This window comes from Tauraco erythrolophus, chromosome 27 (assembly GCF_009769465.1).
Source record: "Tauraco erythrolophus isolate bTauEry1 chromosome 27, bTauEry1.pri, whole genome shotgun sequence".
NCBI lineage: Eukaryota > Metazoa > Chordata > Aves > Musophagiformes > Musophagidae > Tauraco > Tauraco erythrolophus.
In genome coordinates, this window is record NC_141491.1 from 5333449 (window position 1) to 5472393 (window position 138945).

The window sequence follows — 138945 nt, forward strand, 5'->3', positions numbered from 1 at the left end:
CCAGGGCTGGTGGGAACGTGGGGGAGTTTGTTTTGTTGCTGCTTTAATCAGCCAAAATCAGGTCCTGGCAAGAGGAGCTCCAGGGTTTGGGGAGCTGGGGATGCCAAGGTCATCCTGCTCCTCGCATCCGCACAGAGATCAGCCCGGCACGATCCACCAGCTGCCCCCGCATCCGCCGCGACCTCCCTCCCGCCATCGCCTCTCCAATCCGCAGGCACCGGGCAGGATCGGGCCCCCAAGGACATGGTTTTGTACCCAGCGGGAGGTGAAGGTCGGGGGCAGGCAAGGGAAGCAGAACAAATCTCTTCTGCCAGGCACCTGCTCCCTGCCTCGCAAAAAAACGCCAGCGGCGCATCGTTGGAGCGCGTGGCCTTTTCCGCAAGGCGCGGGGTTGTCTCCCACTGTCCTTTTATCCTTGGCTAATTAAAGGCAGATCTCTGCCGAAGGAACGCAGTTCTTCATCGTTGAGCCTTAATAACTAGAAAGTGGTTGCAGATGCTGGGAGGCAGCTGCAGAAATCCTGGGCAGAAATAGTCTTTTTATCTCGCAGCTCACCAGCTTTGGCTCCGGGGATAATAAATTTCGGAGTTGTAGCAGGAGGCAACAGCAGCTACAGCCTCGTGTTGCCTGAGTTTACAAAGGGATCGGTTGGATGCACCAACTAAACTCCCAAGTCATCCCTGGGGAGTGCCTTGGAGATGACGTGGCTGTGGTGAGGTCCCACCAATCGCTTGGGTCCCTGGGGATGCTGTGGGGAACGGCTTGGGTGAGCCCCATCCAAGCAGACAAAGGTGTTTGCTGATGTCTGGGCAGGCAACTCCTCTCATCCCTAAGGAGATGCCTACAGGCAGCTGAATCCCATCTGGACAGGGCATCACCCCACTGTAGCTTCTGGAGAGGAAGATGAGGGAGGCTGGTCCCAGGTCCCTGAGGTTGGGAGAGATCTTTGAGATGGGTCCTGGGGAGCCCAAAACCAGGCTGGGAAGGTGGAAAGGACAGAGGGAGGATGGACCGGGGCGCTTGCCTTCCCATTTTGCTGCAGCCGCTCCCTGCCAGCACTGCATGGTGCTCCATGGCTTTGCTCCAAACCTCATGTTTTATCCCCGTGGGAGGGCTGGGCAGGCCCAGGGGAAAGGAGCAGGGCTGGAAGCTGTTTCTCCAGTTTCAGCAGTCTAAATCCAAGCAGGCCGGTCTGCTGGGGGTCACCTGGGGCTCAGCGCACTCGATGGAGAGACTGGCACCTCCAAGGGATGGAGGGATGAGGCTCTTCTTGGCTGTTGGCCTCCCTCCAGCAACGGCATGGGGGGTCCAGATGGTTGCAACTTCTTCCACTTCCAGACTAGTCTGATCCATGCTCCTAAGCGTTCACATGCTGGTTATTTCCACACTTTAAAAGGCAGAAGGAGAATTTAACCCCGAAGGACCTCCATCAGATAAGAAGAACGCTCTGCGCTTGTATAACCTCTCCCAGCCAGGCAGCCCAAAGCACTTTACTCACAAATATTTTTAAAGGTTTTGGGTTACTGTAATGCCCTGAAACCCTTAAGGATGAAAAAAAACCCCACAACAGCAGACCATTTGGTATGGCAGGGCATGATTCCATGAAGACAGCCAGAAAAAAAAAAAAAAAGTTGTGGCATCCAATAATGACAGCAAGAGGCAGGCAGGCATCGATAGCAACTAGTATTATTGTTATTCCGATGCCGACGTTCCGTGGCTCTTCCACAACACTTTTCATTAGGAGCCCTGAGTGCTTTAGGGAAGGAGAGACTCGGATGCCTCGACCGTCCGCAGCGGTTCCAGCGGAGGAGCGCGGGCGATGACGGCCTCACGGAGAAGCTCTTGCTGCGGCTTTACTGGTTGCAGGGCAACCCCCTCTGCTCAGCTCCCAGCCCGACGGCGTTTTATTTACTGGGGGGACCCCCCTTTCCGTGAACAGCCCCCTCCCCTACACCCCCCCCCCGACATTCCCATTCTGCCTGCGACAAACACAGCAGACCGAGGCGAAAAACCTCTGTGGTTTTGCCCGTTGGCACGTTTACGTGAGCAGCAGCCTTCCCGTGGTGGGAAGGGGTGCGAGGTCCCGGGGAGGGGGGGCACCCCCTGTGGTTTTGCTCTGCACGGGCTGTGCAAGGACATAGAGAAAGGGCATTGCAAGTGCTCCCTGGCACAGCTCTGCGGTATAAATCCTCCTCCGACCTTCCTCCCTGCTCTGGCCCAGGGCCAGGCAGGTAACATCAGCTGCCCTCTGCTGTAGCTCCAGGTACCTGGGACCTTCCCTGACATGGTGGCAGCTCCATCCTCGCGGCACCGAGCGGAGCAGCCTCCTTTGGGAAGATCCATCCTTGCCTTCACGCTGCCCGCAGCGTCCGTGGGCAGGGAGGAGCGGCTGGAGGCGAGCCGGCCTCGCGCGCCGGCTCGGGGAAAACGCCGCTTTGGCAGTGGCAAAAGCCAAGCTGGTGCCTGCGCCTCATTTTTGGGGCCCCTGGGTGCCCTCCAAACCCACACGGATGCTCCTGGGTGCTGCTGATGTTCAGCTAGCATCAGAAGGAGTTGGGGTTTGACAGCGGGCGGCACGTGGGCGCTGCCAACTGTCTGCTGGGGCATTGCAGAGAGCTCAGCCTGGGCTTGGGGGCTCCCCGCTGCACGTGGCCCCCCCTCCATACGTGACACTGGGGCTTTCGGTTGCCTTTGGGCTCCTTTGGCATTGGAATGCCTCCTCTGCCTTGGTTGGCAGGTGAGTACCCTGGTGTGTGTGCACCCAGACCTGTCCATGACCGTGGGACGCGTGCACGGATGTGTTCTCCTATGTATGGACGTGCAAATACATCTGTTAAATCCCAGTGGGCACTGGTCTTGGATCCTTTCCCCTCCATGCTCTAGTTCAGCCTTAGTGATGATGCTGTGGGAGAAAACAGCCCCTGAGTTTAGCTCAAGTGGTTCCCAGGTGGGATGGTGGCACCTCGATCATGATGGGAGTTGTCACTGGAAGAAAACGGCTCCCGCCACCTCCGGAAAGAGAAGCGAAGGCACCTTTGACCACGACGTGGGCATTGCTTTGGTGCTGTGCAGGATAAATGGGATGGCACCGGGATGCTCTGATGAAGGGAGAGGGTTTGTTTGCTCTGGTGGCTTCTCCCTGGCGGGGACTCAGGGCAGCTCCACTCGGCTCCGCTGTGCTCTGCGGCTCCCGCGAGCTCGTCCTCTCCCTCCCCACCGGCATCGGCAGAACCGCCGGCTCAGCACAAAGCTGCAGCATCGCGGCGCAAGGATTAGACATTCATTTGCCATAAATAGAAAATTGGGGGAATGTGTTTTAGTGTATTAAATATATTCCGAGATGCTGCTGATACACGGCAAGACAACTGTCCTACCGATCCCTGTCCTCACCCTGCTCCCCACCTCCCTACGGGCAGAGATGACCCTCTCACCCCGTGCCAACCCCAGGGCCTGACCCTGTGGCCAGGAGCTGAGGATTTGTCACCATGGCAGCGCCCGTTGGGAACAAAAAGCCCTAGAGCCAGTGGGCTGCTCCCTTGGGGGATGTCTCATGTCTATGGAGGCATCCCCAGGAGGACCTCTCCATTCGGTCTCAGTGTTGGGAGCCCCGTTATGGTCAGCGGAGAGAATCTCCTCTGCATGATTCATCCAGCTTAATTTAGCCCGTTGCCTCGGGCCGAGAAGAGGCATGCCTTAAAAGAACCCATTTTTCTGTATTTGTGGCAAAAGGAGTCAGGGAACCATCTCAGATGGACTGTAGATGCTCGCTGTTGGTGCAAAGGATGCCACTTGGATTTCCAGGGCACCGATGCCTGAAAGACCCTCATTAAGACCTAACTGTCAGGAAGTGTGTGGGATGGGATGGCTTTGATATGTGCCCAGGCAGAGCAGCGCTGAGATGTGGGGTTCACATGGCTGTAACTGCTTCCCATCACCAGCTCCGTGCCTGGATCCATATTTTCGCAGTGAAGCTGTAAGGACATGCCCCCCAACTCTCTCAGCTGGTGCCTTTCATGCCTACAGAGAAGAGAGAAGAGAGAAGACCCCTCTGGATGCTCTTTTCTGGGCTGCGTGCCTTTGGCATGCTGGAGATGTGTTTTCCTGGCTGCCCATGCTCCCGCCGTCTGCTGCGGTGGCACGATGCCCGCTCACGCCTTGGCCGGATGGTTTCCCAAGGCAAGCTCTTGCCAAGTGAAGACGATTTGAATGGCCAGCCAGCACAACGCTGCAAGTGCCACGAGCCTTGGCGATGGCTTGGGGGAAGGGTTTTGTGGGCGGTAGAGGACTGTAAGGTCCTCATGTGGCTCTGCTGAGTGGCATCTCTTGCACCAACAGTGAGTGTCCATAGAATCATGGAATGGTTTGGGTTGGAAGAGACCTCAAAGATCATCCAGTTCCAACCCCCCTGACATGGGCAGGGACACCTTCCACTACATTATGGTCCATCTGAGTTTGTTTCATTGACTTCTTTCACCATGAATGCAGAAAAATGGATTCTTTTAAGGCATTCCTCTTCTGGTCTGAAGGCAGATGTCTAAATTCAGCTGGATGATTGATGTGGAGGTGGGTCTCTCTCTCTGCTGACCATGACGATGCTCTTAGCAACAAGATCCCATGAAGTCCTCCTGGGAATGCCTCCATATGTGTGGGAGACGAGGAGATGAGTCAGTGGGGCTCCAGGTTCCCGTAGGTGCCATCTTTCCCCGCACCAAATCCAAGTCATCTTCTCTTATCCTCATCACTGCTCGTAGCAGGGGTTTCTGGTGCTGCAAGAGGAACCTGGAGAAGCACCAAGGTCCCACAGCAATGAAAGGGTTGACAGGGCTTTGCGGCAGCTCAGCACTGTAATTTGTGTGCTACTGAGCTGGTTCATCCCCAACTGCACAGCTCAGAGTGCCTACAGTTTCCAGTGCTGCCAGAGCCCCAGCACCCCTCTGCCACCGTTCCAGTGCCCTGACCCTGCACACGTCCCTGGATTTACTCCAGTTTTATGCTTGATGAGGCTCGGGCCTTACGTTGCCAGTTAATGGACCTTAAAATGCCTAGAGATCCTGGTCCTGCTTCCCTGGCTTCATCAAGGGTGAAATTTTGCTGCAGGGAAGGGATGGTGAAGGTGGAGGTGCCCAAGTCCCATGGGAGCAGGGAAGCTCATCTCTTCAGGCCCCATGGGAGAGCCCAGACTCTGCCTGGAGGTGAATATTTTGCATGTGCATCCATGCAACAGAAGCTACAAGATGTTCTTTCTAAGGGTATCTTCTATTCCTTTCTCTCTCAATATCGAGTGAAGGCTAAGACCATGGGAACCACCTCATGGCTACACATTTCCAAGCCAAGTAGATGTGTCCTCTCCACCAGTTCTGCCTACAAGAGGATTTCCATGCCCAACAGAGGAGCAAAATATCCTGCAAGGGATGTGACGAGGCATCTGCAGGGAGATCAAGCTGAACTCAAGTGTCTCAGGAGTGAAGAACGTCCTTCTCAAAGTGTCCTGGTGATATTTCCACCCTGGAGCAAAGCCACTCTTTTTTAGTGACTTCCTTAGTTCATAAAAGCATTGGGAAGGATGGGGAGATTTTCAGTGGCCTTGGGAGAGACAAGAAGTCTCATATGGTTCTTCTCCCTATTGATCGCACCCTCCAGATAAGACCTTCCTCTGAAACCTATTGCCTCGGTTGGCCATTTTTCCTCCCAAATCCGCCTGCAATGCCCGTAGCTGGCTGCTGTCTTCAGCGGTTCAGCTCACGCTCGCATCTGCCGTTTTTATAAATAAATGATGAGTGGATTGATTAGTCACTTCCCTCTGACTCCAGGCCTCTCACCCCCAACCGTTTCTTGGCTTAAATGGAAACTTCTCCAAACTCTTCTAGATGGTACCAGAGTGCGATTCCCCTTGGGATGAGGTGGGAGTGTTTAAGCCTCAGAAAAATCTCTCCACCTTTTTTTCCACCTTGCTTAGACATAGGGCTGGTTTTGTCCTTGCTCACCCACTTATCCATGAGGTCCCACTCCAGACCCCTGGGGTGGGATGAAGAGGGGGTGTTAGTGGGCTGGATGCACCCACTCTGGGGTCCTCAGTGCTGGGACTTGGCCAAGGCAGAGGGCACATTAAGGCAGGATCGTGCCCACAAGCCAGCTTGGCCCTGTGCACCGCAGGGAAGGATGTTCTACCTCTTTCCTCCCTCCTACAAGACCTTGGGCAACTCCTTTCAGCACAAACTCCCAAAAAAAGGGGGGCTTGGTGTCCTGTGGGTGCTTGAAAAACCTCGTGGTGGTTTTATCCTGGGTGGGAAGGAGCATTTACAGGGGTGTCTCCCCCCATTAACCCCTCGCCTGCTGCTAGATGTGCTTGCTGGGGGAGAAAGGAGGCAGGGGCCAAACCAGCAGTCCCCACCTCTGTCTCCTGTCCCCCTACGCCGGATTTGTGCCCTTCTCAACATGGTACAGGGGCAGCTGCGTCTTCCTATTTAGAGGAAATCTATAAACCACTTAGTACAGAGCGAACCCGCCAGCCTTCCAGCGGCCTTCTGCGGAAAATTGATCAGCCAAGGGTTTCATCTCGGCATTTTCTTTTTTTATGACCCTTTCCTCTGTTTTTCTGAAGCCACCTTGGCCACCCTCAGCAACAGCACCCAGCACCCTATGGGTTCCATCCCACTCTCACCTCTGCTGCAGTGGTACGAAGCCCTGTGGCCGATGTCTCCGTGCCCAGCCAGCTGCCCCCATCATTCCTGGGATTTTGGGGACAGTTGGAGCTCAGTCAGTGGCCAAGGTCCCATGGAGTGGGTATCTGAGCTCGATGCAGTCCCTGGGCTGAAAGGGGGTGACCATCCCCCCATGGTCCATACAGACTGGTAAAACCTCCCCAGTGAACAGATATTTCCATCTCTCTTCATTTCCAGTGGTGGGGAGAGCAACCAAGAGGTGGGAAACCATCCCCAGCTGACATGCACATTGGTGCTTAGCTCATCTACACACTCTCCTTCCCCTTTGCAGACTCCAAAATCTCTGGGGATGGATGGAATAAGCCAACCAGGCAAAGCCTGCAATGCCAAAAAAGGTTGCAGATCTTGCCATCAACCTCAGAGGAAGGAGTAAACCCTGCCCAGGTAACCTGAACCTGCACCTACACCCACATCTGGCCAGGACTCACCACAAATGCTTTGGCTGCAGGGCTTGGTGCAGAGATTAGAGCCATTCCCGAGCAGGAAGCTATGGAAATGTTTATTTTTTTTCACGTAAAAATGATGACTCATTGACCGAATGCCTTTTGGTGGTGATGGTGGTGGTGTGGGAAACATATTGTTTTGATTAATATCTTGGCTTGGGAATGTAGATGAGGAAAAAAGATTGGAAGTTTTCAAAGCATCCCATAGGGAAAACAAAACCTCTTCTGTTTCAAATGTTGAGTTGGTTGGGGAAAGGCTTTTAAAAGGTTAAAACTGAGCGAAACACTTGGCTTAAGAGCAACAGCCACTCACATTTTCAAATGACAACATTTTTTTCTGTCTCAGACTCTACATTTTCTCTAGTTCTAGGGAGGGAAAATACAACCAGCCCCCCAAAAAGCCTCCAGAGGTGGGGAAACTGTTTCCAGTCTAGAAATTTCCTTTAAAAGAAGGATTATAGGGTCAGGGTCAGGGACCTGCTTTTTGACCAACGATGACTCCAAAGTCACTGCGGTGATGGAGCCATGGCACGAGTGGGAGCTGCTGGTGCTGGCTGGTCCCACCTCCCCAGGTGACAACTTGGTGGCTGGGACATCGCACCAGGATGAGGAGCAAGGGCTAGAGCCTGTGGCAAAGCCCTTTGGTTGGGTTTTTTGCCTTTTTGCTGGAGGATGATGAAGGGATTTGGAACTGGATCCTCACCGGGAGGAGGACCAGCAGCACCACGAGCGTGTGCTCATAGGCGCAAGGAGAAACGCAAGAGCGAAGGGCATCGGGTGCATTTAAAACCACTTTTGCAAAGCTGGAAACACCTCGGTTCTGGTGAAAACCATTAAAATCTCCAAGAAGGTGTCCAGTGTTTCAGCAGCTGAGCACATCCCCAAAGGAGACTCAAAGGAGAGCCTTGGGGAGACACAGGCTCGCTGTGCATGGAGGGGATGAGGTGGCCGGCGAGGGACATGGTAGCAGAGGACTCAGGAGTGGCACATCTCTGCGGACACGGTGGTAATAATTGCTCCAAGCCATTGCCTATGGAAGGGCTGCAAAATATGGAAGCGATGCTGAAGCAGGAGGAGACGCTCGGGCACACAGCAGCTTCCCAGGGACGTGCTGTTGTGCATGCTGCAAATAAAAATCGAATAAAACCAGTATCGGGATGGGGTTTGTCTCTGGAGGAGACCCCTAATTCCTGCAAGGAGCTCCCAGATGTTCCCGATCTATTGGGATTGGGTAAATATTCCCAATAGCTGCCCCTCGTGTCCTGGCTGGACGCTGCACTGGGAGCTGGGTGATGGCACAGGACCACACGTTATTTTAACGTCAGATGTTATTTTCTTGTTTTCCAGGTGGAGAGCAGAGCGCAAGGAGCTACAGACTGGAGCAGAGGGGAATTGCTGATCGTTTTTTGAGGTGATCATAAAGTGGGGTGAAGTTCCACCAAAGTCTTGAGCCAGGGGAAGGCAGCAGAGGAGAGGGGAGGAGAGTCCCAAAAGCTGAACCATGTTGTTTGGATACTCCTTTCAACAAAATGTTCACCACGTTCCTACAGTGGAAATCCATCCCTTTCAGAAGGGCAAGAAGGCTTGGCCCTTTTTTTCCCCCTGGGGCTCCCTTGTCCCTACCCCAGCATACCCACAGCCAAAGAAATGTCCCATCCTGTCCCCACGGCACCTGCCACCCTCCCCACTCACCATCCCCATCACACTCCCCTCCATGGGGCTGCCCCTCAAGCCGGAGCCTCCGCTCAGGTTCATCCTCCCAGCTCTAGACGTCTTGGTGCTATTTAAATATTTACGGCAGACGGTGGTAAAAAAGATTGAAACATGAATTATTCACAGCTTCGCTTTTATCTTGGCTTGTATTTAGCAGGGAGGATTCCTCCGACAAAGGGATGGGATGCTTTGGGTTGGGCAAAATGGTTGAAAAAATGGAGGGGAAGGGAGAGAGGAAGGGTCTCAGGATGGCCGAGGGGAGCAAGAGGAACCTGGCATCAATGCCAGATGTATTTTCTCCTCCTTGCCCGTCTCTGTAAGCAGCACGGGGCTGGTGCATCGGGAGGACACGTTGGGATCTGGCTGACGCGCTCGGGCACGTCGGAGACTCCGGGTGCGGGAGATGCTGCAGCACCTGCACAGCCCTGCATGTGGGTGTGAGTCCCGGCTCCGGGCTTGTCCCCAAGCCTGTGTGTCCCTGGGTCTGAGCAAGGGGACCATTTCAGAAGAGTCTGCACCCCACTGCCATCCCTTCAGGCATCCCTGGCACCAGGCGGGCTCGTAGCCCAACCTGCACGGCTCTTGAGCAGTTTCCTGAAGGTAGTGCTCTTCGTGCAAGTGGTTTCCAGCAGTTGGGGAATATGTTGCAAATCCCTCCCTACTCCTGCTCCCCCCGAGCGATTTACTCCAAGGATGCTCGCAGAAAGCACGACTCCCTGCAAGACACTTTTTCTGGGGACTCAAGGGCTTCGATCACAGCCTCGAGGCAAAAATAAATGTTCAAAACCTCAACTGCGAAAGGGGGATGGAAAATCCTCTTTGCCTTTCTGTCCCTGGCAACTTCTCTCTATCAGCAGGACCAACTCCCACCAGCCTGCAGATGGAATTTAACACCATTTCGGATCTAAAGGGGGGCAGGTGATGTAAATCGCAGCCAGTTTTTGGAGGGGAGGAGTGGGGGAGAGAAACACTTTGGGGGAAAAAACAAACCACAACTGTGTCTCCTCTCTTTGGGTTTAGGGCTGGTTCTCAAGCTGGTGACGTCTCATTTGCATCCAAATGAGCCTGAACTTGATGCTGGACCAGTCTCCCCAGTATGGATGTGCAAAAGAACCCAGGAGCATCCTGCCCATGATGGCAAAGTCTGGCCCTGCTAAATGCCCTGGGCAGAGGGAGGGAAACCAGTCCCACTCCAGTCGTGGTCCTTGGAAACCAGCAGGACATCCCTGCGCTCGGCCCCGCTGATTCCCAGTGCAGGAGGATCCGGCATTTCCAGGCTGTTGCATTTTCTTTGCCTGCAGCAGGAGGCGTGGAGCGAGGCTGTTGGATTTGCAGCTCTGTTTCCTTTGCCAGCGAGAGGGAAATTAAAAAAAAAAAAAAGGGATTTTATAGCTCCTGGCTCCCGCAGCAGGGGCTGTGAATCCTTCACGGAGCAGCAGGAGGGGAGTGGGCAGCCGAAAGGCAGCTTGGAGCAGGATCGGGCCCCGTGGGGCTACCAGGGCGGCGGAGCAGCCAGTGTCTCCTGCCAGCCTGGCCCGTGCCAAGGGCTGGAGGTTTTTCCTAAAGGGCAATTCTCCATTATTTTACCTAAAATCTCCCCTTCTAAGCCGTCACTGCCACAGGGACCAGCCTGACTTGCTGGGGATACCCCCTGTTACCCCAGCTGGGGATTTGGCCCTTCAACTCCATAGCTGCAGTCCGGGGGAGGGGGGTTTGCACCCTTTTTGGCCCAGGGTTCAGCTCCCACAGCCCTGCTGAACCCCTGCACCGGCAGAATGATCCCTCCGTGCCTCAGTTTCCCCATGCTCAAAACAGCCACCGTCTAAAGCTCCGGGGGATTAGGTTTGGAACTGATGGGGACATGGGAATTTTTTAGCTTTTCCTGGAAGGGTCTTTCCTTGTGTACCCCCCCAGGGGAAATTAAAGGCTAGAAAAGGGAGTATTTGGATGCCTACACCCCGAAACCTCAGTGGTTTTATGGAGCAGCACCAGTTTCATTCATGGTTAGAGACTCAGCATCATCAGCCTGCAGACGGAGGATGCCCTGGGATTTTGCAGATGGGAAAAGCTGTGGTTCCTTATTTGTGGGTGAGCAGGCTCATCCCGTCCCCGGGGCTTCCCTAGGAAGTTATTCAGCCATAATAAAAAAAAAGAAAAAAGAAAGTGTTAAATGATTCTGCATAATTAATCCCATGGCAATATCCCAGCGAGGGCTGCGCGGTGCCGGTGGGGTGGGAGCAAAGGATCGTTCCCACTTAGCAGATGGAGAAACGAAATGTGAAGAGCTCATCTGGGGAGGAGAAAAATTCCAAAGGTTACACCGAGGGTTTGTCCAACCTCCTAATGAAGGGGTATCCCTTCCCTGGGAAAGATCCATAATTATTTCCTTGCTCCCAGAGGAGAATTAGTCATTGCTGGTCTCCAAAAAAGATATTTCTTATTTGGGCTGGAGAGGACAGGAGGGATGCTCAGGCAGCTGACCGAGGGCTGTCCTTGTCCCCGTGTCCAAACCAGAGGCAGCTCCAGTTTGACATGGGTTTTCAAGGGGTTCCTGCAATGCAACAACCCCCCCCCCTCCCAAAAATCCAACCTCTGGATTCCCATATCTCAGCCCCTCCTCAAACTTTCAGTGCTCTGCAGCAAAGCTCCATCCCATCTGGGATTTGCTGGGGCAAAAACTTTACTATTTTGCTTAAAAATCTTTTCCAAGAAGCACCGCCCAGAGCTGGGGGGACGGTGGCAGGTTGCAGGGCTGAGCAGGGTCACAGGCTGCCATCGGGGAGGTAAAGTTGGGATCAAAAGGGGTGTTTGTCCCTAATCCTGGCAAGGAAAGCCAGCCCTGGAGAGGGGACAAGGCAGGGAGATGTTGCCCACTTGGGAGTTGCTTCTGGAGGCTCCCCAAGGTTCAGCTCTCCGAGGGGTGCAGCACATCTTGTAGTTTGATGGGTGCAAACAGAGGTTTGTCTACCCCAAGATCTTCCAGCGGTGATCAATATCAGCTGCCCGTGGAAGAGGACAGGAATGGGGACAGCATCTCCAGATCTTTCCCATGTCGTGTCTCCAGGGATGTGCGTCTCGGGGACTGTGCTCCAGAGCCTTGCCTGGTTCTGCATGAATTTGTCTCTGCGCATGACCTACAAGGCTGGGAAGATGGGACAACTCTCGACTATGGTCCAGTATCTTCCAGGGATGGTCTTGTGTCTTCATTGCTCCTTTTCACCTTCTTGGTGCAGTGGTGGGGAATGGGGAGGAAGGATGCTGGAGTTGGGCTCAAATGTGGTGCTGATCATCACCGAGATCTTTTTCCATCCTATTCCCTGCCCAATTCCTATATTTTCACCCAAGTTTTCAACCCAGCCAGCACAGCTGGTCCTGACCAGCAGGAAAACCTGCTCATCAGCATCATCTGGGGAACTTCAGCCTTCCAAAGCCCAGGGCTAGTTGGGCGTGAGGAATGAGGCTGATGATCTGATGAGCAGCTCCACCTGCCTGAGGTTAGAAAAGGACCTTTGGCAAAGGCAAACCCAGTTTGAGACCATCCCTGGGGCTGCTGGTCCTACTGGGACAGCCAGGTAGGCTCTGCTCTTGGGTTAAAGGAGAGGAGCAAGGCCAGGTGGAGTTTGGAGGGGAGCAGGGGTTGTGTTTAGCTCGTTAAATAGGAATAAAGCAGAAGATGTGACTGTTGGAGGCTGCAGAGCTGTATTCCGCACGCAGCGGCGGTGGGAATGTTGTGACAGATTTCTGGCAGCTCCTGTCTGCGTTGTCCTCCCATGTGGGATCCAGGAAGAGGGTTTGTTAATGGGGAGGATGAGGAGAGGTGGGATTCCGTGGGCTGTTTTGTTTTACGCTGGTGAATTTTGCTGACTCGTTTCAAGGCATGTGCTGTTGAAGTGGGGGGTGCGGTGCAGGAGCAGGGCTGGGAGATGGAGGGAATGTTTTGGGGGTGGTAATGAGAAACCAGACTTCCCCAGGAGCTACCTGGAGTTAGGCGAAAACACTTCATTTTTTTTCAAATGCCTGTTTTAAATATTTCACCCCAGGAAGGCTGTGGGGTGCAACAGCCATTGGGCTGATGAGTATATCAGTGTCTAAGAGCTCATGATGAATATATCCATGTTCAAGAGCAGCCCTGAGGAGAAGGACTTGGGGTGTTGGTTGATGAGAAGCTCAACATGAGCCGGCACTGTGTGCTGGCAGCCCAGAAAGCCAACCGTGTGCTGGGCTGCATCCAAAGCAGCGTGGGCAGCAGGGCGAGGGAGGGGATTCTGCCCCTCTGCTCTGCTCTCCTGAGACCCCCCTGCAGTGCTGCGTTCAGCTCTGGGGTCCCCAACATCAGAAGGACATGGAGCTGCTGGAGCGGGGCCAGAGGAGGCCACGGAGATGATCCGAGGGCTGGAGCACCTCTGCTCTGGAGACAGGCTGGGAGAGTTGGGGCTGTTCAGCCTGGAGAAGAGAAGGCTCCGGGGAGACCTTCCAGCACCTTCCAGTGCCTAAAGGGGCTACAGGAAAGCTGGAGAGGGGCTTTGGACAAGGATGTGTAGTGACAGGACACGGGGCAATGGCTTTGAACTGACAGAGGGGAGAATTAGATTAGATTAGATAGAAGAAATTCTTCCCTCAGAGGGTGGTAAGATACTGACACAGGTTGCCCAGAGAAGCTGTGGCTGCCCCATCCCTGGCAGTGTTCAAGGCCAGGTTGGATGAGGCTTTGGGCAACCTGGTGTAGTGGAGGGTGTCCCTGCCCATGGCAGGGGGGTTGGAACTGGATGATCTTGAAAGTCTCTTTTTCTGGGCTGCCAGCACACGGTGCCGGCTCATGCTGAGCTTCTCATCCACCAACACCCCCAAGTCCTTCTCCTCAGGGCTGCTCTCCATCCATTCTCCACCCAGTCTGTACTTGTGCTTGGGATTGCCCGGACCCATTTGCAGGACCTTGCACTTGGCCTTGTTGAACTTCACCGGCTTGGCACAGACCCACCTCTCCAGCCTGTCGGGGTCCCTCTGGATGCCATCCCTTCCCTCCATCCCGAAATAAAACCGATGCACCACTGGCCTCTTCTGGCTGGAGCTGTCATATCACCGTCACTTGCTGAGACCTGCACAAACCCCATTTTTTGGGTGATTTTGCCGTGTGCCATCCCTCCCTGTGGCAGAGGATGGGATGTCAGCAGCCCGGCCCTGCCTCTGGGCAGCGAGGGAGGGGGTCTGGGTGCAGCCGTGGGGTCCCGGGGACCGCGGGGTGCTGCGGTGGGTTGTCCTTCATCCCGTTGAAATTTAAATAAATACTGTCACATGCTGTAAAAATGCCATGTCTTGGATGCTGCTGCCATATTCTGGCCCCCAGACAGGGGCACTGTTGGATTTAATTCTTGGTACAAGATATTTTGTTCTTTTTTTTTTTTTTTTTGGATTTACGGTCCACTAAAGCTTCTCCAGGAGGGGCACAAACTCCCCCGCGAGGTGAATTTAGGATTACTGACAGTAACTTTAATGTTCTTGGGCGTTTTTTCCGAGCCACCCTTAGCCAGCAAGAGCCGGGTAACCCCAGAGCAGACAGAAACGGCTGCTTTGGAGACACCAGCAAGTGCTTTCTGATGTTCTCAAGCTTTAGCTGCTGCAGGGAGTTGGTTTGGAGGCTCAGATGGAGCAACCTGAACAGGCAGAGCTGCTCCAAGCTGCTGCCCATGTATTGAAGGAGCGAACGGAGCAGACCTGCACCTCCCTCACTCAGTGCAAAGGGATGGTTTTGGCACCTCAGCCCTCTTGAGTGTTCTGTGCCTCAGTTTCCCCATCTATAACGTCGCCTCGGACAGGATTTTGAGGCAGTGAAGTGATCTCACTCTTGGCCTTATGGGTCCATAAAGCAGAAATATTCACTTGGGATGGATGCTTGTCCCTTGCACCGTGCAGGAGGGAGCTTTCCCCTCTGCCACGGCTCTGATGAAGCTGATTGCAACAAGGGCACCAGAGTCATCTTCTCGCCTTCTTGCTGGCTATCCCTGTCGTGTGCAGGGAGAAGAAAGGACCTAGCAGAGGTCCTAATTTCAGACTTTCCCCCTTGCTCCTCCGTCTTCCCTTCTCTAATTTGCAGGGGCACCAAAGGAGGGGTCTTACCACCCCTTCTTCCCCACTGCAGCCTTTTCTTTTCCATCTTTTCTTCTCTGACTGTATGAAAAGAAACCACCTCCCACTCCTTTGCCTCACCACTCACCCCAAAACAGGACACAGCCACATCTACATCCCTGCACCAGTCCAGCAACAGAGGCAAGGTGGGTGAGTGCATCTCCTCCTCCCTTTGCTGTTGATTCGAGGGAGGGGATTCTTCCCCTCTGCTCTTGTGAGACCCCCCTGCAGTGCTGCGTTCAGCTCTGGGGTCCCCAACATCAGAAGGGCATGGAGCTGCTGGAGTGGGGCCAGAGGAGGCCACAAAGATGATGCGAGGGCTGGAGCACCTCTGTATGGAGACAGGCTGAGAGAGTCAGGGCTGTTCAGCCTGGAGAAGAGAAGGCTCCGGGGAGACCTTCCAGCACCTTCCAGTACCTAAAAGAGCTACAAGAAAGCTGGAGAGGGGCTTTGGACAAGGGTGTGGAGTGACAGGACACGGGGCAATGGCTTTAAACTGAAAGAGGGCAGATTTTGATGAGATCTAAGGAAGACATTTTTTACTCTGAGGGTGGTAAGATACTGGCACAGGTTGCCCAGAGAGGTGGTAGATGCTCCATCCCTGGAAACATTCAAGGTCAGGTTGGACGGGGCTCTGAGCAACCTGATCTCATTGAAGATGTCCCTGCTCGTGGCAGGGGGATTGGACTAGATGAGCTTTAAAGGTCCCTTCCAACCCAAACCATTCTTGGATTCTGTGATTCTTTGTCCTTTGACTGATAGAAAAAGGACAAGCAATGTCTCCCTCATGTTGTGGGGGTTAAATAAAGGCTGGAGATGGATGCTTTTATGTCATACTTCATGGATGTTGGGGTGAGATGCTGCTCTCCCCAGGGAGGAAGCAACGGTGTGAGCAGATACGTGCTCGGGTCAGAGGTGGTGAGAGTCTCTTATTACTGATACAGAATAGCCTGATTTCGGTGACCAGGAGCTGCCGTGACGTGGGTGAGGGTTATGCCAACCCGCCGAGAAGGTGACAGGCGCGGAACAGGAACCTGCCTGATGATGGGGCAGCATCGAGTTGGACAACGAAGACCCACGGAGTGGAACTTCATTGGGGTCAGCACGGGGTCCAGGGTGATTAGTGACAGCGTTTATAGTCAGCCTGATGGGGGGGTGGGGATCAGATTGCCCAACACCACCCCAGCATCAGGGATAGCATAGCACGGCGTGGTGAAATCAGAGTGGGGCAGAGAAAGTGATCACGGAAGATTAGAGAAAGGGGAGAGCGCCGGGGAAATGGGGCCTTGGGGCACGGGGACAGCGACGGTGGGACCATTGTCCTCCACTTAAAGAGCTGATCCAGGGACTGGGATGCTGCTCCTGGCTCTGCCCTAGATGCTCTGAACTGGGGATGGGGTTGTACCGCAGAACTGCCCGAGGTCCCCAACTCAGCGACAGTAGAGGGTTAACCTGTATGAGCATCCCTTATTTTCTGGGTTCCTTGTGCTGACAGCAGCCAGCCCCAAAGCACAGGGGTGGGGTGGTGGGCTCCGAGACGCTTAATAAAACCCACTGCTGTGCCCCACGAGGGTTCAAACAAGGCTGAGCACGTGGTGCCTTCGGATGGGCTCCAGTGGATCGTGGCCCCTTCTAAAGATGTCTCATGTGGGGTCCCTGACAGCAGTTCGAGCTTGGGGAGGGAGCGTTGGATGGGAAGGACCCTCTTGGCTGTGGCATCAGGCAGATACTGGAGTGCTGCCCACAAACCAGATGGGAAATGGGGCTCGGGAAGGTGAGAGGGGAAACTGCTGCTGAAACGGGAGCGGGCGGCAGTCCCGGGCTGATCCGAGTCCCGAACGGCTGCTCAAACCTGCTGCGTTATCATGCCGGGAACAGGGAGATCCCCAAACCTCCTTTTACTGAGTTAGTCTCAGCATTCCCTCCTCCTTGTCCGGGTTTTTGGGGTGCTGAGAACCCCAATTCCCAAGTGCTTGGAGCAACCTCCCTTTTTCTCCCTCTGTGCCATTTCCCAGCCTTCCCCTTCCCTCTCCACTTGCCAGGGACTTGCTGGAGCGTGGCCGGCACAGAGCTGCTGGCACTTGGGGCTGCTGGTGCCAGGGCTGGGCAGATGGCAGGCAGGGCAGGTCCCATCCTGCAAAGCCACTGTGAGAAGCTTTTGTTTTACTACCCAGAGCTTCTCTTTCAGGTTCGGTGTTTCCAGGGCATCGGTGGGTCTCTGGGAGCAGGAGCAGCCCTGGTGTGATGGGGGAGGTCTCCAACCTTTCTGGGCGGCCAGTGGTCCCTTGTCCTGCTCTGGGTGGATGTGGGCAGCTGAGACCCTTTGAAGATTTCAGTGATGAGCAAAACACACCAAAGTCCCACAAAGCAGGAGAATGAAGGAGAAGAAAGAACCAAGTGGGACAGAGAAAGGAGGTGATGGAGACAGCAGGGTGCAGCGAGGAGGAAGAAAAACAATCCACCCAAGCAGGTACATAATTTATTTGCCCATTAGCTATTAATAAGCCAGCCTTTTGTATCAAGTCTCCCGACGTCCTTGTAACAACTTCAGGCCTTTCTGCGGAGCATCACCCTTTCTGGGTGTTCCTGTGCCACTTGCCATGCTAACATGATTCTTGATATGTCCCGTGCCTTCGTTACCGCCGTTCGGCTGGACGAGTAATTAATGAGATTCCCCATTACTGCAGTGTAACAGTAACCTCTGGGAAATACCTGTGAGGAAGCACCATCTCGCAGGGATAGCATGCATGGCTTTGGGTGGTGCTTAAAGGATAAGGTAAGTCTTTGAGGCTTCCTTGAGAGTGGGGTTTAAGCAGAATGGCCAAGTCGATGACCTGGACAAGCCATGGACCTTTCCTTCCACCACCTGCTGTTCATGATTACTGCAGGATTGGACATGGTACCTGATACCAAGATGCAGATCAGCTCAATGTAGCAAGGAGAGGTGGAGAAGTCTCATCTGTCCTGGTCGACAAACTCATGGCTACCCTGCAGCCTCCAGCATGTACCTTCTTCCTGTTCTCCTCACCAAGCAGAAGATAGATGAACTTAACCCATTTAATGTATTCTTGAGATGAAGATGACCAGGACATCATGGTCATAGGCTTGGAAGTACCCATCAGAGCAGCCAGTCTCCTACAGCTGGTTCTTGGTGGCTCAGGGAACAAGGTGGGTCTTTGCTAATGGGAAGACCCTTCTGCAACTTTGGGGTACATCACCTCTTCCCTGGCATTGCCTGATGCTGCTGCTCAGAGGTGAATGTGGAGCTGCTTTTTTGGGTTCACCCACAGTGTGAAATGCTGGTTGCCTCCTGGCAAACCCCTTGAAAGGCTTCCAGGGTCTCCCTGGGACATGGAAGGGCCACAGGTCAACCAGTCCCCAAAGTATTGGCCTTGTGTACCTTAGGCATTGCACAGGGAAGAGCAGTGAGGCCAGGACTGAAGCCTGAAGCCACGCAGCTCCCAGTCAGGCAACAACGTGCTTTGGAGGGACCCAGAGACTCAGCTCACATCTGGGCAGGCAAGAGCTGCTGGACTCTTTGGTGCCTTTTAGTCTTAAAATGTGAGTGTTGCTTCTTAAAACAGGTCTTGCTGTCAGGTGGGAAGCCCTTAATGTCAAGGGGAATTCCTCACCCTGATGTATGTTGCTCATGGAGCAACGATGGGGACAAATCTGCTCCCATGTAATGAAGCTACCACTTCGGGGGGGTTCAGCTCAGGAGCTGAGCTCTTGGGGGTACAACTCTGTCTCGGGACTGGTTGTCGAAGAGTTTGGGTTCTTTGGGGGCAGTTGTTACCCCCACGTGTGACGATGCACCAGGGCCCTGCTTGCAGCACCGCCTTTCTTCCCCATGTTTCCTTTAAAGCCAAGGACAGCAAGGCAAGGTAGGGTTTCACGAGGGTGTAGGATTTCCGAATCTGAGTCTTTCCTGAGACAAACTCTTTCCAATCCTTACCTGCGTGTCAGAGACGTGCAGGCACCGGCCGCGTCCATAACCACCCAAGATTCTCTTATTGCTTGAGGAAGGGCTGTAATTTAGACTGGCTGAACGGGGCTTCGGGTGAGTGCCTGGTTTTAATTTTATTTACGGTGCTTATAAAAGTCTGTGTGGCATTGATGATACAAGGGAAATGTAACTGAGCCCAACGCCTATGGAAAGTTCCCACCTATATTAAGCCGCTCCTTTTATTTTACTTTATTATCACTAGGATGTGGAAGAATCACCTGGTTGAAAAGGTTTCCATTTATCTCCGGCTAAAACGGTGCTTGGCTCATGGTTTTATACCAAGTTGTGCTGATACAGGATTTTTGGATGCTCTTGGGTTTGTGCCTGAACCCAGACAGATACGCTGTGGGCTTTTGAGCATTTACAGCCTTTGTTTCTCTTCCAAGACTTAAATAAAGGAGTTACTCTTGGCTGTGATCTTTTTAATGGCTTGGAATGCTTTGCAAGTCTTCCATTAGGAAATCATCAGCTGTTGCAATCTGCTTTGCTGGAGCACAGGCAAGAAACGAAGACGTCGAAACGCGCGCGAGGAAATATTCGTTGCCTTCGGCCGGCTCAAATTAAACCGTAAGGACCTGGGGGTGAAATAATTCATCGGTATTTCTGAAAGGCTGAAGTCTTACGGCTGCCAAGGAGTCACTTAAAACCTGCAAGAGCGGTGGGAGCATCCGTTCTGTCGGGGTGAATTAAATAGGGAGGGGGTGCGAGGCAGAAGCGGATGGCTGCAGGTTCAGGCTGCAATAATAAGAGTTAATGGGATCTTTCTTTTTAGGTTGGGTTGGTCTCACCTGGAAATAAAAGGGATGTTTTAGGTGATCCTGGGAGACTGAGCGTGGGAATCTCCGCTGCACAGAGCTTATCCTGGCGACGTGGAGCAGGATATGGGGAGTGTTAATGGGAATATTGGGTCAAAACTGCTTCTAGCTCCTGTGGATTCGGTACAGTTTGCATTTAGTGGTGGAGGATAAGGTATGATTTTCAGAGAGTCTGGTTTAGGTCATCTTCCCCGCTCTTGTGGGTTGGTGCAGGAGGGCAGACGGAGCTGGTCCTGGAGCTGCCTTGGTGGTCACTGCGGCTCCCATGCTGACGAACGCTTCCGTCCTCCGAGCACTAATGAAAAAAGCTTCTACCACTGGGGGTAGAGGTTGGGTGGAAGGACCCAGAAGGGGCCAAAGAGACTTTCCTTGGTTAGTATGGGGTTTGGGTTCAAGCAAGCATCACCCCAGAGCTCCTCCACGAGAGTTGTTTGATGTGTGATGAGTTTCATGGTCTCAGAGGAGGCAATTTCTGTAGAGACTGTAGAAATGTCCATACAAGTGAAGGCTCCACCGAATAAAGCCTAATTTTTAATGGGGGAAAAAACGATTGTATTGCTGATTCCCAGAGCAACACAGTTGAGCTGGTCCCTCTGCATCTCCCCCAACCCCAAAGTGGCTTAAAACTGCAGCTTTTCCAGCCGAGATCGTGTCTGTGCCCCCATGAAGGACTTCCCGATGCATCCCAAGATAAAATGCAGCTCACGGCGCGCAGTTGGGAAACCACAGCTTTGCCGTGGTCACTTCAGTGGTGCCTTGGGTCCGGAGGGGGGACCGGGACACCCCATCCCGGGGCAGCCGTACACCCCTCCAGGCTTGGCTGCCGCAGGGCTTGGCCATATCCGTTTTCAAAGGTCACGGGAAGGAGATCGGGAAACTGCTCCGAGGCAAAATCAGCTCCAAAGCTAAATCTGCTCCAGCTTTGTGTGAGGAGCCTGGGGCTGCCCGGGGAAGATGACCCCAAGGGGCAGCTTTTTCCTTTGTCTGAGCTTTGAGATCTCCTTTTCCCCACAGCTGGGGGGAGATTTTTCCAGACCTGATATTCCAGGATGTTGTTTTCTTTTTACTTCATTTTATTTTCAGAAGCTTTTTCTTGAGCAGCACCTTTGGGACACCCCAACTTTGCACACCCCTGGACTCTACTTGAAGGGCTCAGTTCAGGCTGATTTTGATATTTTCCTTTCCTGATTCGATGGCACAGCGTGGAAACCTGCCCCAATTACACAGCCTGGAATAAAGCTTGAGGGAAAGGCTCAGCATCCCAAGCTGCTGGCAGGAGGATTTGGGATGCAGGCGAGGGCTGGGGTTGGCTTTTGGAGGTCGGTTGAGAAATGCCGTGGCTCGTACTTGCCCCGTTGCTGTGTGCTGGGTCCCTTTCCAGGGTGATGCTCTCATTTTTCACCTTTGCTTGTGAAGTTTGGGGGCAGTGAAGGAAGGCAATGCTCCCTGCAGGGGCTGGGGGAAGAAATGGCATGGGAAATAGCTGCAGTTTCATCAAATCCTGCTGGCAAAATGGGCAGGGGCTTGAAATGGCAGCTCTGACACCTTCACTGAGGACAATAAGTGATGCTCACAGCCCCAGTGGCTCTTTGGACTGAGGAGTTGTGGCCAAATCCTGCAATGGCTGCTCTTGGCTGTGTCCGGGGTTCCCCCAGGACCACAGGCAAGGTGTGGCTCCCCGACCCTGCAGAAGTTCATGGAGGAACGGGCACCCCCGGCCAGAGCGATACAAAACCAGGATGGAAAAAGCCCCCGGGGCTGCCGTTCCTGCTCCTGGAGCTTTGGCAGTTTGGGAGCTCCCCTCTGCAGCGAACGGCAATTGAGGTCCCAAGAACAAAGGATTTTCCTGTGCACTGGGACAAAGCCAGGTCCAGATGTTGGCAGCAGCCAAGGAAGTGCCCAGCCAAGGGGACACCTGCCTCGAGGAGCTCTGGGTGCTTCCACCCGGGTGGTGCCAGTGGGAGCGCCGGAGGGTCCCGATTCTTTGACTTCTCCTTCCTTTCAAGCGGGTGCAAATGAACGGGAGAGCAAAGGCCGTGAAGGTGGCGAGTTGAAGGTCCCAGATGCTGCTGGTGGGCAGGACCCAGCGAGGGAGCGAAAACCCATTTCAGGCAGAAGGAGAATGAGGACAAGGAGTCCCACCGGGCTCACGTGGGCACTGGCATCGCCGTTCCGCCCGGCGCAGGAGCCGTCCCAGCATCCCGGCGCTGCCGCGGCCATGCGCCCGCGAGAGGCGAAGGGGCAGCACCGCCGGGCGGCCCCCGGCCAGCGGAGCTGAAGGAGGAGGAGGATGGAGACAAGGGGAGCGGGCACCCCACAGACTGGGGGAGGATGAGGATGATGCAAAAGCCGGGTTTGTTGCTCCCTTCTTCTTTGCAGTGGGGTGGAGGAGAGCAGGGTTTGGGTGGGTTTGGGACAGTTGGGTGCTGCACTCCTTTATTTTTGGGGGGTTTTGGGGTATTTTTTGGGTGGTGGTGACCAGGGGAAAAGTTTACTTTTTCCTTGGAGGAAAAGGGAGGGTGAAGAGCTCCTGATGGCTGGGTGTGTTCTGCGAGTAACCCTGGCTCTGCCGGGAGCCGGAGGGTCCTGCTGGCATCATCTCAATCACTTTAAGTCTTAATTATTTCTTACTGCTGGATCCGAATTATAACTTCCTCACCTGGACAGGACGGTGGGGTCACGGGTTGCTGTGATGTGTTTGGGGGAGCTGCCCTGACCTCTGCAGCAGCTCTGGCTCAGCACATGATGCCCCAAGCCCCGAGTGACACCGGGACCCCAAATCCTGCCTCATAGCTGCCGTCGTTGCAAGAATTGGGATCAATGCAGGTATCCATCTGACCTGATTAGCGGCTTCCTACTGCTTTCCATTTAGACCATATATCCATTCTGGGCTCTGGCCACCAACCTCCCAGCAGGGTTTGCTGCCAGTGCGGATTTGGGACAGGGACAACAAGGTCATTTTGGTCCCGCGGAGCAGACTGGGGTTACAGCACTGAGCTCTGTGGACGCTGACTTGGAGCAGGGAAGGGTTGTTCTGCCTCTGTCCCAGCACTTTTGGACCAGACTGGGAAAGTTTCCCATCGATTTGGGATTGAATTGTCTTTATCGCGTTACAGCGGCTGTAAGCAGGGAGGGTGAGAGCGGAGGGAGCGGCAGCGTCCCCATCCCCATCCAGGTGCCCTGACAGAGCTGGGATGCTGGAGAGAAGAGGGAGGTTCACTCTGCACGACATTCTAGCACTTTACAACCACTTTGTGTCTGTCTGTCCGTCCCCCAGCTGCTCCCTAAAGCCCATCAACCAGTTTGCAGCAGCAATCGCTTCACCAGCAGAGAGCCAACCACCAGCCCCCCAAAGCCACCGCAGCACCCTTTAAGTCAAAAACCCATTTAAATCTTTTCCCGAATCGGGCTAAAAGCCCAACTCTGAGCACGGGGAAGACAAGGAGGGCTCAGCTGCCGCACAGCCTGGCCCGGACCCAGGCTATTGCCAGCTCCCTTTGGCAAGCAGCCGGCATCGCCGTGGAGCTCATTTCTCCCCATCTGGCTTTTCCCGTTACCTGCCTTCTTCTGCAGCAGTTTTTATGGGGCAGCCAGTGCGGGACCACGTCGGCTCCCTCCTAGCAGGGGACTCGCCCTCACTTGTTATTAAATTACATCCTGACCCGGTTAATCCATAGCTGATTAATTTTGGACTGTGTGGCTGGGTATCAGAAGGGTTTCATCTGTCTCATGGCGTGTACTGTATGTACTGGGCTCTCTGTTAATCTGATTTTTTTTTTTTAATATAAAAAAAATATGGGTGGAAAAATCAGAATGAGGTGCTCAAACTGGGGGGGATTAAAGGGGTCTGGCTGGGCATGCTTCTCTGCCAGCCATGGGGGTCCCCATCCCAGCACCAGGGAATCCAGTTTGGAGACTCTTCCTCCTGTGCATCTTTTCCTGCAGGGCTCCTGCTTGGCTGTACAGCAATCACCAGCTCTGGGGAAACTGAGGCACAGAGGTGAGAGTAGCCCAAGGGAGGCAACGGCTGCTGGTTCAGGCTGATCTTTTCTTTGCTGGTGTGATTTGTGAGTTTAAATGTTGAGGCTCATCCTCCCTTCCCTTACCTGAGACACGCTCTAATGTCTCATTTTAAAAGCAAAGGTCTCATGTAGGGGTCTCAGACCAGGCTGCTCCTGAGCTCTGGGCTCCTTTGGGCAGAAGAAACCCTGGCCTTGCTCTGAGCCACTCTTATTTCAGCATATTTTGACCCTTTTTCCATTTCTTCACTGTTCCCATACAGAGGACTTGAAAGCGGAGGCGGTTTTTCCCAGACCCCTATTGTCCTTTCGAAGGTTTGAATTATTCTTTCCTATGATTTATCACCCACAAACTACCCGTGTCTCCCCTCCTGCTTATTTCCTCACAGCTGCACACGTTTGCCTTGAATTCCATGGGCTCAGTTTCCAAATGTCTCTCCCAAGGAGGGGAAAGAGCCATAAACTTTTGGCAGGACCTTCTCCGGCAGCAAATCCAGGAGCTCCTTGGTTTTCTTCCAGGGATGGTTCCTGCCCCGTCCATCTCACTAAACTTCCAAGACTGCTCCATGCCTGATCCAGAGCTCAAATACTCCCTTAATTCTCACCATCCCTTGTTTCGTTACCCTCAATACCGGAGCAGCTCGTCCGGCTGGAGATGGGGCCATAAACCCAACCCTGAATCGAGGGGGGTTGAAGGGTTTGGGTTGTGCCTTTTTCATGTTGCCACCCTTGCCTGTCCCCCCAAAGCATAACCCCTTAACACTGGGGGGGTGGGTTTTGTTAATTTAGGGCACTTTGGTGCTGGGAAAATACGAAAAATTCCCTCCTGCTGTGTCAAAGCGCCGCAGAGGTGCCATGGAGCCGAGCCAGCTCCGTCCGAGAGCCGCGGAGCTGAGATAATTGTGCTGAACCCCCCGCTGATTAGTTGTGCTAAGAAAGAGGAAAATTAGTGGAGGTGTCTCTGTGGGCATCGTTTTGCTGGAGAATTAGGGAAAAATCGAATTAAGCCCCTGGGTGCGGCGGTGGGGTCTGCAGGACCTTCTCCTCCTGGTTTCCCACCCTGCTCCGGTTCACCGCGTGTCGGACCGCAGGGGAAGTGGGTGTGATGAGCTGCTCAGTCCTCTGCCCCTTTCCCCTACAGGGAGAATCAAGCTCCATGAGTCCATTCAGTAATTCAGGGACCTGCTGCAAGAAAAAAAAAAAACACAACAAAACATAAACCCTTTACCAATTAATCTCTCTTTGCAGCGGGGTGTGTTTTATCTCCCCTCCGGTGGCAGATCCGTGCTGGGCAGCGATCCCATACCAGTGCTTACTGGATTCCTGTCCATCCCGGATGCAGGACACCTTCAGGAGCCAAATTTATCTGTGGGATAAATGCCGGTCAGAGCCAGTGATGCCCGGAGAGCAGAGGATTAGAGGGAAAGAAGCACAGGAGGAGGACGGGGTGCCCGGGGCAGCCCGGCTTTGGGACGTGTCTTTAAATCCTTAGGGCCAAAAGGGTGTTTAAAGTCACCTTGGTTGAATGCAAAGGCAGAGTTTTCCCAAGGGTGTCCAAGGATGGAGTGAAAACCTCTGGAGATATGGGAGTTGTGTAACTGTCCCGTTTCTTGGAGGTAACGATGTTATTTCGGGCACCCACCCCCATACCCGTCTCCCCTGGACTGTAACACTGCTTTGACTTCAGGGATGTTCCTATTAAACAGCAGATATTCCCTAGAGCAGACTTAGCCCCAGCACGAGCCAAATCATGGGCTCCTGGGGATGGTTTTTGCACTCCAAGTTTCCCTCTGCCACAAACGCTCTTTGCCCAGGTGCAGGATGTGACCCTGGTCAACACCAGGGAGATTTTTTGGGGGCAAGATCCCACCCAAAAAGAGGTCAGGTTTTGCCCACAAACACCATCACCCCGTGGTTGAAGCCCTCCCAAAGCTGGATTTAGAGGAGACATGGGCACAAGCTGAATTTAGGTGCCAAGAATATCTATTTAATGCTTTTTTATTAGTAGATCTCCAGCTACCAACCCGGGGATGGGGATAAATATAAACACCGTAGTCTATAGGGGTGCAGAAGGGGCTATACATAATGATAACCCCACCCTGAAGGGCCTGATCAAAGGTCTGGATAATGTTGTGTCCTGTTTCCATCACAGATGGTGGGAGATGAGTATAAGATGCTCCAAGGCAGCAGGTGTCCTGGGCTCTCCTCTGGGACAGGGTGGTTAATGTGCTCATTAATGTCACGGGGTGGGGGGAAGAAATAGCTCAGAGGACAGAAAAGGAAGGTGGAGGAAGAGAAATCGAGGTGACCGGGTCCCTCAAGAGCAAAGGAGCGTCACCATGGAGGAATTCAGGTTGAAGAGCACGGGTGGAAACATGCCACCCCCTCCTCTGCTCTCCCCAAATGTGGAGGCCTGGGAGGAGATGGAGGTGGAAGAGGAGGAGGAGGGTGAGGAGGTTACGTGGGTCAAGGTAGAGGTGGGACCCTCCGTGTGGGGCCACCCAACAAAGATGAGACCACCCTGGAGCACGTATGGTGAGGATACCTGTGAGCGTAGCAAGCTCCAGAAAGGAAAGAAAGAAAAAATGAGGAAAGGAAAGAAAAACAATTTATATGTCCCACCCGATGCCCTGCATGGGACCCTGTCGGCCGTACCCACTGCCACAACTGGTCCCAGCCACCCCGGAGGGGACAGGGATGTCCCACGTGCCGATGGCACTGTGGCCATCCCCTCCTGGGAAGAAGCCTGCTGTACCCATGGCCACAGGCAAGAGGTAGGTGGGCGATGAGGGATGCTCCAACCCTCGGGCTTTCCTTTCCCCTCCTCTCTTTAATGTCCTTTTTATATATTATTAATAAAAAGAGCCCGATCGCCCGCTGTCAATCTCTCTCCCGGCGTCAGCGGCATGTGGGTCCCCGTCCACCCTCTCCGCCTCCCTCCCGGGGACCAGCTCAGACCTCACCACGTCACGGACGAGACTCGTCCTTGCTGGACCATCCGGAGCATTATTGGGGATTAAAGGTGGCATCCGCCAGAAGGACGCGTCCTCCCCCGTCTCGCTCGCCCACGAGCGGGTGGGGGGCAGGAGGTGGGTGGCCGCATCCCCCCTCCCCAGGCGAGCGGGGAATGGGGAGAGGGTGTCCCCTGCACCCCACTAGCCCCTTTTCCCCATGGCCCCCCAGCTCTGTTTAGGGCTCCCAGGGCGATGGCGAGGCCGAGGCTCGGAACCGCGCCGGATCCTGCCGCCGCGCCTGCCAAAGCCCATCCCCGGCGCGCTGGGCTGCCAATTATACAGTGAACCAAATAGAGAAGAGCCTTTTAAATGACATTGTCTGCGTGATCCCAAAGGGACCTTTCAAGGGTATGGCTGGACTTCTTTTTTTTTTTTTTTTTTTTTTTTTCCTCCCCTCCGCTTTCCCTACACATCCCTGTGTGCGGTTAACGACTCTCTTCCCAGATGCGGAGAACGTTGGTACTTCCATGCCCTGGGCGGGTAAGTCCCTGTAGGTGATGGTGTTGGGGGGGGGGTTATGGGGGGGATCGCCTCCTTTCTCATCCCAGCACAGGGGTGGTGGGCAGGGGATGGGGAGGACGGAGGCTCAGCATCTTGAATTTTCTGGAAAAAAAACGTGGAAACGGCTGTCGTTGGCCCCAGGAGTGCGCGGGGTCGCTGGGGGGAGAGGCTGAAGCAGGTGGGAATTGCAGATGGGGAGATCTCCATGGTCGCAGAGGGGCTGGTGGAAACCACAGCACCGATTTACTGGGCTGTGATGGGCAAAACACAAACTTTCTCCCTCAAAATGACCTTTCTCTTTCGCTCTCTCCCTCGCTTGCTTTTTTTTTTTTTATGATTTTGCCCAGCCAGGGATTTCAGCTGAAGGGTATCAGTTAATCAGATTCCGAGAAGCAGATGTTAGGTGATTTAGGAGGAAAAAAAAAAAAAACAAAACAAGGCAACTTTCTAGTTCAAGCCTCAGCTGGAGCCCGCACCGCGCGGCGCAAAGCAAGCGGCTCCCTTCTCGCTTCGGGAAGATGTTTTGTGGCTTTGGGAAGATGTTTTGTGGATTCAGGAAGATGTTTTGTGGCTTCGGGCAGAGCTGTTAATCTTAGTCTAAATCGAAAATGAGGCAGACAGGGTGGTCTGGGGGTTTGGGGACCCCTGGGGTACCCATGTCCGGTGATGGGACAGGCAGACACCAGCACATGTTGAGGCTTTGAAGGCAAAAAGAGGATGGTCAGAGCTCTGCACCCCTCGAGCAGCTTCCCTGAGGGCTTGAAATGGAGGTAACCAGCACCTTTCCATGTCCCAACGGGGAGGATGAGCACGACTTTCCACTCTCAGTCATGACTATGCCATGCACATTGTGCACTCACATCTCCGTGCCTCAGTTTCACCATGAAGGATGATGCCGGCGAGGGGAGGGGGCTCAGTTTAATGTGCACAGGACCTCTGGAGCAAAGCCAGATTTCGGGATAACACCATTTCTTCTGCATCCGAAAGCCTTGGGTGGAAGCTGTCCCACCAAGCAAGGGCTGGGGGCTTTTCTTGGCGGCAGTGCCAGCGCGTGGCATTAAGAATTAACCACACTTCATGCTTAAAATGCCAAGATCATCTCGCGGCTCTGACTTAAGACACAATTTCACGGGCAGCTTTAGCTGCTCTGAGTTTGCTGCGCTGTCAAGAGAGGTCCCCAGGCATGTGGTCCCCTCTGGGCTCTCCCACCAGGATGGAGGATGTGGTGGGTCAGGTCAGCTCACCCATCTAGCCCGACACTAAAGACTCGACCTCCTCATTTAAACTGATTTTCTTTGGTTTTTTTTCCGATTTAAAAATAATCTCTGGTGATTTGCATTAGGAAAAAAATAAGAACATCAAAAGGGAAAGATACATGTGCTTTTTCTTTTTCCTTTAATGCTTGTTTTTCCCTCGAAAGATTCACGTTTTGTTGGGGCAGGGCTTGTTGCATATCCCTTTACCTGCCTCCTGATGCTCCACGGGCGCTGAAGGGTGGGTTGTCTGCAGCTCTTGGTTGCCATCTCCCCACGGAGGTTCTGCATCGCCCCGATGCTCCAGCTCATCCTGCCCGCAACAGCTTTTCGACAGAGCCACCAAAACCTCAAGCCTGAGCTGAATCCAGCTCCATGGAGAGCTGCTGCACCTTGGGCATGCCCGGGCAGGAGATGTGTCCGTCGCTGGGGCTGGAGGACTTGGGTTTGGAGACTTTGGGGTTCCTCAGCTTTGCAGCAGGTTGCTTTGGGGGGCAAAACTGCACTGCTGCTTCCTCCAGGCATCGTTTCTGCCACGTTTCCCCAAATGTTCCCTTTCATATGTCCCTGAGTGGGAAAATTGGCACAAAATCAGCCAGGAACAGCAATATAGAGATGGGTGCCTAAGAACAACCATGCTCCACGGCTTCTTTTTTAAGAAAAGAAAAGCTATCTTTAAGTAGCTTGTGATAAATTGTGGGATTTGTCTCCAAATCCAGCATCTCATGACTCTGCAGAGGAAAGAGCAAGGGTGAGCCCTCGTCTGGGATAGGGATGCTGGCTCCTGTATGAAGTTTTGCTTTCAGGGTTGTAATGCTGAGAGCAGAAGGAGGATTTGTAACAAGCCAAGATGTTAACATCTACTTCTGCGACAGATTTGGGATTTTAGCGTGTCCTACCCAACTTCACCAGCAGCACACAGGCATGGATGGATGAGTGTTCTTCTGGGGAACAGAAGAGGAAAACTTCAGAGCCCCAAATTCCTTCAGTTAAACAGGGAAGTTGAGGCACTGGACACAGCTCGGTCCCCGTGGACAGGATGGATCCCTTCCCAGCACCTGGTTGCAGGAAGCGGTGGAGAGCATCCCCATGGCAGGACTGGTCCCAGCGCCACTGCTGCTCCGTGCGGACGTGGCCTGAATTGCGTTGCTATTCTCGCCAGCCGAGGGCGGTTGGGTTTTTTCACTCCCTGCCTCCGAGCTTCTCTGGGTGAGAAAGCCAGCGTGCCCTTGGTGGTCATCTCTGCATGTCCTTCTGTGGTTTCTCATGTCCGGAAAATATATTTATGGAGGAAAGAGCTGGAGGAGAAATAAATCAGGGGGTTGAATTTACTTGGAAAGTGCATTTTTTGGCAAATCTCCCCAGAACCGTTCCCTGTTAACCTCTAATATCTGTTCGTGCTTCTCCCCGAGGCAGGACAGGTAATTTCTTGGCTCCTTGACTTGGCCTGGTCCCTGGGCTCCTCTTTGACTTTGCCTCGGAGTTCAGTACAAGAGCAGCGGCGTGTTGGAGAGATGTGCACCCAGGAGTATTTTGGGGACACAGTGTTCGTTGCTGAGTGCCTGACAGAGCCAGTTTGGAAAAAAATCCACGCTATGGCCTGAAAGATGCTTTCCAAGTGACCTGAGCGTTCAGTCCTCGTCTTCTTCCTATGGCTGGGAATATCAGGTCTACCATGAAGGAGGCCTAAGAGAGCTCTGGAGGACATCACCTTGCCCACTGCTCGCCCCAAAATCTGGATCAAGACGAGGGGTCCCTGTTCGTACTCCTCTTCACACAGACAGAAGGGTTCTCCAAGGCTGGTGGACATGTCCTTCTCCTCCTGATCTCCTGTCCCCGTGAGCTGCACTCCTCAATTCCCAATATGGCCAAGTTTGGGAATTGCTTTCCAAACACCGGGTAACCCAACTGCGACATGCCGGGCACCTCCTGGTGTTTGACCCAACGCCCCTCCCAGCTGGGGCAAGGGCTGCTTCTAACCAAGACACCCATGTTTCATACCTCCAAATCCTACTCCAAACTCTGGATCCATGCCTGGAAATGTCTGAAACGACCCCTCACTCTGCAGGGTTGGGATTGCTGGGGAAAGGCGGGGTGGGACACCTGGGTTCTCCCCCATTCCTCTGCTACTGCCTGACCTTTTATCCTTGGGTGCTGTACATGGTATTGGGAGGTTTAACGATGGTAATGAAGCCACGCCAAAAGGGCTTGCAGGATCTGGAGATGAATGACTTGCTGGAAGTATAAAGCTTTTGCCAGTCAGTGAAATTAATGTTTCCGTTAAAAAAGCCAAGGTTTTCTGACCTCAGGTTTGTTTTCTTGTTTTCAGTCGAGCCGAGCGACACGCACACACAATTCAGCTCTGTCTCCCTCTCCGTTCACTTGCAGATCCTCATAGCGTGGGAAAGACACAAGCTGCCGGCATCCGACCCGGGGATTTATGCTGCTAATCTGATTAGTGTATGATGGACGCGTCCAGTTGGAAGGAGATGGAGGTGGCACTAGTCAGTTTTGACAACGCTGATCAGATCGTGGAGGATCCCTGTTATTCAAACGACCTCAGCCCTGCCGGCCAGTCGCGGAAAGGCCATCCCAGCTGCGCCAACCTCCTCTCCAACTTGAGAATCCTCATCAACAGCGAAAACGCCAACAATGAGACCATTTTCTCCAGGTTCTCTGCCGAGTTCAGTGAGCACCTGGTGGGGGAGAGGGTGGGCATGGATGAGGGGGACCAACGAGTCATCATCAACATCGCTGGGCTGAGGTTTGAGACGCGGCTCAAGACTCTCGACCAGTTCCCTGAGACCTTGCTTGGGGACCCCGAAAAGAGGATGCGTTACTTCGACTCCATGAGGAATGAATATTTCTTCGATAGGAACAGGCCCAGTTTTGATGGGATCCTGTACTATTACCAGTCTGGTGGGAAAATACGGCGCCCGGCCAACGTCCCCATCGACGTCTTTGCTGATGAAATCACCTTCTATGAGCTGGGTGATGAAGCCATGGACCAGTTCAGGGAGGATGAAGGGTTCATCAAGGACCCTGAGACCCTCTTACCAACCAATGACTTTCATAGGCAATTCTGGCTGCTCTTCGAGTACCCTGAAAGCTCCAGTGCAGCCAGGGGTGTAGCTTTGGTCTCCGTCCTGGTCATTGTCATCTCTATCATCATCTTCTGCATGGAGACCCTGCCGGAGTTCAGGGAGGAAAGGGAGTTTAAGTCCACCCAGGAGCTTTCCAAGAATCTGACAGACACCTTGCTGGCCCACAGCACCTTCACAGACCCTTTCTTTGTCATAGAGACAGCCTGCATCATCTGGTTCTCCTTCGAGCTGTTCGTCCGGTTCATCGTATGCCCCAGCAAGACCGAGTTCTTCAGGAACATCATGAACATTATCGACATTGTGTCCATCATCCCCTACTTTGTGACGCCTCACCACTGAGCTAATCCAGCAGAGTGAACTCAATGGGCAGCAGAACATGTCCTTGGCCATCCTGCGGATCATCCGGCTGGTCAGGGTCTTCCGTATCTTCAAGCTCTCCCGGCACTCCAAGGGGCTGCAGATCCTGGGGCAGACCCTCAAAGCCAGCATGCGGGAGCTGGGCTTGCTTATCTTCTTCCTCTTCATCGGCGTCATCCTCTTCTCCAGCGCCGTCTACTTCGCAGAAGTGGATGAGCCTCAGTCCATTTCTCCAGCATCCCTGACGGCTTCTGGTGGGCCGTGGTCACGATGACGACCGTTGGCTACGGAGACATGTGTCCCACCACCTTGGGTGGGAAGATCGTGGGGACTCTGTGTGCCATCGCAGGGGTGTTGACCATTGCGCTGCCCGTCCCCGTCATCGTCTCGAACTTCAACTATTTCTACCACAGGGAGACGGAGAACGAAGAGAAGCAAATTCTGCCCGGGGAGGTGGAGCGAATACTCAACAGCGTGGTGACGGGAAACGGCAGCATGGAGTCACTCAATAAGACCAATGGGGGTTACCCTCGAGACAAGGCCAAAAAATGAAGGTCAAGCCCGTGATGGGACTGGGCGCTGCCAGGTGGGATTGGCTGGATAAGGTATAAAACATCTGCACGCTGTGATTTTTTTTTTTTTTTTTAAACCAAATGTGCTGCTGCTTTTTTTTTTTTTTTTCCTAGACATTTTTCAATCTCTGATTTCCTGTGGCTGTTCAAATAAATACCATCTTTCTTATCTCTCTTCCCTGCCCATCAGTCTGGTTTTTGTTATTTGATGCTCATCTGCTTGACGTTTAGCTTCTCTGTCCACGCTGTCAGAGCAAAGTTTCCCGTATACAGAGATTTCCCCCATTTACCAGAGGGGAAAAAAAGGGGCAAAATGACATGAAATGTTTTGCTGGGTGGCACCCAGCTGTCCAGGGATGAAGATGGGTCCAGCTCCCTGTTTTTCGTAATCCGTTTTAAATAATTCCTCCCTACCCACCACTTAGGATCTCGGGGGTCTCAACAACTCCCAGATCTGGGACTGAAACATAAGCTGGCCAAAAAAATTAGAAGTTATATTTTTAGCTGGGTGAGTTCCCTGGTCTGTCTTCCTAAATAATTTTGTTGGCACAGCAGGGTGATGGATGGGACCGAGCTGCTATGGGAGGGTGGGACTGGGCGGAGAGGGACGGTGACCGGTCTTGGTGGTCACCAAGAAAGGTCCAGGACATCGTGGCTCAAAGCCCACTGAGGTTTCTGATGGAAAACTGAGCTCAGAGAGAGGGAAAGGGGATTTCTCCCGCTCGGCTGGGGGGTCACCTGGTGTACAAACGCCCTTGGGGACGAGCCACCGCGTTTCTTGTCCCTTGTGCTGCTGCCAACGGGGCACGGAGTAACGAGGGCCGGTGTTGCCCCACGGTTGGGCTTCGTGTTGGGAAAAAGCACTGCTGGCTCTCTAGAAATGTGGGAATTTCCACCGGCGATGGGAGAAGCAACAGCTCATTCCGCCGTTCTCTCTGCTGCCAGCAGGTTTTCTTCCGACAAAAACCATTTCATTCCAGCTTCACCGTTTCACTCAGCTTTTGGGTTTTTTGTGTGATGTTTCTGCCTACGTTGGAATCGCAGTTTCTCATGCAGTGTCTACACATCCACTTTGATATCCCACATCTGTTACACGCCGTGTCTCATCTCCCGGAGGTTCGGCGCGATCGTTACGCAACGTGCCAGCATCTCTGGTTTGCAACTTCATTCAGAAAGAAATGGTGAAAGATGGATTTTTTCTTTTTTTTTTTTTTTTTTTTAATTCCTGGTCTGATGGAAAACGGGAGTTTGGGCGTGTTGGGACTTTCCCCGTGGCAGAAATCCTGCAACTCTGGTCGGAGGGGGTTGTTATTTTGGTTTTGGGGTGATTTTTTTTGTGGACTGTCTTTCTGCAATGAGATCTTTTGCACCTCAAGGAGACAGATCTGGAACATGACCAGCACAACTCCTTCAGGAGAGGTTTTTGCCTCTGGGACAAATCCCCCTTTTCACCTGCTCTCCACTGTTTTTTCCCATCCCTCCACCATCCTCTTCCTCACCTCACCCCTCGTAACCACTGTATCATATTCCCTGACAGGAGGACAAGCTGTGAGAGCTATTTCATCTCCTTCCCACTATGTTCAAGTTCTCTTCATCTGCGAGGATGGCTGGAGGAGGCACAGCTGGGCACAGCTGGAGGGCAGCACCCTGGGATGTCCCCAGCTCCTCTCCATTCACCCCCCAATTCTCTCCAGCAACTCTCCCACATCACTATTTTTATTTATATAGCAAGCTCTTTCTCCTTTTTGCCCTGGAAAGCTTGAACTTTCACATTCTTTGATTTTTTTAGCGCTCCTCTCCCAAACTTCACTCTCAGCCTGTCAACGCTGAAGCACTTTTGGTGTTTATTCCTTGGGAAGTCACCACGAGAAGTTTTGGGTAGGGAAACAGTCAGCCTGCTCACTATGAGACATCTTCAACGCTGTCCCTCGGCAAACAGGGGCCGAAATGGTGCTGGGATGGATGAATGGATGGATGGATGGATGGATGGATGGATGGATGGATGGACGGACGGATGGACGGACGGACAACTTGATTCTTATTAACTTGTAAACTTTACTCTCAAATAAAAGAATAGATGCTTCAAAGGCTGGCATGCAGAAAATATTGTTTATTTGGACTCAGCTTTTTTGTTCTTGGCTTTGTGCTGCTCCACAGGAACTGGTCCCCAGCTGGGAATTGTGCATGGGAGTTGAGATGTGGGACATCACAGGCCTGAAGTCTCCAGATCTGTGAGCTGAGGACAAACTCTGCAGTCTGGCTTGCACCATCTGTTGCAGGAGGCCAGGTCCAAGGAGATTCCCTGATTTATGCTCTGAGGGTGGGGTCAGAGGCATTAAACCTCTCCAGACACAATAGTTTATTTCCAATTTATCCTAATGGGAATAGGAGGAAAACCAGGCTGTGAACACCCAGCGTCAACACTCAGCTGGTGCTGGATAAAAAGCCATTTCCCTGTACTGTTTGCAGCTCAGTAGCTTCCCAAATACAGACCCAAAGCTCAGAGCCCAATGAAATCCATAAAAAGGCTCTTACTAACTGTACTATTTTGGAGTCAAGCCCTAATGAGCCAATCTGTCACGTCCTCTAGCACACAGGCTGAATTCCCACTTGAAATTTTGTACTGCCACGGGAAAAGCTAAAAAGAAGACCAGAAACCTTTTGACTTTATCAGAAAGATGTCCTGGCTGCTCTTTATCCCTGCAGTCAGTTGGACCCTGTGGCCACGTGTGAAATATTTGTCAGCTGGAAGCATCTCCCTCCTCCTCCGAGCTGCAATTTGGAGCATCTTTTTGCCACCGTGCAGATACCTCTGCTCTTCTGCAAGGCACAGGAGTACGGTTCTGGGCACGGCAGCCAGGAGATGGCACTCCAGGACAGACGTTTCCCTGGACGTAGACAGCCTCGACACGTTTCTCCCCTTCTTTAATTCGTGTTCGGAAACTTTTAGCTGGTGTCCTTCTTTATGGCATGTGTGAAGGCAGATGTGGGAAGGGATGCTTTGGCCATGGCGAATGATGTCATGGACGGAGCCCATTACAGGATGGTGTTTGCCAGGGAATCTTGGCACCGGTGCAGAATAGCCATGCCAGGAGGGTTTAGGAGCATTTGGGCTGTTGGTCCTGCCCAGGACAAGGACATGCCTTCCCTCTCCCATGCCACTCACCGAGAGCACAGCTACAGCCCTTGGATGCTCCCTCTGGGTCTTGTCCCTCCTTGCAGGATCTGGTCCATGGGTTGCTGATCCTCGGAGCCATGGTTCCCACTGCATCGCCTTCATTTCGAGCCGCTCATAACAATGAGAAAATTCCTGTGATGGAGCCGAGGTAAAGTCCCATCTGTCCAAAATCCAGGCTTGGATTGTACTTGGGCACGAGGGATTCCCACCTGCCGGTGCTGGATCACCCAGGGCCGTGTGAGCTCAGGGAGCTGGGTCACATAAACCACATTTCCACCATCCTACATCACATAGTCCTTTCTAATCAGCTGGAAAAAAAGGGCAACTTCTGCATGGTGAGAGAAAAATTAATTTCCAACCCCAACCACCTAGATCTCTCCCTCCTCATCCCTGTTCCCACCGGCTGAGCAATCTCTGGGCCCCAGTGGTGATGGAGCCTCATTTATCAGTAAATCGTGCAAACAGCCCCTTGTCCCTGAGCACGGTGGAAATGAAGCAGCAGCAGGAACTCTTGGATGTCTCTTCCAGCTGCCTGCTGAGACCTTCCACTGCAGCTGCTCCGGAGGAAAGAGGCAGCATCCCTTTTTAGTAAGGTTTTAAATGGATGGAGGTAATTTCCTTGTCAAAAAGGAGAACTGCTGCTTTAAAGGAATGAACAAAATTAGAGAAGGAACCGTCCTGATCATTGTGAGGGAAAATGATCAATAAATAAATATATTAGTTTTTGGTGGGTTTTTTGCACAGTAGTAAAGACTGTAACTGAGGACTAGCTGGTGTTTCCAGGCTCTTGGTGACCATCTCATAGCACAGACTGGTTCATCATTGGGAAAGAGGCATTAAATTGGGATTCTTTATGGGGAAATAACTAAGTCGGTTGTGCTAAACTGTGGAAACTGAAATAAGACATGACCTCCACACGTGCACAGCTGTGGACGTGCTTCTGCAAAAGCATCGCGATGGGAGGGCGCATATTGGGTGAGAGCTGTCTCCTGCTCTGCTCTCTTGGGTGGCCCAAGGGAAGTCTCCAACAGAGCCACATCCTCCTGGGGGAGTTACTGCTTCAAGATGTCACTGGGCTGTGGGACACCATATAGGGGACATGGGGGCAAACCTTGGGACAAGGGACAAGGATCTACCTATTGGGTGAGCTCCTGGTAGGACAGGATTGTGAGTCTGCAGGGATCTGCTCTGAGATGGGCTGCATCTGGAATGGCAAGTTCATCATCCCTGCATGGAAATTTGGAGTTTCCACAATTACACCTTTGATGTAGCCTCAATGCAAGAGCCAACCTTGACTTCCTAGAGGCCCACTCCTCAGCCCCTGCAAGCCACAACTGCAGCTCCCAAAGGCCTGAGTCTTACTGTGTTGACCAAATGCTCCATAGCCACCATGAAGCAGCAAGTGTATGATAGCTCCTTCCTAATTCCTGCCATTATATCACAAATAAATGTGCAGCCACCAATTTTCAACCATCAATGCTTTATTCATCTGTGAGCGAGAGATTCCTTCCGAGAGAGAATCTCTTGCTGCATCAGAAAACCCTGTTGTGGTCTGGTTGCACGATGAAAGCACAGCACCACTGGCATCGCGGTGGATCTAAATAGCCTTGGCCAGTCCAACGCGGTTGTTGGCCCGGTCAAAGATGCTGTAGTACACCCTGATGAAGACGTCGCCCAAGATCCAGAGGTCCCCAGAGGTGTTCTGGAAGCTGCTGATGCAAGGTCCTTGGTCATTCTACATTGGAGCAAGAAAAGGGAAATGGAGGAAATGCGGGTTAGTATCCTCTCTTGCACTGCTTTGGATGTCCATGGCAAACCATCCATCCCTGTCTCCCATGGAAATGGGAGAGCCCTAGGTGACCAGAGCCATTGGAGAAAGTAGAAGGACCTTGAGAGAGGCTCCTGAAACCAAGACCACCTGGTTCCCCCTTACCTGCTCAGTGTAAGCCAAGGCAGACACAGGGTACTGAACCCCGTTGATGACAAAGATGACATCAGGCATGGCAGAAATGGAGCTGCAGTTCACATTGTACTGCAGAGGACAGAGGAGAGAGGCTCTTAGGTAAGAAGCAACAGGTCATGGGGAAAGGAGGGAAGGGGTTTGATTTCACTGGTGAAAACTAGAGACTGGGAGTGTCTCGTGGTGATCTTGATTGGAGATATCGGAGCAGCTGGTTTGCCATGAGCGGAGACGCAGTTTCCCCATGCATGGAAGCAAGCTTGGTGCCAGGCTCAGCAGTGCCAAGGTGCCTCCAGGGAATGCAGAGCAAGCCATGGGTGCTCTTACCTCTCCGTACGTGTCCTGCCTGGCCCCGACTGCTCTCTGGATGCTACTAATGCCAGAGGGTGGCCCAGCCACGAGGGAAGTGCCGGTGTCGACGATGGCTTGGCAGCCACCACTGCAGGCGACCTCCTGGCTGTTCACGATGATGCTGGGGGGACAGACGAAGCACAGGGCTGTTAAACAACCAGCCGGATCTCAGTGATGCTTTTGAGCTCCTATAAAGGAGTTAAAGCTGGGTAGCCCAAAGTGCTGCCCTTGATCCTTTTGCTTCTCGGAGTTTGCAATGCCAGCTGGTGTCACAGCACACATGGAGACCAAGCCATCAAACTCAGCCCAGCAGGTGGGACCCAACCGAGCTCAAAAAAGTAGGTTTTGGACCATAATTTTTCTCTACTCATCACCAGAGACACCCCCGTGAGCACATGCTTTGTGCAGAGAAGAGCTAAATTATGTCCCAGGCCCAAAGCATCCCCGTTTTGGGTGCCAGTACCAAAGTACTATGGCTTTTGGCCCCTCAACCTTCTGCATCCCACAGCCCTGGGGTGTCAGATGCCGGTGGAAAGCCTTTGATATTGATGGATCCCAGGTTTCTTTTTAGAAACGATGGTTAGAAACGAACATAGATCAGCAGAGCTGTACTCTTACCTGTCCATGGAGATCTGCCAGTAACCTTGGTAAGAGATGGAGATCCAGTTGATGGAGCCGGTGAAATAAGACTCATCGATTCCGCCAAAGATGACCACGCTCCCTGTCATGTCACTGGACGATGCAGAAAAGAAAAACAGTGGAGGGTTTGCTACGTGGCTTTGGCACAGGTAGCTTAAAACAGCAGGGCTGTGAGTCCTGCGGGGTGAGATGCTGCTTGAGATGCCACGGCCCCTCATCATCACAGAGTCAGTGAGGCAGTGGTATGACCGCAGTGCGTGTTGGGTCCTTTGGCCCCAGAGAAAAGGGGAAAAGGGAGCCCGTGGCTGAAAACTAGAGAGGTTTCCTAGCGATCAGCCAGCCAAAAAGAGGGCAAAATTTCCCTGGTGAGTCTGGTGGCCGCCTGCTACGAGCCCTGCAGCCTTTGCATGTCATGGCACAGAGACAACAGCCGGATGGCAGTGGAAGAGCTGGATCCACCAGCAAATGCAATGATGTGTGTGAGATGTATCTGCCACCTTTCCCAGCCCTTGAGACCCATGTGGCTTACCGGGACAGATAGACTGAAAAGAGGTTCTCCTCCAGCAAGCTCTCGTTCACCATGTTATCGAACACTGGCATGATCCCACCAACAGCCAGATTTGGGTAGCCCAAGCCCAGGATCCCATCAAATTTGACGTGGACAAAGAATTGGCCGGGCTCGGTGGTGCTCAAGCCAAAGAGCTGGTTGGTGTCCACCAGAGATGCAACCTAGGGATGGGGGGAATGCTGTGAGTTCCGAATCAGACACTGCAATACTGATGTTAATCGGGTGGAGAAGGCACAGAGGACCCCCCAAAGATGCCATCGTGACACTCACGGTGACGGTGTCGGAGCCCACGATGCCCTCCATGTCACCAGTGCCGTACTGAATAGACAGGTTCTGCCCTGTGCTTTTGTAGGTGGAGGACTGCGATGGGTTAAACAGCTGATGGTTTTCTAGAAAATAAGTGAGAAAACCAGAAATGAAGACTTTCAGCAAGGCTGAGCCGTGAGGAACGCGTGGGAGGAGGGACCCTGCTGAATTGCTGTTTAGACCTGCCATTTATTATCCTGCTTTCAGGAACAATTTAGCTGTGAGCATTTGCTGTACACCCCTGCCCATCCTCCAGCAACCAGGGATCTGCAGGAAACCCCATCACCCCCTTTGGACAGATGGGGAAACTGAGGCATTGAGCACTACGCACATCACCTTGCGGCATACAGCACTGAGTAGGTCCTACACCCCAACTACTCATCTCTCCAGTGCCTTTCACAGATCCTATGGACCCAGCACCACGGGGTCTGCTTGTTGCACTGTCTAGGTGGCCCCCAGTCCCCTGGCAATGTCACCCCAATCTTTGGGCTCAATCAAGCAGGTATAAGCTCAAGATGTGCTGCTGGACCCAGCTCTGCAGAAATGAGGAGCCCTGTCTGCCCCTACTTACGGCAAGCCAGGCTGGTGCAGGAGACAGAGGGAACCCAGAGGTTGGAGGAGCCAGTGTCGAAGACCACGGTGAAGTCCTGTGGCGGGGTGCCAATGGAGATGGTCCCATAGTACTCCATCTGCGGGGCAGTGGGACCACGGGTTGATTTTAAGACGTGAAACCAAACCTGGAGCTTCCCTGGGCTTGCTCCCTTCATGGACCCCTTCTTCATGAGGACACCCGGCTTTGAGCAGAGCTGCTGGGGGGACATTTCAGTGTCCTGGCTCTGGCCAAGGCCACCAGCACGGGCAGGATGGGGCAGGGGATGTGAACTGAAGGTTTTGGGATAAAACGTTTGAGTTTGATCCATGCACAGCGCAGAGATGGGGATGGACGTCCCACAGACCACCCCAGGGCTGCGCCGCTGGGATCAAAGCCAATACTCACGTCGAGGGTGTTCAGCAGGGGCTCGGTGATCACGTCGGTCCCGTTGGGAAAAGCATGAGGGAATTTGGTGCCGATGTCGTAGCGGTGACGCTGAAAGAAGTGGTGCAACGAACCCTTCTCCCTGAGGACCTCTCTCAGCTTCTTCCCCCTTTCCAAGGGCAGCCTGGCACAAACAGCAATGGAAAAAGAAGCATCAGACAGGATTGCATCTCCTCAGCTCCTCTGAGCAGGGTTTGACACCACCCATATTCGTGCTGATCTAACAGCAGCAGCACAGCAGACCCCCCCCCAAAACACGGAGTCGGGAGGATTTCTGCAAAACCACCAAAGCACCTCTAGACACCAGACCCCTCCCCAGGCACCACCACCCCCCCTCTGCACACCCACAGCAGCTTTCCCAGACCTCCACTCCATTGCTCAAAGCCATCAAAAGGCTCTGAGCGCTCCTTCTGCCCCGTCACCTTGGCTCAACAGGCCCATGAGGAGAGACTTTGATGAGATCTAAGGAGGAACTTCTTCCCTCTGAGGGTGCTGAGGCACTGGCACAGATTGCCCAGAGAAGCTGTGGCTGCCCCATCCCTGGAAGTGTTCAAGGCCAGGTTGGATGGGGCTTTGGGCAGCCTGGTGTAGTGGAGGGTGTCCCTGCCCATGGCAGGGGGGTTGGAACTGGATGATCTTTGAGGTCCCTCCCAACCCAAACCGTTCCATGGTCCTATGAGAGCGATGGTGCCGTGACTTACTTGGTGACGCCCTGGGAGAGGGCAGAGACAGCGCAGAGGAGCACGAGGAACCGCATCATGCCGGGGGCTGCCGGGGCAAACGCCTGGCGGTTTATATAGCCCCTGTGCACCCCAGCTGTGGTGCCAAGAGCAGCCGGCACCGCCGCTGCCCCGGCCCCTCCGATGGGCACCCGGCCAAGGCAGGTGACACCCAGGGACCGAAGGACACAGCGAACATCGGCTAATAGCGATACGTCATCCGGCAAAGGTCGGGGGGGACACGATCACACCATGCTGATTGTGATGCCCTACTGCAGACTCCGTGCTCCCCCCTGCATCCGTCTCCCCAAACCCTCCATCCTTTGGCCCCCCGAATCCTTTGTCACAACCGGGCACTGCCTGTTTAGGCTCAGCACTTTGGCTTTGCATTTTGGCATCCAAAGCCATTGGAAGCAGCAGTGAGACCCTCCCCACCACCCCATTTATCACAGAATGGTTGGGGTTGGAAGGGACCTTCAAGATCATTCAGTTCCAATCCCCCTGCCATGGGCAGGGACACCCTCCACTACACCAGGTTGCCCAAAGCCCCATCCAACCTGGCCTGGAACACTTCCAGGGATGGGGCAGCCACAGCTTCTCTGGGCAACCTGTGCCAGTGCCTCGACACCCTCATTTATGGGGGTTTCTCCCCAGTTGGGGTGGGGAAGGGGGTCCTCTTGTGTGCCGACGGGGGTGTACGCCCCAGGGAGGTGGGCGTGTGGGGTTATACACACATTTTTGACCCTCTGGTGCCCTCCCTTATCTGCATAAAACCAATTAGTGAAACGAGACGCAAACAGGCTGTGGGAAAGGTGACCCTGCAGCACGCTGGCCCCTCGCAGCGTGGTTTGCCCAGAGATACGGGGACCATTAAAACAGGATTAAAACCCCTAACGAGCGCCTCGGTATCACCCGCAGCGATAACGGCTCCGGGCATCCGCTCGCCTTGCGCGGTTCGCCAAGAGAAGAGGGCGAGGGACGCGGCGGGCGAAGGACACGGGGCCACACGGGCTGAGGATCCTGGTAGCCACTCGCTCCTGCTTTTGTCTGAGCAGCGTGTCCCAAGCCACTATTCCCACCCCCAGACTCCCCAAATTTGGTGGCAGCTGCTGGTGATTGAGTTTTTCGGATGACAGCGTGGAAAAGCCAACGGATCCTTGGGGGTTTTTTTGGTCTTTATTGTTTGAATTTCCCATCGGCGTTGCCACCATTTCGAAGGGATGCTGTGGGCAGAGCCAGTCCATCTGCGATGGGGTTGGCCCTTGTAAAGGAATAAAGTAGGAATTGGGAACAGTTTCCTCAGCAGAGGGAAGGGAACTGGTTGAAATTGGTCTGATTGACTGGTAGAGGAGGAGGAAGGGGCTGGGGCTGGGCTACAGAAGCCAAAAACGCAACGGGGCACATCCCAGTTGGGTCTCAGACATGAGGTCCAGATGGATTTGAAATGAGGAAAGTCAGAGGGACGAAGAGCAGAAAACACCTTGGGAACAAAATTGCACTCTAAGGCAAAAAAATAACAACAAAAAAAAAGATTATTATTAAAATAAATTCTAGAAAACCTGTGTAATAAAGGTATAATAAATATATAATAGTAATGATGTCATGTTAGAAATAGATCTGATATCTTACACATACGATGTGTGGCATAACAATAAACAAATAAAACCATAAAAATAAACATAGATTGTATATTCTATATAATTTTACATATTTTTAATATTTTTTTTATATAACTTAAAAATATGAAGCTCACAAAGGCCAGTCTTAACCTTGCCATTGCCAGGGCCAGGGCTGCTGTCTCTGTTCAAGACAGGGGGCACTCCCCGCCCCGTTCAACTGGGGGCACCACCAGTTGCTGCAGTGAGAAATGGGAGGTGGTGGGAGCAAGAGTCTGCGGTGGGGAGGGGGTCGACGTGTGTTTTCGAGGGGGTGGAACTGCACGATGCTGTTTGGAAACCGGACACACAACTGGTTTTGGCGTTGAATCGTCAGAGCCGGGAGCAGCGCCGGGGCGCAGCGCTGGGTTTGTGACACCTCAGTCATGTCCCAGTTGGGTCCCAGTCCTGTCCCAGCTGGGTCCCAGCCATGTCTCCACTGGGTCCCAGCCATGTCCCAGCCATGTCTCCGCTGGGTCCCAGACGTGTCCCTGTTGGGTTCAGCCATGTCCCACTTGAGTCCCAGCCGTGTCCCATTCAGATCCCAGCTATGTCACAGCTGGGTCCAGCCACATCCCAGTTGGGTCCAGCCATGTCCCAGTTGGGTCCCAGCAGTGTCCCATTTAGGTCCAGTTGGGTCCCAGCAGTGTCCCATTTAGGTCCTAGCTATGTCAGAGTTGGGTCCAGCCACATCTCAGCTGGGTCCCAGCAGTCCAGCAGTGTCCTAGTTGGGTCCCAGCAGTGTCCCAGTTGGGTCTCAGCCCTGTCCCAGCTGGGTCCCTGTCATGTCCCAGTTGGGTTCCAGTCATGCCCCTGTTGGGTCCAGCCATGTCACATTTGGGTCCAACCATGTCCCAGTTGGGTTCCAGTCATGCCCCTGTTGGGTCCAGCCATGTCACATTTGGGTCCAACCATGTCCCAGTTGGGTTCCAGTCATGCCCCAGTTGGGTCCAGCCGTGTCACATTTGGTTCCAACCATGTCCCAGTTGGGTCCCAGAAGTGTCCCACTTGGGTCCCAGCCCTGTCCCACTTGGGTCCCAGCCCATACTGGTTTTTGCAGCCAGGCACGGTTCACCTTGGAGCCAGAACATTAAACAACAAGGGGGAACACACACGTGTGGGAGGACGAGAGGGGCACTTGGCACCGCGCCACGGGGTGGAAAAACAGCTCACAGGAAGCAAACAAGCCCCCAGTGCTCCTGATTACCAGGTTGTGTTGACTTTTCCCCCCCGTCCCCACTGGAGGACATCAGCTTTTGCTTTCGCTGCTTGTTCTCTTGCCCCTGCGTGGGGGTTTCCACCTCTACGAGAAAAAAAGCAGAAAAAAAAAAGATTTGCTAGGTTTTGCTCCCCTAAAAACACTTTGAAAACATCTTAAAAGTGGCACTTCTTTTCTGCTAAAATACAGGTAAAACCATGCAAGGACACGTCCCCAGTGAGAGCAGGGGAGAGGGGACCAAGGGCAGGGACCTGCTCAGGCTGCACATCCCTAATCTGGACAACTCATCACTTCTTCCATTTCAAATTTTAAAGCAAGAAGCTCTTGCGATAGGGGTGTCCCTCTATAAATTTATGCCCAAATCAAGTGATTTCCCACTAAATTGTCACCTTCTGCAGTTTAAAGCTACCGGGAGACTGGTAATTCCCACCAGGGTCTGGGGAATCCCCCCCAAAATAGGAATTGAGGATGGTGAGAAGCTGTTTGGTTGTTTTATTTCTTTTTGTGTGTGTGTGTTTTCTGCTGGAAGAAAATAATTTTCAATATTTTCTACTGGGAGATGTCTGAAAATTAACTGAAAAGAAAAATAAGGAGAAAATAAATAGAAAATTGAGAAAAATCCCAGCCCTTTCTGCACATTTCCAAGCTTGTGGGAAAGCCAGAAGCAGCTCATAAATTAAGGCAACTTCATCAAAGAAAGCCAAACCATGAAACTATGTATTTTTTAGCCCAGTTATGAAACTTTGTGCTTTTTTCCAGACTTTTTCCCCTGTTCTGTATTGCTATGGGACCCCTTTCTAGTTGGTGACCCGTGGTGTCCCCCGAGTCCTTCTGCCACGGTTCCCAATGCCAGACAATGGGTGCCAAAAAATCCTGCAGCATCCCCACCGCGGGACTGATCTTTGGGCAATGAAAAGCAAAACTTCTGATGTGCAAAAGAAAAAAGAAAAAAAAAAAAAACCAAAACTGAAATAAAATCAGCCCAGTGTTGCAGGGTTTTATTTTCACCGAATTTACAATATTTTGCTGGAGGAGGAACGAGCGCGGGGAAGCTTCGACCCAGCATCGAACGCCAAATCTGAATTACTTTACTCGGCACGATAACAACGGCGTCCACCACAGCCAGACCTCTGATGTCCTTTGGGGTCTTTAGAACTAGAAACAGTTGCTGCTAGAGTATCAAAACCCACCAAACTCCACCAAAACCCACCAAACCCCATCAAGCCCCTCCAAACTCCACCAAAACCCCACCAAAACCTATCAAACCCCAGCAAACCCCATTAAAACCTACCAAACCCACCAAACCCCCACCAAAACCTACCAAACCCCACCAAAACCCATCAAACTCCACCAAAACGTACCAAACCCCACCAAACCCTACCAATCCCAGCAAAATCAAAACCTACCAACCCCACCAAAACCTACCAAACCCCACCAAAACCCACAAAACCCCACTAAAACCCCACCAAAAGCCCACCAAAGCCCGACCAAACGGGGAGGGCCCAGAGCCCAGGAGGGTGCCACAGCCCCCAGCACCCAACCCCAAGGGCTTTCCAGGGACGCATTCAAAGCCCAAAAATAAGCTTTATTTTTAAGCACCGATTCTCCTTGAAAGGAAACCAATTGGTGTTAATTGGAGGTTTGGTTTTTTTTTCTGTAAATGCTGATTATTTTTTAAAAATTTTCTTTTATTTCATTCTTTTCATTTATCATTTGGTTGCTGGAGGAAGCAGGAGGGAAGCTCAAGCGACACACAATTTTTCCACGATACGTTTTGAAGAGGGGAACTAAAAGCACGTGTCCCAGAGAACTTGTAGCACATTTAATTAACTTTATTATCCCATTTTCCCCTCTGAGGCTCCCAAACCTCACTCAGGCCTGAACCCCAGGCAGACATCGAGGCTGGAAAACGTTTTCCTACATCCCAAAGACCCACATCTGGCACGACGCGGCTCCAGCTGCTGCCAAACACGTTGCATTGCTCAAACTTTGGGGAAATCCATTCCTTAATTGCCCACAGCTAATTGATATTGATCTCTTTTAATTACAGGCTGAGTTGGAGCATCCGTCACCAGCTTGAAGAAAAAATACACCAGTAAGACACGACTGGGCAATATCACGATGGGAATTATTACAGAAGTGGTTTATCCAGTAGGAATTGCAGGGAAATTGCTAAAACTCCCTGCAAAAGGCAGTTTCTACCCCTTTGATTTTTGTGCACAACTGAAAAGTGTAAAAATAATTAAAGTCAGGGTCCCCCCCGGCCCCGTCCTTCGGCACTGGGCTCAGCCCTGCAGATGCTTTGGCAGACGAAACGATGCTGCTCAGCTTCACATCCCAAATTTTATTATGTGTCCCAAATTGCATCACCCTCGATTTTTGCCTGTCTAAAACAAAGGAGGGAGGTGTAAAGCTACCGGACAGTCTCCGCCACGCGCAAACAACATCCTGCAAAAGGGGTTTGTGAAGCCACAGACATTTGCAACACACACTGGCCTTGGATCCGCTCCTCTGCCGAAGATGCTGGAGCTGGATCCTGCTCCAAGCTGGGGCAGAGCTTTGCTAAACCACACGTCAGAGCAGCTTGGCCTGACCGTGCCTCAGTTTCCCTATATAACATATAGCTTATAACAACACTGTCTATCTTGGAAAAGCACTTTTAAGGTTGCCCAGTGCTATGTGGGCACCCCATGGCCATGGGAGAGGGCAAGAAACGGGTGCTGGGGGCTCATGGATGGAGAACGGCGAGCATCACCCTAAAAATCGATGTTCTTGAAGTCGATGGAGCAGCGGTAGCGGCCGTCGAGGAACCTGGAGCAGACGAAGTTGGGCAAACACGGGCAGGTGTGGTGCTGGCGCTTCCCAAAGAAAGGGACCTGCGGAGAGACCCGGGAGAGATGCAGGAGAGACGAGAGCGTCAGGGCTCTGTCGCAACCGGAAAATTATCCGACGGGATCAAAGCCCCGAGAAAAATCTCTGCCTCTTCGCAGAGCTTTGATAGGGATATGCCTGAAATTAATTTTCGATCCCTCTGAAGCCCTTCGCTCCGTCCTTGCTCAAGCCGAAGGCGCAGCGGCATTAAATCTTGCTCCCAAAAATCGATACGGGAGCACGGAGCGGGCCGGGATGCTGCGACTAAATCCATCCGGAGGAGGGACGGCAGCAGCGTCGCGCTACGAGCTAATCCCAGTTTCGGTCAGAAACTGGCGCTGGGGCGGCTCCGGGGCATTAACTCGGCTTCTCCGCTCCCGGCAGGAGGTTCAGGGCTCGGCTGGGAGCAGATTTGCTTTAAACGAACGGGGCGGGCGGCTCCATCCCGGCTGCCAGTCGAGGTGCGCAGCACCCACAGGGCACCCCGAGGATTTAGGGTGGCGAGGACCAAGCAGGGGGTCACTCCAGATACTTTAGAGGCTGAAATCGGCTGCACCGCGCCAGTGCGGAGCCTCATCCCAAATCCACCCCAGCCACCAACCCCCTTCTCCATCCCAGAGTTTGAACGGAGCTTTTCTCCCGTACGAGGAGCTCAGTGCCCTTTGCCCAGTCCGGGTTCCCAGCCCCACAGTGGTACCTTGTGACTGAAGGGGTGGCACTCGTCCCCCTCCTGCCCCAGGGGGGTGCACATCCGCAGCCCCCGCAGCCAGAGGCTGATGGCACAGCAGGTCCCGCGGCCGCACTGCGGGTCCCGCTCGCAGGCCTGGGGAGAGGGATGGTGGTGGGTTAGTGGGACCGATCCAGGAAAGCATCATTATCCCTCTTCTGGGGGGGGGGAAAGGTGGCAAAATCAGCCCACACTGAGCTCCTGGGTGTAACCCCTTAGTGAGGATTTGAGGGAGAGGGGTTTGTCATTCCCAGTTTTCCCGTTTTGGGTTAAGCCCAATGGGGGGTGATGGGGTGCTGCTGAAGGGGGGAATCCCTCGTGCCCACGGCGCCAGGAGGGATGGAGGGAAACTTTGCAGCTGGCCAAGTTGAAAGTGGCGTCAGTGCCAAGTCTGAGCAGCGGCGCCGCAGGAGAAACTCACTGTCCAGATCCTCCGGCATACACACATCGCCCGGCTGAGCCTGTAAAACCTGCTAATAACACAAATACCCAGTGGTTTGGGTTTTTTTTTTTTGTTAGTAGGGAGCAGAATAACGCCAACAACCCAACCTCTCTGTGCGTAATGGAAAACGGCCACCTTTTCCCTTGGGTTGGGGAAACTGAGGCACAGGTGCAAATGTTGCACCAGCTCATCACCACATCTGGAAGCCCATGAGGACATTGAGAAGAGGTTGGACGAGGGCACCCCAAGCACCGAGCAGGTCCCATTTTGGCCCCCCAAGGCTGTGTTGGCCATCACTAGAGCAGCGCATCGCACCCCCGACCCCTTCCCTGACCTGTTTTCCTGATATCGGATTGGTTGAGCACGAAGAACCGATGGGGCTCACCCAAACCCCCACCCTGGGGTCACCCCCTCCTTGGGGCACCTCTCTCCCAGGAGCTCCCAGCCACAAGCCCATCGCTCGTACAGATGAAGAGGTTCGGAAATTGCAACTGGGGAAAAAAACACGAGGGCAATGGAGAGAACAGGGGGATTTTGGGGGGCAATAAGGGGATTTTGCAGAATTTTCCCTTTCCTGAAGGGAACCTGATTCTTCTCGAGCATCCAAACTACCTTGCAACACCCAGATGCTGTTAAAAAAATCAGATCTCAGCAATGATGGACCCTCACCTGCAAATTGGGGGGGGGGGCAGCGCTGGCTGATGGGTGCTGCAGGCAACCGGGTGCGTGTAGGGGTTGGGGAGATCCAGCCATAAAAAAAAACTCAGAGGCTTAGAAGGAATAGGTCTGACTAAATGGGGTGTCTGGGAAAAGAGGAGCCAAGAGCCAACTGAAGTCAATCACAAAATTCCCATCGATCAGGAAAATCCGGGAGGCAGAGGCAGTCGGGGTGCAAACGCTTCGTCTTGCTTTTAAACAGAAGATTTTTCACTGCTGGGGGGGGAAAAAATGGGGGGAGGTCAGCCAAGCCTGGCTGAAATTAGCATCTGGACTCCTGAAGCATCACAAAAACCTGGATTCTGTCCCCAAAACTCGCTGCTCCTCTTCCTTTTAGCATCATCCTTGGTCCGGCTCTTGCTCAGCGTCACTGAGCTTGGCCACACCAAGTGCCAAACATTAACACAGCAGGGAAACATCACACCCCTCCTTTGCATCCCAAGATTTCTCTCCTCTTTTAATCATTTCTCTTAATTCGGGAGGGAGAAAGACAATCTGGGATGCTCGACCCCTTGTCCCTGTTGGAAACATGTTCTGGGGATGCCCATGAAGATTAATTTTTTTTTTTTTCCCTGGCTGGAAAACTTCTTAAAGTGCCCCATTTCTCAGTGTACCAGGTCTGCCATGGTGCTGAGAAGAGCAGCAGAAATTGGAGCTCACCCGAGTGACTTTAGACTCACATGGGCTGGGACTGGCTGTGGGAACAGCATCCGTGTGTGGGAAAACAAGTCATAAATTGGGGGAAAAAAACCAAAACCAAACCCAAAGCAAACAGCAAAAGGCACTGGATGAGTGCGATTCCTGCCTGATTGCCCAAAATAACAATAATAATAATAAAAATCATCAATAAATCGCCCAAGTTGGGGATGGGACCGGCACTTACCCCGGTGATGACGGCGCAGGGGCAGGAGGTGATGAGGAGGAGGAGGAAGCAGAGGGTCTGTAGGAGCTGCCCCATGGTGCTGAGCTCTGCAGCAGCCCCGAGCCTCCCGCTCTATATAACCCCTTCCAGCTCCGCCACCCAGGGCTCTTTTTTTTTTTTTTCTCTCCCCCTGATGATCTCAGAAGCAGCAGATGAGACCTGAATCTCTAATGGTATAAAAGAAATATTAATAAACCACCGAGGAAGGGAAAAAAAAAAAGAAAAAGAAAAGAAAACACACCTCTCCCACCCGCACCCACATCCTAAGGGTTATTTTTCAGCTAAGCCAACACAGCTGGATTTTCCAAGTACACCTCTCCACCCATATTTATCCCTAAAGGGTGTACTTAGGAATTGAATGAGGAATTTGTGGTGATTTAGCTAAAAGAAAACACAGGAATCAAGATCACCTGCTACTTCTCAGCTCGTAAGAGCACGATGTGTAATAGTGGCTCTGTGATAAAGTGACTCCGCTGCATTTATTTGTGAGAAGAGAAGGCAGCAGAGAGGGAATAGTATCTTTTTCAGCAATAAGGGTGTGTTTTTACTCAAATACAATGTGTAAATATGTTGATTTACAGTTTGAAGTATATCCCCTATGCCTCCAATTGCATTTGGCACATCTCCTGGGAGCACAAGGGAATAAGACCAGGGATTGCTAAAGTGGCTAAAAAGGCAGGAAAAGATGGAATTATCAGCTTCTTTTTTAATTTGTACATCCCGAGAAGATGCAAGGGACAACACTGCAATGTGCTGGGGGCCTTTGCCAACACACACCCCCTCGGCCCCCCCAGTCACATCCATCAGACGAGAGGAGCAAGAAATCTCTGCAGCCTCTGCGATGCGATGTCCCCACAGAGCTGGGACCGTTCGTCACCCGCCGCCTCATCCCGTGCAGCCTTTCTGGGAGTCCAGCAATAAAAAAAAAAAAAAAAAAAGAAAAATAATTAAAAATGTAAATACCTGTCCATGGCAAACACACAGTCCTGGGCTCCCACTGTCCAGCCTGGATTAGGCTGAGGACCCCCAGGTTCAAGCTCCCCGTGCCCACAGCCACGCTGGCCAGGGCTGTGCGAGTCAGAAACGGTGGCTAAGGTCCTTTGCACAACAAGGGCAGGAAACGAAACTCAATTTTTCCCCAAAAAAAGTAGAGCTGAGTTTGCAATTCTGACCCAGCAAGCCAGATTTTTTCAGCCCTGGAATGCTAGGTACCATCCCTGTGGTATCAGGGCTCCCCACCAGCGTTATGAATTTAGTCTCTTCTGGCTTTTCCCACTGAGGAATAAACATCCCTGAGCCTGATTTTGGGGTTTCTCCCTGCCAGGAGGAGCCGTAGCCCCAGTCTCACTGAGCAGATGGAGCATCCTCGGCAGCTCTGGTCCATGGGGACAAATGAGGGACCAGGAGCAGCCAGGGGGCTCAGCCCCAGGTGGAAACATGGCCCGAAGTGATGGGCTGGGATTTAAAATACGGGTTTGATCAGAGCCACGCAGCTCAGTTGGGCTTTTCTGTTGAATTTCTTTTGTAGAGTATCAGTCCGGTGCTAAATTGTCTATTTAATTAGTTAAAAATAGCCCAGGCGTTTCCCTGCCCGGAGACCAGCACTTCTTTTGATGTGGCAGCTGTTCTGCTGCTTCGCTGAAGTCTCCTCCACCTGGGCTCGAATTAATTAATCCCAACTCTCCCCAAAATCCTCCCCTCCAGAAATCCTGCAGCCAGGAACGGCCCGGGAGCAGTTGCTTCAGGGAGGTTTCCTTGAGAAGATGCTGATGGGATGGGGGGGATGCAGCCCCCAGCCTCCATAGGGCATATTTCTACTTTCGTCCTGTGTTGCTTCCCAGGAATGGGGGGGAAAAAAACTCAAAAAAAGGCAATATAAGTCCAGGCCATCCCAGCAGGGTGGGATGCAGTGGGGAGCCCCTGGCCAGACGGGCTCGGGGTGCTCGGTGCTGCCCAAGAAAACTCCCGCCTTGACGAAGGAGGAAGGAAAATAAAATAAAAAATAACCCCCAAAAAAATCCTGCTGCACTTCACTTCCCCCATCAATAACATTTTAATTTTCCAACCTGACAAGCCGAGATCTATCGCCAGGCACAGCCGGGAACAGCTTCAGCCGCCGCCTTATTAGCGGCACCGCGCTCTGCCACGCACCCGCCATAAATTACCTCCTACTCTCTGCTGGCAGCGGGGCTCATTTTTTTGGGGAGAATCGCAGGAGAACCAGGCTGAGCATCACTTTTAACACCTCCCTGCACTGTGGGAATGGGCTGGGGGTCCTGACCCCCCCCCCCCCCCCCCCCCCGAACTGTATGCACTAGGCCAGCACGGCCCTTCTCGCTGCAAATATTGGGCTGCAGTCCATGTCCCTGTGTGCCCGTGTCCCTGCATCCTCCCAATCTGTATCCCCCAAGCTGCGTCCCCCAACCTGCATCCTCCCAACCTGCACCCCCCCAACACACATCTCCCCACCCTACATCCTCCCAATCTGCATCCCCCAACCTGCATCCTCCCAACCTGCATCCCCCCAACCTGCATCCCCTCACCTGCGTCCTCCCAACCTGCATCCCCTCACCTGTATCCTCCCAACCTGCATCCCCCCAACCTGCATCCCCTCACCTGCGTCCTCCCAACCTGCATCCCCTCACCTGTATCCTCCCAACTTGCATCCCCCCAGCCTGCATCCTCCCAACCTGCATCTCCCCCAACCCGCATCCCCCCCCAACCCGCATCCCCCCCCAACCCGCATCCCCCGCCGTGGTCCAGCTGCCAGAGGATGCTCTGGCTGGGGAGGGTCGCATCCCATTTTGCCGTGCAAATCCCACGCAGAGGGAGGGAACCACAAACAAAACACGCTCAGGAGCATAAAGCCGGAAAAAGAAACAAAACCAAACCAAGAACCACAACTGCGCCCCCCGATGTGTGGGGAAAGGGCCGGTTTGGGGGGGCGGGGCGCTGCAGCACCTGCGTTTGCAGCTGCGCCCCCTCCCCGTTCTGCGACCCGCGACAGCCCCGGGAGGCTCCCGGGACCGGCGGCCACGGGCGGAGGGACGGGCGCGGTGCGGGGGGCACCCGGGACACCCCGCCGCGGGGAGCGGCGCAGGCGCCTTCGCGCAGCGCAGCCTTTTGGCCGCGCGGAGCCGCCGTCTGCCTGCGTCACGTGGGCGCCGCCGCCGCCAGGAGCGGCCGGGCAGGGCGGAAGTGGCGGGCGCGGCGGGATGGAGGGGACGCTGGAGCAGCACCTGGAGGACACGTAGGGGCTGGGGGGGGGTCCGGGGGGAGGGCCCGGGGGGCAGCGGCAGTGCCCGTGCCCCACCAGGGCCGCGGGGGCGGGGGGTGAGGGGGCCGGGTGGGCACGGGCCGGCCCGAGGCCCGGCGCGGCCTCCCCGGCGCTGAGCGCCGCTTCTCCCCCCGCAGCATGAAGAGCCCGGCCGTGGTGGGCGTCCTCTGCACCGACTCGCAGGGGCTCAACCTGGGCTGTGAGTAACCGAGCGGCGCGGGGGGCCCCGGGGCTGCCCCACCGGAGGGCCCGGCCGTGCCCGGTCCCTCGAAGGACTGGGGGGGGGGGGGGGCGGTTTGGAGGGGGGACGGGGCCCCCCCGGTTTGAGGGCACTGGTGTGGGGGCCTCCCGCACCCCCTGGGGACACCGGGCCCTGCCCTGCCGCAGCTCCCACCCCTCGCTCCTCTTTTGGGGGTCCCCTCGGGCACCCACCTGCATCACGGCACTTAGCTTTCCGCACGCACTGGAGGATTCCGGAGCCAGCTCTGGAAATTCAGGATTTCGGGTGGTTTGAGGGCAGCAGTTAGGGGAGAAGCTGCATCAGCCCCCAGGGGAGCAAATGGCCCCGTGCAGGTGCAGCCCCCCCGGCCCTGGGGGGAGGCCGCTTCACACGAAGCACCGTCAGAGCGTCCCTGCCACTGCGGCCACCATCTCCCACCTCTCGCAGGCCGAGGGACCCTCTCGGATGAGCACGCCGGAGTCATCTCCGTCCTCGCCCAGCAGGCAGCCAAGCTCACCTCCGACCCGACCGATACACCCGTGGTGTGCCTGGAGTCGGACAGCGGGTGAGTGCCCAGCCCAGAGGTGCCACTTTTCCTGCTCCGTTTGCCTTTTCCCCCCAGCCCTGGGGCCCTCCCCAGAGTCAGATCCCCAGAGCAGCTTTTCTGATCTTGAGCTCAACTGGCAGATGTGGAGGAAGCCTCCATCTCTGCAGCCTTGGGGGGAAGGTCGTCACTGCCATAGGCATGTGAATTCATCAGATTCATGGGAATTTGGGAAGCAGACACTGTAAAAGCCAGGAGGAAGCCTTTTGGGGGGGGCTGGTTACTGCAGCTCTGCACTTCTTCTGCACTTGGAATTCCCACGGATAACGAAGGCCGTGCTGTAGGCAGTCAGTGTGGTCAGCAAGGACTTCTCCAGCGCTCTGCACGGGAGCGACAGGTCTGGCACAGAGCTGGGGGTTGCTGCAGCCACTGAGTGACAACCCTGTCCAGTTTCCCACCCATGTCAGCTCCTCCTCCTCACAGCTGGCTTCTCAACTGCCTCAGCGCTTTTCTCGTTCTAGGAACATCATGATCCAGAAGCACGACAGCATCACTGTAGCAGTGCACAAGCTGGCATCCTGACCTTCGGGAACCTGCGCAGCACTCCGCTCCCACCTCCGGCCCAGCTCCTCCTCACTGGACAACCACTCTCCTCCGCTGCTCCAGCGCAGAACGTGCTTGTAGTACCAAACCTGGGCTGAAGGCTCTCTCCCTCTCCACTTAACAGCTTCTGTGCAGCTATCAGGGTCTCCAACTCCTATTTTAGCACTTGTGCTGCTGAGGATGAAACGTGGGTCACTCACCAAGCTTGTGTAACTCAGATACTATGAGGGGGGGGGGCGGTGTGGCCTTAGTTGTTGGAGAAATCAATAAATGACCTGCAAAAACACACCTTGGCCTCTCTTTGCTCCCGCTATGAAAACTGTTGCCCATTGCTTTGCTTGTTTCCAAACGTCTCCCAGTCCTTTCTTCGTTAGCGTTTTCCTAGAGCAGAGGAGCAGCGCACAAAGACATGAATTAACAGACGCTCCTCCAGTGGAAGAGGTACAAACACTTCCCGAGGAATTTCTCCTAGGAAATGTTTAGCCCCCTCTAGTTAAATGTTCTGTGTGACAGTTACTTGCTTACTATGCCTCGGATTGAAGTTCAAACCTGAACGTGCTGGCCCTGCCCGCTCCCTGTGTGAACTGGAAATGGGTGTTGACAACGTTCTCCCAAGTCCAGGCCTCCCTTCCTTCTTACAGATTCGAGCATTTGAAATGGTGCAGGGCAAAAATCCTGCGGAAAGGCTTTCCCCTTGAGAATCTGCCACGCTCGAATGTCTGAAGGAGTGAAAAGGAGCTGGCCTGCAGCGGAGGGGAGGCTTCACAGCAGAGCATGAGCTCACAAACTGGGCTGGCTCAGAGATAAAATAACAGTCACACTGCTTTGACTTTACTACTAGGAGCAGCTCCGCTTGCCAGCCACATTCCCAGTCTCGAAGCTGTTGCTGTGGATGAAGCGGGCAGTAGGGACGAGCCCGCGCAGCGAGGTCAGTGCTAATGCCACAGAACGCCCCGGCCGTGGCAGCAGGAGTTGGCGTGTCCAAGCTCTGCGATGGTGTTGAAAGGTCCCTGTTCTCCCCCTGACAGCCCTCGGAGCTGGAAGCAGCTCGGGCTGGAGCGTTTCCTCCCGGACATCCGAGAGCCGTGAGCACAGATCCTGCAGTGGATGCTGCTGCCTTCTCCCCAGCACCCCACCCACCAACGCCCCCGTTCTTCAAGCCCTTCAGCCATACTCAGTGCAAAAACCTCTCCACTTAAATCAAAGCTTAACGCGCAGATTAAAACTCCTACTGTAGGGAAAGCTCCTCCGCAGGGTCTGCTGGATCCTGAGCTCCTCCAGCACGACGGAGCATTGCCGTCTCTGCCGAGGGAGGGAGCAGAGATCAGTATCACGACCCGACAGTTTTACCTGACCTCAGGAACGCCGAGCGGGGTGACGGGCTGTGTTTACCCACCCGTTTGGGCATGTTTACAACCGAGGCACGGAGCCAACGCCAAGCTGGCACAACTACCAGCTGTTCCCAAGGGCTGCAGCAGCACAGCTGCTCCGCTCCAGCTGCCCAGCATCTTAGCTGGAAAAGCTGAAGTTTTCCAGGCTGTCCCCTCTTAAGTGACGCAGTTTCCCAGGCCGAGGGACAGGCAGGGACTGGGCTCCGCTCCCCTGCGGCCGCCAGCAGCCCGGGGCTTGGCTTCAGGCCACCATTGCCACCCACTGCTCCACTCAACATCTGGCAAGACCCAGGGCTTTGCCCGGAGCTCTAATCCTCACAGGCTTCCCCTCCTCTTTCCTCCCAACAGGATTTCTGCTCTGAAAGCTCCGGGTTTCCTGCTCCTGGCTGGGGAAGGGGAGGGACTCCTGGCCTTGGGGCCTCACAAGCTGAGCTCTGCCTCCTGGGAGGAGGAGGACGGGCTCCATGTCCTGGTTCAGGGCTCGTCCAGAAGAACGGACACCATCGTTCGTCCTCACCGGAGGCGAATGAAGGACCAGACTTCGGGGTGCCGAGACAGGAAGGGGGGATTTAGTCTCTGGAGCAAATGAAGAGACGATTCCTCTTCGCAATCGAGTGTTTCGGGGAGGATTTTCCAGCATGCTGCAGCAGGACGGTAAGGAAAAGTTTCAGGTTCATCAACCCCGACTGCTCCAGGGTCCAGCTGCTCCCTTGGGCAGGACCCTGCCGCTGCCAGAGGCACGGGACGGGTGAGAGGATGGAAAGGAGATAAGCAGAGAAGGATGGGGAAGGGAGAGCTTCCCAGGAGAGCTCCGAGATGGATACAGACAGACAGTGGCCCCCCCGACTTCTGGCACAACCCAAACTATCCGCTCCAAAGCGGCAGCGAGGTGCTTCTCGCTGAAAATGCCTTAAAGCTCAAGTGGTCACAGCAATTTGAGGCGGGGGGGAGGAGAAAAAAAAAGATGTTAACCTGTTTGCAGGCAGCGACAACGTGCAACTTAGCATCTGTTGGCAAAAAGGTCGGGAAAAGCTGCACCCGCCCTCAAAAGCTTTTGCGAGTTGAACACGGAATACTGGTGCCTCCCTCGGGAACAGCAAAGCAGCCGAAGGGTCGAGGGCAGCGATGCTTCCACAGGAGCAGGTTTTGCAGGTCAATTGAAACAGCAGCTGAGTGAGATATTCATGTGTCCTGAAATCCTCATTTCCAGGGAAAAGGGAGGAGGAAGGGCCAGAGGCTCCAGCAGCCGGGAAAAGCCCAGGCACCGACGGCACGGACGGAGGGTGGGCGTGTGGAGTGGTGTTCCACTTCTTCTTGGTAAGCAGAGAGCAAACTCACCCAAACCTCCTGAGGCCGGGGCAGGTGGAAACTCTCCAGTCTCACTCAGATGGGAGATGAGGATGGGACAGGCTGATCCCACCGAGCTAAGGGCAAAACCCCGCGGTGCTTTGCGGTACCACCCATTTCCCTGCAGGCTGAGCAAAGACACACGTGAAATGCCACCTGAAAACATCTCAGCTGATGTAAAGGAAGGTGCCCAACCTGCAGCCCAGGGCCAAAAGGCAGCTGGTGATGCTAAGATGACTCTTCCCTACTCATCCACACCATCACTGGGGTGTCAAACCCCCAAAGGGATGTCTTGTACCTTCAGGATGGGCGAGATCCCGCCGTGGGGCAGCAGAGGATCGGATCCAAGATGGGTCCCCAGGGACCAACAGCAGGACCAGCACAGGGTGCAGACAGCACACACGCTCGGGTCTGCTCTCCCAGGAGGACCAGGCATCTCAACACCACTTAAAGGCACTAATTCTCTGTGCTACAGGCTTTAATAGCACCCACCATCTTCCCATCAGTGAGGAAGACAACGCCATCCCCCAGCTAGGAGAGCTTTCCCCACTTCTGCTCCATCCAAAGTAACTCGCTGCCAATCATTAACCACCTGTCTCCGGGGATGAGGGAGGGAGTTAAAATTAAGGACACAAACTGTCCTTTGCCCCATGGCAGGACAACCCTGGGAAACCATTCCAGCAATGTCCAGCCCCACTCCACACCTCACCAACTGCTAGTGACCTTCACTAGTGCTGAGACCCATTTAGATTATCTTTTAGTATTAAAAAAAAACAGCTAACAGAGGAAAAAAAACCAACAGAACAAACCAAAAACCCTGCAAGAGTCCAGCTCTAGTGTGATTTTGTTGCTTTTCTTTGGAAAAGCCAGTTTGCTCAGAAGGTTTTTTGAGGGTCTGTTAATAAACCGCAGCGTGGCCACCACCGGCCCACCCGGTCGATGTTCCCCAACACACGCTACACCACGTGTCCCAAGTTTGTTTTTCCCCAAACTCAACAAATTATCCAAGAAGGAAAAGCTTTCCCTCCCCGCCTGACCCCCAGTGGCATCTCACCTCCACCTGCTTCCGATTTAGGTCAACGTACTCGTGATGGGGATGCTCAAGACCTTTGGGATTTTTTTCGTGGCTTTCCGAGAGGAGGTGGGGGGCTCCTCCGAGCAAGTCAGCTGGATCGGCTCCATCATGTCTTCCCTGCGCTTCTTAGGAGGTGAGCTGGTATCCGTAAGGACTGGGGCAGCGCCTCAACCTCAAGCCCATTTTCTTTCATATAAGGGGCCCTGCAGATGCTCTGCGGATCCGATGTCCATCACAGACGGACACGGCTGGTACCCACGTGTGCTTAGCAGGAGCATGGTCCAAGGATGGGGATCATGTGGATCAGGATATCTCACTCCAGCAGGTTTGTTGGAGTCCCCAACATCAGAAGGACATGGAGCTGCTGGAGCGGGTCCAGAGGCAGCCACAGAGATGCTCTGACGGCTGGAGCACCTCTGCTATGGAGACAGGCTGGGAGAGTTGGGGCTGTTCAGCCTGGAGAAGAGAAGGCTCCAGGGAGACCTTCCAGCACCTTCCAATACCTAAAGGGGCTACAGGAAAGCTGGAGAGGGGCTTTGGACAAGGGTGTGGAGTGACAGGACACGGGGCAATGGATTTAAACTGGAAAAGGGGAGATTTAGATTAGATATAAGGAGGAAATTTTTCACTCTGAGGGTGGTGAGACACTGGAGCAGGTTTCCCAGAGAAGTTGTGGCTGCCCCATCCCTGGCAGTGTTCAAGGCCAGGTTGGATGGGGCTTTGGGCAACCTGGTGTAGTGGAGGGTGTCCCTGCCCATGGCAGGGGGGTTGGAACTGGATGATCTTTGAGGTCCCTTCCAACCCAAACGGTTCCATGATTACATAAGCTCAGAGCAAAGCCAAACACCAATATGATTGCAGCTCAGCTGCTCAGCAGCTGAATAATTCAGGCTGCTGAGCGTGGTGTGCATGAAGAAGCAGGCTTGGGACATCTGAACGTGTGGGCTTTGACTCCATCCCCTGCCCCATCCCCTGAGCTCCCAGGGTACGAGGCACAGTCTCTTGGCCGCTCTCCTGAACATCAGCCCATCCCAAGTTCCTCGTGTCCCCCCATCCCTCCGCTTGCCAGGCCACCAGATGCAGTGGCCCCCATACAAGCCCCACACCCTGCAAAGCATCATTTGGCATCTTCAGCCCAACATTTCTCCCTCCTTTCCCTTCCAGCCCCGCTCGTGGCCGTGGTCTGCAGGAGGCTGGGCGAGCGGCCGACCTCCATCATCGGGGCCGGCTTGGTGGGAGGGGGCTGCCTGCTGAGCACGCAGGCCACCAGCGTCCCCTTCCTCTGCGTCTCCATGGGACTCCTCCTGGGTGAGCAGCCTGCGAGCCGCAGTCGGGCAGAGATTCGCTGAGGAAAAGCAGCTCCTTTAGCGTGAAACCCCAGAGCTTCACGCTCAGGAGCATAAAATGCCAATTTTAACATGCTGGACTCAACTAATTTTGCTTTTTTTTCCCCAGACCCAACGTGGTCTCTGGCCTTTTAAAATCTCTTACTAAAAGCACACAGCCTCGAAACCCCCAGATCTAGGGGAAGGTGTCCCTGCCCATGGCAGGGGGGTTGGAACTAGATGACTTTAAGGTCCCTTCCAACCTAAACCATTCCATGATTCCATGAAGACACTAACCACCATGCATGAAATCTTATTCTCCACTGACTGCAACAGCAAAAGTCCCCCCCCCTTTCAGCCCGTGAACCCTACAGAGCAGCTCTGCTCTGGGGACAACGAGCTTGGGATGGCATGACTTTGAATTCCCAAAGCTCCCGGTACGAAGAGGTCACTTTTTGGGCATGGAGGTCTCATTTCTCCCCTTCCCGTAGGGATGGGTTTCTGCTGCCTTTACCAGGCGGCCGCGGTGATGACGGCCAAGCGCTGCAGGACACGGCTGGCTTTCTCCAACGCCGTCGCCCGCTCCGGGATGGGGCTGACGTTTCTAATTGCGCCGTTCACTCAACTGCTCATTGATTTTTACGGCTGGCAAGGTGAGCGCATCTCCCATCTATCCAAACTCACCAGCATTAAAAGAGTGTCTGAGGATATCTGGGCAGGATGAGAGGATCTTGTTAAAAATTAAAACTGGATGCGCTGAGGGACAACTCTGCCTCTGCTAGGATAGTTTGGGAATGTCTCGTTAATGATTAAACACTTAATCAGTCATTAAAGTCAAGTCAGAGTCAAAACAGAGATCTAAAACCAAAACTGAAAATCTCTACTTTTATTACACCGTTTCAGGCCATCTTGAAGGTCCATCACATGTCATGGACTTCTAATGAGGGGAAACAAAACAAGCTCCCAAATTCCAGAGGTAGCTCTGGATTCGTTGCGTGCATCACAGCGAAAGGGACTTGCAGCCAGAAAAGCAGCAATAAAAGCCCCTGTAAGATCCCTTCTCCTTAGGACAGAGCTTTCTCCATGTTCAGTACAAACTATACCCTCTTCTAGAAAGGTCATTTCCTACTGCTCCTCCCTTCCCACGCCAAAAAAAACCCCATCCTCTGTCTTCCCTCAGGTACTCTCCTGATTTTTGGAGGCATCATGTTAAACCTCGTGCCTTCCAGCATGCTGCTGCGACCTGTCCGCACGCAGCCGCCTCGACGTTCCTCTGCTAAAAATCAAGACCGTGGGTCTTCAACGACAAAGAAGGATTTGGAAACCCTCCATAGATGCTTAGATGAAACCACTCACAGGGAAATACAGTTTGGCAGTGCACAAGACCTTCCCACCACGGAGGGAGCCATGATGCCCCATGGCAGAGATGTCTCTGGTCCAGTAAATACGTCGGCTTTGGAAGGGCTTGAGAAACCCACTGTGGACAGCTGCTCACCAGAAACAGCCACCGAGGCCACGGGAAGCCACAAATCCCTTCCACCGGCCAAAAAAGAAAATTCGGAGCCTCTCCTCGACTTCTCGCCACTGAAGGATCCCGTCTTCTACATTTTCACGTGGTCTTTTTTGTTCAGCCACTTGGCCTACTTCGTGCCCATCTTCCACCTGGTAGCCAGAGCCAGGACGCTGGACATCAGCAGCATGGATGCCTCTTACCTCGTTTCAGTGGCAGGTAGGCAAAAAAGAGTCTTTTGAACCCATTTTAAAATCACAACGATACCGAAAGAGGAAAGAAACACAACACGAATCTTGCCAAGAAATAGTTCCAACCATGTCCTAGAATAAATCTTCATGGAAGAGGTTTAGCTCACAGCCCTTACCCCTCTCCTGTATATATAGCGTCGCCTTCTGTACATGCATAAAGTCGCTCTCACATGGTGGGTGGTTCTCTCAACCTAAGCTAGATGATCCCCCATCCTCACCACCCCGAACAAAGACAAGTTTCCGATGACATAGGTGCTATCTGTCCTCCTAAAGCCTTCCCACCACGGCCCCTGCTTTGCTTAAACCCACAAGCCACAGAAATCCAGAGTCACTCAGCATTCAAAGACCTCCAGTCTGACCCAGAAACGTGGGCAGAGAGAGAAAAAAAAAATCAATGCAGGGTGGATCTACCTATTTGGATTTGGCACCTTCACCTCCAAAGGGCAAAAATACCAACGACCCACAATCCCCCAAAAACAAAACCACGCCTGATTGTAAGCAGAGATTAACATTAAAGTCACATCGAGTTAAAAAAGCGGCTCCAACCTCAGTCATCAGAAAATATTTTATTGTGCAAAAATAAATTTTACTTCTACACAGCTGTATAATGTTTAGAAATCACATCTGCTGTCAAGGTATGTACAAGGAGAGCACAGCAATTAATCTGACATTTTAAATTAAGAGAGGGAGGGACACAGAGGTCAGCAAGGAGGGTGTCAGGGAGCACTCCCCTGATCTTCAGTTCATAAAAACATATGGAGAAATGTAAAAAAGCAAGTATCAAGTTTGCTGAGCCTTCACAAAAAATGCTGGGCTTCTGCCCTTCTTTGCCTCTTTATAAAAATTGAAGTCTCATAAGCATATTTCTTCTTAATATTCTGCTTTTTCTCTGTCTTGAAAAAGAGATCAAACAGCAAGCTTCATCTTTCCAATTTTGACTGAAGGGCACTTCAGAGTTTTCTGCTGAGTGCACAGCCCTTAATTGAATTTTTACAGACCACTTTGGTGCACCCACAGGCACTTGGCAATAGCAGGCAGCGAGGTAAAGAAGGGAAAAAAAAAATTAAAAGCATAAATTTTACAACAGCCTAAAAACACCTTCCTGTAACTCCCCGGCACTTCAGCCCGTTGCGGTCACGTTCTTACGGCGAGCAGCAGGTGGAACCGGGATGCAAAGTAGTAAAAAAAAAATAAATAAAAATCAAAAATAAAGTCTTCTCTGAGGCTCTGGTGAACTCCTCTTCCCCCCAGGCATCACAGAGACGGTCAGCCAGCTGCTCTCGGGCTGGGTGGCCGACCAGAACTGGACCAAGAAGTACCATTACCACGTGGCTTACCTTGTCCTCGCTGGCACCACCAACCTGCTCTGCCCTCTGGCCACCACCTTCCCGTTCCTCATGACCTATGCCGTGGCCTTCGCTGTGTTCTGCGGTGGGTTCATGGCTCTGATTCTCCCTGTGCTGGTGAGTAGGATATTTCATTAAGAAATAATAATAATAATAAAAAAAAATAATACGTAGTATGTGGCATTTCCATCAGTACTCTAAAATAACCCGAAAATCTTTGCATAAAGCTGAATTACCCCGGGCTGTCGCAGACCTGCACGAGCAGGCTCTGCCCTCCACTGGAAAGCCCCAAATCTCCTTTCCAACCCACTTCCTGGGATCCACAGCCTGGATGTAACAGAAGTACTGGGAGTTTATTGCTGATTTTTAACGATCTTGCCCTGCTAATTGCCTTCCACGTCCTCCTTTCTAAAGGAGATTGCTCCTACTTACAGGAAAAGAATGGATTCATCCCAGTCCCCTCTCACTAATGCTAAACCAGAGGGTTGATCATATCTGCTCCTGATCCCAAAATTATCCGTAACGTGCACAGACTGGTTACGGCCAGGGAGGCATCACCACAATTCGGCACTTCTTTCTGGGAAGGAATTCAGAGTTTGAAACACCTTCCTCAAAGTCTTTGCGGAGTTACTAGTTTTGGGAGATGCCCAAGCAGCTGGAAGGCAGAAAAGCAGCTCACATCCCAGTAATTTCCATGCTGGCCTTAAGGAGGCGAGCGGATCCCAGGCTGGATCAGACCGAGAGGTGCAAAGTCCTTTCAAAACTGAAGCAGCTGAAGAGGAAACTCCCCAGAAAAAAAAAAGGGGGGGAAAAAAAAAAATCACATGTGCATTCACACAAACCCAATAACGATCCGTTTGGGTTTACAAACAGGTGGATCTGGTGGGGCTGGAAAAACTCCACAGTTACTTGGGCTTTGCTGCCTTCTTTGCCGGGATAGCAGCCGTCGGCGGACCTCCCCTCGCAGGTAACTCATGCTGCACGTGAGACACACTCACCGCAGGCATCCAGGGAGAAAACACGCTGCTGCTTCCCTCTCCTACCCGTATGCATCCCAGGATGGTCTTTCTGGATGCATCCCAGGATGGTCCAAGTGGAAAAAAAAAAAAAAAAAACCAACAACAAATAACCACCTATATTTCAGAAATTTATCTTTATACACCAGCAGTATTTTGCTGAGGAATTTGCAAAGCCCAGGTAGCAGTTTGGAAAAAAGCTGCCAGGAAAAAAAGGAGGCTAAACCTCCCCCCCCCCATTTTAACCTTGCTCACAGCAAAAGAGTAACGACCACGTTACTGTGGATTTTGCCCCCAGTAGAGCGTTGTAACACTAAACTTTGGGAACAGAGGGACCGGCGGGGAGGCACGGAGAGGGAGGGAAAGCACGGACGGGCTCTGCAGCAGTCCCACCAAGCAGAGGCACTGAACCGTAAGGAGAAGTCTCAGCAATCTCTTGTTTTGAAGAAGATTCCACAGCTCAGCTGCAAGAGCTGCTGGGCCCGAAGATAAGGAGGCTGAAAAGCCTTTCCTCTTCTCCCTCTGCCAGAAAACCAAGGCAGTTTGGGAGGATCTGGCACTTAAAAGCGAGTCTCTAGTCTCTGCTTACGAGCAAGGGACTTGTTCTCCTCCAAACATCTTGGCCAGAACAAACCTTCTCCTTTCCCTGATGACCCTTTAGCCATACCTCAGAGCTGGAAACAGGATCTAAGCTCTTCCCAGGTCCCCACGGTGCAAACAAACTAGAAAAAGCGTCAAGGTCAAATATCAGAGTGAATAACGTCCCGTCCCTCACCCAGCAAACGCACCCTGAGCACGGAGCAGAACCTGGCAACTCCTCCTTCATGTCTTGCCTCCTGCCCCACGCCTGCAGGGGCACTTTGCTCCAAGGATTCTGCAAACACCTGCTCCGTGCAAAGTTTTGGCAACGCCGCTGTACCACGAGCACACAGGAAAAAAAAATAATGGATTTCCCTAACCAATATTTCTAGGGAAAACTCAGTATATGGATGCAATTTGGAGAGACTAAAGCGTTTCACTGCGCTCTCACGGTGATGCGCCGCCCGTATCAGCTACGATCTCTCCTGCTGATGCAAAATGTATGGCCAGCAGAAAGCAATCCCTGTGCAACCAGCACAGTAAATTCCCCGACGGAGCAACAGGCAGCACGGAAAGAGGGAAATAATCCGGTGCTCTCCCCGCCACGCATCACGCGTGCGAAGGCAGCGCTTACGCTTCCGGCCGCTCCCAGGGGGGTTTCACTCGTGGGAATCATAGAATCGTAGAATCATAGAATGGTTAGGGCTGGAAGGGACCTTCAAAGGTCATCTAGTCCAACCCCCCTGCAAGGAACAGGGATATCTCCAACTAGATCAGGTTGCTCAGGGCCTCATCCAACCTGGCCTTGAACGTCTCCAGGGATGGAGCATCCACCACCTCTCTGGGCAACCTGTTCCAGTGTTCTACAACTCCTGGTAAAAAATTTTTTCCCAATATCCAACCTGAATCTACCTCCGTCTATTTTAAAACCATTACCTCTTGTCCTATCACAACAGGCCCTCCTGAACAGCCTCTCCCCCTCTTTCTTGTAGGCCCCCTTGAGGTACTAGAAGACCGCTATAAGGTCACCCCGGAGCCTCCTCTTCTCCAGGCTGAACAGCCCCAACTCTTTCAGCCTGTCCTCATAGGAAAGGTGCTCCAGCCCTCGCATCATCTTCGTGGAAGCCTTTTGCTTTCTGAAAGCGGGAACCGCTCACCGCGGGAACGCTGCTGCGTTTCGTAAAGCAAGCAGGTTTTCTGCAGGAAGCCTCCCACAGGCATCAGTCTTAATACTGGTGGGATAAATAAAGGCCACATGAAGCCAAGAAGCAAAACTCCTGCTGATCTGTCTCACTGTAGAGAGAGTGAGAGGGAAACGATTCAGAGTTCAGGGTCCGGGTTTGTGATCCAAGATAAATTCTGCAATTTTCTCTCCTAGCACAGATGTATTCAGCAGGAAAACTGAACGTGGCCAGAAGCTGCTGATTAACCCTAAGGGTCCAAAAGCCTCTGCTCCTTGCAGAATACAGAACAGGATTTAAAGGCTCTGTGAGACCCTGGGGTTTAGCACCTCTGCCCTCCCCGAAACCTTCACTTTAGAATTACAATTTTATAAAACTCAAGTATTTTGAACGCGGTGAAAGTCGAGGAATAACGAGAACTGCAAAGGTTAAAAAAAAAAAATGCTTATTTTGCATACTAGACCAAAGCCTAATCTCAATGCAATGAAAAGGTGACTTACCTGCAAATCTGTTTAACTAAAAGCCCTTAAATCCGAGGGCAGCTGGCCCGACCGAAGCCCAGGGTGAAAAGTTTGAAGGCTCCTTCACAGCTCCTCATCCACCAGCGCTGCTGGATGCTTCTGCCACGCGGGAAAACCGCCAAAACCAAACCATTCTTTTGGCAAGCTGCAAGCGAGCTAAGGAGAGAAGAGTGTATTTCATTTCTCTAAGCAGTGCAAATCAGTAACTCGAACTGCAAAAGGAAAAAACCAAACCATATCATTCCAGATTACAAAACAGATTCCAGCAACCAGGACACAAACTCCAGCCCCAGCAAATTTGGGTGGTGAAAGGGGAGAGGATGGAGCCATCTAACAACGTTTAGATGCTTTCACCTAAATTTTACCTGCATTTTCACACTAGCTATTGCTACTTAGGGCATCAGGAATAAACAACATTTCTGATTATGGATCAGCAGCACAATTTAACCAGCCTGACCACAGCTCGCAGCGTGAGTACGTGCCATGGGTCCTTATTCTGGACAGCTTAGGTGCCAGGGATTTACCAGCATTGCTTACAAAACTGCTGCTTTGCTGGAGTTTGCAATCCATGAGCTTCTAAATTCAGCTTTCTGCAGCAGGAATGATTTTTTTTTTTGGATGGGGAGTGGAGGCACAGACACCATGGGTGCTTTAAAAGGCTGGGGTGTTATGCAGTGGAAAGTGATCACTGTGTGGCCAGCAAGGAGGCAATGCTGGTCTTTCAGCACCAAAAAACACCCAGAAAAATTAAGAAATACCCTGAAGGATGTTTTACAAAATATTTTAAATAAATCAGAGCTCAGCTGGAGCACTCGGTGCTGTACCTCTCACAAATGACTACGTTAGCATCCCTTCTCCTGTCCAAACCCCAGAGACTTTCAGACAGTAAAACCAGATCCCACCTTGGAGAATAAACCGCTCCACAAAAACATCAGGGTCACGGGACAGCCACCCACGTCACCAAGCCCAGCACCACGGGACCCTCCTTTCCCACAGCAAGCTCCATCCTCGCCTGCGCCACGGCTCGCACGACATCCCTGAGAAAAGAAACCGAGCTGGAACTCCCCTGGAGAAAGGCACGAGCCAACAGAAACCGAAACCGGCGCAGAGCGAAGCAGCCTCCAGCCTTCCCTCTGTTTCCGAAGACCTCCCTGCAGCCCTGTGAATCTCCGTGGCAAGGAAAACGTCAGCACCTCTGGTTTGTCACAGCTCCCCACATTTCCCCAGCACCGGTTCCTGCCCTGCTCCCGGCACTCGCGGTAACAGCAGCAGCATCGCTGCTGCACAGCCGAGACCAGGATCTCCAGGGACCATGTTATTTCCTTTCCTAACCAGAACCCATTTAAAGAATCCCAAATTTGGGCCAGATCTGCTGTTTGTGTAAATCACGCAAATCCACGGATGTCACCGGAGGAGTTTTACACCAGTGGCAGATCCTTATAGCGGTCTTCCAGTACCTCAAGGGGGCCTACAAGAAAGATGGGGAGAGGCTGTTCAGGAGGGCCTGTTGTGATAGGACAAGGGGTAATGGTTTTAAAATAGAGGGAGGTAGATTCAGGTTGGATATTAGGAAAACATTTTTTACCATGAGAGTTGTAGAACACTGGAACAGGTTGCCCAGAGAGGTGGTGGATGCTCCATCCCTGGAGACGTTCAAGGCCAGGTTGGATGAGGCCCTGAGCAACCTGATCTAGTTGGAGATATCCCTGTTCCTTGCAGGGGGGTTGGACTAGATGACCTTTGAAGGTCCCTTCCAGCCCTAACCATTCTATGATTCTATGATCCAGCTCAGCTGTTAACCCCCCTGGGACACCCCCCATCCCACGCCACGTTTGGGACTATATTGAGGTTTTTATTACACGCAGCAGCAACTCCCATCGCTTCGCACATTTTCGGTTCAAACAGAGGAATTATCCACCTTTAAAATGATTACCTGGACATGAAATGATACGCCATGACTCAACAAAACACTTCAAGGTCATTTTAAAAGGCGACCTGCCCCCTCCCAGATTCCTGAGTCTTTATGGAATTCAGGTTTTCCTTTTAAGTGCCTGCAAAGCTACTTTTAAGCGAGTTCCCTTCAAGCTCCTGGCCTGGGATCTCTCATATCAGACAGGTTGCATTAAATTGGGTCTGCTCACAAGAAGGCAAGGCTGGAGAAGCTGGAGTTTGCAGCCCAGATGTTGCAAACCCCAACACATGCAAGTCATCCCATTCGTCCAGTGGGATCTTCCATCTGCTGCAGCAGCTGCTTTTGTGCCATTTATTTAAACAGGAGTGGGGGGGGGGAAAGGAAAAAGTCAGGGATTAAATTCAATCAAATTAAAATCCACATCCACTACAAGGATCAGAAGTTAGCTCTGGGAAGAATGACCTACAAATTTGCCTGTTATACCAATGGCAATAGTCCTGATTGTCCCTGTAATTGCTGCACGGCAGCGGGCGCCCAAAGAGTTAAAATAACTTAAAGAAAATATCTGAGGAATTCTTAAACGAGAACACACATCTTTTGCTTCCCGCCCACCTCCCAAAAATGATTTTTTCAGAGAAAAAAAATCCAACAGCTTTAATAACAACCTTTTTTTCCTGCAGGGTGGCTGTACGACTACACCCAGACATACGCCTGCTCCTTCCTCCTTGCTGGAGCCTGTGCTCTCATCTCACCTCTCTCCTTCTTCTTCGAGCCTTCGGCCCAGAAATGGAAACTTAAAAAAGCCAACCCGAACGACGGCCCCGCGCTTGGCTGAAGCCACTCCACGGTGGAAATCTGAAAGGATGGTCAGATGGATCCTGATCTGACCCACAGACCTTCTGTACCGGGGAATACAAAACAGCAGCAAAAAATGAAAATAGGAATTTTCAGATGACAGGTTCACAGTTTGGGTATTTAGGTATTTCTCCTGTACGTGTGATTAAAGCCATCTGAGAAATACGTTACGTAAAGCGTTATTTGATGGGAAAAAATAAAGTGCACGCCCGGGGGGACACGGGTCTGTCTGTATCTCAGATTTAACCCCGCGGTGTTTGGGGGTGTCAGCTCCGTATCAGAGCCCCGGAGCCGCCCCTCCAGCTTTCCCAGCCACCACCAGGGAGCAAAGCTGACTCACCTCCCGGGATGAGGCAGCCACGGACCTCGAAAGTGCCAAAGCACAGCAGGAGATTTTTTAGCTTATTCTATTCAGATACAAATAATTAGCCCCAGGGAGGGACGCAAGGATAAAGACGGTATAGAGAGATAAGGATTAAACTTCCATGAGGATACAGAGAACAGCCGCTCCACAAAACCCCCTTTTTCCATCGAGCAGGATGCTGCATCGTGGCTGCTCGGTCTCCCAGGCACGGTGTGATTTGCCACAGCGCAGAGGACCTGGAAGCAAAACCGATTCTAATTAAAGCCAGGACCACAATACAGCAAACTTCAAGATCATACCCATCGCTCGGACCCCTCTCCCCTTCTCCCCACCCTCCCGATCATCCGGCGACCCCCTGGGATTCCATGAACACAGGAAAGCAGCTTCCAGCCCCAGGCAGCAACACTGAGCCTGTGCTCAACCAGCATCCTATAGATTTAATTCCAATGGGCAACAGGGAACACAGCTGCTTTGACTTTTTCCCAATAATGAGGTTGCAATTTTTTTGCATTATCACCAGATATTTGGAATCATTACATGGATCTGGGATATCGTAAGGGCTTTACATGCAACCAGCCCAGCCACTGGCTTTTTTTTTTTTTCCTCCCCATTCCCTTCTTTTTTTTTTTAATACTAAACCAACAAGAGAGTTGTTTCCCGCACAGACACATTCCTTTAAACTGTCAAATGGATTATTTCATCCACGAAATTAAGCAGTCTATATTTAATAAAAAGCTACAGAACATCACAGTGGTATTAAGGAGCTAAAACATTGCCACAGGCAAGAAAGTTCCCTTGCAGATAACGGGCCAAATTCAGCAGTTACACAATGCCAGAGAAACCAGGCATGCTTAAATGAGGGAAAAATTTCCCCTTGAATCTTCAGTAGATGGGGAATATCAGTGCTACAAAGTGGTTAATTTTCCATATGCTGATTCACAGCTTCTCCCAACTCCTGCAGGAATCCACGGGCAACAAATGCTTCTGAAATTGTCCTTTTACACCTTAAGCACTGCCTCAAACGCGGTGCACGACTCGGATGTACCAGTTCATACCCGTATCCACGACAGGATCACTAGAGGGTCCTTTTCTGAGCAAAAGGGCTTTAAGGATAAGACGACTACTTAAGAAGCATTTAAGGCACTGGGAGTTTAAGAGGGACGAGCGGGTACCGTGTAATTTGGCTCAAGCCAGCCCTGCCCTAAGCCTTCAGCCGAGCCCTTCGGAGCAGGGACAAAGTTTTCATTTGCAAATCTGAGTTTTCACCTCTTGAAACATTACAGCTCATCGCTCTCCTACTGAACAAATCAAAGCACACCAGCAGCACTGGCTTGCTGCGGTAACAGCAACTACTAGGAGCACTTGGCTTCAGGTTTTCCAATCCAAAAGCTTCCAAAAAAGCCTCTCTTATTGTGCATCTAACACATATCTGAGCTCAGTAGTGCTTTTCGCTGTTAACAGTGTCAGCCCCAGTGATCAAAGCAACGTGGGGACAAAGAGGAGCCAACACACCACGTCCTCGCCCCGCTGCGCTCGCTCTGCGCCATTTCCAGCACCTATTCCCTTCTCCAATCTCCTTCTCTCCCTGCAAATAAAGCCACTCTGCTCAACACCACCCTCCTTTCAGCACAAGCCCTGCTACGTTTTCCCTTCTTTTGCCACCGAGAAACAACTTGCAGTGTCCTCACCTCCCATCCCACCTGCTCTGACGAACGGACTCCCTTCAAAACCTCCTGGTTTTAGGGAGGAGAGTCCTCCCCAGTCCTCTCCAGAGTAACACATGCCACCAATTCCTTACCCTTATTTAGAAAAACGGGTCTCCCGAGTGCTTGTACCCTCTCCTTCCTTCTGCAAAGGAGCAAACAGCTCAGGAGCTCTCATTTTCCACAGCACCCTACCCCACAGGTGGGCACCACCAGCCTTTATCTGCCCCCAAAATAATCCTGCAGGGGCCAAGTACCTCCCTCTAGCTTCAATTACCTCTTATCTATCAAAAGAGGTTGAGAAAACCAGTCCCTGTAATGAGAAACTCCTCCCAGCTGCCCGGCACAGCCCTACCATCGGGGTGGGAGGTGGGAGAAGAGTCTTCAAAAGCCTTCATCTTTGCGGCCGAGCAGGCTCAGGAGAAGCTCCGGTGGTCAGATACGCTTCTCTCCTCTCACACCTTTCGCTGAGAAGGCAAGAACAGAACAGATGTTTTAGCTCTCCCTGCAGCTCTGAAAGCTAAAAGCCATTTATTTACTTGCAAACACATGCATTAGAGAAACAAACAGCAACGAGGATGGGAACATCTGCCCGCAGGAAGATTTTTCCATCCCATTGAAGTCATCTTGCAAAATAACTTCACAAAGCCAGTTTTGCATAACAAAGAGCATCGTTTGGATAACTGCAAAAGCAGGGTTTGCTGGGGCACAAACCAGTTGAAAAAGCTGTCATCGTTTTGGTTGATTAGCAAATCCCCTTCGTGCCTATTCCCTTACCCAACCGCCCATTTCCAGGTTAGAGAAAACGAGCAGCAATGGCTTAAAATGATTTTTTGCATGGAAAATGCTTTGCTTAAGTGCGGTGCCCTGCCCAGTCCTCCCCATCTGGTCCTGGGAAGGTGGCAGCCCAGCGGCAAAGGACTGGATTCCCTTGTGCTTTCCAAGCCACGTGTAGCCCTCGAGCATCACCCCTGCACTGGCTCTGTATTGGAAAGAAATTGCTAACGACTTACTAGAGACCTTCCTGAGAAAACAATTTAACTTGTGATAAATTAAAAAAAAAAAAAACAAACAAACAACAACCACTTGTAAAATTAACGACAAACTCAGCACTTGGGTCACTCAGTGGAACATCTTCCTGCCCCGAGTCCATCCTTCACGCCCGGGGTAACGTGCTACGACAGGGTGTGCTGGGCTTTCAATGTGATGAGACATCAGATCCAGAAGCATTTTACCAAAGATTCCTCGGTTAGAAAACCTTCCCCAAATTCTCAGCAGGAAGACGGGGCAGAGGAACCAACCCAAAAGCTCTCTCCAGAAGACGCGGTGACACGGGGCTGCCGGAGCTCGCTGGCCAAGCACCCAAGCGACCAAAGGTTTTTACAACAACCAGCCTCCAAACTTCACCAGATCCCAACAGAAACCTGGTGCAGAAGGTTTCTCCTCCAGATGCCTTCAAAACAAACCTCTAACTTCTTTATCTAAAGTTTTCTGAGTATCAATGGACAAGGGGCTGTGAGCCTGACTAATTCTGTCACTGCAAAATTAAGAAAGGGAGAAGAAAAGATGGACTTGGCTTCTCCACGACACGGCAGCACACGCTGCTGCAGTTAAGGATTAGGCTTCATTTCATCCTAACAACTTGGCTGCAAGGCGACCATCCTTCCTGGGAGATACAGTGGGGGAAAAATGCCTCTTTTTTGTCATTACTCAGTGATTTATTCCCAGCTATAATCCTGGAAGGCAGCTCCGGGAGCTAGAGCTCCCACCAAAACCAGAGCACTGGGACCTCGCTGCCATCTCAGCCCTGCCCAGAGCAGCCCAGTCACCCTCTGCCACCCATTGGGACCCAGCACCGTGCTTGTCAGTAAAGATGGGGTTCAGAGTGATTTTTTTTAAGTGAAGTTTGAAGTTTCCACCTTCAGAGAAACGTGGCATGTCAACATCATGGTCGTGGCAATCCCAGGCATAAATACAGACTGGGTGGTGATTGGATCGAGAGCAGCCCTGAGGAGAAGGACTTGGGAGTACTGGTGGACGAGAAGCTCAATATGAGCCGGCAATGTGCTCTTGCGGCCCATAAGGCCAACCGCGTCCTGGGCTGCATCAAGAGGAGTGTGGCCAGCAGGTCGAGGGAGGTGATTCTCCCCCTCTACTCTGCCCTTGTGAGACCTCACTTGGAGTACTGCGTCCAGTTCTGGAGCCCCCAACATAAGAAGGACATGGACCAGTTGGAGAGGGTCCAGAGGAGGGCCACGAAGATGATAAGAGGGCTGGAGCACCTTTCCTATGAGGACAGGCTGAAAGAGTTGGGGCTGTTCAGCCTGGAGAAGAGGAGGCTCCGGGGTGACCTTATAGCGGTCTTCCAGTACCTCAAGGGGGCCTACAGGAAAGATGGGGAGAGGCTGTTCAGGAGGGCCTGTTGTGATAGGACAAGGGGTAATGGTTTTAAAATAGAGGGAGGTAGGTTCAGGTTGGATATTAGGAAAAAATTTTTTACTATGAGAGTGGTAGAACACTGGAACAGGTTGCCCAGAGAGGTGGTTGATGCTCCATCCCTGGAGACGTTCAAGGCCCGGTTGGATGAGGCCCTGAGCAACCTGATCTAGTTGGAGATATCCCTGTTCCTTGCAGGGGGGTTGGACTAGATGACCTTTGAAGGTGCCTTCCAGCCCTAACCATTCTATGATTCTATGATTCTATCACGTCAGCTCTCCTCTGTCTTTGGGTGGGAATGATGTCTAACTGCTACAGAGTCATCTAAAGAGACTTTGATGAGAGCAAATGGATTAAAACTTGCTGTTCGAAGTAGTTCAGGAAAATAAAAATAAAAAGAGAGGCAGGTTGGGAAAGGCATCACAGAAAAGAATACTTCCAGTGCCCGTGCCGGGTATGTCGGCAGGACTGATTTACGAGGTGGGCACCTGCTGGATCTTAATCCTGGCTTCAACCGATTGGGCACACGGCAGGAGAAAAAGCTGCTCAGACTCAGCTCAGGTATAGAAAAAGCTACGGCAGCCGGTACAATCTGAGACAGCACCAAAAAGCACACGGCACGAGTCCTTAAGTCACGCTGGAATTATTTGATGTTCTTATTTTATAGAGTCTTATTTGATATTATTATTTTCCAGAGTCATGGTACAGCTCGCAGGGCCCCGGCTGGCAGCTCTGGTTCCCCTCCCTCGTTCCGTACGGGTGCGAACCTGCTCCGGGTCACTAAAATTCAGGGTGGGAGATTTTAAGACAAGGATTTAGCCATTCCTCGGCACACAACTTAACCTCTTCTCCCTGCTCGTGCTCTCCATGGTCAGCCTCTCTTCTCAATAAAAAAAAAAATAAAAATCTACTAATAACCAAGGCTGGCACTTTCCCACTGCGCCTCTCAGGTGCCAACGACTGATCAACCCCGGCACTAAATACAGGGAGATTCGATCCTGGTATTTATCACATAATAAAACGTCACAATAAAATCCCCTCCAAAGGATGAGCTGGAGTCATTCCAGATGTTTCTCCAACATCCACGAGCTCTGGGTGAGCTCGAAGAGCCGAACGGGCACCACGCGCCCGCTTGCAGGCCTGAGACCAGGGCGAGGGGCGAGAAGTTCTGGGTTTAACCCATCACCTGGGATCTCACGTTGACCCTTTCTTGGCACCTCGGCTGCTTTACACACAAAACCACTGCAAGATTCTCACCTATGGCGATACAGCAGGAAACACCGGCTTTGCAGGACACTCATTAACCACGGATGGGACAAAAAAAAAAAAATCTACATAATTCAGATTTTGCAGGAGAATAAAAAGCTCTTTCAGGCTGCGGCAGCCACAGCTCTGGTTTTCGGGCAGTGATACACCCCAGACGAGGTGCTCCACCTACCAACGCTCCTGAGGTTTCTGCTTTTCCCTTAAGCCACAGGAAGAAAGTGAAAAGGAATTGAAAATAGCTGGGTGAGGATATGACACCACGGCCTTCCAGCAACAGGAAACACGGCTGTCCTTCCTTCACCCGCTTCCTTGGCAGACACCGCGTGCGGTTTCGGCTGTTTACTTGCCCTTACACACACTGATAAGAGGAACACTCGGCTTTTTGGCTTTTTTTTGTGCTTGTTTCCCTCCCTGCCTGGAACACGTCCCGCAGCCGGGTCTCTGGGACCAGCCGTGTTTGCGACGCAGAGCGTCGTTAGGCTGAAATTCGGCAAAGCCTGAATTAAAAAGTTTTCACTTCCAGGGAGATGAAAGCCTCGGCAGGAGGCGGGGAGTTTTAAAAAGCAACAAAAAAAACGTCTTTAAAGGTGGCAGAACTATTTTCATTGAAGTCGATGGGAATCAATCAGCTATTCTAATGAAAAGAAAAAACTAAATTAAAACAGATGTTTGAAAAAAACAGAAGTTTTAGCTTTAGCTAAGAGATCCTCATGGAAAAGCTCCCAAGCCTGCAGTAACCACTAAGGAGATGGGAACTCTTGCTCACGGGCAGTTTCAGAAGTAATTTATGGGTCAAAGTCTCCTTTTCCAAAGCGATACAGACTTTGCCTCCTAAGTCACCGCTGAACTTTGCAGAACTTTCCCCTACAGATATTTCTCACGTGGGCGAGATGGGGCAAGGCTTGCACTCTGGCTTGGGAGAGGCAGCGGGTGTCTTTACACCACCCCAACGACTAATATAATGCCAAGAAAATTGATCTCCAACCCCTCAAACCTTTGGTCAAGCAGGAAAAGGGAGCTACGGCCAAGCTGGCTGAGATAAGGCTGGTTGGTGTATCTGGTTCCAGGCTCTCCCAGCCTCAACCTGCTGCTGGGACACAAGTCTGAGCACCATGAGGAAGAGCAAAGGTGTTTGTTAAAAGCTGTCCAACAGCCCAGAACATGTCTATGCCGATACGGCTCAGCGCAGGAGAAGAAAGCTGGCCTGGCAGATGTGGAACACGAAGTCTTGTATCCATCCACCCAAGAGAAGAAGCACGAGAAACAACGTTCCCGTCCTCGCCGGGCCATCCCGCAAGCCTTGGCTGGTTCACACACTCATCCTGCCCCGAACCTTTGCCCAGGCGGGCAGCGGTGCTGGGTTCAGGGCTGAAGCACCCAAGCCTGGCCTGCTGACACTACACACAACGCCCAAAACCAGTCCCTTGGCCAAGTGGGCTTCAAACACCACCATGGCCCACAGGACAACCACCCTTGAACAGCAACAAGAGCTGAATACAACCCTCATGAGACCTCGTTGGCTTCCCTTAACTACAAATCCTCCTGCACCCTACGTGTGTCCTGAGAAACACCTAAAATGTCTCATTTTACAGGCCTGAAACGCAGCACTAGCACATGAAAGGAGACACAGACTGAAGGATCTAGGAGCTCACTTGCTACAAACGGCAGAAATTACAGGGAAAACTGCCAGTTCAGGGCAGGACACAGGATTAAGTTGTACGTGTTGCTAAAAGTCAGCCTGACCTATCACTGGATCTGGGGACAGGAAATACTGAAGATAGCTAAAAATCTACAGACCGATCTTCAGATCCAATTGCAGCACCAGGTATGAAGGTCAAGCAGGGAGATAAGTAGATGAAATGTCCATTACCCACAATTAACCTATGGCTCATCCGCTCATCTGTGGAAGCCAACCACGTGCACACACAACCCATCCTGATCCCGGGACAACACACATGAGCTCAAACCCAAAATCATGTGCTCAGGAGCAGGGCTGGGAGGTGGCAACTCGTTAACCCACAGCATCACCCTCACGTTTGACCGCATCCATACCTCGATTCTTCAACTCCATTTAATGAATGCATCCCTGCAGTGGGATACAACGGATTAACAAAACAGCAGACCTTTGTGCCACCACGTACACGTCCTCTGCTCCTGCTAGAAGCACCTCAACTCCATCAGCACACGGACAAATAGGATGAACACCAGCAGGCTCCTGTTAATCGGCCCCGAGTAACCCATCACACCGAGTCCTTCAGCAGCTTACTCTGCCTTAAGAGTTTCCTTCACCCCGTTCTCAAGCCAGCTCTAATTTAACTCAGGCACGCAGCTACTAGACAATAACCGAAGGAGACACAACGGGAATGACAAAGCCATCAGCCCAACATACTTTCCACTCCTCTCCCTGGCCTTTCTGCCAACGACTCGCTCCAAAAACCAGGACACATGGTGAGAGCGTATCCTCAAAGAGCATTTGCCATTCGACAGTAAACCAGCAGCACGAGGCGAACACAAGCTCGTTATTAGCGGAGAGCAGAATCTGGGCCATCTGATGTTTTAAACTCACTCAGTAATTCTGCTGTGGCTGGTAAAAGCACAACTCTAAAAACGAGTGTGAATTCAAATAACCGGTTCCCCGTCTAATCCGCTTGCATCGCTTTCTACTGCAGTGCAGTTAATTAAATGGTTCTCTTTATAAATCCACTTTCCCCAGAAGTCTCATTAGCCAAATTAATATGATGCATATAGAGCACTTAACCCTTCGAAGAGACTAGTTTTAACAAAAGCCTGGCTTTACCTGGCAGCTGAAGCATCCCCCTACCCAATTCAGAAGGCAGAGGGGCAGACCCAGCACACAAAAACCCACTCGCTATCGCACAGCAACCATAGGAGAATCATCCCACACCACATCCCACGACACCTCCACGTCTCCGGAATAAGTACGTAACGTAAAGGAGACAGGGAACAACCTCCTGGTTAAACACACGCAGTGAAATCCGAGGCAGACCTCTTCTGGAACAGCCACCGCCGGCCCCGTTTGCCGTAACGCAACAAGTCAAAGCACCCCCAAGAAGCAGGAGAGTGCCCGAGCCCTGAAACGCATGCCCAGTCACCCGAGCAGCTGGGCAGCTTCTCCAAAACACCTCCTTTATGTGGGTGACGCTACCAGATCACCCGTCTCCTGTTGGCATCAGCCACAGGAGTTAAAGAGGCTGGGACGTACCTCCCGTTATCACCACCAGCCCCGAGCCTTTGGTACACCAAATCGTACCTGACTCAGAGGTTGCATCTCAACAGAACACGAAATACATTGCAAAAATATTAATTTTAACTATTTTAACACCAACTTCTGGAAGAAAAGGCATCTCATGAGTCTCCCCTCCCCGCCTCCCTCCCCTCGTTACCAGCAATATCTACAATTGTTCCCATTTACAATAAACAGCTTAATTTAAATGCCCACACCAGCATCCCATAAACACACACAGAGCTTTGCCTCATCATCGGCTTGGCCTTCCATGTCAACGTACACAAATTACAAATAACATTCTGGGTTAAAGCAGTGTTAATTCAAGCAGCTCACAAAGTCAGAAACCACAGCTCTAGATCACCAAGCTGCAAACCCATAGCCTGACCCACGCGGCATCTCAAGATGAGACGGGAGCAGCACGTTGACCGAAGCGAACACAATAGTCAAAGTTAGTAGACTGGAGAACCAAGAAATACAAAAAAAAAACCCCAAAAACAGGCAAATAACAAAATCATCTTCTTTCACATGACAATTCAACTCAACCTCGCAAACCCCCTTACCTGTTGGAGGGGTTTACACGGCTCTTTGCCCCAGGAGCAGGCACCTCGCAGAGCACCACCACGGCATCCTCTGGGCAGCCTAGCGATGCTCCTGCCCGGCCGCAGGACAGCACTAGGGTCGTTATCCACGGGACAAAGCACGGCAGGGCCATCGGGACGAGGTTGCATCTCAAGGCGTCTCCATCCGCGCGTCACGTTAACTCTAACGGAGCGGCAAGCACGACACGAGAGGTTTCTGGAGCCAACGATGCAGCAGTGTCACCTTCCTCTTGACGTCCCCGAAGTCTCCCGCAGCCAACACGGAGTTGTACTCCTGCACCGGAACCGCCTTCCACAGCTCAGGAGCCCCCAGTACAGGAGAACGCAGCAACTACAGCACACAACATTTTTTCAGGCTGCCTCCGATTATTTTTTTTTTTTTTTTTTTCCTCTCACCATCTGTACTACCCAGCGAGGCGACTGCAAGGGAACATGCAGCCGGACCTGGGACGCGATCAGGGTGCATGCACATCCGAGGCGTGTGGAACCGTTTGCTTCAAAACCGGTCAAAATAAGGCACTGGGACACCAACGCAAAGGTTTTTAAATTACCGACTCTAGCTCCCAGGAACTCTTCATCCGTTCAGCACTAAGTGCTGAGAAGCCCCTGGAGATGGAGGAGCGCCTCGCGTAGGGCAGGAAAGGCTTTATTAACATCGCTTAAACGCTTTTTAAGGACTCATTTCTCTTTTTCTTTTGGCAATTTGGTGCCAAGGTTTAACGTGCAAGATTCAAAGCAATCTCAAACTTTTTTTTTTTTTTTTCTTCAAAATTAAAACCAAAAAAGAATCACAACTAAAGCCAAACGTGTTGGGTGAACAAAAGAAATCAGAAAACTTAAAATTCAGGAACTCCAGCTCTTCGAACCAGCGAAGCCCCAGACTTGGACACGGTTCTGAGACGCAGGGTGGTGCTTCCCTGCTTCTTGCATGCCAGCATCAGCACCGCTTCCCCGTCAAGATGAGGAGTAAAGCAGCAAGTGACCCCCTTTTTCACCGCAAACAACGGGAGGAGGTGCCACGGCAAGACAATCAACTAGATTTTTCTTCAGATTTGGTACAACAGGCTGGTCAACGCGAAAAGTGTCGGTTCTCCCTGCTTCTTGCTCAAGACCCGCCAACTATCAGCTCAAACACTGAGCAGCAGCAGCAAGTAACCCCTCCGCCGCAAACAAAGGGGTCAAACGTTTGTCGTCAATTCACTTCCAGGCAGAAAAACCATTTTCCTCAAAAGAAACAATTTATTTAGAATGAAACAAAATCAGCTCAACTGTGAGCGCATGTTTGAGTGACAGCTACTCTCAAGCTGTGTGAGCCATAAAAAGGGTATTCCTTTACTTTTCCAGCAATCTTGTGTACACAGCACAAAGCAAAGAGGTCATTTTTTTTTTTTTTCCACTTAAAACACGGGCATTGGCATCACAATAGCAGATACACAACTTTTTTTTTTTTTAAAGCTGCCATTTTAGTAAAATGCACAAATACTAAACAGATAAGCTTTCTTCCATCAAGAGGCCCATGTAAATTCCACATAAGCCACAGCTTCTCTTCCCAAAGGTCCATTAGAGCTTGATATCCCATGCGGTTGCCTTCTGCAGTCCACCAGCGTTGCTTGCAGGAGGAAAGAAAATGTTATTTCAATACAAATGTATACAACAGATTTTTTTTTTTTCCCCTCCCTATGTCATACAGATGAACATAAAGAGCTACAAGGCCTTTCTGAATGTTCTACTCGGACTTCAAAAAGCACCAATACCATCCACGGGCACGAAACCTTGAAATGAAGTCACCTTCTATGTATAGATGCATAACAAGTAGTGCAGGGCTTCTTTTTTGGACCAAGGTTAAACTAGGCTTACAGTACTGATGATTATTCAACTTCCAGTAACAGTTAATGGGAAACATCGAAACAGTCAATCAACCACGAGAAAAACCAACGGAATCATCGATAATTCGGTTGACTTTCCTCAAAAAGGATTTCCTGAAGGCAACTTATCAACAAAACCACGTAATGTAGTGTTACACGTTTCTCCTCTGTTCTCATTTCACTGCGTGATCTAACAGCAGACAACTCCAATGTTAAAGAAAAGGTCAAATCAAAGACACACCTAATATAATTTAAAATTGTCACTATGCAAGTAATATTTCTCATCCATCATTTCCACACAATCAAAACTGCATGAAGTTGAATATTCAATTAACCATTCTCTGAACCATACGGTCTACTTTAAGCCTAAGACAAATTCAGTTTAGAAATCATTGGAATATCTGTCCTTCGGTGCTATCTGCAGAAAGTAATTAAAAAAAGGGGGGGGACACAAAGGGGAAAGAACCCCAAAAGCTCTATAGTCACACGGCAATAGTTATTTCCACTCTTGTTTCTGCTCAACAGGCACACAGCAGACTCCCCAGGAGCACTGCCCTCAACACTGTTTTGCTTAAAGCCAGGAACTATGATTTTCCAAGCTGTTTTTCCCTGAGTCCTCAGAGTTTTTGAGCCTGTCTTCACAATTTCCATTTGCTCCTCCTCGCCGTTAATACTTCAGGCCTTTCACCTCGGTTACCATCAACCAGCTGGTTCCTCAACCAATGCAAGAAATCCAAAACTCTCTTCTCCGCCCTCCACAGGGGGCTGAGCAAGCGGTCACCAAAACATTTCCATCCTTTAACATCCTCATAAAGAGGAGAAAAAGAGAGAGGGAGACAGAGGAGGGGGGGATTTGTCTGCCTGGCACGTAATGCCCTTCTCTCTCTCTCCGATGCCTACAAGGATGGGTTGGTACTTGCAAGCCAGGAGCCTGAAACCTCTGGAGTTGAGGGTAACCTCAGTGTTTGCGCCGCGGTCCCAGCGAACAGACCGTACACCAGACGGGAGCAAACAAAAGCCACTGGCCGGCGGCCAAGGAAGTTGCATAAAGTTTCCAATTAAAAAAAAAAAAACCAAAAAACCAACAAACCCAAAACAACTAAAATCTTAAACAAAAGTATGAGTCATTTGAGGTTCTTTCCCCCAAAGCATAAAGCACAACTGTGAAATGATTCAGGAAAAGGCTGTCCTTTTTCCACGCTAATTCCACAAACTCATGAAACACAGGAACATCGGCTGCACGCAACGCCAGGAGAAACACCGAGCTCTCGCTCCAGCAACGGAATGCCGAACCCAACGGGACAGCTCGAGTCTGCTACAGCTGGTTTGCTCTACACACACGGACTTCTACTCGCCTTCAGCCCTGGCCAAGACAACTTTTAGTGGACAGTTACTCCAACGGTGTAACTTTGGAGCCTAAGAGAAAAGCACAGCCGGCCGGGCTGCGCCGGCCTTGATGGCAGCACGTGAACATAAGTGCTGGCAAAAAAAAAAAATTAAAAAAAAAAAAATGTTGCCAGTCAACTATGTTTTGACATTAAGAACCCTCAAAGGGTGTTAAAATCCTTGCTTACAAAACAGAGCAGCAACCACAAATAAACCAGATTTAAAGAAGCAGGTACTCCATCAAATAAGGAACCAGAAAACCTGGAGTCAAACAGCCTCGCCTGCTCCTCCTCACCCTCCAGCGCAGCACAATTTTGACTCATAAAAGCCCGTGGCGGGTATAACCACTATTTTACAAGGAAAAACGGAAGTGCACCTAGGATGCTCTTTCCAAAAGGGTTCCCACACCGAGTTTGCTTTGACAAGCTACGTTGACCCCAAGTTTTATGGATTTTAAAAACAGGCGCCTGCTGCGTATCAGCGGAACGAACGCTGTTCTCAGCAAGTTTAAGTGTTGAACACAAAAAAGATGTTAGTGCTTTTTTTTTTTTTTTTTTTTTTTGGATTTTGGGCAGATTCGAATTCCCAGCAGTTCAAGTTTTTTTTCCTTCAAAACAGTGACTCATGTCAGATGCAAAGAGAAAACCCACTCTACATGCCAGCAGCACTTTGGGTGAGTTAGCAGGTTACCCGCTGGCACGCAACAGACGCCCGCCAGAATTAAAACAGACATTCTTTGCAACACGTGGTAAATAGGCTGAATCTTTTAAAACAAATAGTCGCTTGCGTTACCGGTGTCATTTCGAAAAATCCTCGTTGTTAATAGTAAGATGAACAGCTGAATTCTGCCAAGTCTATTACATTCACACTGAAGGACAACAACCCACAAATCTTGGGGTTTACCCTCAAACATTTAAGAGCATTAAATGAGGCTTTTGAGTTTCCATTTAGAATGAAAAGTAGCTAAAAAAAAAAAACAAAATCTGTTTTCAAGATATGCTGCCACATTCAAGTTCGCAGTTCACTGCAATGCCTGGGATACTGTGCCTGCTCATTCCAGTTGGATAAAGGAAATCAAATCCCACTTAAACCAAAGCACTCTCTGAGGAGTGGGTCGGTACAGCGGCACGACAAAAATCCGTATTTTTGTGGCAGTGAAGCCCGAGCAAGCACAGCCACGCTTCCCAACTGCTGTGCCCATAAAATACATTCAAGGCACTTCCTCCTTCATGTACTACTCCACATTTTGAATCCCATTTTTTGCCTTGTGCAAGTTGGAACAGAAATCAACCTGTCCCTGTATCCATCGCCCAAGGAATACAGCGGAGGATCGACTGGACGAAGCAGCGTCGCCTTTACACCGCCCCAGTCTCCGAAAACACGGCTAAGTGCAAGACTACATTCCGGGTTTAAGTGCAAGACTACATTTTTGGGGTCTGTAAATAGATACAGTCAGGTTTACACTTCGGTTTCGAAGCTAGCTGCAACATCCTTTCGGTTGTTAAACAAAACAACAGGGATTTGGATCCCTTCTTCCCTCCGAAATGCCCGTATCAGCGGCCAAAACAGCTGGAGAAAAGCGCCCAACGAGCGGGAAGAAAGCGTAAGAGAAAATGAAGCAAGCTCTTTGAAAAAAAAGCAAACTGCTTCCTCCTAGAATCACAGGAACAACAGCTCCAACCTCAGCATCTCAGAGTACTTTTAATACTTCTCCAAGATGCTAAAAACACTTGAATCCAGATGCCTATAAAACGAGAAACCTCATGTAATGCCCGTCGTACTGTACCTGAAAAGTCCCTAGCAGACAGCAGTTTCTTGCTATTAACAAAGAGGTAAAATGTTAATGAGAACTTTTATGTAATTAAATTATCACAGAATTAAAACCATCTCTGGAGAGAAGCACACTTGCTCAGAGTTTGCACTGTGGAACCAGACCCCACTGTACCTGCAACTCTTTGGGGGGAACAAAAAAAAAAAAAAGGCAGTAAAACCAAAAAAACCACAATATAACTGAAGTTATTCTTAAAGCACCTCCTTGTTTCTTGCATACCAGAGTGAGCACAAGACATTCATGGTTTGTAACAAAGTCCTCAGCTATTTACCAAACCTTGTCACTGCTACAAACCCAAAGTGCATAGATGGGATAGGACAGAACTCAAGAGAAATACACCTGTTAAAAAAAAAAAGCATACTTTCAGTGCATGCATTCCGAGGGGCCGGATGGAATTCTCAAAACACCCGCTAAAGGAATTAAATATTCTGGGGTGTACCCGAGAGCAGGTGCTGGTCACCAACCTTGAGCCACGCAACCCGAAGGGAAACCATCCAGGCTCCTGAGGAAAGGGATCCCGCCGGCCTGAGGCCGCCACAGAATTTCAAGGACTTGGAAAAAAAAAAAAAGGAGTTGACCCCAGTCCCGCTCGTTACGTACGTGGTTTTCCATTTGAACTACTGAGTGCTTTAAATCTGGTCTTTTAGGTTGGGAACTCTATCGAGGGTGAGCTATTTAAAATACATGAAATGAAAAAAGGACACGAATCAAAATTAAGAAGACGGGAGTTTGTTCTTTCCCCCCCCCCTCCCCCAGTTTTTGTATTTTCTCTTTTTTCTTTTTTTTTTTTTTTTTTATGTTTTTGTTTTTTGTAAATCAAAGCAGGCCAAGCCTCCCTGCTGTCCCCACCCACAGGGGATTCTCAAAATATCCTATTCACGCTAACGGCTAACCAACCTTTCCGGCTTCTAACTTTATAGAAAAACGTAGTAACAGAAAAACGGGCAGGGAACGTCACCTACAAACAAAGATCTAATTTCAAATAACAACAGGGCTGGCTAAGGCTGTATCCCATAGCACCTGGCACACGCTGGAGGGGCTGTGTGGAGTAGGCAGGGTTGGGAACAGGGAACACGACGGGCCTTACGATGCCCCGCGGACAATGATCATGACCAGATAGTCGTCCTCTGACTTGGCCAGCGCCTTGGCCGTGGAGTCCAGGAACTGCTGGGAGAAATCGCAGGGCGGAAAGGCGTGCAGCACCCCGCTGTTCTCCTTGTCTTTGTTACCCCCCACGGGGAGGCTGATCACCCCAGCAGCCTGCTTTTGCTTTAGATAGGACACCAGATTCCTGAGCGGCCTCTGGGTTGAGGTGGTGGCCTCGCCAGCTCCGGCTGCGGAGCGGTTGTCTGATGCACCGGGCACAGCCAAAAGGATGGCGTAGCCGTTGGGACCCGCCACTTTAATGCGACGATTGACCTCGTCCAGCTTGGGCTGGTCCAGCCGAAGACGTTGGGTGATCTTGAGCTGAGCTACTTTCCCCCCAGTCGCTCCCTCCACGAGGAGACTGCTGGCAACACCCAGGTCCCCCTGAAGCAGGTGCATATTGGACGGGAAGTTGCTGTTCTTCAGGAGAAGCATCCCCTGCCAAGCCAAGCACAGCTTGGGGGCTCCCCCGGCCTGCGCCGCTCCGTCCTGCTGCTGTTTCTGCGGAGGAGGTTTGAGGCGGGAGCCTCCACCACCCACCTCCGCAGCACGCTCGTCCTTTTTGGCCGGACTCTTGCCCTCCTGCGCGGCCGCTGCCACCGCGGCGCGATGCTTCCGCTCCCGCTCGGCGGAATTCTTGCGGTCGCGCTTTTCATTCTGACCCCGCTCCAGGCTGCCCCTGCGCGATTCCCGGACAGGCGAAGGTCGCTCCAACAGGAGCAAGCGGGAGGACGAGCGCTCGGGGTCACTACTGTAACGCTCCCTCCCTCCGAGGAGCTCGGGGCTGCGGTCCGGTGGAGAGGTTGTGGCTAAACAGTGACGCTTACGGGAGGAAGAAGAGCGTTCACTGTCTGGAGAGCGGTCCAAGTGCCGGCCTCCATCCTCCACCAGTCTCCGTTTCCTAGGCTGATCCCTACTGCTGCTGCCCAATTCCCTCTCCCCTCGGTCCCGCTCCAAGGACCAACCATCCCGGCGGCGCTCTAAGCTTTCCAGCGGGTCATAGGCAGCTGCCCGATTACTCCTGTCCCGCACAGGGGGTGGGGGAGGCACCCACTCTGCCTCGGGATAAAGGTCTCTGTCTCGCTCTCTATAGAGTAACGGTGGCGTCCTGTCCCGGGCCCCCCGAAGAGGATCAGGTGGGGCTCCCCGGTGAGCCCCGAAAGCAGCCGCCTCCGCCACCAGCTCGTAATGAGCAGGGGGCGGCAAGGGCAGAGGCTGCAGGTAGGGCTGCTGGTACCGATGCTCAGTGTCAGCGAAGTCCACGCGGAGCCGGCGATCCGGCCCACCCAAAGGAAAACCCCGCATGTGGGTGCAAGCCGCCTGCGCCGCGTCCAAGCTCTCGTACTGGATGTAGGCCCACGAATCGCCTTTGCGGTAATCGATAGTGCGAATGGTGCCAAACCGATCAAACTCCCTGGCCAGGGCGGCCAGGGGCACCCAGGGCCCAAGGCCACCCACCCAGAGCCTGGTAGTCGGAGTGGCTTTACCATACCCGATCTTGATGGGGTTGCGCAGAAGCACCTTTCCTGACATGGCCAACTTGGCCCGGTGTGCCATGTCCAGATTTTCAAATTTCAGAAAACCATACGTGCTGGTCTGCCCACGCCCCGGCCTTTTGATGTCCACCTCAGTGATGACACCAAAACGGTCAAAAGCCCGGCGTAAATCTGACTCGCTCACGGTGATGTCCAGGTTGCCCAGGAACAACGTGCGGTTGGCTCTCTGGTCGTCCTCGGGGCTGATCTCCTCCTCGCCGGTGGCTCCAGCGCCCCCTCCTCCTCCTCCACGGAAGCCCCCGGCCGCTGCCACACCAGCCACCCGCTCCAGCCCGTAGGCCGGCCGCACTCGCGCTTCGTAGAAACCCCCGTAGTCCCTCTCCCTCTCCAGCTCCCGGGGCAGGGGGGGCGGAGGCGGCAAGCGGCCCAGGGCGAGCTGCTGCAGCCGGTAGTCTCGGTAACCCAGGGCCCCGCCGCTACCGGCGGGCGACAAGGCCCGCTGCGTGGCCCCGGCCGGAGGGTGCCGTACAGCCGCCGCGGCGGCGGCCGCCACCCCTATGGCTGCCGTGCCGTAGGGAGACTCCTTGTCCAGCAGCGCCGGGGAACGGCTGCTGCGTCGCCGGCTGCTCCCTCCGCCGCCCCCGACGTAGACGGCCTCGATTTTCAGCGGGCGGTCGTAGAGCACGAGGCGGCCGCGGGCGTGCTTGGCGGCGCGGGCGTCCTCGGGCCGGCGGAAGTTGACGAAGGCCACGCGCTCGTCGGTGGCGCCGGTACCAGGCGGGAGGCGGCTGATTTTGACGCTCACGTCCCCGAAGCGCTTGAACTCGTGGAACAGCCCGTCCTCCACCGCCTCGTCGCTCAGCGCCGAGCCCAGCTCGCTGATCTTCAGCGTCTTGTACTCCCCGCCGCCGCCCGACTCGGACGAGGAGGAGGACGGGGCCGCCGCCGGCGCCCGGGACTCACCGCCACCACCGCGGCTGCTGCTGCTCCGCGACGCCTCCGCCGTTTTGCCGCCGCCGTAGCCGTGCCGGCTGCCCCCGCTGCCCGCCGCCGCCGCCCCGGCCTCGTACTCCCGGCTGCTGGCGCGGGCGGCCTTGTCCGCGTGCGGGCCGCGCCGGCTGCTCCCGCTGCTGCTCTCGTTGGAGGCCGCCGCTGCCGCCGCTTTCCCGCCGCTGCCGTTGGAGCCGCCGGAGCCGCTCGGCTTCTTGCTGCTCCGCTCGCCCCGCGCCGCCGAGGAGGAGGACGCCGAGTCTTCGCCGCCCCCGCCGCCCCGCGAACGCTTGGCTTTGGCCGGCGAGCGCTCCTTGCCCTTCATGGCGGCGGGCGGCGGGGCGCCCTCCCGCCCCCGGCGCTGCTCCCGCCGGCGGCCTCACCGACTGACTGACCGCCGCGCTCACGCACCCGCCGCCATCTTGGAAGCCGCGGCGGCAGCGGGCCCCGCCCCCGCGGCGCCCATTGGGCGCCCGGCGCCGGCCCGCCGCCCTCGTTGGCCGCCGAGCGCGTCACCCCCGCCCCCTCGCCTTGGCGGGGCGGAAGGCCCGCCCATTCCCCCTCGCTGCCGTTCTCGATTGGCTCAGGGGGCTGTCCTTCCGCCGGCCGGCCTCGCGCGCCCGCGAGGAGGGGGCGGGAAGAGCCGCCCTCCCACTCCTCCCCGCCTCGCTCGCTCATTGGACGGTTAGAAAGGGCGCGGCCTTCTGATTGGGGATGGTCCTCTGTCAATCGCAACAGTTCAACCATGGGAGGACCCCCCCTGCTGATTGGCCGCTGGGGCGAACTTACCTCCTCTTTCTGATTGGCTCGCTTGCCTGCCAGTTGTGATGGTCCTGCCGCCGCCCCGCCCCTCTCTTCCCCATTGGCTCGCTCCCTTGGACGCGGGTCCCATCGTCCCTCTCAAATTCTCGCGAGCTGCTCTCTCCCCACGCGCCGTTCCTCATTGGCCACTGGTCACCACTCCTGCGCTGATTCGCTCACGCCTACACCGCTCCCGAAGAAGCGCGCGCTGCCGCCCGAGCTCCCCTCCGCGTTTGCCATTGGGCGAGAAAAATCTCCCCGGGCATCTGATTGGGTGCGACCAGCTAGCTTGCGGATAGGCTAAAGCAGAGATCAGTCGTGCCGGCTCTGACTCTGATTGGTCGCGGCGGTGAAGAAGGCGGTTCCCCGGCAGGGCTCGCCGTGCGGCCGCGGCGGGAGGGCTCAGAGCGCGCCGGGCTGCGGCGCGGCGCGGTTGCGGGCTCGGTGTGCGCCGCTCTCAGCCCGCAGGGACGCGCCGTCGGTCGGGCAATAAACGCCACTGGGGCCGGGGGGGCTCCCCTTCACCGGGGGGGGTGAAGAGAGAGTCCGAGCGGGTCGCGACAGCTCGGCCTGCGGTCAGTGCGCCGTGTCCCCGTGCGGCCGGGTGTCCGTCCGCACCGGGAAACGCGCTGAAACGCCTCCCGGTGCGCCCGCGGGAGCCTCGCGAGCCTCTGGGCTGGCAGGGTGCCGGGGTCAGCCCGGGGAGCGGGCCCGGGGCTGTCCGCTTGTGGCGGCCACGCGTCCCCCCGTTACAGCCTCGGTCGAGGCGTTCGAACCATTCCCGATATTCCCCGTTTAAAGCATCACAGAAAAAAGCAGCGGCGTTCAGCTCTGGGGTCCCCAACATCAGAAGGACATGGAGCTGCTGGAGCGGGGCCAGAGGAGGCCACAGAGATGATGGGAGGGCTGGAGCACCTCTGCTCTGGAGACAGGCTGAGAGAGTTGGGGCTGTTCAGCCTGGAGAAGAGAAGGCTCCAGGGAGACCTTCCAGCACCTCCCAGTACCTAAAGGGGCTACAGGAAAGCTGGAAAAGGACTTTTTCCAAGGGTGTGTAGTGACAGGACAAGGGGCAATGGGTTTAAACTGGAAGAGGGGAAATTTAGATTGGATATAAGGAAGAAATCCTTCTGTCTGAGGGTGCTGAGGCACTGGACCAGGTTGCCCAGAGAAGCTGTGGCTGCCCCATCCCTGGCAGTGTCCAAGGCCAGGTTGGATGAGGCTTTGGGCAAGCTGGTGTAGTGGAGGGTGTCCCTGCCCATGGCAGGGGGGTTGGAACTAGATGGTCCTGAAGATCCCTTCCAACCCTAAACCATTCCATGATTCTATGAAAATGTTCCTTATCCTGATAGATTTCTGCTTTTGCCAGCGTTCTTCTCTCTCCCTCAGGAGCTGGAGCACGAGAGGCGGTTAGAGGTGGGAGAGAACGGCCTCGGAGCTGCCGCAGCCTCCAGGTCAGGGAAACCCAGTCCCTACGGAACAGAAGCGGCTCTGATCCATGTATCCCATGAGCATCCTGCTCCCCAGTGCTTCCAGGGGGGCCCTTGTGCTCTTGCTCCTTTTTGCCCCCCCTGCTCTGCCTGTGGGTAGTGTGGAAGGGGAAAAGAAAAGTTCAAAGGGTGAGAAAGCCGGGGCAGGGATGGAGCCCACCGTCCCCGCTGGAGGTGCTGCCCCAGCATCCTGCCATCCCATAAATCACCCCCACACAAACCCGAATTTCACACCCTCAGGGCTGTGCTGGAGAATTATCTATTTCTTCTTGGCTGCCATCGAAACCCAGCACTACCTGAGGAGAAAAAAACCCAAAACCCTGCAACCACACTGCGGTAGGAAGATCTTCGTTTAACCCAGCGATGCTGCGGCCCCCCTGAGCCGCGTTTTATCATCACAGCCTGAGTGGTTTGAAATAAGGAGAGCAAAAAGCACCACGTTCCCTCGCTGGGCCTCTGGGTGAAACGTCCCCGCGTCTCTGTGTCACCCCCTGGAAATCAGATCGCTCCCCAGGAACGTCTTAATCCAAACGGAGGAAGAATTGAATCCGATTTTTTAATAGCGGTCCATTAGGCTGCATTTCTCCCTGTCATATCATCCTCTTCTGACAGAGACGGTACCCAGAGGCTCCTGAAATTGTGGGTGGGTTTTCAGGGGTGGGTAAATAGCTGCTGCCTAAATATAGACCTAGGAGTGATAGAAATTGTGTTTGAAATATATGTCGAGCTTCTGAAAACGAGATCCTTGTGTGTAACGACACCGAGCGGAGCCAACGGGCGGATCGGAGACGGAGCCGCAATGATACGGGAGCTCGGCTTGCGCGGATGCAATTATTGTAAAGTACACGGAGGGCAGATACAATTAGGTGGATGTGGATCATCCAGATGAAGTGATACAAAGGTATGTGCAGGGGGGGGGGCATCACCGGCGCGGAGAGCCTCGGCTGAGCGAGACATGGAGTCTGTCAGACAGGCTTATCGCGACCGCTGCTCCTGTCTGGGTCGAGCTGCTTTCCCAGGGAGATACAACCGAAGGATAAAGCTCGAGGTGGTTTTTTTTTCTCCTCCCATCCCCTAAAAAAAATTGCTGTTCCATCAAGGTGTTACTGTTTCACAGAAATATCTCACTTCCAGTTGAGAAGTTGTGAGAAAGGTTTCTGCAAGCTGGGATGGGATTGATTGAGGAAGGAGGCCCAGCCCACAGCATGCCTTGGGGAGCAGAATATCCCAGTTTACAACTATTTTTTTAAAAAAAGCATCATTTTATTCTGGATGAGATGGACCCACATCCCATGCAGATACCCCTCCCTGCCAGCTCCCCTCCTGCGTGTCCCGTGGTGTCTGTCAGAGCATCGCAGAGGAGCTGAGGAATCACTCCTTGGCTAATTATGATAAAACTGGGGGGAAAAAACCCTATTTTGCCATATTTTGGCTTCGTCTTTGAGGTCACATCTGGTAAAAACTGGCACGGTTCCACCAGCTTGAGAGGAAATGCATCACTTTAAACAGCTAGTGATAGAGACTTCTATCTGCCAAGGTCCTAACCGCTTCCTCGTGTTGCCTGGGCTTGGGAAGAGAAACACAGAAATGAAAATTCCTCAGCTGATGAGTCACGGCGGCGTAAAAGACACCTTGGGGGAACGCTGGGCCACATCACCGCAGGGACGGGCCCTCCTGACACACGTTTTATCTGATTTCAGCCCTCCTGACCTGCTCTTTCCACGGGAGGACTCTTCTCCTCCTGGATTTTTCCATGTCCACGTCAGCCACCATCAACATGGATTCCTGCACCCCCTGTTCAGCAGCGCTGGTGCGTGTTGGAGGGGGGTCTGGCACTGGGAAAAGGCAACGCAGCACCTGCAACCAGCCTTGGAGAAGAGCGAGGGGCCATGAGAAACTCCCCCCAGGCCCAGGCTCGATGAAGAGCCCTTATATATATATGTGTGTGTATGAATAATTAATGTGCCAGATGGCCCCTGAGCCCCTGGCCTGGATATAAACATCTAATTACATTTGGTGTCTGTGGGAGTTGGGGATCCAGGTCCAGCTGCGGAGCTGGGCTCATCCCAGAGGATCCTTGGGTGTCGCAGAAACAAAGAAATTTCTTGTTTTCCAGCAAAACCCCTTTCTCTTGGGGTTTAACTGTTTTCAAAACCTGGCTGGAGTCGATCGCAGAGGAACAGGTCAGTTTGGTGGAGGAGGAGAAGCAAAGGGGGCTCCTCGGTGGGACCCCAAAGCCCCTCGCTCTTCAGTGAGGATGGACACAGGCAGAAGACTTGCGAGCACCTCGGCTGGGGAGGCGTTTGCTTGTTTGCAGTTTTGCTTTCAGACCAGCTGCCTTTCCTCCTGGAGATGCGCTTGGATCCCAGCTGGCCATTAGAGACGTCGAAATACATTAGCTTCACTTAGGAGAGGCCACAAGAGCCCCCCCGGGACCGGAGCTGCCAGCGCAGAAGTGAGCTGTCGCACGCTGCGACCCGGAGAACCCTGAACCATCGCTCTGATTCTCGCGACGATCTCCGCTGCGGCCCAGACCTCGCCTTCGCCAGCAGGAAAAAAAACAAAAAAAACACCAAAAAAAAACCCCAAAGCAACAAACAAACCTGGAGAACATTCACCCCGTGGGACGCCGGTGAGGTTTGGCAACGAAGCGCAAGGCAGCTCCCGGTACCTCGAGGAACGCCGGGAGACAGCGGATTTCTTCCCGCAGCCGGGAAAGCGGCATCCGGCGCTCGCTGGCAGCTTCGTGGGGAGACAGCGTGGAGACGGGGTCAAGTTCAAGACTCCTCAACCTGCCCCGTGCCTCTCTCCTCGCGTTAACTGCTGCCTGACGCCAGCCTCCCTTCGCCCTGCTTCAGCTCTGCTCAGCACCATCCCGGAGGGCTTTACGGACAGATTTTACAGCGTTTCCCAAGGCAGGATGCTCCATGCGCCCCATCCTGCCCGTCGACCTCCTCGGAGCATCCTCGCCAGGAGCAGCCCCGGGCACCCCGGTGCTCCCCACCCTCCCGAGCCCCACGGCCGGGGGCTCTGCCCGCTCCTGCCTGCCCCGCTGCCAGCAGAGGGCAATGGCAGCCCGTGAATTGCCGGGGCCTGATCCTGCCCCGCTGCCGCAGCCCTTCCCAGGGCCGGCTGCAGGAGCGGGGTCCTCTGCCCTGGTGTAGCCCCTCCTATCTCCCCCCCCCTCTGTTCCCTTTTCTTCTCCATTTCATCTCTTTTCCACCACTGCTTGGGGAGTGCTGGAGTTTAATAAGTAATGAAGGAATTTATGGAGCCATTAGCAACGGTAATCGTTCGCTTTCCACCTAATATTCAGAGATCAATGGCGAGGGAAAAATAAACCCCCCGAAGAACAGCGGGGATTAAGGCGGGATCAGGGATCCAGGATCACAGAGCGGGGCCACATCCTTCACCGAAGCTGTGTGTCCTGAGCAGCTGGTGCACGGACGTGAATCTATAATTACAAAGATTTGAGCACCCAGGGACCCTCCGTGCCCTCGGCCTCCTGCCCTTTCCCATCCCCAGCTGCCTTTCCCGGGACCCACTCAGGACGGCAAGGTCCATGCGGGATGGAGGCACCCGATTTAGGGTGCCCACCCCTGGTCCCACCTGGCAGGGCCCCGCGGCTCCTCCTGCAGGGATGCAGCCCGAGGAAGCCAAGCAGCGCCCGGGGAAGCTGTGTGCATCCATGGGCTTCAGGTGGTTTGGCTCACGTCCGTCTCCGGTCCATCTGCCCCCTGCAAGCTGGTGCCTTCGCCTTCCAGTCGCTACGTGTGCTCAGAGGAGCCCAATTTTACATCCTCCTCCCTTCAGAGACCTTTTCACCGAGAGGCAGCGACTTGGTCCATCACCACTCCGTGCCTCGGTTCCTCTCTCTGAGAGCAGGGAGGAAAACAAAGCCGTCCTCCCAGGGAGGAGCAGCACAGCCCAGAAGGACTCAGCCCATCTGTGCCCAAGCAGAGACAAGACCCACCACGATGCCAGCGGGCAGGCACCTTTAAACACTGCAGCCTCCGCTCGAGCCATTGCCATGTCACCGCGCGGTGAGACGCGGCCACGGCCGGGACATGACGAGCCAATGCTGTGGTGGGAGCTGGGTCTTGCCAGGCAGCTGGCAAACAGGTGACAGCTCTGGAGGAGGAGACCTCACATAACCACGGGGCTCCAAAATGACCTGAACACCCAAGATGTGCCTTGGTGTCAGCCTTTGGGGGACGAGGATTCTCCTTGGATAGGGAGAGAGAGGGAATATGGGGGGAGAGACACCCCCCATCCCTGCTCTGAGCTACAACGTCACCGCCGAGTGTGACATCTCTGCAGGATAAGTGGCATTTGCTCCGGGAGGGAGAGGCAGTGCCAAGGGACGCTGTGCAAAGCCAGCGGTGCCCAGCTCCCGGCAGCTGGGACCCGTGCCCTTTCCCCGTGTCCGCACCGGGAGGGAAGCCAGGACACAGCCTGCAGCAAAAGATGTTTCTCAACCACTTCTACAAGCAGCCGGGATGGGAGAAGCTGGGCAGGAGCCTGGGGGGAGCCCAGCACCACCCTAGGGAGCCCAAGGAGATGGCCCCAGGTGCCAGTCGGCTCCCAGGCACCTCACACCTCTCACCCACCCCCCTAAGGATCAGCACCTTGTTCCTGCTGTGCCAAATGCTGTCACAAAACCACAGCAGTGCCCCGTGTCCCTTCAGTCCTCAGGGTGGCACGTGGCATGTCTCCCGGCTCTTCCCCGTGACACGCTCCAGCCGCGGCGGGAGCGGAGAGCGTCACGCCGAGCAGCACGTCCTCCCCTGTCCCATCAGGGCACCTCTGCCCACAGCCCTGGCGGAGAAAAAAACGAGTCTCCACGACATCTTCCCTCCCTTCCGACACCTTCCCAAGCAAAAAAGGTGTCATGCGGAAAACACGTCGCCCCGTGCAGCAAACGAGGAGCCTGGAAGGTGCCAGGGACCCCTCAGCTCTGATGACGCGTGTGCTGACCACAAAATTCTGTTTTTTTTTCCCTAGTTATCCCTCTTCCCCACCCTACCACCCGTGCCACGCATGGGCAGCCCGTCACTGGTTCCTCTTCCCCATCACCCATGCACAAATTCCCACCTCCTCCTAACCAGCTCCGGTGCCTCAGTTTCCCCATGCTGTGGGTTTCCAGTGAGGGGTTTTTCTGTGCCAGGTGGGTGGGGATGGACAATGCCCCCACCAAGCACCAAATGCTCCCTGACATCTCCCAGCTGAGGTACTCCAGCACACGTTCATCATGTTTTAATGTTGCTAGCAGGAGGGAAAGATGGCAATTAAAATAAATCAGAGGCTGGCAGCTCCATTTGTCATCTGGAGGGGAGCAGTTACAATCTGGATGGGGTGGGAACTCGGGCAGGAGACAATCAATAAAGCCGGCAGGTCTGTAAGGAGACACCCACCAACCTTCAGTCGGGGCCCCAAAGTCAAAAACCCGCCTGACTTTGCCGCCAGAGCAGCACTGGGCTCGAGGAAGGAACGTGCGAGTTGGATTCCCTCGAGCTCTTGGGTTTCCAAGCCAACAGCCCTGGGCAAGGCTTTGCCGCTCAAGGAGACCCTTCTCCACGGCGTAACGGGATCCTCTGCGCCATGGAGGAGCAGTGAATAATTCATGGGTTCTGGTTGATCACGAAGCTCCTGGGGCAGATGTTGGAGTTGGACAACGAGGGCTGCTCTGGGATGGGGTGTTTAGCCCAGAGTGCTCCTAGGAATGAGGGGATCTTCTTACTCCTAAAGCACTGGGAGCTGGAAAATGCTTTGGGATCTCAATGCCAACAGGCCAGCTGGTGTGAGGGGTGTACGCTCCTGGCCATCCCGATGCTTCACACCCACCAAGCATCATCTCCATGGTGGCTTCATACTCTTCCTCCCATGGGACCATACCAGCCACTCGTGTTTCCTCATGGACATTGCGTTACGGATTTAATCCCCTGCCTTTCCATCCCTCTAGCTGGTCCATCAGCAGTTCCCTTCTCCGAAAGGGCTGGGCTCAGCCCAACACCTCCTCGTCCACTCCCAGCCTTCCTGGGGACAAGGTCCCAAGCTGGGCTGTCCTCAATCAAGCAAAGCGACCAGTGCAGGTTACTCCCAAGGGAGGAAAACCACGATGGACGGGGTGGTGGCACCACAAACCTGCTTCACGCAGGCTTGGTGAGATCCCACGGGGTCTCCAAGGGTTGTGTTGCCAACCCTACCCCATTGGCAGGAGCCCTGGCTTTGGCCTGCTGGTAGACCTTGATAGAAAGGCACCTTGTCCGAGAGTCCCAAAAGGCTCAACACGTGGCTTTATGCAGCATGGGGCAGATCATGGGCACGAGAGGGTGGCCGAGAGCAACTCTGCAGCCTCCTGCCCCAGATCTCCCTTCATCTGCGTCCCACGAACCTCCTTCCCCTCTAAGCTGTGCTAGATCCCGTGGGTCTTTATCAAAAACCACTCTGTACATTCGGTGCCCAGAGCTCCCTCAGCCATGGACTATGAATTCTTGCTAAATATATATTTAAGGGAGTCGTGGGGATATTTTTAAATGACCCCTGAAGCTATTTCTGCTTAATTTCCCTCACTTTTCCTCCACGTCTCTCCCTGATCTTCTCCGCAGAGGACAAGGGCTCATTTTCATCTCTCCTGTCTGGGAGATGGGGTGCCTGGCTGGCTGAAGACAAAAAAAAAAAAACAAAACAATCCAAAAAAGAGCAGACAGGGCTGAGCAAGAATAGCAGCCAGGGCTGGCCCAGGGCAGAGCACGGCGGGGTCCATCCCCCCTCCTGCTTCAGGGTCCTGCTAATCCCCAACCCAGAGCGACCTGGGTGCAATATTCCCCTCTGCAGCCCTGCCCAGGTGCCCGACAGGACTTTTAACCCCTCTGGAATCTTCAGTTAGATTAAAACTCCGTGTTCAGGACAAGACCTGCTCACGTTCCGATGCTTTGAGCCGGTCTTTAGTCCCAGCATCGCTGTTGCGTCCAGTGGGTCCGTCCATAGCGCCAAGGCCAAGCCGTTTCTCTGCTTTACATCTCAATTTTCCCATCTGCCACCTGTGGATAATCACCCATCCCTGGAGCTAACGGGGCCCCCGGTGCCTCCTGACCACGAGCCACACGCAGACCCCGCAGATGGAAGAGGTTATTTCCCAAGGCTGCCCTCAGGGCAAGGCCAACAAGTGGGTTTATTGCACCTAAACGCTGCCAGGAGACGAACACCAAGGAGTGGAAAACCCAACTCTTTGCTGCCCAGGAGAAAGCGGTTCGTTGGGTTAACCCTTTCATCCCCACCACGATCTCCTGCCCCATCCTCTTCCCGCTGGTGCCCTTGAGAAGCCGCCGTTGTTTGTCTGGGGTGATGGGCTCATTTGTCTTCCCCGCAGGTGTGATTTACCCTTCAGGCTCTGCCCCTCGCCCGTACCGTCCGTCCTGTTCACAGGCCATTAATTCCCAGCACAAAGATCCATCCCACCTGCTGGTTCCCAGCACAAAGATCCATCCCACCTGCTGGCAGCTGTCTCCCCCCATGCCAGGCTCCCCTCATCCCGACTGCTTCAGTTTGGCCATTTCTTAGGTGGCTGTGGGGGCTTTGTCTGGCTCCTTTGGGTGGGTTGAGTGGAAAGCAGCAGGATTTCCTGCTGGCTTCCAGCAGAAAAGGGGGAAATGCTCCTTGCTTCTTCTCTGTAGCTTTCCATTCCTGCCTTCCCTCTCAGATTTCCTCCACCTTTAGCTTTTTTTTTTTGATTATTTGGCACTTCCCTGGGTGCTCAGACACCTCCAACCCTTGCAAAGTGCTGACTCACCGGGATCCCTCAGAAAATACAGACAAGAGCACTTAGTCAACCAGAAAATGGGGATCCCAGGAGGGAATGGATCCCTGCTGAGGTCCCACCTCCAGGGAAGCTCCTCCAGCCCCAGGGCAGGATTTTAGCCAATGGCTACACATCCCAGATGAGCAGCCCCAGCGTTTCACCAGTGAGATTTAACCAACAGGGTCCAGCTTTCCTGATTTCCCACCCAGGCTCCTCCAAACTGTCCCACAAGTCACAGATAGAGAAGCAAACACATCTCAGAGCCTGAGGACAACTCAGAGCTTCAAATTTTGCTCCAAATTTCTCCAGAAAGCTTTAAGAGACCCTAGTCACTTTGACCATCGCTCCACCAAGACGCAATAACCATCACCAGCACTCTCGGGGCGTTCATGGCAAAATAAGTTGTGCGAGCTGGTGCAGCCCGTTCCTCCCTGGGGGATGGCTGCAAGTTCGGGGTTTGGTGCCAAGGTTGTTTCTCCCACCTCAGTTGAACACAGGCTGGAGCTGCTGAGAATATTTGCTCATCAGAAAAAAAAACAAAACTTCTCAAGCTCTGGCTGGGAGGTGGGGCAGAGGAGATGAGGACACAGGGAACCGCGTGGCACGCGGTAAAACTTCTCAGCCAAGATCCTTCGAAAGTCCTGTTGCATGTTCAGTCCTGGAGATGCTCCATCAACTCCTGCATCTGTATTTCAGCACAGGATGGATCCAGGATCCCTCTCTGTTAGGAGCTCAACAGAACCCACGTGCTGCAGCCTGACGAACACACTGAGACCAAGTACAGATGGAGTGAGATGCCCTGAAATGTCTCTAAGAGGGGGAACCTGACCCCAGGAGACCACCGAGACTTGGAGAGGAGACCTTATGCCTTCAGAAAACATTACACCAAGTGAGAAAAGTTGAACATGGCAACCTACACAGCGGATCTAACCACCTGCCTCATCATCCCCAAGAGCTATGGACACCCACAAAGCCCTTGGTGCTGCTGCCACGGCCAGGACAGCCCTGGGCTGTGCCCTCGGACCTGCTGCCGAGAGCTTCTGTGAAAGCAGATTCCTTGCAAATGCTCTTGGTGCGGGTCCAGGCAGAGGGAGAAAAATGGCCAGAGACATGGTCTTGTTCACTATTTACTCTGATTTAACCAAGGAGGAGCCATCATCCTTCGCACCTCAGTGGAGCCAAAGCGCTCAGAGCTGGTGGCTGCCATGGCACAGCAGGTGCTCTCCGAGGGCAGGCTGGGAGAGCGGGAGATGCTGTCTCAGCTGGGACACTGTGGAGCAGGTAGGTTCTTCCCTTGAGTACCAGCACCCATCCCTTCCCCAGGTCCCCAAGCGCATGGGCTGGGGTTTTGCTGGTGACCAGACAACGGGACACTTTGGAGCCCCTAATGCCCCCTCTACCTCCTGCTGCTTTTTCTTCTCACCCACTTCTTTCACCCCAATCCTTTCCCCCAGCACCAATGGTCTCCCAGCCCATCCCTTTCCATGCTCCCCACTCCTTCAAAGGGCACTTAAGGGGTGCTGGTGGCACAAGGTGGCTTATGATGAGCTGCATCCGACCACCCAGCGTTATCCCTGATACAACCTTGGAGACCCACCCAAACAGAGACCGCACAACTCATTGCAGCGATGACAAGAGCCAGGTCTCAGCAAGGAGCTGGCAACGAGCACCAAGAACCCATGTCCAACAGTGATGGTGGCTGTTTTTGGGGTGCCGGATGGAGGACGAGGTGGCAGTTGGGCGTTGCTACGTGATGACACTGCCACAGGAGACCACCCAGCGTGGCAGGAGCGGAGGGGACCAAGTGAAGCTGAACCCACCGCCAGAGGCTGGCAGCCCACCGTGAGGGTCCTCAGCTGGGACCCCGCAGCAGGTTTGAGACTGGCTCTGAGCTGCCCAAAAGGAAGAGGGTCCCCTCTCCTCGACTGTGGGCGCTCACCCAGAGCAGGCTTCACCTCTGAAGACATCCTTGGAGGACCAGGAAGGTCTTTCCAAGCTAAACAACATGGGGGAAAAGGTCCTTCCTCAGCCACCAGACCAGTGCACATCTCCTCTCTTTGCAGACGCCGCTTGCAAAGGCAGAAATCGAGCAAAATCCCACCCTGAGCTAATCCGGGTCCTGCTCCAGCCCCACGTTGCCGTTCCCCATGGCAGCTCCAGACCCTCCACCCCGGTACACTGCATCCCCTCCTTCCTCCGAGCTGCAGCGTCGCGGTGAAAGCTCTGATCGCTCAAGCAGCTGCAACCACCCAGAGAAGGACTCGCAAGGACATGAGCCACGGAAGGTCACACCACGCTCGGCTTGATTAGATGGATGAGAGACCAGTTCCTAACCCTCCTCCGCGGCCAGCGGAGCAGGGCTGTGATCTTCCCAGGTGAGCGGCTCCGCTTCGCCTGGGGCTGATCTCTGGGATGCAGAAAGGGAGATGACACCCACCTCCGCAGGAGCTGCATTTTCCCCAGGTCTGAGGTGAAGCCCCCAGCCCCACAGGGACACAGGCAGCAGCTGAGATAATTTACCTTTTAATGTGGGCAGATGGCTTCATTTAAACAAAATCAGAGGGGAGGGAAGCTGCTCTGTGAATGTCTTGATGAGTTCAGCCTGTTCTCCCTTCTCTCCCCCTCCCTGCCTCCAGCAGGAGGTCTCCACACTGCCCCAGGGCACAGCAGCACCCTGCCACTGGGCTGGATCCGGCCCCAAAGGCTCCTCAGGTCCTTTCATCCACTTCTTGTCCTCCAGCTTCAATGTACAGGAGGCAGAAAAAAAATATCTAGGTGCAGCAAAAGATGCCAGCCTCCCCCAAGCTCCTTTGCTTGGTTTGGTCTACAGAAGCTCTTGAGATCTTTGCCTTGGATGGGTTGGGGTTGACTGGTGACAGGTATTGGCAAGGTTAGAGGTGGTGGCACGGTCACCCAACGGTGCTGTGCCCCCAAGGACTGTAAGGGCACAGTCCTGCCAGGCATGGAGAGAGAGGGGCTGAGGTGGGCAGAGTTAAGGAAACCTGCTGGGGTGGGAGGTGGGTGCAGAGAAGCTGCTGAGCAGAGGAAGGGAGGGATAAAGACCAAAGGGACTGCAGCTCCTCTGCTGTACCAGGCTAAATCCCTTCCTCCTGTCCTGCTCCTTGGGGACATCCCAGTGATCATGGTGCCCTTCCTAAACTCCCCTCCAAGCTGCGCTCCCCAGGCTCTGCGCCTCCACCCAAGACTTCATCACACTTCCAGCTCTTCCCCACCGTGAGGTCTTCCCCCATCTCAAGGCACCTCCTGGCTCTTGCCTTCCACCCAAAACCAAAGCCTACTCAAGGCTTTAGCCATGCAGGTCCCATTTTCTGCCCATCAAGCCCCTCACACAGCAAGGTTCTGCCTGGGCCAGAGCTTCCATATAAGCTTTAGATCTAAGGAAGAAATTTTTTACATTGAGGGTGGTGAGGCACTAGACCAGGTTGCCCAGAGAAGCTGTGGCTGCCCCATCCCTGGAAGTGTTCAAGGCCAGGTTGGATGAGGCTTTGAGCAACCTGGTGTAGTGGAGGGTGTTGGAACTGGATGCTCTTTGAGGTCCCTTCCAACCCAAACCATTCCATGATTCTGTGATTCCAGTGCTAAAAACCACCAGTGCCCTCTTAGCCACTCTGGTCAGCAGAGGCAGATCCAAGCTGAAAGCATCACCAGAGCCCGGTGGTGAACGCGGAGGATGCTCAGGCGAAGGTACGATCAACGTTCAGCGTTACAGCTTCCTACCCGAGCATTAACCCAGCGCGGCTCCCTCCCTCGCGGGCAGAGCCAGGCAACCAGCCACGCTCCGGGCAGGCGGCACCGACGCCAACGCACCACCTTGGGTTGCCAACCACCACCATCCTCACCCGCACGAGCAAAGCAACCCTGAGATGGGGGAGGAAAACCACCTACAACAACTTCACCGACCCCCCTAATCCCCAGAACAAACACGGCGGGCTCTTAGCTGTCAAGAAACGGTGATTTCCCCCTGTAATTACCCACAGCCCCTATGCACATAAGAAATCCATCCTGGTTACACGGAGAGTTTTCATAACAGGTTGCACGGCCGTAGGTGATGGCTTTAAAAAGCTCCCCACCCACGGAGCCGCGCGTTCCCTGCCCGTTCCCTCCGCAGAAACAAACGCTAATAATAAGGCTTAGTGCCGCGCGGCGTTTCATGGCCCGTCTAATGTGGGAAGTCAAAGTTACTGAGCACAATGGTCTCTTCTAGCCACAAAAATAAGCATAATCCGAGGGAAAAAGGCAAAGCAGCCTTTTGGAAGCAGCAGAGCACGCTGGCAGCCTTGAGTTGGGATAGCAAAGCTGAGTCAGGGAGTTAAGTGATGTGCCCGAGCCTAAGAAGTGCAGCGGTGGCAGAACCCAGGGCTGGCAGTTTGCTCCTCTCCCATCCATGTCCACAAGCCTCTCCGGGTGCGATGGGCTTATGCCAAATGCAGCTGGATTATTCCCATTTTCCCCCGGCAATTTTCTCTCCTATTAGATTGATTAGATTTCTTCCAGTACCTCAAGGGGGCCTACAAGAAAGATGGGGAGAGGCTGTTCAGGAGGGCCAGTTGTGATAGGACAAGGGGTAATGGTTTTAAAATAGAGGGAGGTAGATTCAGGTTGGATATTAGGAAAAAATTTTTTACCATGAGAGTTGTAGAACACTGGAACAGGTTGCCCAGAGAGGTGGTGGATGCTCCATCCCTGGAGATGTTCAAGGCCAGGTTGGACGAGGCCCTGAGCAACCTGATCTAGTTGGAGATATCCCTGTTCCTTGCAGGGGGGTTGGACTAGATGACCTTTGAAGGTCCCTTCCAGCCCTAACCATTCTATGATTCTATGATTAGACCCGCCCCAGTGGGTTCCCCTCATTCCCAGCCTGGTTGGGTGGCTCCGCCGAGGCTGGGGGGGTCCTGGGGGGCTGCTCGGTGCCGTATCGGCACGAGGCAGCTGCTTTGCAGCAGCTCGGGGTGGTGATTAGCAGAGCTGGTCGCCAGCCAGGACACCCTGATCCGAATTTCAATCAGGTCAAGCAAAACCCATCCGCCTGCATCCTCCACAGGGGAAATTTTTTGGGAAAAGAAAGCCAGAAAATGCTTCTTGGGAAAAGGCTGATCCCATGGAAATGCAGTCAGCAATGGGGTGTCAAGGTGGGACAGGGTGTGGGTGCCTGCTGGGGTGGCAGGGTGGAGGGCGACGGCAGACGGGATGGTTTTGTCCTGCAGGCTGGAAACTCGGAGGGTAAAAGCAGCAACAGAGACGGAGAGAGGAGCCAGGAGCAAAGATGACGGGGCTCACTAGGAACCTTCTCTTTTTTTCCTTCCTCCTGGTGAGGTTTTAAGAAGGATGGGCACGAGAGCCAGGAGACCTTGCCTCAACAGTGCAGGCAGCTCCTTGAACCTCTTTTAGGATCACCCAGCAGCAGAGGGACCCGAGTGCCTCAGAGGCACCTGAGCCATCCTGATTTACTTCACCTCCCCCCCTGCACCCCCCTCATCCTCAGCCCACCACAGCAGGGCCGTCTCTGCAGCGGAGACAATGGGATTAGCATCGATTTACCCAGAGCAGCATCCTCGGCGCGGGCTCCGCACGCTTCCCCAGGAGGCCCAGAGCACCCACCGCCCCCGTGACTCCTTCCCACCCTCCATATCCCCACCTCTCCCCCTGCTCCAGCCACCAGCACATCCTTTTGCGGAGAGTCTTGGCCCCGTATTGCCCCAAATTCTGCCCATCAGAGGGTACAAAAGCCACGCAGCTTTGAGAGCTGAGCCCTGACGCGCTCATCACCTCTCTCCTTGGCTTTTTGGGTAGGGCTGTTGTAGGAGAAAGCTGGTTTCTTATACAAGAGAGAGAAAAGCATCCTCAGGACCAAAGTGGGCTGTTTTATCCCCAAACAGCTCGCTGGCTCCAGTAACAGCTGGGCAACTCCAGAGGGAAAGAGGGAGAGGGGCTGAACACACGAACAAGACAATTCCCAGCACGTCGTCTGCTGCGTTTTGGGCGGGGGACGTGCCTGCAGCCCGGAGAGCTCCCGCATTCCAATTGCTTTTCATGGAAGCCTGGTCACCGTTGCGGTAGCCAGGGGTTGGCATGGATGGGAAGTGGCACGAGGCGGCTCTGTGGCTCTCTTCCACCCCCCTGCCATGCCGAGGCCGGGCAGTCGCCAGCGATTTCAAAGAGGTGCCGGGGAACGGAGGCACTCGAACGTTTTTAATGATGCACGTTCCCCATCGCCCAACGGGAAGCCTTTAAAGTCGGGTTCCCTTTGATTAGACAATGGACCTGGGGAGAGAAACGCTTCCCCTCCTTCTTCTCCCCCATCCGCCTTCCTCCATACCCCTCCTGCCCCAAAAAGAGCTGAATTTAGAAGCAAAAAAACTCATGAACTGCAAGGGGCAGCGGATGCTGCCCGACAGCGGGGCAGCAGCCCCACGACCCGGCACGTTTAGCCCACGGTGTCTCCTGATGGGTTTTAGCAGAGGGTGGGGGACACTGAGGAGACCCCTCACCATCCACCCCCGATTATGCCATCCTCATGCCCATCATTTTCTGGGACACAGGAGCCCTCGTTCTGCCACGCGGAGCCAACACATTTCCCGTCCATCACGGCCACAACCAAGACCAGAGAGGAGAACCTGCCCCTCTCCCAGCTTCTCCCCAGCCGCCCCCCAAGCACTGCCCTGGGGGAGCTGTTTCAGTTCAGCTCCAGCTTCTTAAAAGGCCGTTTCTCCCCACACAACCCAACCCTGCCAGGCTCAGAAGCTCCCGCTGCCTTTCACCGCGCCACTCGGCACCAGGGACGTGTTGAAAACCGTTACGGGAATGTGACGTCCTTCTCCGAGAGGGACAAGTACTCGGGAAGCACGAAGAGCCCCCACCTCCAGCTGACTCCCAATTATTCAACTCAAAATATTTTTTTTTGAGTCATTAACATCCTGTTAGAGAAGCTGGGAGGGAGCTGGGTGGACACAAGGCTGGAAGGAACCACTGCTCACTCCTTATGGTTAAGTTTTCCAAATCCCACTAGTTATGTCCCTAAATAGTTTCCTTCCACAAACAGCAAGAGGGTGGCAGCTGCTTTTTTTACATGAACAGCAGAAAATAACAAAAGAGCCACAAACAACAGCTGTAAACGCAAAGCAGAGGCTGGAGCGTGGGGGTCCCACGGAGAGGGACCAGGGGGTTTTGCAGGGAGAAGGGAACACATTGTTCAAAAGGGGACGAGGCTGGTGTTGGCCCTGCGAGGTGCCACCACAGCCTGGCAAAGCTTCTCAGCCATGGTTGACCTTCCCTTTGCTTGCAAACCAGAGGGAGATGGAATTTACTCCAGCTGGAAGCAGCCAGAGCAGGCTGCTCTTGGGGCTTCTCCTTTCTTCCCCCACACACAAGGGAGGCAACGACTCTCTGTTGCAAACAGGGTGACATTTCCCACCAAAGCTTAAATTATAAATATATCTCCCCATTCTCCACGCACTGCCCGCCCTGGCCAACCATTCCTGCTGCAGAGAATGGTTTGGGTTGGAAAGGTCCTTCAAGATGATCCAGTTCCAACCCCCCTGCCATGGGCAGGGACACCCTCCACTACACCAGGTTGCTCAAAGCCTCATCCAACCTGGCCTTGAACACTTCCAGGGATGGGGCAGCCACAACTTCTCTGGGCAACCTCCTCCAGTGCCTCAACACCCTCAGAGGGAAGAATTTTTTCCTTAGATCTCATCGAAATCTCCCCTCTTCCAGTTTAAAGCCATTGCCCCTTGTCCTGTCACTCCACACCCGTATCCAAAGCCCCTCTCCAGCTTTCCTGTAGCCCCTTTAGGTACTGGAAGGCTGCAATAAGATCACCCTGGAGCCTTCTCTTCTCCAGGCTGAACAGCCACAACTCTCCCAGCCTGTCTCCAGAGCAGAGGTGCTCCAGCCCTCCCATCATCTTCGTGGTCGCCTCTGGACCCGCTCCAGCAGCTCCATGTCCTTCTGATGTTGGGAGCCCCGGAGCTGAACGTGGCACTGCAGGGGGGATCTCACCAGAGCATCTTACATCCCAGCTGAACAGTTGCCCCCAAACCCAGCAGCACGGCGAGCGCCAGGGTTAGTCCTCTACTAACCCATGCCAAGCGTTGGCCAAAGCCAAGATCCAAGAGCTGAACCATGAACCTCAGACACAAAAGTCCCTCTAGAAGCACCCCCTTGACTCCATGGGGAAAGACACAATTCCCAAGACTACACAAAACCAAGCTTCTGGGCTGAAATATGGTGCTTCCCCACCCCCTTTTATTACCCAGAAGAAGGAAAACAGACCATTTTCTGAACGCAGCCTGAGTAGGAACAAGTCTGCCTAAATCCACCGTGAACATAGATAAAAGCCCATCGTGTCGGCTGTTTCCAATCCTGGAAAATCACCCGTTGGACAGGAACCGTTTCAAGCGTGCTGAGCGCAGGCTAGGGATGGGAGAACAGCTATTAATGAAAGTGGAAACGGTTTTCAATTAAAAAAAGCCGATGACAACAGTTTTTAGATCAAAAGGAGCCTTTTCACAGAAAGGCTTCTGCTTGGGCAAAAATATGAATCCATCAGGCTGAAAAATGCTGCAGTAAAAATCATTTTGTTTGGTACAAGTTCTCAACTTGGATTTTGCTCAGAGGACACGGGGTTTAAAACATCCAGTTCTTTTCTAATGAAAATGCCTTTGAGAAACTGAAGAAGTTTTTCTGCAGATGGAATTTCATATTTCCCCCACACACACACGAAGGATGGGAAAGCAAAAAACTGCTTTGAAAACTGAGTAGTTGTGTTGAACCATGGCCGCTCTCAACTGGTTTGGAAAAAAATAAAATACCAAATCCCATTGCAGAGGACATGGCCTCAAGGTACCCGATTCCATCGAGGGGTTGGTGGCTCGTGTCTGTCTCTAGCGTCCTTGCAAAATCTCTGCTCCATCTCTCCATGAAGCCCACCTGTCCTCAGGTCCTGCTGTAGGACAAGATCTCACCAGGAGCTTTGGATGTGAGGAGCCCTTCTGCTCCCAGGAGCAGCCCATCCCCCAAGAGATGATCCATCCTGACCCTGCCCAGAAGGTGCACCATGTTACACATCCCCCATGGACCTGTCTCTGCAGATCTGGCAGTCCCATGCAAGGAGGCAGCGGTGGGGCTGGCCACTCCAAGAGCTGCCCTTTGCTTTTTGCTCTACAGCATCATGCTTTTCTGCTTGGTTTCAGCCTCCGTTAGGGCAGCTACAGGAAGTCCCAGGCTCAGTTTTCTAGGTTTCTACATGCTAGATCATCACATGGAAAAGTCTCATCATCTGGAGATGCCCCATCCCTGGAAGTGTTCAAGGCCAGGTTGGATGAGACTTTGAGCAAGCTGATTTAGTGGAAGGTGTCCCTGCCCATGGCAGGGGGGTTGGAATGAGATGGTCTTGAAGGTCCTTTCCAGCCCAAACCATTCCATGATTCTATGATCATAGTAAAGGGAAAGCAACTGGTAGGAAATTCCTCGGCTCCAGTTTGGATTTCAGTGGGTTCAAGGATGGGGCTTGCTTGGAAAACTCATGACCAAGACAGAACCCCACTGCTGGGGGCCATACAAGTGGAGACCAGCTCCTGGGGTTCAACATACAACCCATGTCCACATCCCCATCAAAACAGCATCTCCAAGGGTGTCATCAAACGAGTCCACAGACCAACCATCTCAGTTATTAGGACAAGCGAATGATGGTCCCGCTGCTGCAGACCAGCCAGCCCAGGTCCCTCTTGCCAGGCCTTCTCCAGTGCCAAACTGGGAGCACGGGGTTTTCTGCACACTGACCCACTTTGCCACCCAACGCTGTCACTGCACCAGCTGAGATGAGCCCTCACACCACAGCGCTGGGCACAGGCAGCAGAAATTACATAAGCCTCTAGCAAGAACTAATATTTTTCTTTTTTTTTTTTTTAACTCCAAATTTCCAAGATAGACACAGCAGGAAGGGGAAAAAGGGAGATTTCCTGAGCTAAAAAATAAAGGAGAAGAGCAACATTTCGGTCTTTTCTCCATGGAGCGTTCTTGTGGCTGACATCTCTACGTTGGCCAACGGGCAAACCAAGACAGAACGGTTCTATGGTGCGATCCTGAGCAATCATCTCCAGTCCAGGGGGTGGGAGCAGAAACACTAACAGGACATGAGGATGGAGACAACCTTCCCCCAGCAAAGCCTCTTCACAGGTGCCTCAAGGCAGAAGAGGACACAATGCCAACATGGGTAAGAGGATCTGCTGATTTAACTCATTTAATTCCTGGAGGTCGGTGCCAAATTCCTGGTTCCACCACTTCAGGAGAGCAAACCTGTCTTCCCCTGGGCACCACCTCGCTCTCTTTCCCCACCACAAGGCACCAAAACCTCCCACCAGCCTCCACCACCAACTTGGCAAACCTACCACCTAGAAAGCACATCCAACCCCCCAAAAAAACCACCAAAGTGGTTCAGGATGGGACAAACCACCCAACTTACAACCCAATGCCCTCATCTCTGCTTCCACACCTGCATCCCAGGTAAGAAAGGACCAGGGATTTACAGCCACCATTCTCCTTTTGGAGCCGGAGCTTGGCCATCCCTCACACCCGCTCCCTACCTGCTGCTTCTTGCTTTTTTTTTTTAAATCTTGTATTTATTTCTTTTTTTTTTTTGCAAGGAAAACGGGTTGCCCTGGAGCTGGGTCTCCATGGAAACTTGGGTTTTTCAGACACTCAATGGGAAAGGCTGGCACGGAGAGGTTTGTGCAGGAATACTGATTCAGCCCCAGCGTCTGTAACACCGACTGCATCCCAATCCCGCTCCGCTCCCCGCTGAGCTAAAAATACCCGGCGCGCTCTCGCCTCCCCAGCTCGCGTAAACAGCTTAAAGCAACACGGCGATGCCACAGCAGCAATCTCATGAATCAGCTCCAAAAAAAAAAAATTAAAAAATAAAAAAAAAAAAAGGGATGGGGGAGGTAATGGGGGGGTCTCAGCCCTTGTCACGGCGTGGGGAGCACTGGTGTGATGGGGAAGAGCACGTCCCCGCTCCGGGGATGGAGAAGAGCAATTGGAGATGTGCACTGCATGGATCCTTGGGTTGTTTTTTTTTTTGTCTCACCTCTCCAAGATGCCCTTTTCCAGGTGTAAAACCAAGAAAATAAGGTTTGTCTCGGTGTGCCCATTGGCATGCCAAGCTCAACACGTAGCAGTGCCGCAGGCTGGGGGAAGGAGCCAACTGTCCCCAGCGAGGAGTTTGGGAACAATGCAGGGATGGGGTGACCTGGCATCGTGCTTCCCCTTCCCAATTCTGTCATCTCTTGGAGCAAACAATGGCGAGATCCACCAAATGGTTCCCTCCAGGACGTGGGACATGGGGGCTGTGTGCGCTGCCAGCCCTCGCTGTGCTCGCAGCCGTGGCAGCCCAGCGTTCCCGGGACCGTAATAGGCAAATAAGATCATGCTCTTCTCTCTCCAATTAGCCAGGACTGTCCTCAGCTGACTCCCAGAGCTTCTTTTTGCAGAATACACAAACACCTCCTTTTTTTTTTTTTTTAAATGCTTTCACCCCACAGCACACCCTTCCCTGGGAAAGGACACCCAGATGGGGAAACTGAGGCACAAGCCTGCTTGCTCAAGACCTGTCTGCACACTGGGAGTGAATCCAGGTTTCCCAGCTCCCCAGCCACACCACAGACACCCCCCTACCCCTAATTAGCTCTGCCTCCTAATTAAAAGGCTCTGAAAAGCTCTGGGGAAGGGGGATGAACCCACATCCAAGTGGCTTTGGGGAGGCTCATCCAACCCAGCAGCTGGCTGCAGAGTTGGGGTTGATTTTTCTAGGGAAACTCTGCATTTGCGTGTTTGCTTTTGTCCCGGCTGCAGGGGGAACAGTCGGCATTCCCGGGATGTTGCCTTGAACCTTTTGCTTCCATCAGGAACTGGGGAAGCAAGAGAAACACCATCCTCAGCTCCCAGGGAGAGGATTCAGGGCAGGTGATAAATGGGGATTTGCAGTGGAAAATTCCCTCCTGCCCTGCCCAAAGCAGGAGAAGCCAATTTCCCAGTTAAAAAAAAACACACAAAACATTTCAGGTGAGTTTTCCTAGGCTGAGAACAGGAGAACTCACTACTCGCTGCTGGCTCAGGCAGAGGAATGTGCACCCTGGGGTCCCTCTGCCACCCCCAGCACCCCTGCCATCCCCTCCCAAGCATCTCCAGGCTGACCTGGCTTTCTCAGCACACGTTTTGATATTGCAGAGTAGGGAAAGAGAAAAAAAAGAACCTTTTAGGCCACTTTTTGTAGGTTCAACGAGCTCCCTCCAGCAACAGTAGGATTAAGGCCGTTGGCTCTGAATAGCCAGAGCAATAAAATAAATCCATGCAAGGCCAAAAATGGGCTGCAAGTCTCATTCATTCCTTGATGGTAAAAAAAAAAGCCATTCTGGGCTTGAGTTATTTATTCGATTTCATCACATTAAAAGAGTGGGGACGGGACACATTTGCCGCTGCCATCCCTCGCCCGCCGTGCCAAAATCCTTGGTGCCAGCCCTGTTACACGGACAGCCTGAAGCATCACTGACGAGCAGGGGATATGGCAGCCGGGGACCACTGCTGAGTTCAGCGGCTGTAAATCTCCATGGGGGTGGGAAAAAAGGGGGGTTCATCCACCCCAGCCCCCCATTTGACTCAGCACCCTGTACATACTGCAGCAGTTTGCCAGGTAGAGCCATGCCAAGGTGCTGGGACAGACCCCGGTGAGCTCACTTGAGATAAATCCTGAACCCTTCTTCCCAGCTGGAAACTGGTTCCAGTTGCTTTGGATGCTCTGATAGAAACAGGGATGGTGGGAATAAAGCTGCTGAGGAGCTGGAGAGAGACCAGGCTGCAAAAGGCTTCTTGAGTGACCACAGCGAGCTTGGGGAAGGGGTTTCCACCCAACACTGACGTGGACCCAATACACAAGGCTGGGGCTTGGCAAGAGGAAGGGGCTTCATAGGATCCCACCAGTCCCAAAAAGAGTGAGGTAGCTCCTTGTGTTGCTTCTCTTACCTTTACCATCCCTGCTCCAAGGCCACAACCAGCAGCATCAACCAGACCAGAGACTGGGGTAACATCAGGAGCTGCTCTGGGGTGAGTTTATAATATCTCCAGCTCTTCCAGCTCCACCTCCTGCAGCCCACGGTCTCCTCCGGGCAATGGCAAGCACAGGTCTCCTCAATTAAGAGCTGGGATTAGGGCTGGGAAGTGACCTCCTCATCTTCCCACAAGTATTGAGTAGGAAAAAGGACCTACACCTGCCTCCCCCTTCCAAAATACCCCTCCAGGTGCTGCCACAACCTCCTACTGCAGCCCTAGGGATGAGCGTGGTGTGGGGCTGGGTCAACCAGAGCAATGGAAGGGGAGGGGACCGCTGCTTTTGGGGGTTTGAGAGGTGACACAGCAAGTGTCGCTGCCGGGCTGGTGTGCACCTGATGGGACGTGAGCCAGTCCCGGCGTTTCGGGGCTTCCCAAATCTCGGTGCCATGGTGGCCGTCACAGCTGTCACCCCGCAAGAGAAGCGCCGGGGCACTGAGGAGAGCTCTTTGCTTTTTTGCTTTTGCATGTCTTAAAGGGGTGATTAAGCACCATCACTTAGGAAAAGGGAAACTGAGGCACAGGAGGACAATCCCCCAGCAAACCCACTGCAGAGAAACCCAACATCCCCATGCAATGACCAGACCACCCCCCATCCCTTTCCCCACCACCTCCTCCAGCAAAGCCACCCCAAAGAGTGACCTGGCTCTGGCTGGGAACCCCCTTTCCCAGCCCGCATCCAACCCCCTCCGTTACCCCTGGCACGGACGCAGCTCCCCGTGCGCCGTTCCCTTCCCGGCAGCTACTTTCCTAGATTAAAACCCATGTGCTCATCACCCTGGCACGGAGCCTCTCGCTTGTTTTTATCGACAGCACCATCTTTCGCTGATTAAAATTCCTTTAAGTGCAGCCCGGCGGCTGGTCCCAGCCCCGGGGCCAGCGATGGTGCCACCATCTCCCCACCACCCCTATCCCGGGGCTTTCTGCCCGTGTCCCCTCCCCACTGCGTGTCCCCGGGTGCTGTGTGGGCTTCCCTCCCAGCTCCGGCTTTCCTCGGCTTCCAAAAATAAAGGAAAAGAGTCAAAAAATGCTCCTGCTCCATGGGGATGTGGGGAACGCTGGGAGCATCCCAGTGCCTGCTGGGGAGCCAGATGCTTGGGGCCAAAGATGGTTGGAATTCCTCATGGGGACAGCTGAAGCGTCAATAACCTGAACTTTCTTCTCCCTTTTGGACTTTCTTCTCCCTTTGAGAGCTGCTGCTCCTCCATGCCTGGTCCTGGTGACCCCCCCAAGAGGGTTGTGCCTCCCCGAGTGGTCTGACCTCTCCCATCTCCATCCACCCACCTGCCCCAACCCTCCTGTGTCTCTGTGGTCTGTCGGGAAGTCGGGGTGTCTGTGGCCATACACAGCCCCAGCCCGGTGTGATGGAGCAGCCACAGCGAGAGCCAAGGAAGCCCTGAACTGGCTGGGGGGTTGGGATGGGGGATTCACCCCCCTCCTGCACTCCATAGAACCATGGAACGGTTTGGGTTGGAAGGGACCTCAAAGATCATCCAGTTCCAATCCCCCTGCCATGGGCAGGGACACCCTCCACTACACCAGGCTGCCCAAAGCCTCATCCAACCTGGCCTTGAACACTTCCAGGGATGGGGCAGCCACAGCTTCTCTGGGCAACCTGGTCCAGTGCCTCAGCACCCTCAGAGGGAAGAATTTCTTCCTTAGATCCCATCGAAATCTCCCCTCTTTCAGTTTAAAGCCATTGCCCCGTGTCCTGTCACTACACACCCTTGTCCAAAGCCCCTCTCCAGCTTTCCTGTAGCCCCTTTAGGTACTGGAAGGTGCTGGAAGGTCTCCCCGGAGCCTTCTCTTCTCCAGGCTGAACAGCCCCAACTCTCCCAGCCTGTCTCCAGCACAGAGGTGCTCCAGCCCTCGGATCATCTTCACGGCCCAGGTTGAAGGACCTTACCTGGCTGATGGCTCACGTTCACGTCTTCATGCAGCTTCAGAAAGGTTTGGCAACACTTCACACCCCTCCCCCTAAACCCACCTCCCAAAGGGTCACATTGTCCTGGTCCCCTCGAGGTCACCCCCAAGCGCTCTGGCAGATCCTGAGCATCACTCAGATGCCCGAGCGCTCCTGGTCCCCAAACGCTGCATGAGCAGGACCCCGGGGGGCTGCAGGCGCTCAGCACCTCTTGACCAACCATCCCTGATCAGCCAACCCAAGCACTCGGCATCGATCCGGTGATCGACATCCATGACCACGGCCATGTCGGAGAAGGGCCACGGCACGTCCAGCAGCACGGCTCGGCTCTCGCGAGGGCTCCCTGCAGCCGCAGCAGGAAGCAGAACGTCTCGCTCCCAGCCTCGGAGGAAGGCTCTGGCTTTAATTGCTCTTTGGCCCCTGGCCACTGATCGCTCACATTTGGGACTGTTTTCTTTTCAGTTTCGTGGTAGATTTTCAGTTCTACCACCACCACCCCTGGTTTTACCCATCCCGGCCTCTCCCTGCATCACGGGTCTCAAATAAAAGACCTCGTGCCCCTGGGGCGGGTTGTCAACAGGTAGAACCCAAAAATCTCCATCCTGGAGGTGTCAGCGGAGGCTCCTTCAACCCGCTGCAGCAGTGATCGGAGTCGTGCCAGGTCTCTTTGGCTCTCCGGGGGCTCACACTGTGCCACAGGGGGTGCAGGGGGTTTAAACCTCCTTCAGAGCCGCTCAAAAGGTGACAGTGGGAGCACCCCAACCCCAAAAAGTGTGAAATATTCAGCCCTAAACCCATGGATCAGCTTAGTGCCGTCTGCTCAGCTCTGCGGCCAGGCTGCCCAGGCCAGCCCATTCACCTCAATGCGGTGTTCACTCTGAAACCTAAGGATGGTACCGGTGTGGCCATAATGCTGATTATCCCGTCTTTGCTAGTCAAAGCAGGCAGAGCCAACGCATTTGTCAGCTCTGCAGTGCCTTCCCTTCAACAAACGAACATCGCGCGGATGTCGAAGCCAGTCCGCCGCCAGCTTTCCAGTGGGCTCTCATCCAAGCCGTGCGAGAAAACAAGGAGCTTGGCCACAACATCCAGCCAACGCCGCTGCTGAAATCACCATCCCCACTGCCAGGGACACCCGGGGGGGTCGGGACGGGGGTTTTGTGGGTACGCAGGGAGCTGGCGGCGAGGAAATACGGAGGCGAGGAGGGGTACGGGAGCTGACTCAGCTCATGGATGTCTTTATTGGAATTCTAGTGCGGTGGGACGGGCAGAGGCATGCGCAGGACAGACAGAAATGGGAGCAGTATTGCCTTGGTCACGGAGATACGTAACAGCGTTAGAAAGACCCCGACCCTTCCAGGGCAGCCGGGTTCACCCCCACCGCATTCACCCATCGCTTCCTGTCCCCGTCCCTGCGCCCGAACCGACCCGCTCGTGTCCCCGACCCCGGATCCACACCCCGGGGTAAGCACCCACGGGAGGGTGGGGGGTTGTATCCGCACCCCGGGGTAAGCACCCATGGGAGGGTGGGGGGTGTATCCGCACCCCGGAGCAGGGTCCCCAGTGGCTGTTTGACGATGGTGGTGGTCAGACCACGGATGGAGCTGCGGGCGGCCGTGTCGGTGTCTCGGGTGAGCAGCTGGCGGGTCTCCGGAGGCGGAGGGGTGAGGTGCACCTGAAAGCGTGGGCAAGGGACAGGGCGGGCAGCCCAGGGGTGCACTGGGGAGCCAGGCAGTGTGTACGGGGCAGGGCTGGCAGCAGGCAGAGCAGCAGGGCCACCCCTGGCACCCCGACCTCCCCTCCCAGCCCTGCTGCCCTGCGGCACCTCTTTGGGGGTGAACCCAGCTGCCAAACCCCCCATTCCCAGGCCACAGAGCTGGCAGCTGGAGCTTCGGGCTGCTGTGGTGGGCAAGGAAAGCTCCTTGGGGAGAGTGTCCCTTGGCCTCAGGGAGAGCATCCCTAGGGGAATGCACGTCCCAGCCTTGGGGAGAGCATCCCTGTGCATTGGGGAGAGCATCCCTGGGGGAATGCATGTCCCAGCCTTAGGAAGAGCATCCCTTGGCCTCAGGGAGAGCATTCCTGAGCCTCGGGGAGAGCATCCCTTGGCATAAGGGACCGCATCCCTTGGGGAAAGCATCCCTTAGCCTCAGGGACAGCATCCTTCCACTTGGGGCACACATCCCTCCACCTCGGAGAAGGCGTCCCTCAGGCTGAGCATCCCTCGGGGAAGGCGTCCCTCGCCGGGGCACTGCCTCCATCCAGCCGGGGCTCAGGAGAAGGTGACCACCTCACCCTGGGGGTAACTGGAAGAGAGGACGTCTTGGCAGGTGTCTGCAATCAAAGACACAAGCATTAAACCCTTAGACGGTTACACAAGAAATCATGTTAATACAAGAAAGCCGCCAGACTCTGCTTTCAGCGGCTGCTTGTGGAGGAAGAGGAGAAGGGGAGAGAGACCGAACTTCAACTTAAACTTTTCAGGGTGCAGGAAAACTCTCAAGTGAAATGGCCTTTCTCCAGAGAGAGAAAATGCTGCTACCCCACCAGTAACTCCAGAAAAAAATGTTTTTTAAAAAGTCTCCGAATGGAGCCAGAGATGGAAACTTGGGAAACGATTCTCCGAGAGAAACCAGCCGCGGAGTCGGGGCGATTTCGAGGGTACAAACGGAGCGCGGAGGGACGCAGTCCTCCCCCTGCCCTCCCCCCCCCTCCCCAAAAGCTGCTCTCAACCAAAACTCCCCGAGCCAGATCCCGAAGCCAAGCCTGGTGCATTAATATCCTGCAGCGGGTTTTTTCCTTCTCTCCCTCCCCCTCTCATTTGTGACCATTGAATTAATTACCATTGATTGCAGCTCTGAGTCACAACCCCGCCCCCACCCGTGTGCCAGGACCCGTCGGACGGGGAGCCAGCGCCTGATGCACCCGCTAAGCCACGGAGCTGCCCTTTGCCACCCAGGGATTGCACTGCAAAACCCAACGCCGGCTCCGGAGTGTGGCTTCGACCCAGCTTTGCTCCCCCTGCACACCCAACGCAGCTCCAAAAACGGCTCGTTTTCCCCCGAAATACAAGTCTCACCCTCCGTCGAGCATCGCCGCGCGGCGCCCAGACACGGAGGCTTTTCAAAGCCCCCACATCCCCCCCGAGAAAAAAAAACAACTTGGGATTAAAGTCCTTAAATCCCAGGGCTTGCAAGGAGAGGTCCCCACCTCCCGAGCTGCCACAAAGGACAAGTTCAAGTTCAGGGGACGCAGCATCGTCCCCCGGCAGCAACTGGGGGACCGGCGCTGGCCCCGCACGAACCGGCTGCCGAAAAATATCGCCGCTCCCGGTTGGATCCCTCCTGCGAGCAGCTAAAAGCTCTCGGCAGAGCTCAGGGCCCTGCTAGAAACACTCGCCGTCAGGTCCATTGATTTACTGGGGACACGACTCGGCTTTTAACTCCCATCTCCTCCTCCTCCTCCTCCTCCTCCTCCTCCTCCTCCTCCTTCAAAGCCATTTCATGCGGTAACTCGAGACCTGCTGCCCGCATCCTCCGGGGACCTGCCTTGGAAAGCAGCTTCCCAGCCTCGGAAAAAAAAATAGCACGACTAAAAATAAATAACAACAGGCGAGATCTTTTTTTATTTGATTTTTTTTTCTGCTTTAATCACAGTCCCCCAGACAAAGCCGCCACGAGAAAAACCGCCCTCCTGTCTCAGCGCATCCTCAGCGGCTCGATTCCGCGCCGCCGACGGGTCCCAGCCCCTCCGCAGCACACGGCTCCTTCCTCTGCCTGTTTTTTGGGTGCAGATCTGGTGCCCAACGACAGCAGGGTGATGCCCTGCCACCCCCTCCTTGGGCAAGGGCAAGGCAGGGGAGTTGGCAGAGCCTGGCGCTCACCCAGCCCCAAAACTCCCCAGGGTTTGCTGCGGCGCTGCCGGGACCATCCCTCCCAGCACCTCCCAAATTTCTGGGGGTGGTGAGTTCACACAGTCTCACCTTCCCCCTACGAGCATCTCCCCAAATGCCCTTAAGTGTTTGCCTCCACGGGCCACCAGCCTCCAGCTGCTGCAGCGCGATGTTTGGGTAGGTCCTACACTAACTGCTTCGGTCTGCCAGCACGCTTGCCTTTTATTTATTTTTTCCCCCTTCTTTTTTTTTCCCCACCACATTGAAAGATCTATTTGCAGACAAGAGGCTCAGGAGGAGCTGAAGAACAAATCACCCAAAGCCAAAATACTCCTGCGGGGACGGCTCCTCGCAGGCCCCTGCACCCCGGTCACCCCAGGACACATCAGAGAACCATGGAATGGTTTGGGTTGGAAGGGACCTTCAAGATCATCCAGTTCCAACCCCTCCCTGCCATGGGCAGGGACACCTTCCACTACACCAGGTTGCTCAAAGCCTCATCCAACCTGGCCTGGAACACTGCCAGGGATGGGGCAGCCACAGCTTCTCTAGGCAACCTGTGCCAGTGCCTCACCACCCTCAGAGGGAAGAAGTTCTTCCTCAGATCCCATCGAATTCTCCCCTCTTCCAGTTCAAAGCCATTGCCCCTTGTCCTGTCACTCCACACCCTTGTCCAAAGCCCCTCTCCAGCTTTCTTGTAGCCCCTTTAGGTACTGGAAGGCTGCTGGAAGGTCTCCCCGGAGCCTTCTCTTCTCCAGGCTGAACAGCCCCAACTCTCCCAGCCTGTCTCCAGAGCAGAGGTGCTCCAGCCCTTGGATCACCTTCGTGGCCTCCTCTGGACCCACTCCAGCAGCTCCATGTCCTTCTGATGTCGGGGATCCTTTCTCCTTTCCTTTTCCTTTTCCCTTTCCTTTCTCCTTTCCTCTTTACTTTCCTTTCTCCTTTCCTTTCCTTTCCAGGAGGGGTTGAGAGCCGGCAGTGCCCCGTGGCACACAGCACCCCACCGCACTCCCAGACACCTCCCAGCCCACATCTGCATCTCCCACTGACGCTCATCCCCACGGACCACGTCAAGCCAGGGGGATTCCATGAGGATGGAGCAAAAGCCAGCAGCCACCCCCCTTCTCCCACGCTGTGAGGACCAGAGGCTCTGCCCCGGGGGGGACCAAGAAGAGGAGCAGGACCCGCTCCCAGCAGTCTGTCAAAGATTTTCTGAGCCTCCATTTGCCTTTTCCCAAGGGAAACGCGTTAGGGATCGATTGCCCGGGCGGAGGTGATGAAGTAACAGACTGGGAGCTGGGAGGCACCTATTTATAAGCTCAACTGCATCTTATTTTGCATCTGCCTCTGCTCCCCCCGTTCCTCATCAGCACGGGCAAGGGATGGGGTTGCTATTTTTTTTTTTTTTTTCTTTTTCTTTTCGTTGTCATCAAATAAGCACTAAGGATTTTTCCTGGCAGGGCTGGGGAAGCCAGAAACAGGCGGCTTCTGGGCAGAGCAATTACTCTCTTAACATTTTAACCTCCTGCCCAACAGGCCTGTCTATTTTCTCAGCTCTTTCAGGCATCTCCCGAGTAACGGAGCAGCCGTCGCAACAATAACAATTAATACTTTACACGCAAGCCGGGACGGCGGCGCGGGCCAGACTCCGAGAAGGAGGAGAGAAGGAAGAATGGATGATGGAGGAGGAGGGAACTGCTCCCATATCCCTTCCCTGGATCCAAAGGATGAGGCTGTTCATCTTTGCCCCTTGCACGGCTGATTTCTGATTTCGGAGGTAATTATGGAGGTTTGATCCCCGTCCCAAAGCGCTGAGGGACTCAGCAGATGGACAGACAGACGGACTCCCAGCAACATGAGGGCAGCCCGATGCTCCGCAGCATCTCCGATCCCGTTCCCGTCCATCCGCAGCCACAATGGGGAGAGGAATGCGGGGCACTAACGCTCCCCGTGGTACCACGCCGCCGGGCATCACGCCATACGTGGGCGAGGGGCACGTATAGATGGTCCACGCAGCACTTGAGCTGCACATCCCTGCTCAGCCACAGCATCCTGCCAGGAACAGGACAGCGACTCCGACCCGACGCGCTCACCCCATCCCATGGAAAACCCTCCTTTCCAGGCTGTGATACCGACAGACGCCGCACACCAGTTGATTTTTTTTTTTGTCTTTAAATGCCATTTTAGGACTCGGGCGGAGGCAGGCGGCCTCCTATTGATTTATTGAGTTCATCAAGAATAAATCCAACGACCTCGCTTTCTCCCGCTGCTTCGCGCTGGAACGGGCGCTCCTCACCAGATCCCTAAACATAGATAAGCGGCTGGGAGGGTATTCGGGGGAAGTATCCTATATTCTTGCTCTATTCTTATCCTATTCTCCAGGCAGCCAATTTTGGCCACTGTTTGAGATAAAACCTTGGCCTACAGAGATATTTTGTGATCTGCTCTTCGCATCCACTCCAGCTCCTCTTATAATCTCATCCAAGGGATTAACCCCTGCTAAACCAACTCCCCAAACCAACCTGGACCCCACCTAAAAAGAACAACGTGCTGGTTTCCCCCCCCTCTTGCATCCCCCAAATCACTTGTTCAGAAGGCGGCGGGGAGGAAGAGGGAGAAGATGCCATGAGGGTTTGTTGTTTGTTGTTTTTTTTTCCCCAACAGTTTGGTGCCTCCCACTGAAATCCCTCGTCTCCCATTCGGGGCTCGCTTGGTTTAAAGGAGCTTTTTGCACATTAGTCATCCCTTCTCCCGAGTTGCATAACGCCGCTGCTAAAAATTGCATCGCACCGGCTCCGTGTCAGCTCTCATGCTCAACCCTCGTTGCTCTGATGGGGATGAGATTTATGTATTTTTTGATGGGGGTTGGGGGTCCATCAAGGGTTTTCCATACCAGGGCAACCGTCTCCAGTGTTTGGATGAGCTGACTGGGAACCCAGTGCAGGGATGGGGTCTCTTGGGATCTGTGGGTAAATCTGCTCCGGGGTGTTACATTCATAGAATCATGGAATGGTTTGGGTTGGAAGGGACCTCAAAGATCATCCAGTTGCAACCCCCCTGCCATGGGCAGGGACACCCTCCACTACACCAGGTTGCCCAAAGCCTCATCCAACCTGGCCTTGAACACTTCCAGGGATGGGGCAGCCACAGCTTCTCTGGGCAACCTGCTCCAGTGCCTCACCACCCTCAGAGGGAAGAATTTCTTCCTTAGATCTCATCAAAATCTCCCCTCTTTCAGTTTAAAGCCATTGCCCCGTGTCCTGTCACTCCACACCCTTGTCCAAAGCCCCTCTCCAGCTTTCCTGTAGCCCCTTTAGGTACTGGATGGTGCTGGAAGGTCTCCCCGGAGCCTTCTCTTCTCCAGGCTGAACAGCCCCAACTCTCTCAGCCTGTCTCCAGAGCAGAGGTGCTCCAGCCCTTGGATCATCTCCGTGGCCTCCTCTGGACCCGCTCCAGCAGCTCCATGTCCTTCTGATGTTGGGGACCCCAGAGCAGAACAAGGTCAATCCTCTGCTTTCAAGAGCTTTCAAACCCCAAAGTTTGAGTCTCTCGATCTGCTGCTCCTACAAGGACAGGGCAGCAGAGCTGGTTTTTCATGCCTGGCTCATCCCCAAAGTCAGCGCATGACCTTGGTTAAATCATTTATGATTCAGAGACCACTGGGATTGTGGAGGGTGACCTTCTCTCCCACACGGGATGGAGATATTTCAGCTCCTCCTGCTGCGAGAGGAGCCTCCTCCAAAGGGAAGGATGAGCCAGAGAAATGCCAGTACTCACCCCTTCACCTGGCTCATGGCGTTTTCGGGTGATTTATGAACTGTTTGGTGCGGGAACACACTTTAAAGAACACTTTAAATACCGAAATTACAGAAATTCAAGGAATTCAGCTACACCAGCAACGCACGGTAAACTCAGGTGCTGCCACTGAGGGGTGAATCACCGCCGCAGCACAGGGGTCATCCTGGGCAGAGGACAGATGCTTTCTCTTCTCCAGGCTGAACAACCCCAACTCTCAGCCTGTCTCCATAGCAGAGGTGCTCCAGCCCTTGCACCATCTTTGTGGGCCTCCTCTGGACCCACCTCACCCTTCCCCGCATCCCTTTAGGCATCATTTGGTCTCAAAATCTCTCATTTCCCCATTATTCAACACCACCTTTCCCAGTTCCTCCCAGGGACCCGCATTTGTTCCCCTCCCCACCACCTCCCAGCTCTTTGTGGGATCACCCATAGGTATATTTTTCAATCCTTTATCCCAGCTTCGCATGCTCCCCACACCCAGCCCAGGGCCCTGCAACCTCCCACCTCCATGGGACCGTGGTTTTCCAGGCTGCCAAAGCCACCTTCAGCCCCAGGACCATCCCTGAGGTTGCATGGAGAAGTGGACACAAACCAGAAGGGAAAAGAAAATTATTTAGGCAAGAAAAAGGCACAAAACAAGAGGGGAATGGCTGCTGGGCAGGGAACAGAGGTTTATTCAGCTGTTGCCTCCAGAAACTTGAGGCTGGTTTTTTTTAAAAAAAAAATAAAATAAAAGACCTAAAATTATATGAACTCAGCCATTTCCAGCACAATAATATATAATTTTATGAGTCAATGTGTCCTCCTTGTTTCCACCACCCTTTGCCCAAGTGCAAACGGCCCACGGGAGGGAGGGCTCAACACCAGGGGGGTTGGCCCGATCTATTTAGGATGAATAAGGTTTCAAGGAAAAAAAAAAAAAAAAAGCAAAAACGACCCAAAAAACAACCCCAAAACCAAACACTGAGCAAACCCTCAACCCACTCGAGGGATCGCCCCAAACACATGGACACGAGACAAGTTCAAGGGAGACGTTACAGGTCCTGGGAACCGGGCGGGGGGGGCACGGCGGCAGCGCTGGGCTGGAGAACATCGGAACTTGCTCCTCAGCGATGGAGATGTCCCAGTTGGGTCTCCTCCGGCACCACCACGGCATCCCGGGAAGGAGCAGGGAGGGAAAAGGAGGGGACAGAGCGAGACGACACGACAAAGCGGGATCCGGGCGGCGGTTTAGAGGACGGAAGGGACGGGAGAGCAGGGCTGTCGCAGAGGGCAGGGAGAGCTGCAGCGGGACGCGAGGGGAGCCAAGCCCACCGTGGATCCTGCCACACCATCTATGCTGCTTAAGCTTCGGGATTTTCCATAGCCTTGGTGAAGAAAACGGACAGGTTAGAGCCGAGCAACCTCCTTCCCAAGGCTCGGAAAGCCAAGAGCAAGCAGGGGGAGCATCGCCCAGCCCCGCGCTCCAATTCCACCCCCTAAAAACAAATAAAAAGACTCAAGAAGGGCTTTTGGAGGGCGACCAAGGTTCTGCTGATCCTCCAGACCTCCCCTCCCTTCCCCTCGCCTCTCCCCAAGCAGCGCCGGGCAAATCCAGGACTCGAGAGTCATCGATTCCACGAGACAGAATGGGTCCTGGGAGGACGTTGGGTTTTGTTTCCCAAATTGTTCTGAATGAGGAATGAGTCGGGGGATTTTGTGGGCTGAAGCGAACGGGGAAAAGCAGCAGAACTCAAACAAATATGGGATTTGGAAGGAGTTATTCCCCCGGTTCTGGTTTTTAAGCCGGCTGTAGCAGCAAGCTGCTGCTGACACCTTCCTGTACGGAGAGGAGCAGGTAGACGAGCTCATTATTTTCCATAAGAAATTGCACCAAAAAGCGAATATTTCTACTGCTTTAAGCACGGGAACCCTCCGTGCTCCCCCAAGAAAGCCAGAAATTGCTCCAACTTTTACTGAAAAGCAGCAGCAACAGAACAAATGCTCCTGCCAGCCCAAAAGCCACTTTTCTTTCTGGAAAGAAACTTCAGTTTTGCACTGAAAACCAGATTCTTGGGTCCGAATGGCCGCCCTGTTCAAAGACAAGCTGCAGGATCCGCTCCCCACCTCTGCAGGGACAGCTCTGCTGCCGAAAGATGGAAAACTGAGGATGCTCCCGGCCGTGCCGAGGAACCCAACCGCCCCGTGCCATCCACGTTATGCCTTCCCCGGGATGAACCTGGGCAAGCAAATCCAGCCTCGCATTTGCCATTCCCACAAGGACCAGTGAGCTCCGGAGAAAGCGAGCGCGTGTGCGTACGCGGGGAGGGGGGAGCGGAGGGAGGCGGCTCCTTGACAGCGGAAAAACAAGGTGATGGATGGTCCCTTCGGCAGCGCCGAGCTCGGAAAGTGGCCCTGGGGAGGTAACGGTGATTCTTTGGGTTCTGCATCAACCCGAAGGCGCCGGTGGTGGGTGCTGGCCCAGGTTTGGAGCAGGGTTGGCCGCTCGCTCCGGAGTGATGGCATCACCACCTCCGTGCATGCCCTGAGACACCAGCATCATCTGGAAAAGGCTCCGGGGCACTACCTCTTCAAATCTGAGGTTTATCCCCTTTTTCAATCTTTTTTCCTCATCTCCCAAGCACCGCAGCCGGCAGGCACGGGAGTCTTCAACCTCTTCCCAAAACTCAACCCCCGCCCAGGAGACACGGCTCCTCCAGCTCTGAAGCAGAGAAGGGGCTGGGGGACAGAGGACTGGCCGCCTAAACCCATTGCTGACTTCAGCAAAGCTTTTCCATCCCCACGGTGAAAGCAAGAGCGGAACCAGGTCCCAAAGAGAAGAGCAATTTCCTTATTTACTTATTGGCACAATCCAAAGCCCTGAGCCAGGGGAAAAGCCCGATCCTGAGCTGGGGATGTTCCCCATCTACAGCAGCTGATGCAAAGACCTCCTGCTCCCCCCCAAAAAAACCTGCATCAGGCTCATCCTTCAGCAAACTTTCCTCTTTTCCTGGGAATGCTGAAGCTCTTTGAAAAGCTCACGCGTTTCCCCACCACCCTGAGCCCCACGTGGGGGAAGCGATTGTGCCGGGATGCAACCGGCCCCGGAGAGCTTGGGGTTACCCATGGATCCAGCACCCAAACAACATCACTTTGGCACAGAGGTGCCACGGGGTCGGGGTTTGCTGGAAGCCACCTTGGCAACACGAGGACCCGTCGGTGTGGTTGAGCATGTTACAGAGATACTCCTTGCCCTCTCGCTCAGATCCCTGGATAGAAAAGGATGGAAACGGGGGCAGGAACAGGGCCAAATCACGCTGCCAGTTTGGATTAAGCATCACAGTGCTCGATTGCCCCAGGGCCCATGTATGATGGGACTCTGGGGGCAAACCTGCCCCGAGTCCAATGCTTCATTTTCTCCATCACTTGATTCCCAAGCCACACTCACTGGAGCAACTGGGAAGAAGCTCAGGACTCCATCCCTCAAGGCCATCGTGGTTTTCCACCAAGCTCAGAGCCAGATGCCACCACGGAGTCAAGCCGCAAAGCGCCGGAGGGCTGTGCTCTGCTAATTGCCACCGGTGCCGTTCATTAACGGAGCCGGTACCGCAGCAACTCACCCAGGTGCTCACCGAGGTCACGGGGGTGGCTTTAAAAAGGGGCCCGTTGCCAAGGGGCTGTATGGAGGCATCTTACAAGCAGAGCGGTGGGGCAGCGGGTGACCTTCCCCAGAGGGCTCTGGCAGTGCCACGCTCCCCACGTGCCAACGCTCGCGGCTCCCAAGCGCACGTGCGCGCTTTGAGCCGGCAGCAGATGGGGACGGGGTAACACAAGCCAGCAGCACCGCCCAGGAACGCCTGGGCTTGTTTATAGCGTTGGCCTGGAGCTCGTCTGCACGCCGCGTGCGTGTGCCCGTGGCTTGGCCTGGCTCCCCCCATCCCTGCCCCAGCCAAGCATCACCAGTGGGTGCTCACACGAGCATCCCCGTGCTCCATCTCACACCACTCAAGCCACAGGGTGGTCATGGCCCTGCGCTAACAGTGAGCAACAAGGTAAAGTCAGCTGCGTGATGCTCTGGCTTAGAACCATGGAATGGTTTGGGTTGGAAGGGACCTTCAAGATCATCCAGTTCCAACCCCCCTGCCATGGGCAGGGACACCCTCCACTACACCAGGTTGCCCAAAGCCCCATCCAACCTGGCCTTGAACACTTCCAGGGATGGGGCAGCCACAGCTTCTCTGGGCAACCTGCTCCAGTGCCTCAGCACCCTCAGAGGGAAGAATTTCTTCCTTAGATCTCATCGAAATCTCCCCTCTTCCAGTTTAAAGCCATTGCCCCGTGTCCTGTCACTCCACACCCTTGTCCAAAGCCCCTCTCCAGCTTTCCTGTAGCCCCTTTACGTACTGGAAGGTGCTGGAAGGTCTCCCCGGAGCCTTCTCTTCTCCAGGCTGAACAGCCCCAACTCTCCCAGCCTGTCTTCTGACCACCAAGCCAAAAATCGCCACTTTGCCATGCCAGCGTGCCATCAAAGGGTAAATCCCCTTCCCTCCATTTAACCCCATTCCCTCTGTCTCCTCTTGACATCCCACTCTGGTTTCCGTCACTACCTTTTCCTAGACCATCATAACTAACCTCACTGGCACAGGGGATGCTGGACTCATCCTGCTTCCATATTGCTCCATGTAAGCAGAGGACAGGGGCTCACATGCCAAGACAGGCCCATGGTAGCATGTCCGTGCCCCAGTAGGACACATTTTGGGGGAAGTGCTGAACAGGACCTGAGTGCTGGAGGGAGATAAGGGGTGTGGAGCCACCTCAGCAGCTGGGGAGCAAGGTGACACCACTGGAAGCAGCAGAAGGGACAAGAAACACACATCACATGGCAATCCACAGCTATCCAGCTCAATCTTCTCCAGAGCCCAGGTCCAAGACTGGTGGGCAAGGGTAGCTCTTCTCTTTGAGCTGCCCCAGCAAGACCAACCACTGGAATCGAGCTCCAGTAGTGATGGATGCGGAGATCTGCAGCATATTCCTGAACCAGCTCCATCTCCTGATTTCCACAGCTTGTACAGACACCAGTACCTGTCCCAGGATCTGACAGATGGCCATCAGCAAGTCGGGCTCAGAACCAAGCTCATCTCAATTTGCAGAGCTGCCAACATCCCAGTACCAGAACAAACAGCCTCAGCAGGAGATAAATCAGGGCCGAGGGAAGAGGCACCTCTGCGGCTCCCAACGGCTTTTGGCTGGAGCGCAGGAGGCTGCTTTGCCCATCTGATCATCTCTGGTCACCACTAACTCCGACCACGCTGGAGCATTTCACCAGGGAAGACATCAGCCCTGACCTCCCAGGACAGCATCTCACCAGTCCATCCCCAACAGCCCAAGCAGGACATAGATATTGAGGTTCTCTCTTCCCAAAAAGGTCTCATGCATCAACTCAAGCCCCTCTGGACACCAGATCCACCTTCCTCCAGGTGCAAGACCATTTCAGCAAGGTGGGGTAAGTAACCCACACACACACATCATAAAAAGCACACTGACATTTGCAGGAAGGACACCAGAACAAACCAAGAAAGGTCATCAAAGTGTCCCTTTGAGTAGCTGTTGCTGCCATCATACGTGAAAATACCTCCTGGTCTCCTGCAACCAAGTAGTGTGACTTGGGAGCCCAGCAAGAGCAGCGCGGGATCCTCAGCTATCGGATCTACTCTAGTTCTCCTGGCTTCAGTGGGACCAGGCTTCAAAGGTCCAAAAGAAGGACCAGGCTTGGTCCTTCAGTGGGACCAACTGCTTCAGCTGAAGAGATGTCTGACTTGAGCATCTTGTAAGGAAGATCAACACTGCCTTTCGTTCCTCTCCTTCAGTTCAGCAGTCCCACCACTCTGGGACAGGACTAGAGCCCTCACCTCTTCTCATTAGCAGGCATTAAGAAAAGAGACCAAGTTCACAGAAAAAGGCATTTCCAGGAAATTCCTGAAACTTTTCGAGCAAATATTTGTACAGTATCCTTCTGCCCAAAGATGAGCAAGACTTTTCATTGTCTTTCCACTTTCTAAGGGATAAGGTTGAGCAGGAACACCAAAGGGAACCCTTGATTTCCCAGGAGGGAGCAACCAATTTGCTTCTACTAATGAAATAAATGTGATTGCCCCCAAACACCTCCCCATGTCCCAAGCCCATTCAGTTTTCACCAACCCAAGCACCGCTACACCAACAAACCCTTGAGGGCCTCCAAAGCATCAACACCAGGAGCCACCAGGTCTTGGTGTGCAGCTCGGAGACAGCACATCATCTTTCCTCCTGCCTCATCCCAGCTCGTGTGCACAGCTCCCCGTGAGTACCTGGGATTAGATGGTACCACGGAGGTAAAGATGGGTCAGCTCTGCAGCTACATCATCCCACACCACCCTGGACACAGAAGAAAAACTGCAGAACTACAAAAACTGAGCCGTGTCGTAAGAATTAACCCAGCAACCGAGGGTGCAGCTGGATTTCGTGGCTCGAGGCAGGCACTGGATTCACCCTCCCAGGGGCTGGGGTGCTGGGAGATGGGCATGGGGCACGCTCGCTGGTGGAGCAGAGAAGGCTGGAGGATGGTCCAAAAGGACCAGGCTGAAGAGGACTGTTGTTTTGTCAAGGGAAGAAGAGTTTCATGTTTTCCTGACTCCTCTCCCCCACAGTTTCCTATGGAAAACCTCAACATTTAGCAAAGCTCCCTTTCCAAACCCAGAGGAGACAGCCTTTCTGGCAGCCCCGTGCTTTTGGCACAGCAGAACTTGACACATCGCGGCTCCCCACGCTCAAACCCACCAAAAGACATCCAAGGGGGAGAGAAAGGAAAAGCCTGTGGATTTTTTTTTTTTTTCCCCTACTGAAAACCTTTTGACCACCTCCAGTCACAATCTCACCACCTCCCCAGGAAGGATGTCCCTCACACCACCTCGAGATAGGTGACGGGCCCAGGGAGAAGAGCTAGAGGGACAGGAGAAGCCGGAGCACTGGGGAGCAAAGGGACAGACCTGTCCCCAAGGAGGGCAGAGCAGCCAGCGTGGGGTCATAGACCCCAAATGGTGACACTCATGGGAGGAGAAGGCAAAAAGGATAGAGCTAGCACAGAGAGATGTGGTGGACAGAGATGAAGCAGATGAAAAGGCAGGAGGACAAGCGGATTTGGGAAGCAGAGAAAACAAGCCAGGCAGGCAGATGGAGATGAACCATTGTCCCAGACAGATGCAGTAAACCTCTGCCTCGCTCCTCCATCTCGCCCTCCCCAGCTCACGCCTCCAGCAGCAGCCATACCTTTCTGGATGCCTCCATCTGCTGCGCAGGAGAAGTCACCTGTGGCCAGCAGGAAGCACGTGGAGGATTTCTTGTTCTTATCCCGGGTGCTGGAGCGCCGCATGGGCCGCTTCTCCTCATCGGTTGGCGACAGCGGCTGCTCCTCATCCGGCAGCACCACGTTGGCCTCACCGTTCTGCTTAGAGTCTGCAAGAAGGTGGCAGAGACCCATCAGCAGTCAATAAACCCACAGGACAAGGTGCTCGGGGTGGCTGGAAGACTTCACTCAGACCATGCATGGAAGGAGAAGACCAGATTGCAGGTGGCCCAGAGCAACACCCACAAATTCAGGTACTGATCCCAGCCTGGATGTGCTACTTAGAGTGACCAGAGGAGCAGGACCATGCCAGGTTTTAATCCCAAACATCAGCCCTTACTCCTGTTGAGGGTTATATACCCTGTGTGAATCCAAGCAGAGTTTGTCAGGGAAAGAAACACCCCTGGTCTTTGAGATCCACCCACCTAATAGGTGGCAATTAGCTCTCCAAAACTCAGACCACTGAGCTCAGGTTAGATGCGAAGAGCTAATTAATGTCATCTGACTTCGTGGGTCATTAGCTGAGAGGATGCTGTGCCAGGTGAGGGTCTGGCCCAAGCTCCTGGATCAGTTTTAGGGTGAAGGGACAGGGTTGACCTGCTCCTCCAGAGTAGGACAGCCACCCTCACTGCTCACCGCTGCCAGGGCTCCTGGGGCAGACGGGACACGTAGGCACGTGGAAACGGGGATTTATAAAGGGAAACACCTTTCTGAGGCGTTTGGAGCTCCTTGTGTCCCCATGGGTGAAGGACCAACACATGTGGCCAGATGTGTGGCTGCTCCTCAGTGAATGTGCAGGACACGACCCTACCGTGGTCCCTCTCGTTTCCGCAGCTCGAAGCCGCTGCTGCGGAGGTGCCGCTGGCAGCAGACCAGAGGAAAAGGGCAAAGCAGCCTCCGTGGCCAGCACCAATACCAGCAGTCCCCGAGCTTAGCCCAAGCGATGCTGCCCACCAACGAGTGCCCACAGCCGCGGCCATGCCCTCTCCTGGCCTGAAGGAGAAGACTGGCCAAACCCCAGACTTCAGCTCAGGGCATGAGACCAAACCATAAACGTAGAGGGGCTGATTTTGCTCCTGCCTCAGCCCAGGATTTGAGGCAGCGTTGACCTTGCCAGGCAAGGATGCTACATCTACTAGATGAACGGGGAGGTGGGGTCAAGCCCCAGGGAATATCCATGGATTTATCCGTTTTGGTGAAGCTTGCCCTGATTTATGGTGAGACAAAGCAAAAGAAAATCTACCGCGAAGGTGTCACCAGGCTAAGATGGGAATCGGGCAAATGGCCTTACCCCTGTCAGCGTCGAGGAAGAGGTGGGCTAGGTAGGGACACCTTGAATCACTCCATGGTGACTTGATCTAGGCCACCAGGAGAGCAGGATATGGCCTTTACCCCCCTGCCCGGAGCAGGAATCTCGATCCACCAGTACGACACCCAATACCCGGACACCCAAGGGCCCCAGCCCTTTCTGCACCAAGATCTCACCAACCCAAGAGCTGGGGACCTGCAGTAGGACAGTCCCCAGGGGCTCAGAGACAGAGGGGACCAAAACCACTGCCCTGGGGGCTCCCAGAGTTCTCCCCCTCCCCTCTGCCCCACCGTTGGGGTCTCACCTGACCGTTTCCGCTCAGCCGCCCCCTCCTCTACTGCCAACGGGCAAGTGTCGCTCTGGGTGCTGTTACGGGGGGAGTTTTCCTCGGATTTGCAGTAGGTAGGGGAGTCCAGCGGGGCCGGACGGGGTATATGCTTTTTCTTCTTCTTTGGCAGCTTCTGCTTGGCCATGGCCAACGAATAGTACATCCCAAAGTTATTGACAATGACGGGCACGGGCATGGCGATGGTGAGCACCCCGGCCAACGCGCAGAGAGCCCCCACCACCATGCCCGACCAGGTCTTGGGGTACATGTCGCCATAGCCCAGGGTCGTCATGGTGACCACAGCCCACCAGAACCCAATGGGGATGTTCTTAAAGTGAGTGTGGTCGCTCCCGCGGGGGTCAGACGTCTTGGCTCCGATCCGCTCGGCGTAATAGATCATAGTGGCGAAAATCAAGACCCCCAAGGCGAGGAAGATGATGAGGAGCAGGAATTCGTTGGTGCTGGCCCGGAGTGTGTGGCCCAGCACCCGGAGACCCACAAAGTGCCGTGTCAGCTTGAAGATCCGGAGGATCCGGACGAAACGGACCACCCGTAGGAAGCCCAGTACGTCCCGGGCAGCTTTGGAGGACAGGCCACTGAGACCTACCTCCAGGTAGAAGGGCAAGATGGCCACAAAGTCAATGATGTTGAGCAGGTTTTTAACGAAGAGAAGCTTATCTGGGCAGCAGATGATGCGAACCAGGAACTCGAGGGTGAACCAGAGGACGCAGACGCCTTCGATGTAGGTGAGGATGGGCTCCGTCTCCACTTTATGCGTCAGTAGGATCGTCGTGGTGTTGCCAACCACGAGCGTCTCCGTCACGTTGACGTCGATGTTGAAGGCCTCATGCGTCTCCAGGCAGAAGGTTGTGATGGAGACCAGGATGAAGAAAAGCGAGGCAAAAGCAACTACCTGCAAAAGTAGAAATCACCCAGGCTGTTAGCTCACTTGAGTCAACTGGTGGAGGACAGGAGCAATTTTATGAATCATCGTGACAACGTGAGGCAGCCTGAGGCACGCTTCTGGTGTCCTCTGCCTTTGGCACATCTCTTCTAACCCTTGATAGTCAATAGCAATAGCAGGGATGGGAGAAGTCCTCATTCAACAAAAATGAGCGCAACGGGCTCAAAACACCCCAGGAGCTATGCTGCCACCACCCACTTCCCCAAGACCAAGGATGAAGAATGGGGAGGGTTCCCTGGACATGTCCCATGAGTTGACAGCAAACCTCAGTGTCTGGGGCCATCAGTCCAGGACCTTTCTCCACGTGCTATGATATGTACAGGGGAAGGTGTGCTGGGCTCCAGCTGTGGCTGAAGATGTGCCAGAGATGACAGTGATGAGGATGGAGAGACCTGCAACAGCCTGGGTTTGGAACAAGCCTCCACTGGCAACACACGTGAAAAGGGAACTTTGAGAGGACTAATTCAAAGAGCTTTCCCCAACATTCACACCAACCCCACCCCCAGATGAGATGTTCACACCATCCACGACAGTGAGGTTTGGGGTCTGGATGTATCAGAGATGTACTTTTGCCCCCACCCTGCTCCCTCAGGGTCAGTGATGGACGATGTGCCCACGAATGGTCCCAGGACTGAGGGGGCAGGACGAGGAGAAGAGGAGCAGGCAGAGCTCAGTGTCTCACTGATGCCTGGACCAGGTGACACACAGATGCTCCCATTTGCTCCCGTGCTGCATCCAGAGCAGCGTGGGCAGCAGGGCGAGGGAGGGGATTCTGCCCCTCTGCTCTGCCCTCCTGAGACCCCCCTGCAGTGCTGCGTTCAGCTCTGGGGTCCCCAACAGCAGAAGGACACAGAGCTGCTGGAGCGGGGCCAGAGCAAGCCATGAAAATGATGGGAGGGCTGGAGCACCTCTGCTCTGGAGACAGGCTGAGAGAGTTGGGGCTGTTCAGCCTGGAGAAGAGAAGGCTCCGGGGAGACCTTCCAGCATCTTCCAGTACCTAAAGGGGCTACAGGAAAGCTGGAGAGGGGCTTTGGACAAGGGTGTGTAGTGACAGGACACGGGGCAATGGCTTTAAACTGAAAGGGGGGAGATTTCGATGGGATCTAAGGAAGAAATTCTTCCCTCTGAGGGTGGTGAGGCACTGGAGCAGGTTGCCCAGAGAAGCTGTGGCTGCCCCATCCCTGGCAGTGTTCCAGGCCAGGTTGGATGAGGCTTTGGGCAACCTGGTGTAGTGGAAGGTGTCCCTGCCCATGGCAGGGGGGTTGGAACTGGATGATCTTTGAGGTCTCTTCCAACCCAAACCATTCCGTGATTCTGTGATTTCTCCCCTCCGCCTGACCAGCGAGACCTTCGTCCCTCCACACCACCTCCCCCCGTGCCATGCTGCCGCTTGGCCTCGGACGTGAGCAAGGAGGGGCCGGCAGCACGTGGTGGCAACGGCAGGCTGTGTCCAAAAGAAAACACTTTGTCGTGTCCCCCCCGCCATCCATCCTGCTCAGCCCTCCTCCCCGCCAGGATGAGCTCATGATGAGTCCATTACCCAGAGCATCTGTTTCCAAGAGCCCCTGAAAAAAAAAATAAAAGAGCCTCCGAGCAGAAAAGCTCTTCTTCTACCTTCCTCCAGCACAAAAGCCCGGCAGGTTTGGCTTCCTGGGGGCAGATCCTGCTACAGCACCCTTTGTCGCTAACCCATCCGAGCAGGATGCGACCTTTTGCTGGCGATCCCGCCCCACCGGCTGCGCTCAGCAGCCGTGCCACCAGCCTGCTCCAGACGACAGCCCGGGTCCTCGGCTGGAGTGAATCAGCAGCAGACACAGCCTGAGTCACGCTGGAGAAAAACCCAGCCCCAACCAGCAGCGGCACCGTGCCGGCAGCCTCCAGCCTGCCCAGAGCATCCTTGAGGAATGTCCCCAAGGGCAAACCCATGTGGGTCCAGCGTGGAGAGCATCAGCCCTCCAAAAGTTAGGTGTGAAGTTCAAGCCAGGCTTTAATTGATGGAGAAACCTCTGGAAGACGATTCTTCCCCCTCCTGGGATAGACACCTGCTCGGGGATGGGCTGAGATGCTCCATACCCTTGAGATCAGACCACGGTGGAGCACACACCATGATTGCTCCATCCCTGGAGACGTTCAAGGCCAGGTTGGACGAGGCCCTGAGCAACCTGATCTAGTTGGAGATATCCCTGTTCCTTGCAGGGGGGTTGGACTAGATGACCTTTGAAGGTCCCTTCCAGCCCTAACCATTCTATGATTCTACGATTCTATGCTGGATGGGATCTCAAAGCAAAGCCAGTTTAACCAGACAAGGGTTTCCACAAGCAGCGGCACGGCTGGAATCATCTGCTTTTCAGCTGAGGAACATTCCTGGGGAATGTCAGGAAAATTCAAGGAGTAAAAACTTAAGACTCAAAGCAAAGTAGGAAGAAAAAAAATAGCAAGGAAGAGCGTGAGACCCTGCAAAGGCTCCGGCGAGGAAGCGGCTCTGCTGTACGAGCCGGGTAGGTGAGAGCTGATTTAGCCCCAGGAGCAAAAACATCCTCTAAAAATAGGAGAGCCAGGTTCACAGCGGTGCCACCCAGCGTCCCCCCAACCCCCAAAGTGCTGCTCCAGTTTTGTGCCAGCTGAAGATCTGACCTGACACGTCTTCTCTCAGCTTTGGCCTCTGCTCCAAGCTCAAGTTGTTGGGTTTGTTGTTTTTTTTTTCAAAACTGTCTTAAAAATAAAATAAAATCTATTTATATACCCGGTGGCCACCAATGCAGCACCAAAAGCTCCACCAAACAAGTCCTCCAGAACCTGCTGATGATCTACGTGACATCAACATGCACTCGACAGCTTGGGATGGGTGTTCCCAAAAAAAACCCAGGAGCATACAGGGGGTCACTAGCCTGGAAATCCCAATGGAAGTGAGGTCGGGAACCCCACAAGTCAGGCTGCAAAGGGAAAAATAAGGAGGAGCTCCGAGTAAGCAGAGTTTGGAAGTAGGAGTAAAATCACAACCTGAGCAGTTTCCCATGGGGAGGAAAAAAGAGTTTTACACTCCAGGTGGGACAGGGACCAAATTTTCCAAGACTGGACTAGACGCAGAGGCAAGATCCCGCGGGCATCGATGCCACAAGGGAAAAAAGACACTAAAAACTGGGGGAGGGAATTTCTAACCACACGCTCCCGCAGTCGCCAGCTCGGGAGGTGCCGGGAGAGAGACGTGCTGGAAGGAGGGAAAGATGGAAATTGCCGGGAGGCAACTGAGTCAGGGCCCGAGGGGCTGCGGGAAGCAAAGACCGGAGCAATTCAGCCCCGGAGACGCTTGGCACGGCTGTCGCACGATGGGGGCAGAGAGTTTCCGCACGCGGCCTGGGACCGCTCTCCTTCCCACTGCTGCCAAGGCTCGGCGAGATGCTCTGGATCGGCTGCTCCGGAGCATCCCGGCGGCCGGCAGCACCTCTTTCGCTCCAAAAAGGAAGGGGGAGACTCGGAAACGGGGCAATATTAAAGGAACCCCACTTCAGTCACCCCAGCACCACCGACGTCGCACCCGCAGAGATGCTCACGGGTCTTGGAGCATCCTAGTGCTGGATGGTGACTCCGGCTCCAGTTCCCTGCATTAACCAGGTGCACTGGGCAGGCTGTGCTCATGTAGGTTGGTTGCGCTGCCCCGTGCCTCAGTTTCCCCTTCCGCCAAAGCAGTTCTCTTTAAGCCGTTGCAAAACCACACTGATATTTTAGAGGGAGAAATACAGCCCAGAAGAGTGCGTAAGCAGCGAGAAGGAAGTGGGGAGCTCCCAGTGCAGACTGGTCCCACTCCAGCCCCGCTCTGGGCTCCCATCACAGCCATCTCTGCTCCCCCCGACACGCTCCTCCTGCTTCCGTTCAGCAAATCCCCTTCGGAGAGCGGCTCAGCACCCGGGAAAAGCAGACCCAAACAATAACGTGGCAGACCTGAAATTCTTCCGCTGGGGTTTGTTTTTTTTCCTTTGGAGCTTTGCGCCACTCGGAGCATCTCGAGCCCTCAGAGATGGGCCAAGCTCCGGGTACCCCTTTCCCAACGACTCCAGCTCTCGCTGCCCGAGCACCCTCTGCGCACACATTGGCTGCAAAACCACTGTGGTGCCAAAGTGACCCCCTGCCCCGCACGCTGCAGGTGGGCGTAAAATGCCCGCGGAGTTTCTTACCATTGAGGGGGTGGGTTTGGTTGGGTTTTTTTATTTTACACCTCTAAACTCATCCAGAATCCATTTAAGATCCCTATATACGTGTGCACGGCAGGTTTATAAGCCGGGTGTGATGGCTGGGATGGGACCAGATGGGTATGGAATGGCATGGAGGGGTGTCTGGGGGTTGGTGGGCAGCACTTTGGGGATGATCTAAGGGTAGCTGGGAGGGGAGACACGTGCGCAGAATTGTGCCCAAGCCAGGCTAGGAGCCCAAAGATGTGCCTGGTTATGGGGGATACGTGCTGGGCACGTTGGTGGCTGCGGGTAGGGATCACCTGCGGGTGCAAGGGGGGGACGATAGCACGTGTGTGTGCGTGTGTACGCGGTGTCCGGGGTCCCCAGGGGCGCGTGGGGATGAAGGGGGGGGGGGGCTGGTGCGCGTGTTTGTGTGTTAACGGCAGCTGAGAGCCTGCGCTCGCACGTGCTGACGGGCACCGTATGCCGCGCGTGGGCAGTGGCGACGGTGGGGGACAGGGGCACGGCGACGAGGGCGCTTGGGAGGGGGGCTCGGGCGGACACACGGGGCAGCCTTTGGGGCTGCTGCGGCTGTAGAAGAGGAGCACAAGCTCCTTGGGGCCAACCGTCAGGATGCCATTTGCTTCAGGACCTGATTTGGGTGACAGGAGGTACCAGCCCTGTCCTCACCCCGTCCACGCCTGGGCATTAAACGGGGGGTTTGGCATGGGCACGCACAAACCAGCGAGAGGAACCCAAGCAATCCTGCCTGTCCTGGAGCATCCTGAAACTCTGTCAGGGCTCAGCCCTGCCAAGGACTCTCCCTGACATTCCCTCATCCCTGTGTGCCCAGGAGGTGCCCAGGCAGCACCCAAGGGTGTGAAGGGGACACAGAGTGGGCTTGCCCCCAGTTTCAGCCCAGCTCCCCCAGATACGATGTGTTGAGAGGGGACAGGGAGATGATGGAAGAGACTTCCCGTAGGATGGGAGATCCAACGTGGTCCATGGTAGGAGGGGGATGGCTCCGGGAGGGGTCCACGTAGCTCACTAGGAGAGTCCATCTCACCCATGGGGATGGGGAGATGAAGACACAACCCCAGCACGGCCCCATCCCACCTCCCCACCGGCGCGTTTCGGGAGCTTACCCTTGCCGCCTTGGACGAGTAGGGATCCTCAAAGAGCGCCCACATCCTGGGCTGCCAATTCCGACAGCAGCCACCCCCTCCGGCAGCCCCCGCTGTCCCCGGCGGCCTGTCATCCATGCCCAGGCGTTGAAGGGCCATCTCCCTACCCCCTTCCTCTTCAGGTTCCTCTCCACTGGCCCCTCCGCCGGGCTCGGGACTCTCAAAGATGTCCAGGGCCTCTTCAGCATCGCGATGCTGGCGGTAGGTCATCCAACAACAGGGCTCCACGTCCGTCTCATCGATGCCCCAGTAGGTCAGCTCCTCCTCGAAGAGGGGTCCGCAGATGTCCGCGGGGCAGTGCAGCTTGCCGGTCCGGTAGTAGTTGAGCACGTAGGAGAAGATCCCGGGGTGCCGGTCGAAGAAGAACTCGTTGCTTTTACCATCAAAGTCAAAGTTGCTCTGGGCATCGGGGTCGGCGAGCCAGGCCAGGCGGGTGCCCGGCAAAGTCCGTAGGGTGCTTTTGTAGGTCTCATGCCGGGTACCACCTACGTTGATGGTGATCTTGTCCGACTCTTCCCCTTTGCCCATCTCTTCCTTCAGGCATGTTTTGGAGGGTGGTTTGTTCCCAGACTTGCGTCCACGGTAGGAGGAGACACACACGGAGCTGATCATAGATTTCGGTGGATGGGAGACGCACCCTACGCGCACCCTTCCTCCGGGCGAGGAGCTGGGGGTCGGTGGAGGTGGGAGAAGGAGGCAGAGATGGGACTGGGGAGGGGGGGAAAAAGGGAGGGGGAGGGGCTCAGGCTTGGCTCTGGCCTCCGGGGGAACAGGCTGGAGCCGAGCCGGGCACCGCCGGCTGCTGGGGGACGGGCAGGGGAGGCTGCAACCTCCACCCCCTCCAAAACCAAAACCACCCCCCACCCCCCCAAAAAAAAAAAAAAATAAAACCGCCTTAAAGCAGGAGCCAGCCCAGCCCCGCCGGGCAGCAACAAGTGCTGGGGGCCGGGGGGGCTCCGCCGCGGGGGGCTGCGGGCCCGCTGGGGGGGGGGGGGGGATGCTGCTGCCGCCGCCGAGGGTGCGGGTTGGGGGGGGGTTGGGGTTTGGGGGGGGTGGGGAGGCTCAGAGCCCCGCCGGGCTGCGTGTGCGTGTGTCCCCCCTCCCCGGTACCTGCAGCGCCAGGCGCGGGGGGGCCCCGCCGCCCGCTCCGGCGGCTCCGCGCTCCCACCACCCCCTCCGGGCCGGGCTTGGGGTGGGGGGGGGGCGGCCGGGGGGCGCCTTCCCGGTTCCCGGCTGTGTGGGGGGGTGATGGATGCGCCCCCTCCGCCTCTCCTCCCGCTTCCCCCCCCCGCCCCCAGCCGGGCCCTGCCCTCCCCGGAGGGGCTGCGGCGCGGGGGGGGCCCCGCTCACGCGTGGCCGGGCCGGGGGGTGGGGGGGGGGCCTGTTGCGCCCCGGCGGTTCCCTCCCGCTCGGGCTCGGCTCGGCGCGGGGGAGGCGGCGAGGGCTGCTCCGGGGCTCGGCGGGGGAAGCGGCGCCGCCGCCGCCCGGGGCTTTTATAGGGGTGGGAGCGAGCGGCGGGGTTACCCGAGCCGGCACCGCCCCGCCGGGGGGCCGGGGACCCCCCCCCGCGCCCAGCCCCACAGCCCCCCACCGCTCCCCTCCCTCCCAACCACGCTCCTCCATCCCCGCATCCCTCCCCTCCATCCTCCCATCCCTCCATCCAGCCCCTCCACCCCCATCCCAGCCCCCCCATACCCCCCACCCCCACCCCTCCCCAAGCCCCCCGCACCCCCAGGCACCGGCTCACCTCCCCGCAGGGCCCGGGGTGCGGGTGAGGCTCTCGGGGACTCGGTGTCAGCGAGGAGTGAACCCCGGACACCCCAGCTCCGCTTCGCTCCGGAGGGGAAATGCAGCCCAGAGCTGCCTGCGGATCTGGAGCCAGCTCTTGGCAGAGGCTCCAGCAGATCCCATCCCTCCCTGGCTCGCAATCCCTCGCTCACCGAGAGGTCAGGAAAGACCGACCCCGAGCGTGGATGATGGGTGGCCGGTGGGGAGCTGGGGGGGTGCAGGGTGGGGAGCTGGGGGGTGCAGGCACACCTGGCCCCGCTTCCCTCCCCGAGCATCTCGCCGTCCTCCTTCGGCTCCAAAGATGCCCCTTCCCCAAAGCTGCACCCGCCGACGGCAAGGTTGGGACTCAGGGTACCGACCACCCCAACCCCAGAGACCCTTCCCTTAAACCCCCCTCCTTGGGGGGCTCTTTACCCTGGTGATGCTCAGCCTGGTCTCCTGGGGCTGGGGAGGAGGTGAAGAGCCGTGGTGGCCCTGGGGACAAGGCTGTCACCAAGGCGAAGACCCAAGGGACCTGCTCCTGCCAGCGCTATTTATTCCTGCGCTGGAAGTGCTGGTGCTGGGATGGGGGGAGACACAGACAGGTGCTGTGGGGTCACAGGTGGGATCCAAGCCCGGCACAGGCCTGTTATTGGGATGGGAGGGCTGAGCCCCCTTGGATAAGGGGCGTCCTTGGTGCAGGGCGAGGGGACAGCGAGTGGGGGATGCTGCCCCACTCCAGCATCCCGCTCTGCACCTCCCAAAGGGTCCCAGGTCCCCTCCTCACCCCCTCAGCCAGGTTTGTCCCCTCGGTGACACGCTCACCCCTTTCCCAGGGGGGCATTGGGGGGTTGCTGGGACAAATGTTCCGTCGGAAAAAGCCACGAGGCGCGAGAGCCGCGCTGAAAATCTTACCCCCGAGAAAGCCCCGCTCCGACTGGGACTGCAACTCGCCAGCTTCCAGGGCCGGATCCTGAGCGGGTGGAGGCTGGCGTAGCTCCACACCCAAACCACCCCGAGCTGCACCAGCGGGAAAGCGTGGAGCCCGAGGGAAAACCGTGCTGGAAAAATCGAGCCTTGCATCACCGGCCAGGCATGGCAGCTCAGCTCCTCATCGTCAGTAATGCGAGTTTGGCCGGGAGGAAGGAATGCTGCGACCTGATGCTAATATTTTATCCGGCGACTTTCATCCCAGCGAGATCTTCGTGCACCCAAGCGCGGCCGTTCCTGGGGTGGGAGGAGGTGGCCAGGCAGACAAATGGGTTGTATCTGGGGAAGGAAGAGATCTTTTAGCCAGCAACACCCGCCCAAAGCTGTCTGCTCTCTAAATATGCCTTCAGATTTTTAATGTCCGTGAAAAAAAAAAAAAAAAGAGAAAAAAAGAGAGAGAGAGAGAGAAAGAGAGAAAATAGAAAGAGCTTGATGAATAAGGGCCTTTTTAGAGCAAGAGAGAGTCACTTCTGCAGGGACCTTCTGCAAGGCTGAAGGCATCTCAGATAACATCCAGGGGAAAGATGGAAGGAAGAGCAGGGCTTGGAAGATCTGAAGGAGGATCAGCTCCAGCCTGGAAAGCCCTTGGGTGGGTCCGGAGGATGCGGTGAGAGGTCTCTGGGTCCTTCCCACTGGTCTCTGCACTTTCTCTCCCCCTGAGCTGGCACAAGCACCCTGAGCCCTGCCCGTGGCCTGGCACATGGGACACGTGCCCAGCTTGGCACACCAAGATCAGCACAACGGGCCACGGGATGCTCAGGGGGCTGTGTGGCCTAAAGGAGAGGCTCGGGACATGCTGGGATCACTTAATGTCTCCA

At 54.1% G+C, this 138945-nt stretch overlaps 7 protein-coding genes across 10 annotated transcripts; 3 read left to right on the forward strand and 4 right to left on the reverse strand.

The window, feature by feature from the left end:
* Nucleotides 1–31071: 31071 nt before the first annotated feature.
* On the forward strand, nucleotides 31072–32622 carry KCNA10 (potassium voltage-gated channel subfamily A member 10). The gene is given in 3 exon segments (XM_009984677.2): nucleotides 31072–32040; nucleotides 32042–32291; nucleotides 32294–32622. Coding segments are annotated over 3 exon segments (1548 nt in total).
* A 4795-nt stretch (nucleotides 32623–37417) lies between these two features.
* LOC104377806 (embryonic pepsinogen) lies at nucleotides 37418–41437 on the reverse strand. The gene is made up of 9 exons (XM_086627199.1): nucleotides 41382–41437; nucleotides 40642–40804; nucleotides 40216–40333; nucleotides 39609–39727; nucleotides 39300–39499; nucleotides 38750–38863; nucleotides 38108–38252; nucleotides 37754–37852; nucleotides 37418–37555 (listed from the first exon to the last, which is right to left on the reverse strand). The coding sequence occupies exons 1-9, from the start codon at nucleotides 41435–41437 to the stop codon at nucleotides 37418–37420; spliced, it is 1152 nt and encodes a 383-aa protein (XP_086483325.1).
* A 5592-nt stretch (nucleotides 41438–47029) lies between these two features.
* Nucleotides 47030–49988, reverse strand: PROK1 (prokineticin 1). Its single transcript, XM_009984675.2, has 3 exons — nucleotides 49914–49988; nucleotides 47842–47967; nucleotides 47030–47149 (listed from the first exon to the last, which is right to left on the reverse strand). The coding sequence occupies exons 1-3, from the start codon at nucleotides 49986–49988 to the stop codon at nucleotides 47030–47032; spliced, it is 321 nt and encodes a 106-aa protein (XP_009982977.2).
* A 3156-nt stretch (nucleotides 49989–53144) lies between these two features.
* Nucleotides 53145–54884, forward strand: LAMTOR5 (late endosomal/lysosomal adaptor, MAPK and MTOR activator 5). The gene is made up of 4 exons (XM_086627359.1): nucleotides 53145–53202; nucleotides 53367–53428; nucleotides 53897–54014; nucleotides 54515–54884. The coding sequence occupies exons 1-4, from the start codon at nucleotides 53168–53170 to the stop codon at nucleotides 54573–54575; spliced, it is 276 nt and encodes a 91-aa protein (XP_086483485.1). The 5' UTR covers nucleotides 53145–53167; the 3' UTR covers nucleotides 54576–54884.
* Nucleotides 54885–57184: 2300 nt separating this feature from the next.
* On the forward strand, nucleotides 57185–68885 carry SLC16A4 (solute carrier family 16 member 4). Its single transcript, XM_086627356.1, has 8 exons — nucleotides 57185–57304; nucleotides 58410–58542; nucleotides 59574–59717; nucleotides 60226–60387; nucleotides 60915–61463; nucleotides 62747–62958; nucleotides 63715–63808; nucleotides 68731–68885. Exons 2-8 carry the CDS (start codon nucleotides 58425–58427, stop codon nucleotides 68883–68885), a joined length of 1434 nt encoding a protein of 477 aa, XP_086483482.1. The 5' UTR covers nucleotides 57185–57304; nucleotides 58410–58424.
* Nucleotides 68886–84685: 15800 nt separating this feature from the next.
* On the reverse strand, nucleotides 84686–87562 carry RBM15 (RNA binding motif protein 15). Its single transcript, XM_086627335.1, has one exon. The coding sequence runs from the start codon at nucleotides 87557–87559 to the stop codon at nucleotides 84686–84688; it is 2874 nt and encodes a 957-aa protein (XP_086483461.1). The 5' UTR covers nucleotides 87560–87562.
* Nucleotides 87563–121289: 33727 nt separating this feature from the next.
* KCNC4 (potassium voltage-gated channel subfamily C member 4) lies at nucleotides 121290–135982 on the reverse strand. 4 transcript variants are annotated; one of them, XM_086627234.1, is made up of 5 exons: nucleotides 135332–135982; nucleotides 129030–129966; nucleotides 128963–128970; nucleotides 127341–127515; nucleotides 121290–121426 (listed from the first exon to the last, which is right to left on the reverse strand). In XM_086627234.1, the coding sequence occupies exons 1-5, from the start codon at nucleotides 135980–135982 to the stop codon at nucleotides 121290–121292; spliced, it is 1908 nt and encodes a 635-aa protein (XP_086483360.1). The 4 variants fall into 4 exon arrangements, with proteins under 4 accessions (XP_086483360.1, XP_086483359.1, XP_086483361.1 ...); XM_086627233.1 differs by lacking the exon at nucleotides 128963–128970 and having other exon boundaries at nucleotides 127341–127526; XM_086627235.1 differs by lacking the exon at nucleotides 128963–128970 and having other exon boundaries at nucleotides 127341–127455; nucleotides 129016–129966.
* Nucleotides 135983–138945: the final 2963 nt, after the last annotated feature.

Bases quoted from the DNA above. Each gene is read 5' to 3' on its own strand.
- LOC104377806 (XM_086627199.1), bottom strand. From the start codon at position 41,437: ATGCGGTTCCTCGTGCTCCTCTGCGCTGTCTCTGCCCTCTCCCAGGGC. The intron at 39,728-40,215 runs GTAAGTAGGGGC...CTTATTTTCTAG, and splicing joins CTGCACCAGCCTGGCTTGCC to AAAACCATCAGCTGTTTAAC. The intron at 37,853-38,107 runs GTAAGAGCACCC...TGTCCTCTGCAG, and splicing joins GGCAGGACACGTACGGAGAG to TACAATGTGAACTGCAGCTC.
- PROK1 (XM_009984675.2), bottom strand. From the start codon at position 49,988: ATGGGGCAGCTCCTACAGACCCTCTGCTTCCTCCTCCTCCTCATCACC. The intron at 47,968-49,913 runs GTAAGTGCCGGT...CCCTCTCCCCAG, and splicing joins CCTGCGCCGTCATCACCGGG to GCCTGCGAGCGGGACCCGCA. The intron at 47,150-47,841 runs GTACCACTGTGG...GTCTCTCCGCAG, and splicing joins GCCACCCCTTCAGTCACAAG to GTCCCTTTCTTTGGGAAGCG.
- LAMTOR5 (XM_086627359.1), top strand. From the start codon at position 53,168: ATGGAGGGGACGCTGGAGCAGCACCTGGAGGACAC. The intron at 53,203-53,366 runs GTAGGGGCTGGG...CTCCCCCCGCAG, and splicing joins GAGCAGCACCTGGAGGACAC to CATGAAGAGCCCGGCCGTGG. The intron at 53,429-53,896 runs GTGAGTAACCGA...CACCTCTCGCAG, and splicing joins GCAGGGGCTCAACCTGGGCT to GCCGAGGGACCCTCTCGGAT.
- SLC16A4 (XM_086627356.1), top strand. From the start codon at position 58,425: ATGGGGATGCTCAAGACCTTTGGGATTTTTTTCGTGGCTTTCCGAGAG. The intron at 58,543-59,573 runs GTGAGCTGGTAT...TTTCCCTTCCAG, and splicing joins TTCCCTGCGCTTCTTAGGAG to CCCCGCTCGTGGCCGTGGTC. The intron at 62,959-63,714 runs GTGAGTAGGATA...GTTTACAAACAG, and splicing joins CTCTGATTCTCCCTGTGCTG to GTGGATCTGGTGGGGCTGGA.
- RBM15 (XM_086627335.1), bottom strand. From the start codon at position 87,559: ATGAAGGGCAAGGAGCGCTCGCCGGCCAAAGCCAAGCGTTCGCGGGGC.
- KCNC4 (XM_086627233.1), bottom strand. From the start codon at position 135,982: ATGATCAGCTCCGTGTGTGTCTCCTCCTACCGTGGACGCAAGTCTGGG. The intron at 129,967-135,331 runs GTAAGCTCCCGA...CTACTTTTGCAG, and splicing joins ACTCGTCCAAGGCGGCAAGG to GTAGTTGCTTTTGCCTCGCT. The intron at 127,527-129,029 runs GTGAGACCCCAA...ACCTTCTTGCAG, and splicing joins GGCTGAGCGGAAACGGTCAG to ACTCTAAGCAGAACGGTGAG.